Source organism: Malurus melanocephalus, unplaced genomic scaffold (assembly GCF_030028575.1).
Source record: "Malurus melanocephalus ecotype Western Australia unplaced genomic scaffold, MMel_1.1 scaffold_4, whole genome shotgun sequence".
Taxonomy (NCBI): domain Eukaryota; kingdom Metazoa; phylum Chordata; class Aves; order Passeriformes; family Maluridae; genus Malurus; species Malurus melanocephalus.
This window is the reverse complement of record NW_026623236.1, coordinates 2,822,977-2,955,584: the sequence shown is the minus strand read 5'-3', so window position 1 is coordinate 2,955,584 and position 132,608 is coordinate 2,822,977. Positions and strand designations below refer to the sequence as shown.

At 39.2% G+C, this 132,608-nt stretch overlaps 2 protein-coding genes across 2 annotated transcripts in view; one reads left to right on the top strand and one right to left on the bottom strand.

Annotated features, from left to right (window-relative positions):
* Nucleotides 1–31,597: 31,597 nt before the first annotated feature.
* Nucleotides 31,598–103,006, bottom strand: CD109 (CD109 molecule). Its single transcript, XM_057369131.1, has 33 exons — nucleotides 102,939–103,006; nucleotides 102,446–102,606; nucleotides 87,658–87,686; nucleotides 83,777–84,007; nucleotides 83,508–83,633; nucleotides 76,976–77,015; nucleotides 76,413–76,497; nucleotides 74,000–74,096; nucleotides 72,808–72,943; nucleotides 71,901–72,010; nucleotides 69,920–70,159; nucleotides 69,501–69,602; nucleotides 69,344–69,406; nucleotides 68,040–68,216; nucleotides 67,034–67,186; nucleotides 66,233–66,307; nucleotides 65,731–65,791; nucleotides 65,097–65,232; nucleotides 64,257–64,374; nucleotides 61,338–61,451; nucleotides 60,893–61,111; nucleotides 60,089–60,233; nucleotides 59,212–59,388; nucleotides 55,073–55,154; nucleotides 53,570–53,798; nucleotides 52,879–53,044; nucleotides 51,579–51,769; nucleotides 49,229–49,384; nucleotides 49,078–49,143; nucleotides 42,414–42,550; nucleotides 38,129–38,285; nucleotides 37,608–37,710; nucleotides 31,598–35,362 (listed from the first exon to the last, which is right to left on the bottom strand). Exons 1-33 carry the CDS (start codon nucleotides 103,004–103,006, stop codon nucleotides 35,172–35,174), a joined length of 4,341 nt encoding a protein of 1,446 aa, XP_057225114.1. The 3' UTR covers nucleotides 31,598–35,171.
* A 15,440-nt stretch (nucleotides 103,007–118,446) lies between these two features.
* SLC17A5 (solute carrier family 17 member 5) overlaps nucleotides 118,447–132,608 on the top strand; it is a 22,428-nt gene continuing 8,266 nt past the window's right edge. The window contains exons 1-8 of the mRNA XM_057369119.1: nucleotides 118,447–118,763; nucleotides 122,110–122,306; nucleotides 123,704–123,937; nucleotides 124,446–124,533; nucleotides 127,214–127,300; nucleotides 128,562–128,680; nucleotides 129,548–129,706; nucleotides 130,815–130,948. Coding sequence (XP_057225102.1) covers nucleotides 118,703–118,763; nucleotides 122,110–122,306; nucleotides 123,704–123,937; nucleotides 124,446–124,533; nucleotides 127,214–127,300; nucleotides 128,562–128,680; nucleotides 129,548–129,706; nucleotides 130,815–130,948 — 1,079 coding nt within the window. The 5' untranslated portion in view covers nucleotides 118,447–118,702. The remainder of the gene's footprint in view (nucleotides 118,764–122,109; nucleotides 122,307–123,703; nucleotides 123,938–124,445; nucleotides 124,534–127,213; nucleotides 127,301–128,561; nucleotides 128,681–129,547; nucleotides 129,707–130,814; nucleotides 130,949–132,608) is intronic.

Below are 132,608 nucleotides of genomic sequence, written 5' to 3'. Positions count from 1 at the left end.
ACATTCTGTGAAACACACAACGCACCTCAGAAAGAGCATTGTTATGTGTTTGAGCCAGCGGCACAGAAACGCATCTGGGCAGCAGCTCTACAGCAAAGAGTGAAGATTAAAATTATTCACTAATTATGCAAATTCATGTTCAGAGGCATTCAYACAGTAATGGTAAAAAACTCAATCTCACACAATGCCTCAGAGTCCACATCACTGCGGCCAGGCCGCTCTTTCCTGACGGTCCTTTGTGAGGAACACTGGGGCAAAATGAGCCAATACAACATAGGGAGATTTTGCMAGGTTATCTGTAGTATTCAGATCAGATCTCCTTCTTTGATCCCCTTGACTCTGTTCAGTCATCTGTGCCCTTTGAGCCAGTGTCTCATGTCCTTTTCCCAGACCATCCTCAGTGTCCAGCAGTTTAATGATTCCATGAGACCCTGCTGGCTCTGAGGCACTACAGCATTTGAACAAAAAGCTGGAAACTAAAGCACAGGTAACTACTGACAATATCTGATCTTCCACACCAAGAGCTGCTGACAGAGGCACCGTGAGTTMCTGGATTGCCATTAAATTACACATTATAGTGATTACACAGTGTATTCCAAGATGTCACTGGCAATTATTAAATAGCAGATCAACATAGTTTARTTTATTGATTTGAGTGAAGAATTGCTTTGCCTTGGCTCCAGTCCTCATACATTCAGCACACCTTGAAGCCTTACAACCCTTGGCCCCTGGTCATCCTTTGCTCCCTAACAAGACACCAGTTCCAATGGAACAACATTGTTCAAACAGATCTAGCCCTAAAAGAGGTTGGAAAACAAGTGATGTCTACTTGCTGCTGGGAGTAATGCTGTTTCACCATAGCCCCAGTAACCCTCATTTCTGTACACCAGAAATATGTCCAGGCTCACTAAACTAAGTCAGGAATGACATCCACACCATCTGATTCTCAAATCACTGGAGAACTCTGTAAGTCAGATGCAGCTGTACTGAAGGGCAATTCACATACCCTTCAAATCTTTAGCACCAAGCCTGCCAGAGCTCAAGAAGTGCCTGGACAATGCTTTCAGGGACATGGTGTGATTTTGGGATTGTTCTGTGCAGGAGCTTCAGTGATCCTTGTGAGTCCACTCCAACTCAGGWTATTCTCTGATTCTGAGTACAGTAAAGTGATACATGCCCAGAAACAGTGAATTATTTTCATTAAGCTTCAATCAATATTTTTATGCGGTGCAAGAATCTCCAGGCAAAGACAATGATAAGCCAGAAATTGCTATAAAATATTGTTTTACCAGTTCAYTCCAATTTGACCCATCCCAAACTTAACACAAACAATTTAAAGGTTTTCTGCAGTAGAAATTCGCAGAAGCTTCCATAGTATTCTCTGTTAACCACTCAAATTTTGGAAAGTCCAGCCTAAGAAGCATCAYTCAAATATCTTTCACACAGCTCTAYCCTACTTGGATACATTGGTTAAATTATATTGGGACACCACACAGTTACAGTTTAGAATGCAGTGAAAACATGTCTATTTATAACATTTAGCCTAGAAACAATGATCTACAAATAAACATTTACTAAAATTTACTAAAGCTGTTGGATTAACTATGTCATTTACAACATAAGATACATTTGAAATTGAGAAATCTGTAAATAAAATTAGTAGCTACCAAAGAGCAAAAATTTAAATTTTAAAGGCACCCACACTACCAGAAATTATTAATACTGAATATTCTAACATATTAGTTGAGAAACATCACTTACATTCAGTTAAAAACAAAGCCCTGATATAAAATCCCTTCCTTGCAAAAACTGGATTTGTATGAGAAAAAAAACCACCCCTAAAACAGGTGGAGGAAGGAGAGGAAAATATCTTCAGTGTCTGGCATATGCTGTGGTAATATTTTTTAAAGCTATTTGGAATTACTATTTCTTCTGATATATGGAACTCAGTGTTTTCTTCCTCTCGGTAAAATGACCTTATTTTACGCCAAATTTGAAACACATGCTGTCCCTTGTTTTACAAAAATAAGGGGGTTGTATGACTAATTCCTACAATCCATAGAATTTCCAGTAAACATACAATTTTAGAATTTTTCCTGTGGTCATTCAGAAATATGCAGAATATTTTACACATGTCAGACTGATGACTACAGAGAATGTTTTCTTTTCTTGAAAAATAGATAGAAAAAAATAACCTAATTGAGATAAAAGAGCAATAAGCATTCCTTCAAATTTTCAACACAGATGTCTTGTTCAATGTATGAGACCCTTTCAATAGTGCCTGAGAAATATGCTGGAGGGGAATTCACTAATTCAGGTGATTATTTCTTGCCGTTGACAGAGCACATGGGACAAGGACTCTGRCCCAAAAACAAAACTCTAATTTGTTTTTGAAAACTTAGTAATATTTACAGTTGGATTTCTCTTTTTGCTTTTTGTTCCTAGAGTAATGGTTAAAATTGCCATGGCCCTTTAGCTGCAAAATATTTAGTGGCAAAACATTCTGTTCTGTGTGCACACRGGGGATTCTCTGGGCACTGGGATCAGAAAATGTAATATTTTCATAGCATATAATAAAACTTTGAAAGGGTATTTACTYGAGATCTCACATCAACACAAATGTAATGTTCAGTTCAGATGGGATCCATTGCATCTTGYTCAAATTGCTGMCAAGCAAAAATAAAATTTGAARAAAATTATGCCTAGACAAATGGCACATAAACATACTGAGAATTTAAGGAAAATTGCTACTGATACAACATTTATAAATTTTAAGCTTGTGATAAGTCAGATCATGAGGCCAAATTAAAAAAAATCTAACTCACAGCTTGCAAGCATMCACTTTGGAAAGACAGGGCATTGCCAATAAGAAGACATCTGTATTTTAGTCTGGTTTTAAAGTCACCCACTTCCCACTGGGTTCCCACAAATATAAAATCATCATTTGTGTAACTTGAAGGTATTTTCTTTTAAATACCATTTATTTATGGCATATTTTCTGGCATCACAAAGGYAGTTTCCTTTGTTATACACTCTTAAAACACAGAATATAAAGTGTATGTGTAGGTATTTATGCTTAACTACAATATTTTCATACAAGTAGTCAACTGTTAAAGATCATACCCAYTTGAGGGAATAGGTGCTGTAGAAAGATACATATCATGAAAAATAAAATGTGACTAGGTTCTCTGGCCTTTTATACAACTCAGAATTTCCGAGATCATTTTGAAAGTCTAAAATCCTGTTTTAGATGAGCAGCAATGTTTCAGAACAGTCCCAGGATCAGAGAATTATGGAATCATAGGATCATCAATGTTGGAAAAGAYCTTTAAGATGATCCAGTCTGACCATCCACCCGGCACTGCTTCTGTAACCCCTGAACCACTAAACCTTTTCTCCAGGCTCCCAATCCAGGCACCTCTCAAACATCCCCAGGGATGGTGACTCCACCACCTCCCAGGCTCGGCTCAGCAACTGCAGTTTCAGAAGACTCAGCTCCCTAGTGCATCCATGGGAAGCATGAGCAGAGGGCGTGAAAAGAAATCTTAGAAATACCAAGGCAGAGCTGATGCAGTTATTTTTATCGTTGTTTCAAGGTAGGGGTTAGGTCCTTATATTCCTGTTACAGCTGAGGTACTGCAGAAATCTCTGAATGTATGCTCATGTACCTCACGATTTTTTCTGTATCATGACAAGGTCTCTGCTGTGTCTCAGGTAGATCCAGCTGTGCCGTCCTGGGCTGGGTTAACCCACAGAAAACAACCAGAAAAGAAACTTAGGAAGGACATCCCMAAAAAATGGGAATCTATTACATAAYAMTCATTTAGGCTTCTTGTGTGGTCAAAAGAGAACTGGCTGATGGTGAGTTGAGATGAAATACTCTCTCGAGGCTCTAGCAACAATGAAGAGAGTCTGAACAACTGATTTTTCAGTGGATACTTTTAAATGATTGGAAACAGTGAGATGCATCCCACCACCTGGACTGATCATTTCTGGCACAGAAATCACAATGACTTCAGCTTTGCTTATTGAGCCTGTGCAGGAGAGACCTTGGAGAGAGCTTAGGAGTGCACAATAGGACCCTCCTAAATTCAGGATTCAGCTTAGAGATGGGAGTGAAAATGGAAGAACATTTAAGTAGTACATCTCCTTCTGCAAATTGTCACTCCCAAAGCTGAAATACAACTCAAGAGCATCACCAAGTGACTACAGAYTAAAACTGTATTTTAAACATCCCTGCAAAGTATATTCAAATATTTCCCTTTCAGTGTTTTCAGACATCCCCACCCATTCTCAATGTCTTTTTGGTGGTTGGTATTTACACCAGTAGCAACCATTTTYTAAACTGATCTCACACTGACTTCATTCCTCTATCAATATGTACAATTTACAGATTTGGGACAAAAAAATAGAACACCAGAAGAACACCATTTTTCAGCATGTCACAAAAAACTTTTTTCCTGGTCCTGCAAGAYGCAGTAACACTGCACACAGCACGGAGGCAGGTATAAGTTTGTCTTGTGGTTGGCTGGAAAAATGGAAAAAAAATCTAGGAAACACTTCCCAAATCTGAAAGAAACTCCCAGAGTGTTATTCTCTCACCTTTGGCTAATTCTTCTTTCTTTGTATATTATTTCAGCTTCTTTCAACAAGTAAAGAAAACTTCAGCAAACTGACAGAATGCTTAATGGAAAATCAGTGGAAAGCTGTCATAGGCACATGGGCAGTACAGTTTCTTCTCTGTTAATGCTACCTGAGGGAATCACTTAGCTGCTTACTATGTTTTGACCACATTGGAATCTCCTGCAGTTGGGCTGTGAGAGACTAAATCTTCAAYATTGCTGTTCCTAATGGAAATTACTCATACTATATATTTGTTGATGAATAGCTCCATGCAAAAACCAATGAGAACACAGAGCTATAAAATAACTTTMTTGCATCTCCAATGGCAAGAAAAACAAACTGCAGTTTTGCCAAGGTGTGCATCTCACTGTTTCAGATAAAACTCTAAAGTGTTTGTAATTTTTTTATATAGTAAGATTCCCTAAATAAGGTCACTTGGAAAATGTACAGGCCTGACAAGAAAAGGCTGTTGACAAAAGCAAGCAAACAAACAATATTAAGGCAGATCAAATTTAAGTTTGTAGTGTTCAGATCCTGCTGTCCTTGTGCTAAGCCCATAAACATATTTTTCTTGRTTCTGCTAATAGTTTTTGTGAACACATCATCCTTGCAGCAATTTCTGGAGAGGTTATGTCCGTACTACAAAACCCTTTATCACAGTTATGTACCAGATGCTGGCAGTCCTTACATAATCCTATCTGAAACCTGGCTAAGCAAGGTTATAGACAGGTGTGAGAGAGGAAAGCAGCCATAACAAATGGGAGTGGAAAGGAAGACTGCTGGTGGTGAAAACTGGGCCATTCAGCTCTCTGGGCAAATAAATGTCAAGGCATGTTGATGGCAAAACTTGACCCAATATAATGTCTTGAACAGTAGAACCCAAATTCATTTTTGAGCCATCAACATTTTTCAGCCTTCATAAGTATAACCTTGATGTAAAATCTGCATTGTCTGTGTTTGTAACTCTCCCAGCAAAGTAGAGAAGATACTCTCAATTTGGATGCTGMATGACTCTCAGCCTGCAATAAAAGAGGTTGAAGCTAAACCACAGTAACTTAAATTTGCCCTATGTTTAAAGCATATCCACAGAATTACTCCGGGAACATGTAATAACTTGTTAAATTCCACCGATTTGGATAGTTGATTGAATCCCAAGGCTGCTCCCCTGTTACTTCTCTGGTCAGGCACAGAGCTTGTGAGGAGCTCTCACASCTCTCCTGGCAAAGATGGCACAGTCAGAAGGGCATTATTTATYATGCACACTAAAATGGGGGGGAAATGCAACAATGTTATGATTTTTCTTCCATGTTCCAAATAGCACACTGAGAAAATCCCCTGCATAAAAAACACAGCTGACATGGTCCATGAAATCACATGGTATCCTTGTCACTTCTGATGTAATTAACTCATCTGCACTTTGCCATCCAAATAAGAAAAATGTTGGTTTTTAAATTTTGGAAAGGGAGAAATAAATAAGCAATGATGTGAACTCAGCAAAGGGCAAGCAGACCTGGTCCAAACCTCTCTGCACCAYCCCAGCAGTACTGACTTGCTGCAATGTGCCCTGAGGCTGCCAATAATGATGAATTTTGGCATCCCCCTGTTATTTTTATGTGGGCAAAACAATTCCATTCATTTCTTTTTGAGACCTTCTTAAAGTTTTTATCATAATCTCCCATTCTGAAAAATCTCAGAAGGAGCAGCTGATTCCTGGAGTATTGTTTGTAAAAAATTACCTCACTAAATACTGCCCCAGCAGCGACAAACTCATCCCTCAACTGTTTTTTTGCCCCAGACCATTCCTATCGAATTATCATATATTCTTATTGCATATAATTAATAAGGATAATCAATAATATGTATGCTGACTATCTCATTTCCAGTTATATCTCAGACCAAACATTAACTTAAATTCAAGCCTTGAAGAAGAATCGTATTTTGTCTGCCAAGCATTGCTTAGGGCAAGAACAATGCTTGAGAAAAATCTCTCAACTTTGTCTCATGCCTTTTAGGCATCTTTGATGTTCAGACACAAAAGTTTTCCCTCTCAGCCTGACTTCAACAGAAGGCTGCTGCTAGTCAGCCCCTTTCATGTTCCTTTCCAGCTGTCTTAAGGCAGATTGTCCTGGCAGAGCAACTTGTTTTACTCTTAAACATCTATCCAGATATTTCTACATCCTTTTCTCAGTAAACTGATTCAAAGGGGTTTTGTAGTTAGTATCTTAGCAGCATACTACTCCTTTTGCATAAAATGTTCCACTCTGCTCTCCCACCTCTCCTTTCTGTTTCCACAGTCRGCAGTATCACAGGATCTGCCTGCAGGTACCTGGCATTTCCCCAACCTCAGGCAGCACCAGTTTGTTGTATTAGTCCATGCAGCACCTCTGGACAGTGCACTGCCATCATACCCCATCTTCCCTGTGTCCTGCACTCTCACTCTGYTCCCACAAAAAGCCAAGCAGTGCAAACCTGGCACTTGGGACCTCCTTGAGCTGATTGATTGAGTCTTGTGCTCTCATCCCTTTCAGCAGCTGCTGCAGCCCTCCAGCAATTCCATTCCTGTTTCTGCCCACCTCTCATCATTTTGCTGTGTCCTATATTTCAAAGAACCTAACTAGTGGTTTTCTTTCTGGAGTCGGTCTGAGGAACTACTGCTCCTCATGGCTGTTTTCCGCTCTCTCTCCCACATCTATGCATTACTTTCTTGATTCAGACCCTAGATTGGACCAGCTGGAGACCAGCAGCATTGCTGCAGAGTATARCAACATCCAAMCAGMCCTTCAAGRTCTGRCCATTKTWTTTGCTGTCCCCAGGTGAWCCATTGTGACATCTCAGAGGTGGGSTCCTGGCATCCTTRCAAGTTCCTCTAGAAGTTCCAAACAAGTCTAACGGTTCCCCAAAAATACCCATTTCAGCAAAGTGAAGATTATGTGTCCCAGATTATGTGTCCCAGTTCRGTGTGGTACTCACTCATCTTTGTGTGCTCTGGGGAGAATTCTGACTCAGAATTTCCTGCCCTCAACAAGAGGGTCAAGKGGTCAGCAGATTTTCACTTAGGAGCCCTCTTGACTCCTCTTGCTCACCCAGGTTATCACACCAAGTCAAGATGCAAAATCTCAGGGCATTGGAGTTGCTCCCTAACATTTCCTATGGAGCAGATATCGTTCTTGGGGATTTGTAAATCAGCATTTTAACTGCTGATCTGGTCTCTTCATTCACATTGTCTGCCAGTGTGCAGCATGTCCTAATTTGTCATTTTCAAGAACTGCTTTAAGAATGGAGCAAATCAATGWGCTGCTAAGTGACTTCCACTGTAGAAGTAGTGTTTGTCTTTCAGAAGACATAGTTGATATCCTTCTTTACAGATGCCTCCATGGACTGACTGAAACTTCTCTTATTTTTAGTCACTTATTATCACCTTCCAATTAGCCACCTTTCTTCAGTGCAAGAGAAGTACTATACCTTGGTTTTGATTGTACCAACACTTTGGAGATCCATTCCTACCCATTTTCAGCAGTTTGCTTTGTCTTAGACTCCTCTGTCTTTCTTCTGCTTCCTAATGTCAGAATTCTTACACAATAGAATAATTTCTAAATAAATTGCTACATGTGGAGAACATACATTCCCCGGCTAAAACACTCCTTGGGTTCCTGCGAACCCAACAGAACATGATGATGGTCCATCTTTCTATTCACAATTTGGAGGATCACTGCATCCTTCAAAGAAGGATCTTTATCTTATCCTAATTATTTCAACTATCTAAGATGTGGTTGTTGTCGCATGAGCAAAAACCCACACCACATAATTTCTTGGACTGTGGGAACATATAAGCTCTCACATTATTCCAGTGATACTTTTCAGAGTAAGGGTTATTAGAATAAATCCTAAAGATAGAATTTATCATATAGAAGGATTATTAGCAATACATTTCCTAGAAGGTTCTTTYCACATGAATGAGCAAAACAAAMAAAAAAAWWAWWAAAMARYMKYSKWRKWWTTTTTYYTCYTSTTGTTACARTTTGTTRGGCAAATTTTGATGCCACAAGCWTTATTATTTCCCAGCTGCTAGAGAGATGGACTATSATTAGAAGAGTTAAAGCTTTCTGGTGACYCTCTAAGCTAGGGCTAGTACAACAATTTGCAAATTGCAAATAATAATGTTCTCCTTGCTATTTCAACTGCTTCAGTAGTGTGTGTTCCCAAAGACCTGGAAGAAATGATTGTCACCAGCAGATAATCTAATCATCCTGGACCTGGTGAAGAACAAAGACCCACCTGAGATGTCACAGCTCACATAAACTGTTTCAGTTACAAGGAAAATCCCACTGATGATTTGGAGGTGTTAGGCTAGAACAAATTAAACAACAGTTTTACAGTGAATCTCTTTAAATACAAGTGTGTTCCAGCTCATGAGTAACTACAGAGGACCAAAGGTGTTGTATCATATCTTCCAGCACACATCATGTGTTAAGTCTCAATGGGCAGATTTCTCCCGTTTTGTTTGATCTCTGCTGTCTGGAACAYGTTACACCTGTGAGACAGACCCTATGTGCAGAGCAGGACTTGTAAATGAAAGCCAAATGTGGCTGGAAATAGTGCTTGCCAGTCAKAACATGTATAGAGCTGGTGCTTTCCCCAAAATTGTTGCTGCTGATCTCTTCAGGCTCCTTTTGAGACAGCTGTATGTGCATGGGTCTCGTTACTCACAACTTTTTTGGCACCAAGGTCCAATAAACACCAAGCAACTTAACTTATTAACTACTTTTTTACACTTCTCTTATGCCAGACACAAGTTTAATTTGTWCAGCTCAGTCACAGCAGTTTCTTGGGGAGAAGATGAGGCTCCAGTATTTCTAATTAAATGTGTTCCTCTCATTACCAGCACAAGACTGGTGGCCAGCCAAGACTGTCCCTTGGTCTCTCCCACAAGCATTACCATGAAGCATGGCTTGATGCCCACCACCAGAATAGGAGGATGTTTAAAAAGAAGATGAATGTTTCTCAGTTTTCACTCCTGCATTCTGTATTCTGTGAGGAAAAGTGAGGCTTTGAAGTTTTATGACTAAGGGGGCTCTTYTTTTCTTTCCAGTTTTGTCTGGTATTGCAAACACAAATTTGATACACACATTTTTTTTCTTTTGCTAATTGACTGTCTGTCTCCCAATAATCCGGTGCTAAAAAGTGTAGGAGCTATGTAAATCCATGGAATTCAGCAGAAGTACTGGGTGCAAAATAATTCTACCAAAACAAACCCAAAAAAAACCCCAAAAACAAACAAACAAAAAAAAAACCCTTCCAAAAATATTTCTTAAGACACAGAGTTTCGTCTGAGAATGAAGGAATCACAACTGACTACCAAGAAAAGGCTTAAACCCAGATAACCCAGAAGATTCTGTACTTAAAATTTTGCCCAGGTGTCTCCACGCGCTATTCAGAAAAKCTGGCTTGTCATATATAAAATACTCCAAATCCAAAGTGCCCTTGTAATTATATCTGAATGTGTATGTGAAAGGGAGTTTTGATCTTCTGAAGACTCAAATTCTTATTCAGCAGCAGAAATATGTGAGCAAGCCTCCTAAAATTATAGYTTTGCATCTAGGAAAGAAAGTGTTGTTCTGATCTGAGGCCTAAATAATTTCTCCTATTGCATTCCATGCCAGAGGTAAATGCTGTACATTTTTCTTGAAACAGAATAAATCTTAAAGAAGGTGCAAACAATACTGAAGACGTAAGAAGCAGAATATACTGAAAAAGCCCACCACATAGACCCCAAATTTTAGAAAATGCTGGCCACATTTTCTTGTGATACAACTGTCACAAATTCCACAGAACTCAATTCAGGCATGTAAGTCAACAAGAGCGATTTACAGTATCTTTTGTCACAACTGGTGGGAAAAATAAACTTTTCTGTAGTCCTTATCTCAAAGGGCATTTTTGGCCTTTGCTTGGAATACCTGAATCCCAAAATGAACGATTGCTGAGCGTCAGAAAAATCACAGAAGTTTTTTAACATCCAGGTTTCATAGAATAAACTCTATTTTTTTCTGTACTCTAGGTTTTTCCTCACATATCGGTATCAGAGCAAGAGGTTTTTGYTTCAGCTATTTAAAATGTTGCAGAAGGATTTTTTTGCTGTGTACACATACCTCACCTAAACAAAGTGAGTGTTTATCTGTCTCTGAAAAATTTACAATACCATGAACTGAAGGGGGAGGGGTGAGTGGTGGAGAAGTGARGGGAGATTACACTCTTTTTATATGCTCTTTAAAAATTGCTTAAAAGTTTTTAAAGATCTGAGGACTCAAAGGTCAGGTGGGGGTTAGATGTGGTAGTGGAAAAATATCTGGCTGGCATAGTCCATGGAACGTGTTGCAACGGCCTTGAAAAACTCTGGAAATACAAAGCTTGGAATTTTATAGAAATCAAGGAGTTATTGGCAGCATTTTTGACAGAAGACAGCTCAGTGGAAATATCCTCATCCCAAAAAACTCCTGATGACATTTCTTGCTCATTTGTTTTTATTGCATGGCAATAGACTGACATCTAGTGGGTATGGTCCCTCTTAGGAATGCTGGGACTAACCACGACTGGGAAGAAACTGTCTGATCTAATCTTTTTTTTTTATTTATTTTATAATGGAACAGGGTACTTTTGACTAGACAAAAACTTTCCTGGAAATTTTTCCCTTACTTTTTCATAGGAAACCACACTTYTTCCATCATTTGCCTTTTTTGGCTGAAAGCTAAAATGAAGGGGTTTTGTTTGGTTTTTTTGTTTTGTTTTGTTTTGTTTTTAATTAAAGTGCAATGTTTTCATTTTCACATTGAAATTTTCCAAGCAGCTGCCTCTCCAGTCTCTGTCCCTGTGAGACATCCATTGCTGCTCTACCATGTAAATCTTCCTTTCTCTTACAGTTCAGGAAAACAGAATGAAGGTCTCTGCACACCGAGGAGTCACAATASCAGAACTGATTGTTTGCCTTTTCTCACACACAAAAGCCACCTTGGTTAATATTCTTTCTGTTTGGACCCGGGACAAAGCATCCAGCCTGAATCCTGTGAAAAGGATGAGGATTTATCCCTCAGGGAGATGTTTATGGGCAGAGCAGGATACCTAGCTCATGTCTCAGCAGCTGCTGTGTGGTGAGGCGGTGCTGGGGTTCAGCATTCCCTGTGTGATCTTTGCCTTGTGAACCAAGAAAAACACATGAAAATTAAAGCCTCTGCTGCTCTCTCCCTCCAAGCAAGGTGGCCTTTCACCAGGTGCTGGATTTSCTCTGAGTGATGATTTTATGAATCCTTGTAATCAAAGCCACCTTTCCCCTTTGTTCTGCACTTCCAGTCTGCCATTCCCACCCCAGGTGTGATTAATTCCTTTGCTTTCTAAAGTGTTTTCCCTGTCAAAGCCCTTTTCTGAGGCAAGATGTGGGGTTTGGCTGTGCCCCCATCAGCCCTGCTGTGACAAGGCTGGACCACCCCCACAGCCACCCCTGCATTGGAGACCCACACAGGCCATGGGGGCAAAGCTCAGCTTCCCTGACATCTGCAAACAGGAATGAYTTGGGGGCTCTTGTTTTCCAGTGAGCATTTTACTGTGCCAAACCACGAGAGAAACTAAGCAAGGGAAAGGAGAGGAGTCAGCAGGGAGACAAGGTGAGGGGCTGGGAGGTCTGTGATTGGCCATGGGAGGGTATTTGGTGTGGGACAGCAGGAAAGTCCTCCTCATGCTCATCCCCAGCTCTGAAATTGGGCTGTGAGTGGCTGCCACATCTGTTGGCTTGATCTGCTGGGCTGGTGGGGTACCTTTGTGCCTGGCAGAACAGATTGATAAYGGTGTCCTGCTCTGGCCAGGACAGGATTACCTGTCTGCAGTAGCCAGGAGAGGGCATGGCTAGGACCCAAAAGTTATTCTACACCACCTCACAACATTTCTGGGGGCAGGGGGAAGGAAGTTTGTTCCCAGGAGGAAGGGGTCTCTTGCAGTCAGGGTGTGAACTCTGCAGGGAGCATTTGGGCATGTGAATCACTCTCTCMTTTGTACACTTYTATTATTAATATTGTTACTGTTGCTGTTCATTTTTCTTATTTCACTACTGTTTCCAGTAAGGTGTTCTTACCTAAACTTGTGCACTTTGCCTGTTGTGCCTCCAATTCCCGTCTTCATCCCGCTGCAGCAGGGAGGGAAGGGGAAAGCAGGAGAGCGAGAGGGAGGAGCATGGTTCAGAGAGTCTCGGTGGGAGCTCTGAACTAGGGAATACCATTCCTGAACCACAATAAACCGTCACCCCTGAATAACTAAAAAGGCAGCAAATCCCTCTCTGAGCCAGGGAAAGGACACCTCAGTGATACCCAGCTCAGCAACCCCATTTGTGACAGTACAGGGCATGAAGCAGAAGTGCCTGGGTGCCTGGGTATAAACCAGGACAACCAGCTGCTTTGCTCTTTCCCCACTGCAAATSCCAGCCATCCAGATTCACTTGCCTTTATTTCAGGGACCTCTGCTTGAAAGAAATAATATATTTAATGCTGGRGTTGTAAAATATATATGGATTCAGCTGTTCAAAAGTCTGAGGAAAAAAAGTTTTATTCAGACAGGAGATGGTAAAACATTGGTGAGAAGTTTCACTGTGTTTTTTGCACTCCTCAGATTTAGTTAATTAATAATTTTATTTGGCAGAAACAATTTGACTATAAGAGTGTGTTTTTTAGGAGCAGCTGAGACAATGACTCACTTAATGTACAAGAATTACTATCCTTTGCTGCAGAGGAGAGTACAAATAAGACCTGCCTTAGAGAGAAAGACACAGACATTAGACCAAATGATGTAGTAGTTCAACAGTTGCAGAAAAATCAGTCTGGAAGAAATAATAATAATTGCCAATTAAATTTGATTCTATTTGGGTACATGTGCACAGAAATTTCTGTGGTCCACAAGTCTTCTTATCTCCTAGTTTCTGCACTACAGCAAATATTTTTCCAGACTAATTTTGATGCATTTTTTCATAGTATTATTTCATACATGGAAGTAGAGGGGAAATGGATGAGAAGCAAATTTCAAGCACTGCTGCAGCATGGAATTTCACCTTGATGGTGAAAAGTGGTTGGAGCCAAGCTTGGACTGAGACCAGCAAAAGGTCTAACAGTTGCCCAGCCTGTTAGTATTTGTAAACCTTCTTTTCTTCAGCATGAAAAAACTCTGAATTGATGCTGAATGTATTTTAAACCATAAACAAATGCAATCATGCTTGAACACTGCCTATTTACCTTAGACATTGACCCTGGTAATTCAAGGTGAAGCATTATATTCACTAGAATTTGATGTGATTTTTGCCTGCAGCCATAGTAACCACAGTAGCACTTTAGGTGTCTTTTAAATACTGGCAGACCAAAGGTTTTGGTTTACAAATCTTCCTCAAATGACCCAGCATTTTCTCGGACAGAGGCAGGCRGTGGTGGCCGAGTGGGTCGATGTCAGCTGCTGCACTGCCCAACCCAGGGCCAGACACCCTCTTGTCCTGCTGGCATTCCCCTGCAGCCCTCAGAGCAGAAACTCGTGTTTGATTGCATTCAAAGGCAGATTGTCTTTGCTGCTTGGCCCCAGTCCCTGCAGCAGCAGRATCTGATGGCTTTAGCAGACTCGGAGTTTGTTTTGCCATGGCAGCAGGTTCCGATGTCGGGACAGGTTAAATCAGGTTAAATCAGGATACTGCACATGCCACTGGCCTTTCTCATCCAGGGGCAGCAGCGAATGTTTGCGGTCTCATCCTCCCCAAAAGCTCAGTGGCCTTTTTACTGGTGGCAAATTCCTCAACACCAGTCTCATCAGGATCAAACAGAAACAGAGCTTTCTGGGCTCAGAAAAAAATGAAGACCAAACCCTGCCAAATGCTGTGTCTGGAGCAGTTCCTCCCTAAATCTCCATGGGAATGGATGGGAAAACAAGGGACCATAATGCCRGTTCCTGAACTGTTTCTCCATGCTCCATAACTGTGAAATGCTACAGATAGGATCACTATTTAGAAAGATATGGAAAAAGTAAAAAGCGGGAAAAGCAAATTTACTTTGTTAAAGTCTATAAACAGCATATGTATCACTTCATTTGCTTCCAATGCATTTAACTACTCAAAATAAAAAACTTCCCACCCGAGCTGTGCTTAAGCCAGGCACCTATTTCTGACAATCCATTCTGACATTTCCTTTTACCTGTGGMCACAGCTGTTGACAGAAAATGATCCCTTCCTGATGACACAGCCAAGCCAAGCAGGTGAGCTGTGTCTGCTGCACAGCCCTTGCCTGGGCCAGGCTTCCCACAGGATGCTGCTCTAGAGGGCAGAGCCTTGGCCAAAAGCAGGGACAGCCAGCTCCAGCCCTGCCTGCCTTGCCAGCAGCAGCAGCAGCCAGAGGGTCCCTCCAGCCTCAGGGTTTGTCAGAGCTCTGCTGTCACCCTGAGCTGCACCCCAAACAGCAAAGGAAGACAAGGAGAGCCCAGAGCTCCCACCTGCCTGCCAGGCTCCAAAGGCAGGCACGTCCTTCAGAGCACTTTGAGCTGCTGTGTTTGCTGTTGCCATGGACTGAAAGCAGCCTAGCATTGCTTCCTTATCAATGGCATGGATTGTGGCTGTCAGGCTCTCCAGGCTATCCACTCCTCATCACATATGTACTGGAACAAGTCCAGAGAGGGTCTGGAGYGCTCTGAGCCTCACAAGATAAAACTTTTAAGAGTCTGACTTCAGTTCACCATGCAGTGCATGAGGTAAGCTGGCAGGAGCTTCAAAAAGTCAGCACTGGGTGGGAAACCAACAAATGTCACCAGGGCTTTCAGGTCAGGGCATTCTGCTCTTCCCATGTTGCTTCTGGTAGTGCACCTTGAGATTGTAGGATTTTCCTYCATTCCTTCAGGATTCATAATCCAGATCCTTGAAGATAAGAGCCTAAATATTTCTTTTTGAAACAGAAGCAACAGTTTAAGTGCTTGCTGCCTTTTCTACTCCTCATCCTACCACTCTGCAGACACGGCAAAAACAAATCCCAATTATCTCCTCTACTCCTCTCCCAGCCCACTGTCCTCTTGTTGAAGATAGGCTGCTCATAAAAGAGGGAATGAAAAGTTGCCTTGCCAGCATTATTCTCAGATTTGTGTAGCATCCACAACTCAGAAGGCATGCTTACCTCATAAATAAACAACCATGGGATGTGGCGAGGATGATACAGCAGTGACAGTGTGGTTTCAAAGCACTGACTGCCCTGACTGGGGCTGCCAGCTGCATTCCACAGCAGGGGCTTGGCTCTGGGAGGTGACACTGGCTGCCTGTGCAGAGCTGTCAGAAGATCCACACTTTCTTCTCGTTTCCTGACAGGTGTGTGCCTGCCTTGTGCTGCTTGGATTTGCATCAGGGTGTCTGCTCAGCATCCCAGCTGCCAGGAGGAGATTAGCAACCTCTGTGGCAAAGCTTGAATTTTCCATTTACCAGATGGCTAAAGGATTGCGCTCTTGCATTTATCTTTTTGTTTGGATGTGAACTTTGGAACGCAGGAAAAGCCTGTGTCATCTGGAGATGAGATGATGGTGCTGTGCTCTGCACAGGGCACTGGTTTGTTTCTGCTCAGAGGCCTCAGCTAATCAGCTCAGCTTTTCACTTCTGATGAGGCATTTCCTTTCATGGAGATACCAAATGTGGGCTCTCCACACACTTGCACTGGCAATGGGCTGTCTTCCACACCTAGTTTATAAAACCAGTCTTGGGAAGTCAGGCATTTCCCAAGAGATGTCTTCTTTTCCCCATAGCGGCTGGTCAGACCTGCCATATAGCAATGTGCTGCTRCTGACACCCACTGCTGCAGGAGCGGGAGCACAGCAGGAAATTCTCTATTAGGTCTCGATGTCTCAAACTGAGAAAATATCCCCCTCCCCAGCTGAAGCCACATGCAGTTATTAGTCTCAGAGCAGGAGTTGTATTCCTTGCCTACACTGACGTGGATGGGAAATGGAGGTACATAAAACTGCAGATGGTAGAGGGGTGAATCATTTCCTTCCTTCTGATCTTGCTGTTTCGGAGCTACACTCAAGTAAATGGAAAGTGATCATTTTAATAMACTCAGAGTCTGGCAAAGGTGCCAGAGCATTGGGAGCACTTTCTCTTATGAACACCTATATAAATAAAAAGCCAGATATGGAAAGAAAGGAGAGGCAGGTGCTCAAGGCCATCCTTTGCTGCTGCTGAGATTGGCAAAACCAACCTGCTTCTGAAAATTGCACCTCTAATTTGTGTCAATGGACTTTATGCAATGCAATTCTGGGGTGACTTTTTTTACCCAGGAAGAGTAAAACATATCCCCAGTTCCAGCCATCACCCTGATACCAATTTCTTTAGAGGCACAGAATGGAAACTTTTGGGAGAAAGAATTCCTGCCATTAGGCAACAGCAGTGCTTGAGGGGTGGTTATTGAAATGCAACATTGATTTAGCTGGGAGATTGAAGCAGAACAACAGCAGACACAAAACTTTTAAGAACAAGTTAGACAAATATCTGTCGGGCATGTSAAGTGGTCATGAAAGCAATGGAAATAATGATCAGCTAAAGTTCCTAGCAACCCTGATTTCTATCATTTCTGGGATGCTCTGGGATTCTTTGGTCACCAGCACAGCAAAAATTTTAATTATGACTGTGGCAGATCTAGACATAACCAATAAAACAGTTAGGATTGTAATATTAAAGCTGTTTGTGCAACAATTGGCTGGAGTTGGCTGGGAAGATACGTGGGTAAGGGAAATATGTGATATACCGGGTGGTCTTTGCTCATCCTCCAAAAATGCCTTCTGTTCCTAATTTTTTTACTATCTCTATTAATTATCATATTTAGTTGAAACAATTTTAAAAGGATAAAGCATTATTCAATGGAAAAAGTTACTAGAGGTCTGCTGGAATCTTTCCATGTAYGCCTCATCTGCAAAAATTACATCAGATCAAGGAAAAAGAAAGTGAGCCAAGCAGAAAGACACTCACAGCAGGTGCAGAGCAAACTGGACATCTCTGGGACACGCTGCAGTGTCCCTGAAGGTCTGCCCTGGCTAMTCCTGGACCACAGAGGGGAATGGCACTGTCAAAGGCTCCTGATGGAAAATGGCTTCACTTTTTATTTCCCTGGGGCTCCCATCCACCTGCCTGTGCTGCTTACATCCCCAACAGCCAAGCAGTAAAAGAGGCATTGGCATTTCATGCAGGGTCACTGAATGATTCCAAGCTACCTGAACTGTTCTGGAGCTCATTTGCACTAACATTTATCCTCATGGGTTCTTCAGGGTGATTAGCGTTAAAAAAAAAAAAAGTAAAATGCACTGCATGCCTGACAAACATTAGAATAATGGTGTGAACAGTAGAACAGCATGTGCTGGGAAAGAGAAGCATCCAGGAACATTTCCAAGTTGGCAATTATGAAACTTAGCAGAGGAGAATGGTAACACCCTAGTAATCTWCTTCTAGCCCTCKKMAAAAAAAAAAAAAAAAAAATAAAGAGTGAAAAAAACCGCACACCATTTCAGCTGCATAAGAGAAAAGGAACAGGGATTTATACTGTCAATACTTTCCAAACCCTTCATTTCTGAAGAGGACAGACTGAGCCCAATTTCTGCAGATGAAAGAAGGAAAGTGGAGAATTATTAGATGTCTACTGAAAAATCCTGCGGCTTGCATTGTCTTCACTACAGATGGCAGAAAATAAGGAAAACAAAAACCATATCCTACAGAACCTTATGAAATTTTAAAAAATGGTCATTTAAGTATTGCTTACTCATTGTTATTTGTACACAGTACCTTGTATTCCCAGAGCAGGAAAATGAGAGAAAAAAAAACTGTGATGAAAGGCTTTCCAATTATACTCTGAAGAGAGTCAGAAAATCCACACAATGGAACTGAAAGGAAAGAGGAGAGAATATGAACTGCTTTTGAGAGCATGCCAAAATATTACTCATCCCTTGAGTCTACCCTGAAAGGTTAGTGTTGTTTTTAAGAACACATTCCTTTAAGGAAAAGAATAATTTCCTAGCAGAGGTAATTTCTGGATGGTTGTAAACTCTCTCAAGAGAAGCAGAAACCCCAACAGTGAAGTCAACAAAGCCCAGGCAGAAGGAAAGGAAGAGGAAATCTRTGCATAAATCCACAGTGCAACCCCAAGAGTGACCTGCTACTGGAAGGGAAGGGTTATGGAAAAGCCTGACAGAGAGCAACAGTTGAGTAGGTAAAGGTCTGGGTGGGAAAATGTCAGCAAGGAAAGGGARTAGAAAATGGGTCAGTGCTTCCTAGAGATCACCCCACTAGGATGGGTGGCAGCAGAGAAGGCTGACTCACTCTTGCCTAGTTAAGGTTTGATTAACCTGAACTATATGAGGTTTTCATGGAGGTGAAGAAGACAGGCCAAAATGTTGTCACCTACCCGGTGGCCCACAATATAGAATTTGTGAATTTTCAGTTCTGAAAAATTTTCAGGGACTCTTTACAACATTTAATGAACTAAGGGCTTTTATAGAGAAGAGTCCCTCCTGCTGGTTCTCTATCAAACTCAGGCCAGCAATGTCTCCAGGTCACCTGAAGTTGCACTGGAACCTGACCAGTACAATGAAAAAAAATCACTAACTTTGCAAGTTAAAAATACCATTTTTAAAAAAAATTTAATTTACTAAAAGGCTGTATATTTAATTGTTCTGGAATTGTAAGTGGCAGGAGGTTGCCCAGGAGGGAACGTGGTTCATGAGCTAGATGGCAGCTCTCATGCCTCCCTGAAAGGAAAACTGTGAACAGAGCTCAACAGTCTGAATAACCCCTATGCCAGCACCTYATCTAGAAGCCTCCCAAATTGCAAATTTCTGAGAGTTCCTAAACCCCTCTGGCATGCCTGAGAATTAAGGGTGCCCAGAATCTCTGGATGAATCTCTGTGTACCATGACAATTTGATCCATCTGGAGAACAAACCACCCCTCCCACTGAGCAGCCAAGGCTGATATTTGTCTCACTGGGACCATTTAATGTGTTAAACAAGTTTTATTGCTAGGCATTCTTTAACCTTGGAAAAAAATTATTAGACTCAGTAATTCAATATGTTATGAGGTAAAAATGCTGTTTTTCAAGGTAAGTGATGATATTTCACATGAGCTCAGGAAGAAAGAAATCCTGTAGCATTACTTTATAAATTCAGTTTATCAATTTTGAGCAATGGATCATGGCTATAATCAGCAGACATAAAGACTCCTGAAACAAATTAGTTGTCTTTCATCACAACACTGGCAGCTAACTTTTTCTATATGTGTTCAAGTTTCTTTCTRTGTCTGCCTTCTCAACAGTTAAACTTTTCTCAGTCTGTTTTTCAGTCCATAGACAGCTGAAGTGAAGGACTATTTTACCAGACAATGTGCATAGTGCCAAACCCATTTTCAGCACACTTTAAGTGTATTCATATTGTGGGAATCAGTGAGAAAATCTGTGTGCAAGTTTGGAGCTCCTTTGCTTTAACAAATCCATAACATTACTCTTGAAATGTGATCCGTGTGATTACTAGCATGGATGGAAACATTTTGTTGTGCAGGGCCTAACAGGAGGTAGAAATCTTAATTTAACACACTCTCATGACCAGAAGKTGGATCCTGATGTTATGGGATGTTGATAGGAGAATTTGAACCAGTTTCTAACATCCAGTTCATCGGTAGTTTGACTGGAGCTGCCTTTTGATAGCAATGTATTCATCTCTAATATTAAAGGTGTTCATCATTGTTTTATGAGTTTGGAGCCATGAAACTGGAATTTAAAGAACTGATAAACACATTCTACATCAAAACCAGCCATTTCTCCTTGGGAGGTTTTGGGCTTAAGGTTTTGGGATTCAGTAGCTCTTTCTTCGGAAGCAACTAACTCCGTATTTCCTCTCACCAGAATCCAAAGCTTGTTTTTTGTTTGAATGCCACTTCGTAGAGTCTTTTAAGACTTTGGTGTCAATCTTGATCTATTTAAGATTTTTTGCAACAAAAATTTTGTTTTACCATAATATAGGACTTCTGGATACATAGTTTCTTTACGCAGAGTACAGAAATTTAAAAAACATTATTGGGAAAAAGTTTCTTTAATCCTCAATTCGAATTTCTAGTCCAAAGAAAATCAGTCCATAAGAGAATAACTATAGCTGATATTTAAGTATTTAATGTGAGATGCAGATTTCATGTGATGCAGGTCTTAAAATCAGTCTTTTATCTAACAGGTGGTATTAGGTCTCCATCATACCAGACACTAATTCATAATAAGAGAAATATGCACTACCAAACTGGACTCTTGTAGGCAACACTGTGAGAAAAAATAGTATCTTTTTCAATATTATCAAAAGGGCACACACATACACACACACCACTCCCCCACCTCAGCCTTCCACCAAGGTTCTGAAATATTTAAGATTAAATCAGTCTTAAGTTTTAGTTTTYCTTCTTTATTTTTATTAAATGAGGTCAGGAAGATCATTTAAGGAAAACTGTCACAACKCAGTGAATCTGGAATATTTGAATCAAATCTGAAACTCAGCTTACTGAAATTTCCAAGCTTCTGCTAGGTGAGTTAGACTTTGCAATTTTTTCTAAAATTCCAGCAAAGTTTTATGGTCTTTTCTCTAACTTTTTGAATTGCAACTTTTAAAGAGTGAAATCATTTCCATAAAGTGCTGAATTATCACATTGCAAAGATATGTGATGCACTCATCATAAAATGCTCTCAAAATAGAAATCTCTTAAGAATTTGAAGATCTCTTAAGAATATCGTTGAAGATTCACATTCACCATCAACACTGAAAGAAAGTGAAAGATAAAAAAAAATTCTGAAAAATTTCTGCAGTTATCTCCTAGAATTTTATCAACATGATCAGTACTCCTCCTTTTCTCCAAAAGTACGGGTGGTAATAAATTTCAGGCCCAAACAGCCACCTGAGCCATSTTGAATTCTCAAAACTGGAAGCTCAGGAGGCCCTTGTGCTTGTGGCTTGGGGTGGCAGGTAAAACATCCCTTCTAAACTGCATTCACTTCCTCCTTATTTTCCTGTTGTTTCAAAATTCAGCGTTTGCAAAGAAATGCTCAGCTTTTGCAACGCTTTCTAATAGACCTCTCAGCTGTGAAAAAGTACAAAATGATCACAGCATGAACTATCAAAAATACTATCTGCTGGTTCCAGAGGTTCATGCACACCCCACATCGCATGCAGAATAGAAAGCAATCTGAAATACAGCCAGATAGGCACCTGTCTTTTTTAGCTGYGCACCATTGTGTGTAGCCCTTAACTCAGACCCAAATATTTCCCAGTATAGTTGGCTGATAAAGATTCCCCCAGTCATAAAATACTTTGCTTCCTAAGGCCTTGCAGTGAGGTCAGTCTCTTGGAGGCATTAAATTGYTGGCTTTATTTCAGTTTTTGGCAACATACATGCCTAAGATGCAGGAGCTCTCTGGAGCTAACTCCAAACTGAGTTGCTTTATTACCCCTCCTCAAGTTGCAAAAAGTCAAATACTGAACCACTGGAGAAATTGCACTGTTCTGGTATTTCTAAATTTCAAAAGAGAAGCTTGGTAACTTTAACAAAGTTCAGGTTGGTTCAAATTTTCCAATGTTATTACATTTGGAATTGTTCCTGTCTCCTCACCATCCCCATCATTCTTCTGGACCTCCTCCATTTCTGAATCACYTTCTGCATGGCAGGGCAGTTACAGAATCCTGTGGTCATCCTTTCTATTTATAATGACAGTATTTGTTGAAGAGGAGAGAGAGCCAGCAATTTTAGGGTGCTTTTCATTTCTTTAATTTCTCAGGGGTTTTTTTGTGTGACTCTTTCAAGTTCTGCATAAAAGAGATGGAACAGCAACTATCCAAAAGAGAGAAAAGYTGATCAGGGAAGTGGCACATTTATTTAATTAATGTATTCCTTTCAAAAGCACAACAATTATATCTGCAGGGCTTTGACATTCAACTACATTAAAACCCTACTATTTTCCATGGAGAAAATAGAAGGTCTCGATGAAGTTCCTTTTATGAAAAATATTTCTTTTTAATCCATTTTAATGATATTAGCAGAATAACTATTTAGTTACATAAGGGAGAAATAAAAACAAAGGCTTTTTTAAAAATGAGGAGGAAATCTCTCATCCCCAGATTTGAAATTACTTCAGAATTTTATAGCTGAACTCAAATCCCATCACTGTCTTTCCACTGACCCTTAAAATGAATCACACCACCACTRCAGGTCCTAATCAAAGTATTCCTAACAGTCTTTACGTGCCTTTAAAGTACCTGTCACACAMAGCAGAATAAGCCCCAATTAATTACACAGTTAAAGTAAGTTCATAGCTGTGGATGCTATGTAGTTTAATGAGATTCAAAGAGAAGATGCCAGGATTTGGTTCAGGATTTTGTCTTCACCAGGGCTCTACCAGACACATACTGAAATTGACTGATCAAGATTAATCAACAAATCAAGACTGATCTACCTGCTGCTTTGTAGTTGTCTCACTATTTCCTCTGTCCACATCCTCCTCTGACCCCGCTGCTCCATGTGCTGACAGTGAATTTTCAGGAGTAGGGACCATATTTTTGCTCCATGACCATAGGATGCCTGGCACAGGTGGGTCAGGGCCACTGAGAAGGACTTCTCAGATGTCCCAGCTAACACTCACAATGCAGTCAGTGACAATCTGAGCTATCTGAGCGTGCCGAGGTGACAATTGCTTCTCCACCACACTGTTTGAAATTGGATATTGTGCGTGCATGCCTGAAGTTTCACATTAGTTTAGCACAAGAAAGGCTCTCCAGAAGGTTGATCTGAAGTAGAATCTGTTTTCAGAAAATCTGTTTAGAAAATTAGTACATCATTTACAACCACCTACAGGAGATTTTTTAAAATGGGAATTTGTTCCTCATGGCATCTGGGGACTAAAACAGTTTCCTGAGCTTTTGAAGATATTCTCTTTGCTTGCAAAATCTTTTCATGAATATATCTGACATACTTTGTCTGATATTCTTTCATAAAACCAGCCATAAAWTCTGTCTATAATTAAATTTAAAAGAAAAGGCTGTTCAAAAAAATCTTTGGGTACTGAACTGCAAGTTCTTTATTCAATTAAGGGATATAATTTTTTTTATTAGGATTCTACACAAAACTTACTGAAATATTTGCAGATCATCTAGAAGATTGAAAGGAAACTTGGTAAGTCCCTGCGGCTCTGGAACTGTGTAATAGGATGGGTCAGGCATAGGATCCAGTGGAAACAGACAGTGGCTAAACATGTATTTTCTCCAAACTGCTAGCATTTTCCAAATAAGCTAAAAAAATCAGGGTTTAAATCACAAAATATATGTAAATCTCTTCTGCCCGAGCATCAGCCTCCTTCATAAAAGATGGTGGTACACAAACTTTGTTTGSTCTGCTGTAAATAGCAAGAAAAAGAATCTAACAGTGTAGTCATTTGATTTTTCTATCTCCTTTATTTTCTCTGCTTAACTCATGTGTGGAAAGACTTGAACAAAAACTGACTACTCTAATAAAACCAGATAAAATCTAATACAGCATGCTRAGGGCTGAGGAGAACAACTAGAATTACACTGAGCTGTTTGCTGGCATCAGGAGAATTTAAGGATTTAAAATACCTTTTGTCACTTGGTTTTCTGACCCTGGCAGGCTCACCCAGTAGGCATTACACAAGTTATATAAATACTGTGTGTGCAGGTATTTTTCATTTTGCCTATTGGCAACTTTTTTTTCCAATCTGAACTTACCAGTAAGATCTTATAATCATAGTTGGGTCACTGAACAGAAGTGAGCTCACTTTCAAAGAAGCAGATCACTTACAGCTCCCTGGGACTCGGGGATTTACAGAAACCAAGAAGTGAAACTCATCTGTATTTCTGTTTCTGAAATATTCAAGGTAAGTGCTTGAAGGCAGCCTAAAAAATTAAAATACGTGCAGCTGGCCAACGAGCATTACATCCGGACTTTGAAAAGGTGCCTCAGCTGAGACTCCTTGGTGGCCTCCAAAGAAAATTCCATGCCTGACTCTGTCTGTGCTCTAGGTGCTGCAAGGTGTGCACCATTTGAGCTAATGATTACTGCCCTCACCAAGAAATAATATTTTTTTAAAAAAATTAGTGGTACAGTAACTGACTTTTAAAATGGATGCAACCATTTTCCCAGACAGTAAAGCTAAAATGACTCAAGGGCAGCAATTCTGGTATTTGCTGTGATCCAGCATCATGACTTCTTTCATAGGATCAGCACCCTAGAAGAATGGAAATACAGAGGCCATACCTCGTCAACACTCATTTGGAGACGTTGAGTTAAACTGCCAGGATATCAGACCTACATCACTGGGCATTTCCAATCTTTGAGAGGGTTTCAAATGCAAAATGTTTATATATGCAGCTGCAAGATATAGAACAGGGAAAAAAACAAACTTCCGTGCTGGTACTCACAGGTGGATTATGCAAAATTTGTAATTTGCAGAGGTGAAAAATCTCTTCCTATGCTTATAGCTGCTCCCAACCGAACCTGCAATCTGCAATCCAACATCACAGTTGTAACAGCACCATCACAAACACAACATTTAAATCTCTTTACAATAATGAGGAGCTGGGCATTAAAACCTACAAAATCTAAGATATGATTTGGCCTGACCTTAGGAACAGCCTGGGAGAGCAGCACCTATTGTATGTTTATGCAGCTCCAATACGTATTTAGGTTCCCTGCTAACAATTATTTGTTTCTAGACAATTCCTGAAAGACTCAAATATTCAGATCACTGTATCTGATAGCCCTTCTTATAGGACAACTGATCCTCTACTTTCTACTGGAGTCTTTTCAACAGTGACTTTTATTCTGCAAATACAGTGAACCCCCTATAACAAACCAGAAATCAAATGTCCTGGCAGTCCTACTTTGTTCTAAGAATTAACATTGAGTTCTGGAGGGAATTACGGCCTAGATTTTCATAATCACTAAGTAACTCCACTATAATTCCAGTAAATTCAAAGTGTTTCAGCACTTCCCTTAGCATCAGCAGAAGGTTACACCTTGTGCAGTTCAGTAGGTCTCTTGTAAAAACTATCCAGTGCTGTGTCATAGCAGCAGATCTTGCAGACAGTAGCTCATAAGAAAACAGCTCCGGAAAGGACATCAGGAGACTACTATTCCATCTCCACCACCCAGACAGATTCATACAGACCCGAGTCATTATTAGAAAGTGTTTGTCTCCCACAGCAGCCTGCCCTACAGTTTGTTTCTTCTACTAGAAAGGTTCTCCCTGCTTTCTAAACTGAGACTTTCTTTCTGCCATTTAATCATCTGGTTCTAATCTTACCTCTTGTGGTCACAGTAAAATAATTATTCCTCTGAATTTTCAAGGGTTTTTGAAACAGCTAGACATAGCTGACAGAGATATCCACATCCCCACCTCCTGGAGCTTCAAGGAGACCCTAATTCATTCAATCTCCCCATGGTGGCAGAGCTTCCTAGACAACTCTTGTTCTCTGCCCCCAGGAGCCCAAAGCCAGAGCACTGGTTTCCCGTCAGACTTCAACAAAGCAAGGCCAGTAGCTGAGAAGCAGAAGGGTATCATCTGTCTGCCAGTGTACCCCTGTTTATAGTCAGGCTGTTGTTTGCCTTTTTGCGCTGCAGCCTGTCGAGGTTGACTCGCTGGTTGTTTATTCCGGGTGTTCTGTTCCTGAACGTCCCTCACAGAGCCGTCCACCCCGCACGTACACGGCACGGAATGTGGAGCRAGGCATTTGTGTTCAGGCCAGTAAAATGCAACTTGAACACACACAGGAATGTCCTGTGACTGTGAATAAAGAYGTGTAACATCAGCCTGGAGAGCCAGTTTTGCTGCCCCTAGCATAGAATAAATGCTGATCTATACATTGATCTAGCACCAACAGTCCAACATCAGCCTCAATAAAATTTTGCTCCTTCTCCTGTTCTGGCTTTCCTTCTTCCACACAGCCAGCTTTCCTTGTGTCTCAGACAGACTCACATCCCATTGCCAAAGGTATGTTTTGGCCAGAGACCAGGCGTACAGAGAGGCTGGCTGCTTCTCCAGGTGGGAGACAGCCGCTCTCGTGCCTYGGCATTGGGGTGAGACTGTGCAAAGCAAATAAGTGCTCTTTGCCAGGCTGCTCCTGCTCCAGGCAGCCGCCTTTGTTCACTGTCCCTCTCCCTGTCACCTCGTGCCTCCCACTGCCCAGTTCTGCTCGCAGTTCATGTAACTTGTTTTCAATCACCTCCAAGGAAAACGGCAATGTTCAAACCTCCTGCAAGCCAGATGTGCCCCATTGGTTGCCAGGTGAAATGTGTTGCCCTAGAGGGACTTGAAGTATAGGAWTGCATTTGAGAGTGTTCTTGTATATTACCTTGTGCAGTATTATCCCAGCTCTACTTCTTGCAAAAGTAGAAGAATAAAGTCGTTATGAATGAATGGAAAAAGAATGAAACCAGAGAAGYAGCTGAGGCAGAGCTGTATAGGTCACACCAGGCTTTGTTTTGTGTGTAATGTGGAGTCTCATGCTCCTCTGGTGAAAGGTACCACTTTAAGACCACACGCTGTGCTTCCTCAGAAAGAATTCACACTTTTTTTTCACTTCTCCTGTATCCTGTAATAAAAATCTTTTAGACTGTGGTTGGTCTCTGTGTATTGGAAAAATGGTGGATGGAGTAGGGAAAAGAACCATGAAAGCTGTAGCATTCAATCTAAAGTGGAGCAAGCAGAATATGGAGCAGACTCCTTACAACCATCCCAATAAAATTTCATGGTGCTAAATAGTAGTGTTTTCATATTTGTATTATTCTAAGATTCAGTTAAAACCAGGAATAGAAAAACAACAGACCTATGCTGCAGTGAACAACTGATAAAGGAAAATGATCATGCACACAAACAAGAYGCCTTTATCATATTGACTCCATCTAACACGCAGCCAACCCATCTTTAAATAATCACTATGGTGATGATGCATAGTTCATTYCCAAAATCAAAGTGTGAACTATAAGGGAAAGATCATATGACACCTTGCTGCTCTTGTACTGAACTTAGAATGCAATGCACAGAGAGATCTCTGGCTTAATTAGCTGCCCACTGAGCTGGAGCTGGCTGCTATCTTYCTTCTGCATATGAAACCACAAAGCTTTCTTAGTACATTATTTCCACATGTGTTTATATTGCTATCCCTGCCCCTTAATCCAGCATTTTAAATAAGCGCTCCTGTCTAAAAAAATATAACAAAATGTCTATCCACTTACCTAAAGTACCCCTCAGCTCAGTCCTCCCTTTCCATCAGTGTGAGCCAGAAGAATCGCCAGGGAAGTCTGTACAGTCTCCCTGGTAGGCAGCTGTAGTGAATCAGATCAAGACACTCTTTTTTATGTCATTTTATTTCTCTTTATTATGGCTATAATTTCTCACCCTTTGCTTCAGACATATAAAAAYCCTCACTTACCTAAGTAGCCGTGCCTGAGATCGTATCTGGTTTCAAGACATGAACACCCAGCCAGGGCTGGACAGGCGTGTGCTGCCACAGTGCAAGGAGCAGGGTACTGCAGTCTGATTGTGAGCACCACCAACATGCAGATCCTCTGAGCTCCTYTGAAGGTGTCCACGGGTCAGGTGGAAGCTAAGTCACTACTTAAGTACTACTTCCACATTTCCACATTGCACATTTTGAGTAGTAGCTTGCTTCAAAACCACTTTTCTAGAGACTGGTCCATCATCAGAATATCTCATGTTCCCAATTTGCTCTATTTAGGACTATTATYARTATTGAAACAGAAAAAAAWTTTGAGAAAGCCCTATAAAGTCTATCCACTTCAGTAGATAGTTTCTTCTCATCCACACAAACAATCCTCTTACCATAGAAAGATATTAGGTTGGTTAAAGATAATTTCAGCTTCATAAATCCATGTTGTCAAGCCCCCCCTTATTCATCCATCCCGAGTTAGAATTGATAGCTATTTCTCCATAAGACCAAAGGAGATTTTAGTCTTGACAGTCAACAAAGGCTCTGAAGGAAAGGGAAGATCAATAAGATATCACTGCAGAAATGGCTACTGAACTTACAGGCAAGATGGTGAGGGTTCAGGGCAAAAGAGGTAAGCCAGGCTGAGCAGATCCTGACCTCAGAGCTGAATGTGGGACAGGAAACTCTTTCAAGGGTGGGCAGGAGAAATAGAGGAGAATTATAAGGAAAATTAGGACAAAGTAGTGTCATGGAGGCCAAACTTCTAGACCGTGAAAAATTWAAGTTAAAATAGGTCACCTGAAAAAAAAGAAATCTGCACATCAATTCAATTAGGCTTGTATAAAACACTTTGGCATAAAAATGTCTCGGTTCTCTTTTACTGCCCTTCAGCAATTAGCTCYTTATCTGAAAGCTTTGCTGCTGTTCACAAAGCAGTACAGTTCCTGATGTTCTCCATGACCCCAAGGGGCCTACCTGAACTGAGCACATCACAGAAAATTATTTATCCTACCCCTGTTACAGACACCAGCACATTCTGCAATAACTTCATGATGAACAAAAGAACATAGTTTAAAAATGAGGTGACCTTAGTCATACAAGTCCTGAACAATGACCTGCAGATGCATYACTCACAGCCCAACTAGGGAAGCCACGGTTGTAATACTTCTTTTAAATTTTGTTTATATTATTAAATTCTGACCTTTAAAACACAGATAAGGCAGCCTCTAAAAAGTGCTCAGTGTGGGTAGTGGTCAACATGGTACAGAAACTATGACTACAAGTAGCTGTATTGTTAAACAAGCAAATGCTAGATATATGTTATTAAAAGTCATCTTTAATAGCATTTAAAAATAGCTATTGAAAACTTTATTTGAAGAAAAATAAACAAATTACAATCTTCCAAAGCCCTTTGAAACAGTCTAAATCCTTAACACTTGCTTTATTATTTGAGACGACAGAAGCTATTTGCATAGTTGGCATGTTAGTTCACCTGTTTGCTCAAAACAGCTCATAAAAGTATTCTTTTTCTACTATTCTGATTTAATCWAAAGTGGAAATGAGTATGATGATCCTAACTTAGATCAAATTGGGTATCTGACTATGTTTCAAGGCAGCCAAGAATTTGAGYTTAAATTGCTTAAGGCCTGACATGGAAAAAGAAGAGGTGTGCCAGGCAGTAGGACATTACACCTGCTTACGTATTTTCATTCAGCCAACCTTTTTTATTTTCTTCCTTGTATTTAGTATCCCACACAACCTAACAATGCAAAAAAACACAACAAAAAAACCCAGTTCATAATAACATTAGAAGATCTAAACAAGGCTGATGAAGTTTTTGGGTAGCTACTAAAAATACAGAATTAAAATTAATTATTTGAATTAAAAGGTGCATCTTAAACTGGAGTTCTGATGACTCAAATGCAGCACATAAGGAATTAATGCTCACACCTATGTGAAAACAAGCTATCTATATGTAAAATAACCACTAGATTGATCTAATATAACACACTATCAGCCTTTATTGCCTAGAATKGCAACAGTGCAAATGGTATTTCCATTTGGCACACAGAATTACAATAAACTGAAYAAMAAACAACATGGAARTGAAATATTTTATATGKGGAAAAGGAAACCTMACYGCTGTTGTATTTATAGATTACTAGTGAAAGCATCTAATTTCAAAACCTTCAAATCACATAGAGATGGTTCACTGCATAAAAACTTATGGCAGAAGAAATGACATAACAAAAATAATATTAGTCACTAGAATTAAAATTTAACCCTCTTTCTTAGCATTTCAGATAGAAAAATGATGCCATTAGACACTAATTGCTTGCTAATRTATGCTTTCCTAAAAACAGAGTATTACACAGTGTTGTTGGTTTGGCACTTTGTGAAGATCTYGTGTTTATGCACAATTCCATACTGTACCACACTGCAGCCTACAGTAACCATSTATATGTTTTCTGTATGATGCAGTGAAAATCAAATATTGTTATTTATACCAACCTGAATCACACATTTGGAGAAATATTGCTGGRTAATATTTTGAAAACTGAGTAAAACTGATTTTTGCATCTTAGGTTTGATTTTCAACAGTGACTTTCAAGACAAAAGAGAGGCATGCAACGTAAGGAGAACATGGAACTGCTGAAGCAAGACCAGAGGAGGGCCATGAAGCTGATAATATGACTGGAGCACCTCCCCTCTTAATACAGTCTGGGAAAGCTGGGACTGTTCACCTGGAGAAGGTTGTGTGGAGACCTCATATCAACCTTCCAGTGTCTGAAGGGCACCTGCAGGGAAACCAGAGAGGGACTTTTTGTCAGGAACTGTAGTGACAGGACAAGGAGTAATGGGTACAAACTGAGAGAAGGGGAACTTAGGTGTATTATTTAGGATATTAGAAGCTTTTTTACTGTGAGGGCAGTGAGACACTGGCACAGGCTGCCCAGGGAGGTGGTGGATGCCCCAACCCTGGCAGTGTTCGTGGCCAGGCTGGATAAGGCCTCCAGCCCCATGGTCCAGTGGGAGGTAACCCTGCCCATGGCAGAGGGCTTGGGACAAGATGMTCTGTAAGGTCCATTCCAAACTCTTCACATTCTATTCTATAAATGTTGAACCTGGCTCTCATGCTTCTCCTGCACCAGGCTGGCCACTTCCCCTTTTTATGATGTGCCATTGATGAGCACAAATTGTGCACAAGCCACAGGCTCCTGCTTGTGAAGTAAACAGGAGCGTGTGGTATGGAAGCAAACTGGGAATACCTGCACTGCTTGCATTTGATTTGTTGTGCCAGGGGAGGTCTAGGTTGGATATTTGGAAAAACTTCTTCACTGTCAAGCATCAGAACAGGCTGCCAACAGAAGCAGKGGTGTCACCATCCCTGGAGGCATTTAGAAGGCATGTAGATGTGGTGCTTGGAGACACGGTTTAGTGGTGGACTAAAATGGCCAGCAATGCTGGCTTAATGATTTTAAAGGTCTTTTCCAATCTAAATGATTTGCTGGTGGTGCCATGCTGGGAACCAAGCCAGCCATGGACCTGGCCCAGCAGGCAGACTCTGAGGTGCTTTAAACTTGTTAAGCAGCACTCATTCTCCGTTCTGAACGACAGCATTTAGTATAGAAGATCTCTCAATGGCACCCACATTGAARCCTGTAGAGAAAACCTCAGCTAAGATCACAGATGACAGCAGAGGTAGAATTTGGGAGAACACCTTTAAAATGTGTTACAGCTTTGTTTTAGACTCAATCCTAAATAAGTATTTCTTACTGATTCAAYAGCATATTAATGGCCCTGGACAGACCATGTCCTTGTGGCTGACAAGGGTGTGGGAAGCACCAGAGTACATTCAGATTTCAATGAAACAGCAGAAATGTTCAGGCAATGCAACATGAAGACTCCATCACAAAATACCTTTTCCTGACTGTTTTTAGCATCAGTTAAAAGCTCCTTGTGGTCCTTGTTGCTACAGAGTTCCAAAAGATTTTTTGCTACAAGATTTCCTATTAACTTCAGCGGGAGCATGGCTCCCCTAACATCCAAAATGGATGCTACAGGGCAATAGGGATAATATATATTGCCACGCATTTCCCTAAACTTTCCCATACAATAATGACGAAAACAAAAAAAAGTCATTATATGCCAAATAATATTCCATTTCTGGTGTTCCATTCCCTGCCAACACAGTACAAATTTTATCCTATTCAATGCACCAGCCACTACTGCAAAGTGACTGAAGGCACTGATGAAGGAATGTTAAAGGCCACCGGGTGTAAACATTGGTTTAAAGTCATACAGTGTACATTCTTCCTTTAAAATAGCTTGATACATCTGCTGGATGCAGATTTGGATGTYGGAAATAATATGCCTGCTGTATGGAAAAAAGTAAAATAAAAAAGGATGTTTATTCAGTGACTCCAACGATTTCCCTGACATGGTGCATTATGACTGATGCTTCTTAATATAATGTGCAAGGCAGCCAAAAGTAATTTAAAAACATGTGTTGTTTGTCTCAAAAACAAATGTAAGGGAATACTAGTAAAAGCTGCACTGTCCAAAACTCAATTTAACTAAGAAGTTTAAATACATTTTTCTTGGAGGATATTCAGGAAGATTGGACTGCATGCAAAACCAAAGTCATTTATTCCTACTATCCACTGCAAAAGAGTAATTTATGTCCAGTACATCTTGTCTACAAAATAAGCCCCTTTGCCCTATCATCAATCAGATACCAACAACCCTATTAGAAGCTCTACATACAGTAAAACCTGAAAGTATGTGAGCTTTGGGTTCTTGAAATTATATTAAAGGGAGGCAAATGACAGGTCAAGATTGCTGTTTCTCAAAGACAAGACCAATTTTCATAGGTCACAAGAAAATCAAACCCACAGCAAAATACATCCTAGTTTAGATGAGAGATTTTTCCACACCTTACACTTGGCAGAGTTTTATCTATGCTTCTATAAATGAGTGAAGGATTTGAGAYGCAGAGAGGTGTTTAAGTTCGTACCTTCGTTTCTCTCTCTTTGGACCCACGTAACCAAGTGAATGGCTTACAGAGGGTGAGATCCTGCACCCTACTGACAAAGCAATGTTTGGCTTCAGTAAATACAATATTACTTCATGAGGATCAGGGCAGCACACACTCTGCTTAGGCACTAATCAACTATTCAAAAAGCTAAATCCAAAATGCACCAAGGACAAGTGCGAAGTGTGAATGACTACAAAGAACCAGGCCTATGTTCTGCCTGAGAAACAGGACAGAAGCCCAAGTTTGTGAAAAACATTGAAAATTCCAAATACAGGTGAAGTAAAACAAATAACCSCATCTAAACTAGTTTTGCATTAAAACCTATGTATTTGTATTAGAAGGCACCCTCAGTTCAGGAAGTTCAGGCCTCTTCCCATGCTACCCTGCAGAATTTCCTCTGTGAACAACATTACAGATGAGCATAAATACAAAAATATACATTTTAAGCAGTAGCAAAAAATGAATAAAAATTAGAAATTGCTCAAGGAAAGTGACATATTATTACATGTGCACAAAAGCACACTCCGTCTCAAAAAAGGTATGAAAGGAAGAAAATCAATAGAAATTATAATTTCTACCTCTCTTAGCTTGACAGCTATTAACTTCCTTTTTAGCAACTGTGAGTGTAATAGCTTGGCTGCCTTATCGAAAAGAAGTAAGCATCAGATATCACAGGTAGTGTTCAAGAAGGACAGACTGGCTGCCAGACAGGGAAGGTATTCATACACTCAGGAGCAGTAAGTTCCCACATTTCCACATTCACAGAGATTTTTAATTCTCTTCATGTGCAAAGAGTGGGTCTGGATGTAAAAGTGCCTGCTACTTTCCACCATCCCTCTCCTCCATTCCACTTCAGCAGAGCACTTGACCATTCATGATGTGCTAAAGTTAAGCAAGCATGTGATCTGTTTGGCTGCACTGAACGCATTTGMAGCCTCCTAAAAGCCTCTCCCACCAACCAGCAACAGGGTGCACAGATGGCATCCAGGGYCACCAACTCACATGGCACTGATCGCAGTAAACAACTGCTTGGGGTTATGGCACTGGAATTGTTGACAACACAACAAGTGCGAGACAGAAATGATGCCCCAGACTGACGTTACTAGAAGACACCCMAAAACCAGAACAGGTTCAAAGCAACCTTCCTTCATCTGGCCATAAATATATGCCAGCTGACACCAGCATTCACACATGGRAAGAGAATTGGGTTTGTTTCTCTGGATATATGAATAACCCTGGAAAAATGAAGTCTGAAAAACAGACTATCTTTGACGCATTTCCAGTAAAAAGCCTTTCAGATTAAAATGCATGAGAACATCCTGAGGCCTTATTTTCAAGCATGATTAGCTTATGAATTGGCAAAAAAATCCGCCTACCTTCTGTGTAATGATTAAAAAAAAAAGAAGGCTGAAAACTTTCTGGAGCATTCAGCAGTTTGTCAATGCAGTATCTTTTGGTTATTGGATCTGCTCTGAAGCCGTTTTTTTTTTTCTTTTTTTTTTCTTATTATTCCCCATGAAAGCACACAGCAAAATTCAGTATTAATGTTAAATGTTTCATCTTCAGAACAGAACAAAGTGAGCTCTGACACCAAGCTCCTATCACTGCTTGTCAACACCTTAATGGAGAAGAGTGTTTTGGAAAAGCATGGTAAACTAACATGCATCCCTAAAAAACAAGCACAGTTGAAAACTGGGGTAAAAACAAAGTGGAAATATGGAGCTAAATTCACTTTTTATCCCACTGCTTTCTCAGTAACTGTGTGCTTCTTCAGAAAATAAATTCAGTATGAAACTAACACTTTGAAAGTTTTTCCAGCAGACACTTAAAAGAAGTTTTCTGGCACAGCCAGAAATTTACCATACGGGCCAGCCCAGTTCTCCCTGAACACAGCAGGAGTTTGGTCATGGTAATCACTAAAGATGGGCTGGTATCTGAACATAAAATTTTCTTTGGATAATTTATGGAAACCTTAGATGTGAAACATAATCTGTTTTCTTTTACAGCACCCAACTGCACAGCAAGTTTACATGAAGAACAAAGAGCACACAGAACAAGGAGGCCAATGAAGAGTGCTGAAGCAGGGCTGCAGAACCATCTCGGTGGCAAAGGTTGCAATCATTTTCACAGAAGTCACAGGAGGTTACACTTTGCATTACTTCTGAATTATAGCTYCTCACTGCTCTTCTCCCTGTTCAGAAAGGTTAGTTAACATTAGTTGATGAACTCCTGAAAATTAACCAAGAACCTAGCTTCAAAAAGAAATAGTTTTTTAAAAAATGCACTAAACTCCGATAAAGACCTCATCACACACGGCAAAATACTTTCTGGAGTTGATATTTAAGCCCAGCCATTAATCTCTCTTCTTCACCCAGAATACCTTAATGTATTCAGGCAAATGCTTGGTGAAAGGCACACTTTCATAGACTCAATCTCAACTGTTAGACACAATCTGTACACAAACCTGGGTTAAACATYTGGAAAGGAATTTCGTCCCTACCTATGTGACAAAGGAACTCAGATGCTTTACCTGGCAGGTTGTTGGCTATAACATTCAAGAGCAAGGTCTGTCCTAACCGACATTTTCTCTCACTATCACATTTGGGAGCTTCAGCTTCCTGCATCTGGGACTGCTTACCTCACCTAGCTCCTGATCCTCCATTTTGCTCTCCTGTTCCCTGTAAGGTTGCTACAGAGCCAGACTAGAAGTCTGAAAAAATCATATTAATTTCAGAAACATCAGTAAATGGTAATTGCTCACAGAACAAGCTTTGGCAAAGCTTCTTTCCCATAGCAGCATTTTTAAACTGAACTTATATTCAGTTTTTCATTACAAACCTCAGGGTACTAAAAAATTAAAATAAGGTATGCAATTTTATGGACCAAAATGCTTACCAAACAATGACAKCCAATTCTAAAAAGTCAGGTAAGAGAACACTGCTGTATTGGCAACCAAGCCATATCTTACACCTATACCAATTGTACTATCTGCCACAAAGACACCACATTTATCAACAAATGCCAGAGCARGAGACCTCCTTAGGCATTTCCTAGCTCTGAATATGACATGAGTCTGACTGTCACCATCACTAAGATATAACCTGCAGCTTGGATCAACAACTACAACAGTGATGAAAAATAATGAATTAAAATAAAGGCACATTCCTGTATTAGATAGRAAGGAGTTCTCCCAGAAGAACTTAAATCACAGCATCTGTATATATGTTGACCAATAATCCATACAGTAACAGGAATGGTGTCTTCTAAAATAATATTTGAAGAAATMATTTTCTTGAAGTTAAATCTTTCTATTGCTGCACCAATTACATCATATAAATTTTGGCCCTTAGTTTGCTAGCTGAGAATTTATGGACTAAATGTATTTAAATACAATAAAAATATTTACAGATGTGCATTTCTTGCTGACTTTATAATAAACATATTTATTAGCCTATCTAATAGGATTCTTATAAAAGATTACGTCCTGAGCTATTCTCCTAAGAACTGGAAATTCATTTTGGCCATAGATTCTAAATCTTATGTGTTTCTCTCAAATAAAAACTTGCTGCAACTTTTTAAGCCACTAGCCCTCAAAATATGCTCTAATTAATGGACAGTGTAGTTATAACCACTAGTTTCCTATTTTACTATAAATTCAGTGAATGAACAAGAATTTCAGCCTACACAGAATAAACATGATTTTAATCTAGCTAAAGTAGCATACATCACACTGGTTGTCTTTTGTATTGTGCTAAAAAAACCTGGAGCAATTGATGACACAACTTTTTTTATGCCTCATCTCAAACCAAGCCAAAATCCTTAACAATGTACCAGCGGTTCATGTAATGAAGATCTTCTCCAGCAGCCTGTAATTTTTTCTTGCTTTTAATTTTGCCCAGGAGTTTTGTACATTGTTACCCGTCTCTAAAACAGACTCTACATATTCACAACAACCCCTCTAACAAAAAAAAACACAAACAAAACCAAAATACCACAAACAACAAAACAAAAACACAATCAAACCCCCAAACAAAAAAAAAATTTGAAATGGTTTTTTCCAATGTGCACCTTTTTTAAGGCAACTATGGAAGTAAAAATACTGCCATTTTCTCCAGTGAAGGTCTCTTAGTCTAASTAAGAAACATACAGTAAAGCTACTCAAGAGGTTAATTATTAACTTGTTAACWGAATCACAGTGAATTTCCTGATCCATTTTGATAGTTTTGGGAACATACTGGGCCAATTTGCATTAGTTGAGGAACCAACCCTTTAGGACAACAGATATGGAAAACACTACTACTTGTTAGAAAATTGGGCCTTTTAATRTCCAAAAAGAGTATAGTTCAATGAAGCTTTTTCTTTACTAAAATTTCTACTATTTCTACAAAAAGAMACTTCTGAATAATTAAATTCCATCTGAAATGACCAACACTTACTAGGTTCATAGTAATCCACTACAGTCACTGAAGCATCTTGGATATTTGCCACCTTGAAATCTCTCACAGCCGGAATATCTACACAAACCTGTGTTTCATTGATCTAGAAAAACAGAAGAGAAACATCCTGAGAATCCTGATGTTGGTGGTTTCRTGGAAGAGGTAAGGACTTTCAGCTCAATAGTAGCCCATTTCTAAAGACTCAGAGTCAGGATGCATATAAAGATGCTTATCTCATTTGCAGTAATTATGGTCAAATTACAGACTTCTAGAAATGTCTGCCTTCTTATGTGTGATTTTTAAGAGGCCTAATTTAGAAACCTCCCACAAATAAACAACTGAGTTGCACCTATCCAATCAGTCTCAGTAAAACCACAGTGGAAGTATTAATTCAATGTAAATAGCAGATGTTGATTTCCCCAGAGAATACAATCATAATGTCTTTCCAAATTTAAGTCTAAYAATGACACAGTCAATATTAACATCCCCACAAACACATTTCTTTGTTATTTCCAACTTACAGAGTCTAGATATAGGTTGACTTTTCCATTGTCTTTTTCCATCTTCTTAACTGTATTGTCTAATGGAATATAATCTGGTGACACAGAGAAACCACTGAGTAAGCCAACCTCCATGAGGACCATACCACTACTGGGAGCTTTGCCAGAGCCAAAGTACCTTTTAAAAACACAGAGAAAAAGAAATTTTTAGTAGAAATACAGTAGACCACTCTCCAAAGAAAATGTTGGATCTTTAAATCCCGGCTATGAAAGCAATAATGTTTAGGAATACCTAGGACACAAATGGAACAAAATATCRACAAGAAAATTTCCAGTGATGCAGAGCTAATAATTAATTTCTCTATTATTTTGCCTGCTAATTTCAACCACATATGCAAAAGCAGGTTTACCACTGAGAAAACTGCAATACATAAATCATGTGAGTGACTACACGGACATCCTAAGGAACTTTCAGYAGGCATTTATCAGTACAGATTTATATCAAATATGCAGAAATTATTGCAATTAAACGTGTTTCAAAAGAAGCAATTAAAAACYGCTGTAGGAATTCCTGTACTGCAATATATGTATTTCCTCTTATGAATGCATTGTTTTGCTTTCATTAATTTTGGAAGGGTAAGATATAGGCATATACWTAAAAGAAGTCTCCCAAACATATTCACATTTCCTTCAAAGAGACTGATGGTTTCATCACCCAATTATTTCTCAAAGTTTCAGTTTTAGAATGCATAGCCATGTTATTAATCCAGATTTGGAAAAAGATTTAATAAGCTGAGTCTCTTCTTTTTTCCTAAATAATGCTTATTATTACATCTTCTTCCAATGTAAAAACCAGATGCTGGAGTAGAAAATTTTGCTCYACTGAGCAAACTTTACATACTATGGTGCACAACAGATGCATCAAAATGTATTTATGGAACTCTGTGCTACAAGTGTCACCTGAATTATTTGCAAAATATTCTACTGCTTTCAATAAAGCAGGTAGCAGAAGATTTTCCCTGGCCTTAGAACAGTAGGTAAATGATTATTGTTCCACTAGAATACAAGTGTCTCCAATCCTCATTTCAAAGCCTGACAATATTGAAAGTAATTAAACTATTTCTTTGTAGAGTTGAGTAGTTACAAAAAAAAAAAATAAAAGGGAAGAGTTGCTTTCAAAGCAATGCTGTTAAGCCTGGCTGATTCAWGGCAGATACAACTTTGAAAGAAATACAGTACAACTGCTGACTTCAGCTGGCTCATAAGATTAGAAACAAATGAAACCATCTGTTCAATGATGTGCTGTGCCAAAGTAGCTGCTATTGAAAACAAATAACTGAATTGGAACTGGATGCAATTATTTCTGCATAATTACCAGTAAGAGGAGAGTAAAATACCCAAGCTGTCTAGCCAGCCGGGGCTGCTACTAAAACAACAAGAGGCAACCAAGCCAGCTTGGTACTGTCAAGGAGTGAATCTGATATATCCCAGAAGTTATGAGGATCTGGCTCTCAGGAAAGGAAGAGRGGCAGCCTTGGGGATGGGACGTGGTACCACCTCTTCAACTCCATGGTCTCTTAAAAAAAAAAAAAAGGAGAGGGTGGGGAAGAACAACCCATCATGCCAGAATGACCAGTTAATAGAGACAGGCTTCAAACTTGTACCAAAAGAAAATTGGTAATGTTTTCAGTTGAACTTTGTATTTCAGCTCTTCAGCACTATGAGATCAGGGYGAGACCCTCTCATGATGCAAAAACACCACCAAGCTAGTGTAGAAACCTGAAACTTGAAAAGCAGAAATGAGAGAGTAGAAAAAAATAGAACCGTCAGTGATCAGTTTCCCAYGTCTGGAAAAGGTATGCAGGCAACAAGACTGAGAAGAAACTGGCAGTCCTGGGTATTTGCCTACCAGACAGTGAGTTATCTCCCCTAACCAAGAACCCCTTCAATTTGATTGAGACATCATCTGCTCTAGAGTCATATGTCATCCAATTAAGGTGACCATGGCCAACCACTATCAAGCTGGCTGAAAGAAGGTGAATATTCTCCAGATCAGAGAAAGAAACAGATTGTGAAGTTGCAGCCTTCAGTACTTTACTATGTATCCACAGCTAGACTACAGACACCCACTTATTGAGACTTCAGCAGTCTTTCTGTATTTGCCTCTTTTGGTTTCTCTCCACGTCATGTAAAGATCATAAGTAGGCCAACTTTAAACTAATTTAGGAATATAGAGAAGGCAAATCTTATATACAATTTATAGGGAAAATAAGAGGAAGATGACTAGTGTATCAACTAAGCAAATGAAGATGAAGCTTAGTCCAAGAAATTCAAACAGACTTATTCAGAGCTGTTCCAGTCCATGTTCCATGACAATGGTTGATGGAATGTTGGAACTAAATGTTCCCAACAGTCTCTTGAGGCAACTTCTAATGTCACTGGATTTCCCCCTATCCTATGAACACTTAGCAATTAATGCATCATCACCCTACAGGCTTTCCCGAGAGATGGAGCACTTCTTGACTGTGTTTTTAAGCAAAAGGTCTTAGCTAGAAAGTCAAGATCGTTCAGAAAAGACTTAACCCAAACCCAGCATGTAAGCCTTTTGTATGTCAGGAGTTTGTCCTGGACTTTAGAACACTGTTGGCACTTCATAGAAAAGTTTAAAAGAGAACAAGCCCCTTCTATTTCAAGAGCTCTCATATATTCTAGTGTCTGTGCCCACCATCTGTGTCACTGAATTCGATTCCAGAAACATATAAAAACAGAGCTCTGGCTTCATGCCTGCTGGCGATTTCCCAAATTAAATCAATCCTCTGTACTGAACTCATATCCTCTGTAGCTGATTATTCGTATGATGGTGTCACCTAGAGGCTCCATTCCAGACACAACTCCCTTGTGGTAGGCAGAGCATAAGAATAGTTCTAGGCATGCCGTGTACAAAGTTCAAATAAAAAGCAAAAAGACAATGTGGATGAAAGGCATGGAAGAGTAATCACAGTGGATGAGCTGGTACTTTACAAATCTTGCATTTACAAGGAACCTATTATAACGTCACAAGAAAAAAAAATGTTTCTAGAGAAAGTACTCACAGACAGAGGAAATCCTTAAATACAACAAATGCAGTCATCTCAACAATATCCTTGTTGATAATAAAAGATAGGAGATAAAAAACATGAATACAGACAGATACAATGTCCTATAGGGTTTTCTATGAAATATGCAGTGGTTCTTTAACAACAATAGGAAATGCATACTGAAGAAACTGCCAGAAAACAAACACCTTCAAATATTGCTTTTAAATATGTGTATGAACACTTTCACAGCAAGCAAAATGGAGGCACAAAGCAGTCAAATACATAACTTAGTTTAATGACTGGCTGACCTAGGAATATGCAGTTCAATGTCATCTATACTCATCTGATGCAAATTGTATACAGGTAACACCAGGCAGCTGTTCTGTGGTCCCTGAGATGATACTTCAGCAGTCTCAGTTCAGTTCTTAGTATGCAATTACTGAACAAGAAACATAATCCCATATCCTCCTGCCCCCTGCCCCCTCTTATTCAACATAAAGAACAGATTTAGCCTGGTGGAAAATTAATCACATCTTTTAAATCTAGAATAATGTATTGTATTCTATTACCAAGTTCTTGACTACTGGTACATGAAAGACCACAAAGTCAGTTGCTCAATAAACCAATGTGAATTTATCATTATGTAAATGTGGATTTTGACTCCTGGCAAAATTGCTCTGAGTCAAGTTTATTAATAGAGATGACCAAAAATGATTACTTCAGTGTTTTCAGCACTTCAGAATTTCCTTCTTTCTTTATAAAAAAATATCAATTCTTCTAAGTCAAAAGCAAAGGATTCTTTTAATGAAAAGTAAGAGTAATAGGCACTTGTGAGAGTTTGTTACTGCAAGTTAGAATGTGGGAGATACTGGTTCCACTTTCAAGCCTGTCCACACTCCTTCCTGTAGGTCAAAAGCACTTGCACCCAAGAAACCTTTGAATTTTTTTCTTGTATTTCATACAAAATCTTCCACATGCCTCTAACATTTAGGGTACCTTCACCTTCATGTATACCAACAAAATAAAATCACCTGGCGAGCAAAAATTGACTTATGAATTGTTTCTTAGTTTAACTACTACCATTTGTGCAAAGTAATTTTTATTCTGTTTATACATTTACATCTCATACATTAATAAACTCATACAAATGGATAATTTTGTTTATTTAAAGTAATCTAAAAGCTGTATATATAAAGAGGCATATGAGATGCTTCAATTCATTTACCTACCTTGTGCACACATTCAAAGTCAAATGGTTTTTATCATCTTTATCATCCTTTACATCAACATTCAAGTCAAAGGCTTCTTGGTTTTGGACAGATCTGAGCCTCTCATGGGTGTGTTTTGTGTTGTACATAACATTGAGCTGTGAATTGCAAGTACAGGCATCAGGTGACATGTAAAGCAAATCGGTGTGGTTAATACAGTAAATTTCTAACAGTATAACACTAGAGGAGTGTTCACATGAGAAAACATGCATGGGCTCAAATCTGACAGTTGCACATGAGTTCCACAGGAATGCTCTGAAATATCCTTTCTGGATGCTTCATAATGCCACAGAACCAATGAATTAGCAGGACACAACTGAGGCAAATGCAAGGGAGATCTCAGACAACCAACAGTTTTCTCCCTAGTAGCTGTCTGCAGGTTTATAATGAGTTACTTCCTGACAGTGTAAAAAAGAATGAATAAAACTGGGTTAAAAGAAACAGGCTCCATACAAAAGCGGAGCAAGAGCAAATACACAGCGTATGTCCAGAATGTATCTTCATTCTTAGTGTCACTGCATTCATACACTCAAACCAGATGAAAAATAGCACGTTACTCCAAACTCAGAACAGTTTCAAACTTGAACTCTTCCAGTTAAAGTTTCATCATCTGACTCATCTGTACAAATACAAAACTACAGATTTGGTCTATCTAAAGGACAGAGCTCTTACCATTTCTGCTCAGCCAACTGCCAAGCTCTGCTAAGCAAGACAAGGAAGGAAATATGACAGGATGTCCAGTACAGGACCATCACATTAATATAAAATAAGCTTATTTATTCTGCACTGCAGACATGCATAAGAAGTTTTGAACAGTGGTAGAAGAGTGACAAACCCAGAAATCCTTAAAGGAGATCTCTATACCCTGTACAACTACCAATGCTGACGGTCAAAGCAAACAAACTGGGATTGAGGTGGGATTGAGCAACCAGTCATCAGCTCTCTCATGTTACCAACCATGACAGAATATTACAGGTTAAAAAACCAGCCTCTACTGCCTATGAAATTGAACTTGAAGAGGTAAAGAAACAACTAAATCATTACCTGCAATTTTTCTTTGAAACTACCTTAGTTCCAGAATGGAGCATGACAAATGAGTCAGCAATTTTTAAAACAGTAATAGGGATCTAGAAAACTGTGCATTATCAAGTACGCTCAGTATCCGTACCAGAAAACACAGTCAAAATTATAATAAAGAGCCAAATTAGTGCTTCAAAGAGCAAATGTAACACACTGGAGAACATGGTCCTGCTATAAACTCACCAGCAACCTCAAGCAAACAAGAAAATGTGGGTAACAGAGCTCTGCCCAGTATAAGCTACCTGGATGTTACATGAGCACATAGCTTGTTAGGAAGAACTGCTAGCCAAAAGTATTAATAGAATGGAAGCTGCCAAGGAATAGAGGATGGAAAGAATGTTCATATATAAAAGGAAATGGTAAAATAAATGGCAATTCAGCCACAAACAGTTAAGCTGGAGGAAGGACATAATAGAAGTGTATAGAATGACAACTTGCAGGGGAAAGATTAACAACAAAGCACTTTTTCATGCAATTGAAGTTTCAATTGTGAAATTCTTTCCCACAAGATGCTACAGATACTAAACTGTACAAGTAAACAAGGGCAAAATAAACAACTTATTGGAACCAGAATTTTCTAAGACCACAGCAACTATGTCCAGCTGAAGGTTTTGAATACATGGTAGGAGGTGGAAGACAGTGAGGTAATATATTACATGTATTTATCTTATTATACTCTCTCCTGAGTATCTGCCTCTGGCTGTTATGGAAAAGAACACTGGGCTGTACTGAGCTTTTTCCTGACCCAATTCAGTTTTTACGCCTTCTCTTAAAATGCAAGAACTAGGGGAACAAATTCAAGAGCAGAAAGAGACAGTGCTTCTTCACGCCATACATCATTAGCTGCAGAACTGCTTGCTGCAAGAAGGTATGGTTTTAAATGTTTAGAAAAATTCTTTTTAAGTTATGCAGCTGTGGAAGGAAAAAACCTATCAAGAAAATATCTACCAAGCCAGAAAGAGTGCACACAGAGAAATGACCTGTGGATTGGGAAAGCCCTGTGCTGCAAACTGGTGAAGGGCAAGAGGGCATACTAGTGAGATACCACTTCATGCTTGCCATTGATGACAACTCTCAGTGTGGCTATCCAGCCATTTCCCTATCCACTGAGTGGTCCATCTGTCAAATCTGTGTTTAGAGACAAGGATATGCAGGACAGTGCTAAATGCTTTGCAGAAGTGCAAGCAGACGACAGCTGTTGCTCTTCCCTCGTCTGCCAATGCTGTAACCTTGTTATAGAAGACATAAAAATGTGTCAAGCTCAGACATTAGTGTGAGCCCTTAGTGAAGCTGTGTTAGCTGTCACCAGTCACCTCCTTATTTTGTGTGCCTTAGCACAGTTTCCAGGGGGATCTATTCCATGATCTCGCCAGGCACCAGCACAAGACTGACTGGCCTGCAGTTTCACAAGTTTTACTTTTTTCCCTGCTTTAAAAATGGGTGTTATATTTCCCCTTTTCCCAATGAAGTCAGTGGAAACTTCACCAGATTGTTATGACAACAATCATTATCTGTTCCCCCAGCCACACAGATAAAAACAAAGCAGGGGGGTTCTTCTTTGGTTTTGGCTGAAAAATTAGCAGAAAGTGGCTAAGATAACTAACTCCTCCTGCAAGATCCCAACATGCATTTTGTTTGGCTAAAGAAATAAGAAGGAAGAGTGCTTCTGAAAAAGCACAGTCCTTCTACAATGGTTTCAGGCAGCAAATGGAAAACTGTCAGTCCAAAATTAAAGGTATGATGGGCTTGTCCAAGTTAAAAGTTAGGAAGTCAGTTATAGGCTAGCAGGTCTGTGCAAACAGAGGAGTCTTTTAATTTGCTGCCGTGTTTTTCACTTCTTGATACAAAAAATTATGCTCTTTCTTTCAATCTCTACACATAATTCCCACTGCTCTGCCCAACACTGCTGAATTTAGCATGCTGTGTTGAGTGCAGAGCCAATTCTGTAAAGGCACTCAGGACAGCCATGGTGCAATTCTGAACATTTATCATGTACAACTGCCCCACAGGAGAAGGCAGCACCAAGGATGAAACCAATCTAGAAAGCCTGCCAGTTAAAGGCACACAAAAGGTCTGGTGAAGACAACCTGGCAGTGCCTCAACAATCTGTCATCATAGAAACAAAGCTGTTTTAACTTTTGCCAGAAAAAGCTAATGAATGGGAATTTAATGCCAAGGCAGAATGTTCTGAAACCACATATTGAGCAGGTCAATCAGCTAGTATTTACATGGAGTAAGTTATTGCTGTTTCTTTTCCCTGTTTCACGTGACATTGAAGGAAAATGTTTTCACAACACAGAGTTTAATTAAAGCCTTCTTTACACACTCGCTTTGGGGACTGAAGGCTATTATATAGAAACTCGAATTAAATTAACAAAATGAGCAACTGCATTTCTTAACTTCCAAAAGGCAAGTGTCAAAGCTAATGGCAGAACAGCCCCAGTCTTGTGAATACTGCAACCAGTTCTGGTGAGGGGCCACGGGGACAAAACTAAAAGCTAGTGTTGTGCTAGCTTTTAGAGAGGTGCTTATAATAGTAGCTGACAGTATCAACTGCACTATGCTTCTAAAAATATGGCACATTTATAATGCCCTAATCAATGCCTATCCTTTTTCTTCTTCAACTAGCAGAACAAATGAGCTTGACTGAGGACACGGATTCAATGAAATCACCTCAAATTTTTTCTGTCCCTTTTTGAGTACTTAACATCCATTCAAACTGTAATGGAGAAATATGTGTGCATTTCATCATGTACCTCTTTCAGTACCATTGCACTAAGTAAGTTCCGTCCTTTGCCTGAGTCTAGTGAAAATACACTCAGTGTATTTTTTCCAATAATGAGTAACAGGGGATTCTGAGGTTTTTTTCCTCACTCGCCCTCTCTATATATGATCAGGAGATTGAGGAGATCTTGTTCACCTATCCACTTTGCCCATACCTGCCCTTGCTGGATCCTGCCCACCCTCCCCTTGTTGCTGGTTCTGGATTTCAGCAGAATTGTGCTTCCTCCCAAGAAGGCATGGGCCATGTCAATTATTTGAGTCACGCGTCAAGACCAGTTCACAGTGGCTCTAGACAGCAGAGAGGTGTTTCTTTCAAGACTTTCAGTAGGCCATGCAGGGAAGATTTCTTCTTTGACTCCTTTCCCTAGAGCATCTTTCCTAACACCCTAACACCCATCCTCTCTCCTCTTACAGTCAGTGTCTCAGCTCATCCATGGTATATACCCACATAACGGAGAGATGAGTTAGGAATCTTTGTTGACAACAGGACCACAAAGCTGTAGTAAAATGCCTGCCTTTGCAATCTTAATACCCAAAATAAACACATTTTATGAGATCTTAAACACTCAGGCATGAATGCACTGCCAACTTGCACACAAAGACAGATTTCACTAAAATTTAAAAAAAAGGTATTTTCCTAAGAATCCATTCTGTTGTGAAAGCAGATGTTTCCGCTAACGGGTTTAATCTTGTTTTAAATGAATTACTGTTTTAACATGTTACATTTGGCCAGAAAGTCAAATCCCAGAACAGCGATTCTTACCACTGTACTCTGGCGGGCCCAAGACAATGAAATCCAGCTGAAGAAATGTGATTGTAATATCATACACTATCAGATTTATTAAATCTGATCCTGACCTATCCTGTGTCTGGGAAAAACAGAAATCTCATTCAAATGTCCTCACTGCTGCTTCTTTCAGGATACCAGACCTTCCAAAGGAAGCAGAAGGAAAGAACTGATCTCATCAAAGACAAGGTTTTGGAGGAACTTCTCCAGGGAGTTAAGTGCAATATTTTGAATCAAGTCACGGCATCTCTGACTCAAAGCTTCAGGAAGGGAGGCAACAGCACAGTGACCTAAATTAACAAGGTAATCTGGCCTTGGTTCCTGAACAGCAGTTCTTTGTGAGCGCATTTCCGTACTCATGCAACAAACCACGTACTTAAACCATGGTGCTATACACCCCCAGGAAATGCTCCCACCACAGTCAACTGGCTGTTCTGGGTGAAAGACTTCTGTCCAGTCTTCACTGGACAAGCTGGTTTGAATGCTAAATTTTCCTGCTGTAAATAACATAACTGGAACCAATGTGTTTCCACAAAAGGTATTCATTTCAACAAATCAATGCCTTCCAGTAAGAAACAATTTGCTGAAAAGTTTTTGATCACCTTGCCTGACAAATTAGCTAATTTAATATCAGGGAGTATTTCTCAACAATGATTAAGGTTAAGGAGTCTTAACTGTTCTGGTGCCCCGTTTCGTTACATTCCACACACACACACACACACTGAAACCACAGATGCGTGAATGCTGAAGTGCTCATTCCTATCTTAGCCTGCAAGCCTGAATCTAAATTATCCTCTGAAACTTTTGAACTTTGCGGCAGACTTTGTACTTCTGGGAATTAATAAACATGGGTTTTGATTTATGGCATTGTGTGTTTTGCAAACTGGGGCTGAATGAATGAGGTGTACCTCGGGCTGCTGTTCACTCCTGATAGGCAGCTGTGAAGACTTCTTTGAAGAGGTCTTTTATCCCAAAGCATATTTACCAACCATCTCTTGGCTTTTTTTGTTTCCCAGATGCATAAGAACACTTAAGTGAAGGACAGACTGGATAGAACTTGAGACAGAATCTGACCTGACACAAAACTTGAAGACAATTAAAGGTGGCCTTAGATCAGTTTTCTCAAGTATGACTAGGAGTCCAGCAGGAACTCTGACTTTGCAACACAGTGAGCAAGTTTATGCTTCCAATAAAATTAGTCTCTAAAGCTCAGCGACTAGTATTTCTGCATTATTAGTAGCTTTTCAAAGGTCTTTTCTTTCACCTGTCTGGCTGCAACCAATTATGGAGAGGGCACGAGAGATCTGAGATCCACTGCTGGCCATATCAAGTTAAATCCAACACTGTTTTCTTCTGATGTGGTATTTCTCCTTCCACTCACTGCCACACCCACGCTTTTGGTTGATGCTAAGTGTCTGTTACTGTGTGCAGTTTGCAGAATCCCTTGACTCTGTTTTTCATGCTGTTTCAGAACACTGTAAAATTGCTGAAAAACCTGGCTGTAATAATCTCTTATTTTTAGGGTTTTTTACATTCTACCTCAATAAAAGGCAAATAACCCTTATAGCCAGCAGTGTAATCTTGTTCTGTACTCTTGGGTGCCTTATTATGGTTTACCACAGGTACCACTCTGAACTTTGTGCCTGCCAGTGTACCACTGCAGTCCTTTGTCTTGCAAACAGACATTGCATTTCCACAGGAGAACAGGGCTTCTTTGATACAGCTCTGGCCCATGGAAGTGCCCCAAAACTGTGAGTCATCCAGCAGTACCTAAAAGGCCAGGCCATGGTCAGAAACAATCACATGAATATTTCATTCACAGCATTCCTCGATTAGTGAAGCGCTTTGCTACTGATTTAAGATATTCTGGAAGAAGTTCCTATTAATATGTTTTATAAAGCTTCCAAAACATACCTTCCTTACAGGAAGTATATCTTAAACAAGAATACATATCAGAATGCCTGCACTGCCTACCTGAAAGACAGCAAATCCCATTCCATCCGCTGTCACTGTAACTGTCATTTGTGGTGCAGGGGCAATCTGAAAGAAAGAGGAGTAAACCAGTATTTTCAAAATACTTTCAGCCAGCAGACTTTACAAAAGTATTCCTCACTTTTTACAGTACCTCCTTGGTCTGAAGCAGGAAGCGGTTTCCAGTATTAACTGAGAATATTTCTGGCATTTCCAAAGAAGGACCTGTCACTGTTATATCCATTTCTGTTTTGCTTGCAGCAGTGAGAGCTGCAAACAGACTCAAGGCATGTAGAGCCACCACTGTGTCCTGTTGAGAGAAACAAACCCTTCACTATCAAAAAGAAGAAGCCGGTGCAGCACACAGGCCATGCCTTGGGGAGCTCAGAGTCCCTGCATTGACCCATTTGTGGATTGTGCTGGAGAATTATTATCCCATTTGTGGATGGCTTCATGCAGCCATCTCCACATCTCTGTATTCCCCTGGCATGAAGGTTCCAGCACGGAAGAGAGATAGCAACACAGTTCCATAAGTTAGCTACTGTGGAAATGGAAAATTAGGTGGGAGCCAGCTACGAAGTTTTCTTCTTGTGCAAGGTACCTGGAACACGTGACAAGCTGAGACACAACAGTCAGAATTATACACCACACCAACCTTGGAGAAAAAGACAGAGAAGAAAGTAACGATACATCTACTTTTTAGATTTATGTAGTGATTATGCATTAAATATTCAGTACTGCACAGGAGCTATTGAGGGTGCCTTGATCACCAACATAAGAAGGCTTATCTCTCCAGGTTTTGAACACAAGAGGCAGTTTTTGAACATTTGGTCCTGCACAGTTTAGTGAATGAGGATTTTAACATTCACTGTTTTCTGGGAAAAAACACAGTAATCAAATATATGTCTCTAATCTTCTCAGGGATTTTTGCTGTTCATGCAATTAATTTTGCACCTATTTTTAATCAGTCAGAGTGAAGAAACTGGCCTTTCAGGCTTGGCATACAGATACTTATTATTAGGCCACTTCTAGTAACAAAATTCTAAGGTAACAGGAATGCATTCACTACAACATGGTGACTGTGCCATACCTTAAGGAGCCAGCATGTGCTGACAGTTCTCTCTAAATGATAAAAAACCCATTCTCCTTCCCATGCCACATCCTTGTCTGAGATGTCCTACTTCACTGATTTCTTAAAATCCAGGAAGACCAGTTGATTAGCAATTGAAAATTCATTGTAAGCTGTATCTCGTACACAGACTGTAGTAAATTACTACACCCTAACTTATAAAGTATCACACATGCAACTGATTACTTTCCTCCTTATTGTTCAACAATGTATTAAGTTTCTTATGTAAGAAACTCATGGAAAGAAACACTCCAAACATTACTTTTTAATGCAATCCTAGAAGTTAACAAAAACTATGGAGTTATTTCTACAAATTAAAATAGGCATCTAGCGAGACATTGGAGTAATTTTGAAATCAAAACAGTTTAGACTACGAAAGAACAAAAGGATTAAATAAATTTCTTAAYTTCACCCTCAAGGATAAATGGCATGTTGCTAGATTTTTGAAATTTTCAAGTGAAAAAGGTTTCTGGAGAATAGAGGAAATCTTTTTGAACTCATTTGGTGCTTCAATCAACCTCTCCAAGTAATAAGCAAGAATTAACACATTGGGAAAGCACTAATACCTCAGGGGAACCAGGCTGATTATTAAATTGCCTTCTACTTATAACTAATTTCTCTCAGATTAATAACAACCAACATCTGAAAATAACGAAGGATAGTCTTGTACCAAGCAGCATGATGAAATGTGACCAGCATTTTACTGTGACCAGCATTTGTTGTTAATTTAAAAGCTAGTTTAAACCAGTGCAATCCAAAGTACTATCCTTTTTTTTTTTTTGGATGCCAGCACAGCTTACAAGATGTGGCTTCAATACCACAAAAACCTCCTGGAGATAGTGAAGACCTTCCAAATTTCATGGCACATCAAAAATCTATGCAATAAAGAGGACAAAGTACATTAAGTTAAGACCAACTGCCAACAAAGGCATTAGGTTAGGCTGTAAAACCTACTCCCCTTAGTTAAAGGCTGAGTTAATGGTCTTTCAGGAGTCTGAGGACCAGCACATGGTAAGAATAAAAAGAGGTTTCTCTCCTTGGCAAGAAAGTAAGCATAGATATTCATCATACTTATTTGGAAAATAGGTTTAATTACTTTTCCATGGGCATCACTATTTCTTTTTGTTTTATTATTAATACATTACATATAGAAGGTCTCCCTCTAATTCTCCTTTTTACTAAACTTGCCAAAAATACTATATCAGGCAGTCCAGGTGTAAGATGCCAATAATGCAAGCCTGTACGTAACCAAGGATGTTACAGCAATGCAAAACTCTGTAATTAATATGTAAAAAAAGTCCTTTTTTATACTAACTTTTAAACACACACTGATTATTTAGAAAGTATAGCAAAATCCCTTAAGACAAGGTATTACCTGAGTAGATGAAAATCCCCCAAGGTGGTTTCTTTGATGACTTAACCACTTCATAATAGGGATTCCCTCAGCTATTCTGTCTTGATGAAAGTGAGAGAGCAGAGCATATGCTGCAAGTTCAATATCAATGGACCGTGGTTGCCATGAGTCAGAAATTTCGGAAGCAGGTGTTACCCAGAAAATAAATTCTCCTGTAAAAAGAACCAATGATAACTTCAGATCCACAGACTGAAGTCTTTGGATTTCTGGGAAAGTCTTAGGGAAAACCTCTTCATTAATGCTTACACATGGGATCTAGCAAGGATCTATGAAATTGTGTTACAGATCAGGCCTGTGTTCCATAAAGGACTGGCTTAAGCACTTCCTCAGCAGGGTCTGAATCTAGATACAAAAAAAGACGAAGTCCAAATAGTCCCTCCACTGATTTTGGTGAACTTTATATTGATCCTGTCGTAGACAGCCTGAAGGGCTCAAACGAAGGAGCCCTTAAGAGAAGGCCACGTTGTCGTTCCACTGCTCCTTTCTCTTCAGGATGAGAGAAGGCACCTCAGGCAACACAGCTGCTCACTAAACTCATTCTTGAGTGAAGCTTTCCCAAAAAAATTACTTCTCTTTCCAGAAGTGATTGTCCAAATGGCCTAACTCAGTAAACACAGAGGGGCACTCAAGAGGCTCTGTTGCTAGGCTACAAAATTAATTCCTTTGGACTTTTCAAGAGGAAATTTACTATTTTGAGCCAAAAACTTCCATTTCTTATACTCCATATGGTCCGCTCTTTCCCCAAATTGGGAAAAAGAATTCAGATGTGCTGAACTTGAAAGAAGCTAAACACACTGAGATGACAGATCCTCAGAGAGAGTGCAACAGACCTCTGTATTGCCTTACAGAAAGTTCAACTCTTCATCTCTTCATTTCAATACTCACTGCCCCCCAATATCCTCCTGATCTCTCCAAACTACATTGGAATAGTTAACTTCATCCATCTATCTCTCTTTAATGAGACTGATGTTATGAGTGCGCATAATAGAACAAGAAGACTGACAAGTCATGTTCTTCAACAGCATCACAGAACTCCTACCAGGAACATGTTAACTTAGACTGAAGTGCAAGCTTTGTTGTGAATTGTCATTCATTTCTGGACTGTTCTCATTAAGGCTTTCTTGAAACTTCTTAGCTTATTCTCTGTATCATGCTTGAAACAGATTTGAATTCTGAATACACAGCTGTAGATATATGATAAGCATTTTTAAATTTGACAACAAATCCATCCATACAACTGCATGAGATAGTTGTGCAGTACCTTGACGTTCTGCTCTCTGGGTCAGCATATTCAGTGCCTCCTTCGCTTTTGCACTTTTTGCCCAGGACAATGCATATGTCACAAGTGCCAAAGTGTAATTATCAGAAATGCCTTCTCCTAGTTTATCTTCTAAAAAGTTTGTTGCAGTCTTGATGGCGTAAGCATGCTGGAAATGAAGATCATATTGAAGAATGCACAGTGAATAAATTATATATTGTAATAGGATAATGTAAAAGAAAAACTTGTACAGAACCAAAGAAATTACTAACCCCAAACAATCACCAAGAAATACTGAAAAATTTCTTTCAGAGTCACAGACATGAACTTCAAAGGTGAGCGTTTTGATCTGGCACTGTCTTTTAATGCGTAATTTCAATGACATCAATTGGAATAACTTAACATCTCTAAGAACAGCTTCTCCCATAAATTTCTTTGCAAGTTCTCGGACAAAAGTCATGACAATATTCTTGCTAAAAGCAACTCCCTTTAGACTTTGCAAATATAAAACTGAAGGGCTTAACACAATTTTGAATTGCTTGAGATACATAAAGTATGGTTAAGAAAATGAGGTCAAATTCTGTCTCTGGTCAAATATCCCTCTATATCTTCAAGTTACCAAGTATGTGTCAGGTACTATGACAATTTATGAAGCATTCCTGTAACTATTAATTATTTTTATGAATTTCAATACCTGTTTATCTGGGAACCCTAGGAGGGATGACATGATGTAAGCTGTGAGAGTAATTGGATTATTGATGCCTCCTTGAAGATCACTTTGTAACACTTTCCCAGGCTCCTGGAACTCTCCATTTAATTTCTGATGACGGACAATCCATTTAGCCGTATCCATGAGTACATCTTCATCAATATCTATGAACTGTCGAGCTTGAAGGAAACACCTCAATACAAAAGCTGATAACCTTGGAGAAAAGGTTCATTAAATATGTCAAAATTAGTGATGCATTAGTTTCCTCTGTTTCAGATAAGAATACTGTAAAGCATAAGGTGTTCAACACACACCTCCAACGTAGAGTAAAATGCATGCCTTACCCAGATAAGCAAGTAGACTAAACCCACCAAAACATGAAAATATGTCCTTGGTTCTGGAAGATCACTCATTCTGCAGCTGCTATGTTTCAAAAATAAATACAGACTATAGACTCTAAGTCTGCCAGTACATGTATATCTTTATTCAAAAGTTGCTCTCCTGACTTCTGCTGCTAGGCAAAAGTTACAGTTTACAAAACAATGTGGTTAGGACTGTGATGTTAATTACCCACACTATCCTTGTAATGGAACCCTTGAAACAACCTTTGCTGTTTTACTATTAATAATCCCAAGTTATCCCTCAATTCCCTTCTTTCCAAATGTGCATTCACATAACTTGTCACTGCACTATTTAAGTACTAGAGTTGCCTGTGAGGTAAATTATCTTCATCCATCAGTACTGAGTCAAAGGCAAATCCTGCTGATGTCAATGAAAGATGCCCACTGACTCCAGCAGGAATGTCTCTGTCAATGGCACAGTAACTGGGATGATTCTATTTAAAGTCAGAAGCATGTACTGAAATATGTAAGTATGTCTAAACTGGACAAGGGTTAGCTGAACAAAGTGCTGGAACATGTCTCTGTTATCTACCTGTCTTCCACAATTGTGCTGTTTCCTGGAGCAAAAAACTCAGCACTGAAAAGACTTTCAGCTGTGTTTACAGTCTCACTAAAAAGAAGTGTGAGAGAGGCAAGTAGAACAAATTTGTACTACCAGTAACTTTGTTCACCCCCTACAGAATGTCTCAGTCAGTCTTCAGCCTCCAGTACAGAGATAACTGAAAATGTGATTGAAGCACTGATGATCACATAGTCCTAAGCAGTTTCAGTCAACTGCAAGAATAATTAACTTCATTGTTATTCTTCGTTTCTTTGAGTAAAACAATATATAAAAAATTTCAGACCAAACTATTTCCCTGATTAAAGTAATTCATCTTTTTCTTTGCCAAATTAAAAAGCCTTGCTGTAATAATGGCTTTGACAGTATTTTACCCAGCAAGAAAGACCTGAGTTGGCCTAAACACCTAATGAAAACCAGAAGGCTAATACAGCTGTAAATTTTTACCAGCTTCACAAAAACTTTTCAGATGCAGGGCATGTATCTAAAATACTACAATTCCACAGTGATTCTGGCAGAACTACTTACCATGTGCTCCCAGAGGGATCGTCATTTCCAAAGGCACTAAAAGAGCCATCATCTCTCTGGAAAAGCAGCTCTCTTTGATAGCCTGAAGTGGAAAAGTAGAGACAGGTATTGAACACTTTTCTCTCATGTGGGTTCCAGCACAAACTGGAACTGAAACTGCTCATGTGAAGCAAGGCACTTTCTAAGAAGCAAGACACTTTCTAAGAAGCAAGGCACTTTCTAAGGATGAGAAGGACAGAACTGAAGTTTGTATTTCCCAAAAAACCTCTCAAATATGCAGGAACACAAAAAAACATACAGAAGATGATGAGGAAGTGAGCAGCAATAATACAAAGGATCCATCTACAAAAGCAGAACCAGAAACTCCCTCTGCTGCTGATCAGCCACCCACACAGGACAGAGATGTGCTCCCACACACTCGGGGTTCCAGGAGCACAGCAGTGAGAGCAGAGCAGAGATGCAGCTATAGCTCAGTGCTTCATCACTTTCGGGATCTTGTGCACCTACAGAAATGCTCTATCTTTACAGCAGAAGGAAGGATAAGCAAAAAGTAGGAGTTTTCCAAGTGGAAGAGCAAGGCTGCAAATGCTGCTGGAAAACCAGGCCTCTTCATCAGCTGGCTTTTGCCAAATCAATGGACTTGGGATCAGAAAAAGCAAGCTAGAAGAGGTTGTTCTGAAATGAGTGAAAAATTTCAGAAGACCTGAAGATCCTGAAATCCTGAGAAGGAGCCATTTAAAATGTTATCCTTAAGATTTTTTCATACTGAGAACAAGTGCAGCTTTCTCCTGACTGCAGGACATCCACAATAAAAGGGTTTTGCAAATCCAAATAAAGAGCAGCATTCTCACTCGTAGGTGACTTCAGTACAGAACCAATGTTCATTAATGTTAGAAATTAGAAGCTTCCTATGATATGCTACTCACTGTAGTTTCTGGTATCTAAAGCCCTTCTTCCCTAACATTTTGCCTGTCATTTGTGTATCCAGAATAATAATGGTATCTATTTATCGTATTTCACAAGACATCTTTTCTTTCCCCCCCACTGTCTTCTCCCTTGGTTTTACTATTTTAGCTGTTATAATTAATGAAGTATACTCATTAATTGAAGACGTGATAGATACAGACACAATACAGAATCAGACAGGCAGAAAGCAAGCTCTAAGGCAACCAACAGTGAGTCCTTACCCAAATCAATGAATTTACACAAATACATCCCATGAGGTCTATCCCGCTACAACCCTGTAAAATGCTCACTTTCACTTATAAAGGAATAATCACCTGTTTCCATATTATCCTGACTACAGATACATAGCGAGTGAAGAATACCCCTAATTACTGCGGAACAAATGGCCTGGTCCCTCAATCTAAATGCCTATGTAAGATGAACTCCTAGTCATGGTCTCTGTGTAACAGAAGAGAATGAGATATAAAGCTGTGAATCTGAACTGCTACAAAATACCTCCCATAAGCAACCCCAGTAGTGAAAGATTCACTTTTTCAGTCTTCTTTAGAAGAGTTTACAATTGAAATTTTTGCTTTAATACAGGGGATTTATTATCTATGTAGCATGACAGTGGCTAATTACATCACTGGTGAATCTTTCAGATACAGTCATCTCAGTTAATGATACTAAGTAAAGCACCCTTAAATGAAAGGGAAGAAAAAGGAGGAATGAGTGGCATTTCTCCCCAAGAAAAGCAGAAGTCACTGTCAAAGTTTAAGCCTCCAAATAATGTTCTGTGAAGAGCAGAAATCCATGTACATATACAAATATATACATGTGCATCTATACAAATAGGCTGCCTCCCCTTCAAAAGTATCTGACTGCAAAGACTGAAAACAAGGTCTTCTGCCTCTTTGCAGAACAGGCAAAATACAACAAGCCTTATAATCACCATCCTGCTGGTAGTGCAAAAGCACAAAGCTACAACCGACAGCCTGCTGAGCAGCCCTTACACAGGCACAAATTCATTTCAGAATGTAAGTCTGGGAGGGATCAGAAAGATGAGCAGAACCAGAGGGAGAGAGATCACTCAGCTATTTCCTCCATTCTGTTTGCTTTCGCCTCAGAGCCAACCCTGCTGCAGTCACGCAAAGTCTCCCAACACGAGCGTATCTAACACGGGAACGCCGGCAGGAACGCTGGAACAGGAGACCTGGAGGCTACGAACCACCACCGTCATTCCAACGGACACTCAATCACACATGAAAAATGATACTATAAGTGTCAACACATGAAAGTGGAAAGGCAAGGAAAAGAAGGATCCTATTATGAACATGTCCACTACTATTCCCAGAGGGCTGGCTGGAGCCCAAGATGCAGGAGACTCACTGAGCGAAGCTGAAAGAGGAATGGGGATGGAAAGGACTTCAGAAAAATGTGAAAGACTAAAGGATCTCACATCTTAAACAGCTTGGAAATTCCGCTCAAACTCTTTACCTCTTTGGGTCTAACAACAAAGCTTTCACACCCATCAGGTTTTTTTCATTTCAGAAAATGTGATTTAAAGATGGGATTTGTCATTACCACAATWAAAAACTGTATTTAAAAGGCAACTTTTCTTTGGCTTTGCTTTTTTTCTAGGTAAATAAAACTGCTAAAAGAGATCATGTAGCAGTGCCTGCTGGCAATATGATCYCTTCTTCTCCCAAACATTTAGCCATAAATTAATTATATTTACTTCAGATTCTGAGGTTACTTTTTCAAATACTTGGCGACTTATGACATGTGAAATAAAGTCTGTTTTAAATTAAACTTCATGACAATCCCTTCAGAAACTGAGCCCATAAAAATTGCATCTTAAGCTAAAGATAAATTTCAACTTCAAGACTGCACTTTGAAAAAAAATCAGTGCAACTGAAAACAATCATTAAAATAAAACAGACTACTTTTTAGATTGTGGTTGTTTTCTATTCTAAGGTTACAAATATTTCAGCACACTTACTGTATTGGCATCTATGGTATTAAAACTATGTACCTCAACTCAAAGCCTCAGAAAAAWCTTATGAACACAACACTGTGTAAGTGGCATTTAAGTCTACAGTTTTCATTTGCATTGAAATAACTTTAATAAACTYGCTATTGGAAAATATCAGAAAATTATGGTACGAAAGCTCAGTCTTAGAAGTGTGACAGATTGCTTACAAACTTCAGAGTAGCTGTTTACATAACATATCTCTTCYTCCCCACTGTACTTTTAAACTAAACCATGTAGTAGGAAAGGTTTAAAAAAAAAAACTATCATTTAACTGCTTTGACAGGAAATTGGAATCTTGATGAAGAAAAATTTATTTTGAGTWGTGCCTTTTCCAAGGGAAATGTCAACAACTCTAAAAAATCACACAAGAAGGACTTAGCGAGAGTAAACAAAAATTGAAAATGTCATCACGATGCCTTAGTAGGGGTGTAGCTCACATGGGGCTGGTGTCACTGCTCTCTGAGAACCAAGGTCTCAGCACAGAGACTGACACATGGCGAGCGTGGGACACCACAGAAAGGCACTGTGTGATCCAAAACCCAGAGTGCAGCTGTGGTCTCCAAACTTTGTGATGTTCTCCAGTATCTCCCGATTMAAATACACAACAATTTCCAAATAAAATTTTCCAGCTTTTGATTTCTAGCACAAAGTTCAGTTTTGACCAAGTCCAAACTTCGGTGGGCAAAAAAAACAGCCATGAGAGAAAAYGCCACTCCTTGAGCTCTACAAGGACATGTCAGGTCAGGGTGGTATCACTGAAGGTATATGGGATGAATAGGGCTCACTCTGCTCACAGACTCATTTTAAACCTCTGTGCCTCAGACAGAGATCAGAAGTGTTTGCTCACATGCAGTTTTATCAACTGAGAAGTAACAACCATGTAGGAAATCCATGTGAACTACCTTCTAAAATGCATTTTTTCATCTGGAAAAAAAGCAATTAGAGAAAACCAACTTGTTTTCCTGAAAAAACTTGTAAACAAAATAATTTGCTGTCTAATTCTGTCAGCCCAGAATAAAGAGGGAAAAAAATGGGTTTTTCTTCCAGTTCTCATGTCATAGACTGAGCAATAGTTCAACCACCAGATGCAGACTCACAGATATCATTTTACYAGTAAGAGTTCTTAGAAATCTAACATTTTTCCTTTATGCACACAGACCTTTTCTCATAAACGATTCAGCTTTTGATTTAATATCGTCTCTCAGCTGCCTGGTTTTAGTCAGGTATTGCAAAACATAAACATTCGGAGCAAAGTTGATCATATTCTGTTCACCACAGCCATAAGGCATTTTAATCAATGATGACAAACCGTTGATAGAAGGCCCAAGTAAATCACCTGAAAGATATAATTTAACCAAAATAAACCAAAGCTTGTCRCAAATAAATGCATATCATACACATGAAGGGTGGTATAATCTAAACTGSGAGAAAGTATTATCGACTAGGAATGTTTCTACTAAATACCACTAACCAGGCAGAAAAGATACTTCATCTACTTTATGCCTACTGACCTAGCTCCATACAGACCTTTCTAAATAAGGACCAATTTCAAACAGCTACCATGAAAAAAAAAAACAAAAAACCCAAAACTAACCAAACAAAACCCCACATAATCAAAATCTATTTAAGCCAGGAAAATGTTTCCATAGTTGTATGTAATTAAAACTTCATTTATTTCTTCTCTCACCTACAGTTATCAAAGCCTTGGTGTCACAGGAAACACCAATTAGTCAGATCCTACGTTCTATTCTGAAGACAGCATAATTATAAGAGGATACCAGCAAACTTTGTGGGACCTTCCTCWCTAAAATCCAATTCTTTTAACTCAGAAAACACTTTACAAACACCATGGTATCATAAATTAAACAAATTAAAGGAATAAAACACTCCATCCTTAAGGTATCTCCATGTTCAGCATAATGCATGATGGTAAATTACTGTGACTTAATGAGTCAACCTATTTATATTGCAGTTAAATAAAAATTAATGCCATAATTAAAACACTGATGATGGAAACAGAAAAAGTTAATTCTTACCAACAGCAGTGACCTGCACTCTCTCACTGTCCCTTACAACATCAGAAGGAAAAGTGAACTCCAAAGTTTTTGACACCGATTGTCGTTTATTCCCAGTCAAATCCAAAAGGACTGTCTCCGAATATGTCTGTTCCAATCCTTCAGCCTAAAAAGATAAAGACAGGATTCTGAGGATCCTTCTGTAGTTGATCCTGTCCTGAGCAGGAAGGCTGTATTAYTCCCTTCCAATGTCAACCACTCTCTGATTTTATGATCTTAAGCATTAATTGTAGGATGAGATTTACAAATGTCTACCACCTTCCACTGAAATGGAGCCTAACATGAAACAGACTTAAACATCCAAAGCTAGGCAAGTCTTATCAGTGTCTGGCTTACCAAAAAGTCTGGAGGCTAAAATCCCAGCACCAGTAGCAAAATACAGAAATGTTCATCTAAACTAGGCTTTGAGTAAAAGCCAAGTACATGGCAAAACTGATTGCACTGATCTGAAACAGTTACCAGGTCCACTCTCCACAGGTTGCTRAATCAGCTGTAGCACCAGGGGCTCAGTGATACACAAATAGGTTTCACCTTGCTTTCAGGAAGCACTGGACGAAGTATCTGTAGTAGAACAGACCTATGTGTACATTCGTGGAAGGGGATCTGAAGAATTCTAAAGGAAAAATTAGTTTAAAAGAAGTGTTTTCTGCTCAAGGCCACCTGACCCCAAACCAGCCATACATAGGTTTGCCTTTTTGCTGCACTATGTTGCCTGTTTTAGGGAACAACTTACTTGAGGAACAAGCCAAGCTGCAGACTGCTTACCTTTACTAAAACTTTCTGGATGACAGCATCAGAAGCAGCAGATGATATTGCTGTCACTTTGATGGGAATCTCTCCCAGCTGTTTTGGCTTGATTGGGAACTGAACAGTTTTCCCATCTTCACTTGGTACATATATAGACTGTTGATTTTCTGTGGCATTTATTTCATTAGATGTTAGAATAATTTCAAAAGCATCATTCACATCCAGGATCACAGTAACCTGTAAATACAGTAGTATTTGCACTATGAAGTGTTAATATTGAAAAGCTGCTTTCATAAGCTGCTGTGATTTTTCTGTATAGAGAAATAGTTCTGWCCTAAAGAAAATACTAAATACTAAAATACTAAAAAAATACTCCAGATCTCAGAAAAGAAAGACATGGTCTCCACCAATGGTGAAAACCCTGCAGTATCTAGTAACATTCAAATATAAAAGATTAYTGTACCTCAGCTTCTTCTTTCAAATAATTAAAGATGTTCACTTCCAAAATGAACTGCTCTCCTCTGATGACGGAGTATGGAAGGTTCAGRAAAACAAAAAAAGGTTGAAAAACTTCTAGCTGCAAAACAAAATCAGTTGTGAACCCTACAGTCAGAAACTAGAAAGAAAATTACTATGCAATTTGTCYTCCAATCACTCTTAAATTCAATGTATTCAAGCTGACAAAATGTATTWGGGCAGGTCTGAAACAGAAGGCAAAGATGTGCTGGTCATTAGCACCTTCAGAGACACCGTTCATAGGAGAGCTGCTGACAGCTTTGACAGGGCAGTCCCAGCAGAGGCAACTGAATTAGGACAGGAGTCAATCATCTGGCAAGTCTGGAAGCTCTGATCTGTCCTGAGATCTCATMAAGGTAACTGTGAATTGTTTTGAGTACACAAGTAATGGATTAAGACTCTGTCAATTAACCTATCTTCATGTCAGTACAATTGTAACCGACTCACCCAAATTTTCTAACTCAACACCACCTTACAATGATTTTTTTTTTGTAAGATTAATCTTGGCTTAAGTTCTTTAGTTATACTTCTAAAAACACGTGTTTCATTCACTAAAAGAGAAATTGCAGAAATATACCAGCAAGCAGTTTCTTTTATCTGTGAACAGAGGGTTTTGGAAGAAATCTTGGCTCTAAGAAGTCAGTGGTAAGCTCTCATCAAGCTGAATGGGATCGAAATTTCAGTGTTTATGAACATTTGTGAACTGTTTGTTAACACTATGAACACTATTTATGAACAAKAAGAATGGCTGAGACATGATACCCTTTATTATTGAAATGTCAACAAAAACTTTGGTATAATTTGGTTGGCATTTAAAAAAATCTTCCAAGTGTTTTGAGCTTCAGATGCAAAAATCCCTCAGCTTTTCTTTTCCAGCTAGCAAATATTCCGTTTTCTTTTAAAAAGAAAAAGGTGTTTGCAGAAGTTCTAATTGTCATAAACTTCTTTAGATATTAACATTAGAGAAGTTCAGATGTTTTCTGGTTAGTTCATAGTAAAGGTTTTATCTATGTACCTATTTTCTTTGTCTTTTTTGTTTTACTTTTCTTTAAAACTGAAGTTTTACACTTGGGAACATGCCAGTATATTACAACTGGCAAATAAAATACAACTGAGTAGCATTATTGACACTGTGTAGTGGAAGTCCAAAAAAAATGATGCAAAGCTGTACATGACAAAAAGCACGCAGATGTCACTTATTTATTTCTCCCATAACATTTTTCATGGCTTTTTTTAGTTGCCTCTCTRTATGGTACTGATTAACATGTTTCAGCCATATGGAACTCTAAGCACAACCTAAATGTCCCAACAATGGTGAAGTACTGAACAGTGTATGGGGGCGATTATAGCTAAATAATAAWCTCAACATCTGTTCTACTTGCAGCTTCTCACATTTGAGGATGAGAGGCCAAGCGTGTATTTCCATGCAGTTTTAATCAGAAAACTATTCCTCTTTCTGTCCCATCTCTGCCAAGCCAAGTGAAAGAAACAAGAGTCAAGATTTCAGTCTCAAAGGAGCCTTAGCCACAAAATACAGACTGGGTTCCAAATTCTGTAGTGGAGTTCAGATCAGGATGTTCAAAGCACATGCTCTGTGTCTGGTATAGCAGCCAACTATGAAATCTGGACTTAAATCTCAGTTTGGAYCTCAAAAGTTGCCCCTCCCCAAGAATCTGAGGGCATGAGAACTTAACTGGGTAGCTGGCTATCTCCAAGCAATGCCTGCACTAGTCCAGAAACCAAGATGAAAATCTATGACCCAGTAYTACAGTCTCAATCTGTAGAAACTTAGGTACTTAAGTGGAGTTGTCTCTRATAGAATACAGCTTCTCTAGGATATTTACATAATGAATGGAAGGAGAATTACCTTCGGAAGATTATTCTATGTATAGAAAATACTAGTTAAATGAGACTTCAAAAATAAATTTATATTTTAAATAGGCTTAACAACTCTAAGTGGTTTCCTTGACTACAGAGTGACCCTGCACTTGTAAACTGGGAATTTTAGATTAGAGATCTAACTTGAGGGGTGCTGAATTTAGCTTAAATTGCTAAACTCCTCAAACACTTGGAAGCATGAGAGAAGCCTCAGGAGACAGGAATTTGGGAGCAAGAAGCATCTCTTCACACAGCTACTCTCAGTGTCTACTCTGCTCCTCAAGCTAAGTCATCCAAAACGTAGCACTTATCACAAGATCACAGAATGGCTGTGCTGGGAGAGACCTCTGGAGAGCATCTCGTCTAAACACCCTGCAAGTTTAGCTAGAGCAGGTAGTACTTGTGTTTACTCCAGGACTGCTTTTGACAGATAAATGAAAGAAATTTAGTCTTAAATCAACTCTCCTGCTCTCCTTCCTGGGGTAACACGTTAGCTGTGCTAACAGAGCAGCAAATAATGTGCCTCTCACATCCCAAGCATTCTATGCAAACCTCACTGCATTCACTGCCAACTCATGGAATGCTCCCTGGGCAAAGCCAAGAAAACATGGAACATTGCTCCCAAACAGTCATTCCCCCTTTCCACATACAAAGATTCTGAAATGGGCACAGCATGGAAATACTCTAACAAAAAAATTGCTCAAATTTGAACCAGAAATACGCATCCAAATATCTGTGTGGAATCTTAAGATATTGGTATGAGCAGGAAGGGAAGGCAGATATAATATCACTTCATSTATATAATATCATGTCTTATATATAATATCATGTCTTCAATGATGATGTTTTCTTTACAGTTGGAAYATACATGGCCTCTCAATCTCTTCATTAGTATAAGGAGATGCTGCTGTTAAAACTAAAACACAGCTTCCAGCAACAACCTACAGTGTTACCAGCCTTAAAGAAGAACTCTCTAGTGAGATGGTACCTCCACTGGAGCAGTTGTCACTCCAAGCCCGYTGTTTTCAGAGATCACAAAAGCACTGGCTACCCAGGATGTGATGGTATCAGGTGCAATGGCATCCATTGTGGTTTCTGTGTTGGATCTGATGGCAGAAGGGGAGAACAGACTTTCAAAATTATCCATATACAGACATCAGTAAGTGGACACATATGTTTAAAATGCATGAAAAATTAAGTCCAAATTCCTGGAAAGAAAAGCTGCTCATTATCCCTTTTTCTTTTACTAATAATTAAAAAACACTGTGGGATCAAAATTATTTTTAAAATTTAAATTATTTTAAATTACATTAATTGAAGGTAATTACGCTGAATCATATTACATGCAATCCACTTTACAGGTCCTTCAAAACAATCCCAGATGATGGTTGCTTCCTGCATGTAAGATTTGTGCTTCATGACACAGGTCAGATTTCACCATCACTTGACAGTTTGAACTACTCATTGAATTAGGTGCAGATAGCAAGAGATTTCCCTGTCTGTGCTAATCATCATCTTTTTATGTATTGTAGATAAAAAGGCTAGGTCTCCCCATCTATAAAAGCAAGATTTTGTTTTGTCTCCACAATTTTTATCTAGTTTCTGTTGAAACTCCTAGACCTGCAGTCAGGCATAGCCCTTTTTTGTGCAGTTGTACAACTAATTTTTTCATTCTTCAATCTTACTTGTGGCCTCTAGATGGTAGCAGAATACAAATAATGCCACATTTTTAAGCAGCATTCTTCAGCTTGGGTGCAGAATGCTACTGAAGCCTTCAAAATAAAAACAGCAAATGCAAATCGTTTTCCAGTTGCTTCTAATCTTATACCTCATTTTAGTGTCAATCCAAAGCCAAGTCTCTGGAAAATGTGTCCTCACATAGAGATTGCTGAAATCAGTGGGTCCATTTCTGGTTACCGTCATATCATCACCAAAACCATCCTCTATAGGTATCATTCCACCATCTACAAAATAAAAAATACTGTCCTACTTACAAATATCTACATTTAGAAAACTCAAATAAATACAGTTAAGTCAAATTAATAGATTGTTCAGAATCTAATCTATAGCTTTGTTACATATGATAAGACTACTCTGTGACACCATGAACATTTTTAAGAATAACAAAGTTTCACACAAACTAATTTCTACATGGCCTTTCTGGAGTGCTTATGAAATTGGTGTAATTTGATTACACATGACAAGCCATTGTAACATATATCAACTGGAACTGCAAATGATAACTCCACTCACCCTCAGACCTTTAAGGGGTAATGTCACTGCAGCAAAAAAAAGGAAAATTTCTAAAATGCTATTCAAGTGAGTTTTGAAATGAGAATGGTTTGCAAGGCTGGATGCAACCTGTATGYAGCACAGTAAGAAGACATAACAGGGGCCCTAACCCACGGGCCTCCTTCCCCACTCAGTACATTAGATTTGACTACATTGGTTGTATTACTTACAAAGAAAATGTTCCTTATCCTCCTCAAGAATTGCATCAGTTGATACCCAAAGGCTGCATTTCTGGATAAAATTTATACAGTATATCTCAATACAGGACATTCAGGACATCAACAGTGCTTATCTACTTTCTTTTTCTCTTCTTTCTTTTTAAGTAAATAAAGCCATAAAGTAAGCATAGAACTAAAGCAAATAACATACAGGAACCAACAAAACTGAGATTATATGAATCTGAATATTGCAATAATGACTGAAAACTTTTCAGAGTGAAGACTATAGCAAGCATAAAGCAAGCTGTATTTATAGAAGTAAAAATATATTTCTTGGCATTTCACACTATTATGTATTGATAAAATTCACAATTCAAAACTCATATAAGCCATGAAAACAGTACATTGCCTATAGCTGYAGAAGTTAGAAAGTTCAGTTTTTTCTAGCAAGTGATGTGCAAATCACTAAACAGTACAAAAAACACAACAGCCTAGAATTATGAAGAAAAAATACCTGAAATACACCAAAAGAACCTCTGACCAGGGGGAAATACTGCACTGAGCCGTACAAATTGAGCTCATGGAGGACCTAACAAGAAAAACAAAAACAAAATTATCCAAAGACTGAATGCTAACTCACAGTTTTAAGAACTTTCACAGTTGCTAATTCATACAGCGGTATCACAAGCTGTAGCTTGCTTAACTCTTGTGCCAAAAAGAAGGTGTGACAGAATGAAGGGGGTGAGGTTGCAGTGGTTTAATGGTTAAYGCAAGAGTGATCAAGACAGTATATAAACCTAGAGTAGAGCCTACAGCCCACTGATATTTTATGGCACTTAGTTTTTGTCCTTTGAGCACTTTAGGAATGATATACATTGTAAGCTCTTTTAAACTGTGGATGCAGTAGGGCTTCTGCAAGTAAAGGGAATTAAAAAACCTGAGTAATTTATTCTGCTCTTCCAAGACTAAAAATCGTCTATACCATTAATTCCAAATAACACAAAGCACAAATTATTAAGGCTTTTTTTCTGACTTTGCCTCTTCTGAAAGAAGTAACTGCCAAGTCTTAACAGTTTATAGAATGAAGAACAATGAAGTATTGATTGGAATTGAAAATGYTGTGCTTATTACCTTTTAGGCCTTACAGTCTTTGCTGCTCATGTTACTTGCAAAAGTAAAAAGTATTTGTATAATTACATAGGCTAAAATCATGTTCAAAGAACATTACTTGTTCAGCATATAATCTGTAACATTTGCACAAACACACATCTTTCATACACCCATTAAAGAAAACCTTTTTTCCCCATATACTTACAGAATCTTCTGTTATGTCACTACTTTCTCCCAGAAGCTTTGTACTTTTATCAACAACTGAAAGTCCAATTATTGATCCTGGCTCTGTTGTACTGATTTTAAGGGAGACTTTCTCAGATGGCTTGACCTTTTTTTTGCTCCAAGAGATTTTAATCTAGAAAAAAAGTAAARCACAGCACTGATTTAAATTCTACAGTGATACTCACAGCCAGTAACAACTCCCAGGAAGCAAATTTTTTAGATTATTTGGCTTTAATTAAGACCCTGGATTTGCTTTTCCTAGGACCTTTGGGATGCTGGAGACCTCTGAGARTCTTTTTCCTAGGACTTTTGGTAATGTGGATAAATCATGAAGCAAATGGAGACATTTTCCATGAAGCAGGACAAACTGGCTCCCTACTGATGTCTGGTTATAACTGTTAAAGTCTCCACAGCAGAGAAAGAATTTGAATCCATCCAGMCTTTGGATGGTCTCACCTATAAAAAGTTACAGTGAGGCTCTTATTTGCACAAAGGACCAAATCTCAGCCTGGTAAGTGAGCTGGAAAAATGAATTCATTGATGCAATAGGCATTTTACCACTCTTCTAATACCTTTATTGAGTTAAGTATGGACAGTGACATGAAACACAAACACTGCTCAGTGGCTAGAACAAGGTCTTTATAAACATTTACAATTCTACGCTTAATGTACTTATGATATCTTTTCACTACACTGGCAGAGTACTGCCATTGGCTCAGTAATTGACCAAACTAATAAAAACACGAGGAGACACTGTGCACCTGTTTATGAGGAAAACACAGCACCAGTAGAAAGGGCTTTCAAACACGCAAAAACTCAACCCTAACTGCACTGTATTATCTGAAGTCTTTCCAAAGTCTTGCACAAACTCAGATTAGATAGTCAAAAAAAAGTTTTTACATTTACAATCCTATGATCTAAAATACTGCTTRCCACACAACACCCAGACAAAAACACAGTCTCAGACTCAAGTYCAATACAATTACCTTGTCATCCAAAGCAGGCTGGACGGGGACAGTGAGAGCATCATTCACAACCACTCCAGACTCATCTACATAGAATACAAGTATAGATATTGAAGGAGCCCAGGAATTTTCTGCTGTTAATGTGAATGTTTTTGTAGCCTTTGTGCCAAAAGTCATAATTTGTTCCTTAGATAATACCTGAAAGGGAAAAAAAATCAAACACTCAATCTGTTGGTATCTCAGTATCTCATAAGCTCAGCAGTTCATTTTACAAGTAGTTGCTAAAGAGGCACATAGCTGTGATTTTTTTTTTTTTTTACTAACGTGGTTGACCCATTCTGTGAAAATGGACATGGAACAGGTAATATTTAAATTTTAGAAACAAAATTTTAATTTTTTTCACAGATTTTTTTTCTATGTTTTAATTCCTGTAACACTATGGACAAGTAAAGAACTACAGAAAGTACACACATATGCTATAAGAACATAAAAATACAACAGTAATAGGATAGGCTCACATGGGACATCTGTAACCACATTTGAGTTTGGATCAGRCATATATATGGTTTTAAAAGCAAACTAACAAAGCACCCTTACTGAAAACACTTTGGTTTGCATCATGAAGAGTGTGAACTAGGGTCCAGTAATGTGCTCCAGTAAAAAGCARGCATTTGTTTTAACATCAGATTAGAGCTAGTCTGAAGCTACCTCAAAATACCTGGATTTCGGATCCACATCTATTTTTTCATTCTAAATCTGTTCCTACTGGATCATACACTTACTAATGAAGACAGAGAGATGAAGGGCAGTTCCCCRCCTTTGGCTGCATGGACCTGACTAATTTTTAACCTTCTAGAGAGTGTTTCTATTTTAGAAAATACATATGAATGCCCAAATTTTAAATGGTTTTCCTAAGTCAGTTTATTGTTAAAGTCTGTGAAAGAAAAAGAATCCTAGCTATCACAATCACCATGGTGCAGACCACGAACAAGACAGGCATGTTTTAAAGACAGGAAGGGAAACTTAGGACAGTATATATAATAAATCTTTTAATTCTGATGCTGCAAGATACAGAGAAGCACTTTTTCCAGAAGCACCTCCTTACTATGCATAGGGCATTCATCCCAGACAGAAAAAATGGATCTCTCTTTCCAAAACAAGTATCCTAGTGGAAAGGAAGATTTTGGGCTGCCTCTTTCACAAATCACAATAAAAAAAAAAAGCTGAATCTCTCTGATGTTTAATCACATTCCACTCACTGGAGTATTTCTCAAGTCAGTAAAAGTCATCTTGGATTGTCCCCGTATGTAAAACCAGTAACTTACCAGATAGTGGTACTCTCTCACTGGCTTGTTGCTTGCAATGCTCACCTCAAAAGGCTTCCCAGCCTAGGAAAAGCATATGATTCATATGGATGAGTATGGAAACATGATGAGTTAACTTGAATGCTTTCTTTGAGTCAAGTTTTGTCTCAGATTKTACCTTTATGTCCTGGCTCTTTGTTTTAACCTGGAGATAAGTCTGACTGGGGGAGCTGAACACATCATAAACACCTATGTCAGTCTTACTGCTGAGRAACTCTGCCTGCAAGACAGCACAAGAAAAACTCATAACAAAACAGCAAAATCTGGGATGTTCATATATATGGTATTGTTTACAAGAGCAAGGTAGCCTTAGTAAAAGGCTTTTATGTTTGCTCTGGGTATCTGTTTTTTTTCTTCCTTTGGTATCTTGGTGCAATTATTAGATCCCATTTGATCTGTGTCTTTCTTTCCAGCTGTAACATGAAGTAACAAAAATAACAGTAGGTGACATGTCAGCTATTGCAAATGGCAGGACATTGATTGCAGCCCACACAATTTGGTGTGTCAATGCTCCAAAGCAACATTACAAAGCAGTACCTGAACTCTCAGAGTTTTTGTATCAGACAGGATTGGAAACTCAACATCAATTACTCCATTTTCTGGGACTGTGTAGTTCAGGACATGGACTGTCAGATTTCTCTCCTCTGTTGCCTCATTTTCCAAGTGAGAAATTGAAGAGTGATGGAAAAGCAGGTCTGACTGTTGTGCAGTGATTGTCACAAGATTCTGCCTCTCYTCAGMTGTCAGCTGGCTGCTATCAGAACGYGACACCTTCAGCTRAAATGAAAACAAAGAAAACACTTATTAAACAGGGTAAAGCTAAAATGCATAACACATAACAATGTATTTGCACTCACATCACAGCAAGAAAACAAAGGCATCTTCATATTTCAAACACATCAGTAACTTTTTTTTTGTTCCCTAGAAACACTGCAAATAGGCAAATCAGGCAAGAGCAATATTACTCCTAACAAGCGTGAATAAAAGAAGAGAAAAAGCAAAGTAGATGCAACTGAAAGGAGACATGTTGCATTTCAGCTCTCCCAACTACACTTCAAGTTGAAAATATTTGTGTCTCAGCTAAATTACATACATCCAACCTACAGCCTGAGTATTTGATTTTATCACTCGTATTTCACTACCACAATAAAGACAACCTAACATTTACACGACGTGTGGGAAAATGAGTCAGATGAGCAAAGATAGTGCTGAGTCAGATGTGTGTATGAATTCATCAAATGAGCTGAAGACTGAAAGGCCCAAAAGACCAGGCCCAAAATCGACAGTGGGGAACTTCTTTACTTCATCACACATCAATCAGCACTACAACTTACATCAACCTTTATGCCCACATTCAAGAAGATTTTCATCCAATAAAACCATTCTTATTTTGCATTACAAAAAATCAACTTTTATATTTAATGCACTGAACTAATGTCTCCCTTTTCTTTTTCAGTCCATAGATGTGTCACTGCACCACCTCTCTTCCTCACTCATTACTTTCCTATTCTCTCTCTGAAGAGCATATGCAGATCTCCACTTATTGGTAACAGAAGCACCTGTTTATTCACACTTCTCTGGGAGTGAAACTKATCTTTTCCTCTCTGCCAGCTGCAAGAACTGCCAGATGCCTCAGCTACCTCTCACTCAGCTCATCTTTGGAAGAGGAGAGAAAAAACAGGTGGAATTGAACTGGGACGCTGGCAAGGAAAATRAAAAGCACAAAAACCAAAAGCCCAAAGGATCAGACTAGCATAAAGCTATWTCATGAGCCCATCTACTCTGGAAGAGTATATTCAGCCTAAATCACTGCTATTTAGGTCTGATTTATATACAGTAAAGACTCAAAAATTACAAAATTTATTCCCCTTTTCAAACAAAATGCAGCGATACAATATGCAACCTCTGCAAAATGTAGAAATATTGAATGCAGATGAGGGACAAAATGAAGAACATTAAATACTTTTATGAGGGGACTGCAGCTGGCATGAGAAAGACAGGACACAAGACAGAAAATACACCTTCACTTGAGAGCAATGCAGTTTGAGAAGTTTTAACTGAATTATATAAAAGCTGCTTAAACATATAAGTGCAATATATTAAGTGTACTCTTGTGTATGTATATATATATAGATACATATACACACACAAATATTATTAGCAGGGTTGAAACTCAGTAACTAATCTGTTGTTTTAAAGTACAGTTACCTAATGGAAAAGAAGCAGCTAGCTAGAATCAGCTAGGGAAGATTTCTCTTCCATAAGAATGCTGACAAACATTCAGTATGTTTGCTCAAATACATCCTGCCAAGACTACAGAATTCCCTGCCATTTTACCCTTCTCTACAGCAAATGCCTCCAAATTTAGAATTTGCTGTTATGTATTGCAAAGTAAGAAGGAATTTGAAAACAAATCTATGAATGACACTTAAAAATCCAGGGCAAACTTTGCTATCTAAGCATACAGGAGAAGTCACATTTGTTTATGCACAGATGATAATCAAACAAAAGAACTTACAGTAGCTATGAAGTTCAGAGAAGGTTTTATAACTCTAGAGTAGTCCAGAAATTCAATAAAATAGTCACTTTGCTTTGGAAAGATGATGGTACTTGAATTTTGGGAGATTCCTGTTGAATAATTATATGTGTTTAGATACAGGCATTTAACACACCTATTACTTTAGCAGCAATACAATTTACTGCCCCTGATTTTTAAATAATTTTATCGTGTTTTTCACCATTTTCACTCCTATCATTCTTCATCCTTCTAGCTCAGTATCAGTACAAAGATGGTATATGTACTGGTACTGCCTCCCACAACACTAAATAAGATATACCATTCACAGAGACTATGACAGAATGACACAAGRAAGGAACTTATTAAATCCCAAATCAGCCAGCTTCACCCTGCCAGGGTTTCTACACAAGGTCTGTAATGAAACCTAGTTTCTGGGACAGAAATTCAGTACAAATGATTTTTTTTTTTATAATGTGCAAGGTGCAGTGGAACATGAACTCACAAAAACACCCTCAGTTTGCAAACCAGTCCATATAGGAGAAGCTAGACCAGGACAACACAGGACCAGGGAACTCTTCCTATTAATGTGGCTTACCAATCAGGTAAATTTAATCATAAACTTAAGTTTGTAAAGTTCAGGCTAATGCTAACATATTCTCTATGCTTGCTCTTCTCATCAAAAATAATCAGTCATTGACTTTCAGCTCCCATCAGAACATATTTCTTGGTTATTTAATAAATCATTTAGCATAGAACTCTACCCAACCAAGTTAACAGCTGGTTAACTTGGCAAGTAACATTCAGAAAATATATTTGCATGTGGACTGTTTATGCTGACATCAGTGTATGATATTTTTTCACCACCTACTGTGAGATTTCTCCCAGAAGACCTCACACAGCCACATACCTGTGAGTGACTCAGTAACCACCGCGATCAACTCTATCGGCTCTGTGTAATCGCTGTCACCTTGGTGCCACGACTSCTCAGCATTCAAGTTTTGCAACATAAGCTTGTTACAGGTTACATTTAYAGATCCATTTATCTGCAGTGTTGGAAAAGATAATTGTTGAGCCAGAAAAGCCAAGGACACCTTTCCATTTGCAGTAGTTTATTTCTGGTTAAGTGCYGCAGCTCTCTCCATATACAAGTTTCAGAGTGTCAACCCCTGAAAATTATGAATGCTGACCCTTTATTTTTTTGTTGTCAGCAACTATTTTTATTAAATCCAATAGCAAGAAGAAGTTCACTACATTTTAGAGGCAACAGTGCTTTATGGAAAAAATTATTTTTTTCCCCTAATGTCTAGAATTATCCACTTCTACATGGCTAGCACAGTGGTACCTAAGCTTCACAGAAAAGTACAATGAACAGGATCCTGCCTGAGGAGAGGGATACACCCTTTCCAAAATCTGAGCTCTGAGTTTCTCTAGACTAAGTGCTGCTGCAGGCACCAAAGTCAGAGAGCGGCTAAAGTCAGAAAATTATAGTCACCTCATGTAGCAAAAATTTAACCTTTTTTAAACACAGTCCACATCTCAAAAGTAAAATGTCTGATCTTGAAAAAGAATGCAATGAATCTATCACCTCCTTTAAGCCTTCAGACTGAGACTCTGTGTCTTTTTAAATTTCATGCCTCAGGTTACAACTGGCGCCTAGCTCAAACATAATTGCTGGCAATTAGTAGGCAAAATGCTTTGGTTTCTACCATGTTAGAGCTCCACCTAGACAGGAGTGTTCTCCTGTGGCCTTGTGACAAAGGGCTCAGTGTRCAGAGGCAGACATAGGGCCAGGGAGCACTCCTGGGCATGGATCCTCGAACATGAACACATATGTGGCTCCTGGACAATTCTTCTAGATGGTCAAYGGGCACTCTGCAAAATAACTCCCARGCACAGGCAAAGGGAACRCAGGTGCCAAGTATCATTCCCAACAAGCAGTCTCAATGTAGACACCTTAGGCTGGAAATTAAAGAGAATTTAACACTCTCCGTGCAAGTCATTCCATAAACCATGCCAGATGAACTCCACATTCACGAATGGCCCCAGGCATCATTTAGCCCACAACAGGACACAGACTTGACCTGCTACAGGTGACTCACCTCCATTGTTGTTGTTATATTTCTCTTGTTTGTCCAGTAAGAGACCGAAAGGCAAGTGATTGTTACAGTTCCCTTCACTGGCTTTCCATATGTGTACCTGAAACACATCAGGCAAAGTCAAAGAACACCCCACCCTCCAGGGCTTGGGCTCCTGAAGAGCTCTCAAGGCAAAAGATCCTACTAAAATATTATTCTCTGGCCTCAAACATRGCTAGAACACATTTCAACTTTGAGTTTGCAATACTGAGACCAGTTAACACTAACACTGAAAGCCCAAAACCTGGAGAACACAGCACTGCTCTTTCCTGCACACAAGCTCTACAAACCTATTAAAATKATGATGAGTTGTACAATGTACAAAAGCTGTACTAAAAAGCTRGAAGCAAGTTATTGAACAGAACACTTGATATAACATCATAACTAATGTCCAGTAGAGTTAAAATGGGATGTGGCACATTGCTTAGCAAATGCTGCTAACACAAAATGAGATCTCCAGAGATTTGGTAATAATAATTATTACTAATAATTTAGTAATCACAGTTTCCAGAAATCATTGCAAACAATGCCYAGCTGTGGCAAATCTGAAAACTGGAAGGTAACTCCCTTCTTAAGATGGCACTARCAACCTGCAGTCACTCAGCAGCAATAAAATAAAATTTTTTCTAAGTTATATGACTTATGTTTCTAAGTCATACTTAAGAGAAACCACGACATTATCAGATTGAGACAGAGAAGTAAGGGCAGGGAAGAATGACATGGGGACAGACAGGACACCTAAAACCATTCTAGTCCTCAGCAGTAACACATTCAGACGTGATAACTTTGAAGTATTTTAAATCATTATTAAGCCACTTAAGTACTATCAAAGCTGAAAAGCAGATTGAAAGAAAAATCAAACAGCGCGTAGTTACAGGAATACTCTGATAACACTGTCTTGCATTTGAACTCTTTCTAAGCACACCTAATTACAGTAATAAGCTGCCATTAACCTTGAAATGATACTGCCATTGGGTAGCAACCCTGTACTTAAYCTAATCTAATAATACTCCTCAGATGAAAAAGGAAAAGGGTTTTATGACATCTACAAGTGTAAGGAGAATATAAACTCTATGTATAAAGAGGCATTAAGAGTAAGAACAGTCACCAGGAATAAAGTAATTCTCTATAAATAATTGAATATATAAGTAAAACTGTGTCACTGCTGGGATTCAATCTCAGATGATTCACTGGTGTCTRTGTATGAATTTATTGCAGTGGACAGGTACACTTTCAAATACCTTTTGAGTATACCAAATGAAAAAASCAAATATCTCGTGGAAGACAAAAACAGCTTAAGAAACCAAATATTAGTTGGCACATAATGGATTCCAAAAGCAAAGAAGAACGGGGGAAAAAAAAGGAAAACCTTTTTTAAAATTGCCCCTTGTAAGATTCACAGAATCATAGAATGGTTGAGACAGAGGGGATCTTAAAGGTCATATAGTTCTAACCCCCTTGTCATGGACAGGGATGCCACTCACTGGATGAAGCTGCTCAGGACCCCATCCAACCTGCCCTTGATAATTKATAATATCAGGTTGCATGGACTCTATAGAACTGTTCCCTCAGAGTCCAAACATTTAATTCTAACAGCTTGCTAAACAATCATTTCTGCATTTCACTTATAAATKAAGTGGTTCTTTGGAAGATATGTATTTTAAGACATTAGATAACCCATGAAAGACACTTTATTTTGGTCTTCTTGGATGGATCTATCAGGTAGCTCTATCTGGCTCTCATCACCAAAAATAAAATTCATTTCTTTTTGAGATTAATGCATAGTAAATTTTTGTCTAGATATTTGCTCATCTGAAAAGTAAAATATTATTTACACAGGAGTCTACACTGAAGCCTCTTCTGAATTTCTCAAGAGCTTTTAATTCTTTACCCATTTACAGGTATTTTGAGAAGTAGGAGAAACCTATACTTGAAATCCACAATGTTGATTTATTGGAACAAGAAGGGTGTTCAAAGAAGTTTGCCTAATTTTCTGAACATTCTCACAAAACATATTTACTCTGCCTACAGACCTTAACATGGTGAATTGGAGAGTACCATAAAAGAACAGTAAGAACTAAAAAAGCATCAAAATACATATTACAAGCAAGAGACTTAAGAAATTTTCAAAAAATCGAGCTGAAAATGTATAGCTATAGTCTAGAAGTAAGCTTACCAGACCAAAAGAACTTACWAGAAGTCTGAAGCTCTACTGAACCTTGTAACAACAAAAGCCAGTAATTGGAAACCAGCCAATCATTTTTGAATAAATGGRCCTTTATTAGCATTCTAAATATAAGTTTTAACTTTGACACCTAGAGACCCACAGTAAGTTTCTTAAGAGTGAGGGTGACAACAGTATCAGTGATTTACTTACTTTGCGGAGACAACACCAGTTACATGTTCATCTCTCAGAGAGTAGTATAAGGGTGTTGTTATCATGACATCAAATTTTGGTAAAACTAAAAAAAAACCACAGAAGACATTAAATTCACAGAGGGGATATTTATTTTTTAAGGAGCAAGGGTAGAACATGTGATCTGATAAAGACTACTAGTTTCCTATGTTCCTAATATAAGATGTATTTTTAACCCAATCCCCAGACTAAGGCTTTTTGCTGAAAATGAGAACAAAGCATCATAAAAACAGCCTGCAMATAAGCTTGTAAGTCTGAAATATAAAACATTCAGCTTATTCAGACTTTACAGAATCATCAGCAAGCTTCACAATCACGTACTTTACAGATATTTTGGGATCATTAGAACTACCAAATATAAAGGGCAGCTGATAAGACAGCATTTTTTGTCAGTGTCAGAGTAGCCAAATTAAACGTTCTGTGAGTATTTAAAAGGTTCATGCCAGCCATGGGAAGCTAGTATAAATTAATGGAGAATCACTACTAATTTTGGTCACTACTACATGCCCTTAAATAACACTTACCATATTCCATCACTTTAAATCTTTGATAATGAACTTGACCCTATTGAAAAAAATTCGTATGAGAAAATACATACAATTGCAGTCAGATTAGTACATTTAGCATACCTTTTTGGTCAAATCCCACCCATATTCAAGTTAAGTTACAATTTCTGACATGGTGTGGTCCTAAATCATGGCTCAACTATTATCAGTTCCTGTTGAGACCAGCAGTACGTATTTGCAAAACAGGACACAGAAGTTCACATGAAGCAGACTGTAAGGTTATATAATGAACAGTTTGTGCAGCTTCCAGTCTGCAGACACCCGCATATGCCTGGTTTCTATACTAAAAAAATGGAATACCTGAGCCAGCTAGCATAAAACTACTTAACATGAGTAGTCACAGTCATCCTGATAAACTGTGACTGACACASCAGCAGCATCTTTGCTAGCACATCTTAAATTAACTTTTGCAAACAAGAAGCTCCTACAGCGTCTGTCTGGTGGACTGAACTATTTCAAAAACCTGTACGATCTTATGATTCTACACTCAAAAGGTGGGTGAAATTTTCTTACAGTCATACTTACTTTGGAGATATTACTGTGCTATATCTTCTTGTCTTAGCTACTTGTTACTTAAAATCAAGAAAAGAAATTTTAAAAACTACATAATATGCTGTTACTTTCTATTCTTTTCTGAACAGCACTTCTGTTCTCTTCTATTCTTTTGTTTTTCCTTTTTTTTTTCACTTATTTCCTGATTTCTTCAGGAGGGGGAAGAAGAACGAATATGGAAACCAATTTTCAGGTGGCATCAAGACGTGTCAGGTAGGAATGACTGTTCGTGGCTAGAAAGGATAAACTGACAACTCCTGTGGTAAAAACCTTAGGACAAGGACCTAAGCCACAAACAATCATAAACCTTCTGTTACCTGATAACAACTTTGCAATGAAGCATCTCAGACTAAACCCTTTAAATCTGTATTTACAAATTTCCTAGCAAAATAGTCCTATCAAAGTAAAAATCAGATTGCTGACAATTTCATGATTAAGTCATTGATCACCAAAATAACTGCCATACTCACATTCCTATGCTTGACAATATACAGACAGAATCAACTATTTTCCCAGCATTTGTGCGAATCATAATACTTGCAACACACAATGCTATGGCATTGACATGAATAAATCAGTCCACAACAAGGAAATTAACAGGTAGTCTTAGGAACATGTATTGTAGAGAAGTAGTGAATTTATCTCAATTCTCTTTCTCTGTACAGCTTTTACTTCCAATATTAAGTGTRTATGTGACCCTTGCCATAAAGCAAACCCTGAACAAAACGTTACCCCAGACAGCATGGTGAAAAAGCATCTCCTTTGAAAAAAAAATAACTGTTGCATTTTATCTTTATGTTAGAAGTATTAAAAAAAAAAAAAGAAGAACAATTAAAAACTAAGAGAACTGTAAGTAGCAGAAAACAGAAATTACATTGAAACTAGTACTCCGGGCTGCATTTTTTTCTAAAATGACAAGCTTTTTGACAGAAATCAAGCTGTGCTTCACAGTTCAGGGAAAGACACAGACCCTACTCGGTGATTCAAATCTTGATGATTTGAATACCAAGCCACATTTTCCGCTGACACATTTTTTAGCCAAGCTGGTCTGAAGTAGGACAAGTAACAGCACTTCAACCAGTCTATCATTTTAGTTCATCAGGGCAAGGCTGTCTCTCTGGCAAATATTGTTCAAACATATTGAAGTGGAAGTTGTTAAACCAGTTTCCAGGAACAGTGGCTTTTGAGACAAGCAGTTAKTTACATATGCACAGCCCAAGACAGATTTTTAGGGGTTTTCTSTAAGATAGGAAAACAACACCATGCCTACTCTATTTTTTCCAGAGCTGCTTTATTCTAGCACAGGTTTTGTCATCCATGCCTTCTGCTTCTTAAGCACAGTCACCCTTCCAGACAACAACATTTTGCTCTAAATTAGCATTTCTTAAACTGCAAAACATGTATTGCATTCTGTGCCCATTGCCCAGAGTAAAAAAACAGTCCCAAAAAGAGGTTCATGTAAGTGTTCTGGGATGGTGATGATAATGAGACTTCCTGCAGGTGAGCCTTAGACGCTGTGGATCCTGATATCCGGGAATCCCTAACAACTACAGTCCAGATTTTGCTCTGCTATGATGAACCCCTTTTAATTCATCAGGTCTGATCCAACAAAAGTGAGGTCACAGGAGGTGTTCCCAACAGATTTTTTTTCTTCTCTGGCAACTGGAAGTCCCTGAAATGAATCTGTTCTGGGTCCATTTTCTTATTTGTTTCTGACATTGATGCATCAATGTTAGCACATGGGGAAAAACTCTGGGTGTGGCACCGTTTTGCTGTGGAAAAGCACAGTGCTGGCACCAGCTGCATTCCTGGGGCTACCTCACTGTCTCACAGGCCCTGTCAGGAGCACTCTTCCACCTCGGCTTTGCAGCTAAATAAAACAGACTTTTGTCTAGACAGAACTAACAGAAGCACTTCATGATCACTTCCATACTTTGTTTTCACATGCAGGAAACAAACTCCAAAACGAAATTCTGTTCAAATTCAACAACACAGTCTCCAGAAATTAGTCACGAGCCCTACCAGTGTCACTACTATTTACTCTAGCAGATCCTGACTGAGTATCTGTGCACATCTGCAAACTACTAAATACTCAGCCAATGGCAAAACAAAGGTTTTATGTACAGCCTGACTTTGAAGAAATGTGACACTTTTTTTAAGCAATTATATATATATAACATCAAACTTAATGCATCAAAAGTGAAATCTGTAACTGACCTAGCAGCAAATATGACAAATTCACTGTGGATACCACTCTATTAATCCTTAAAAATTAAAAAATTCAACATGTAAAGTATATCACTGTTCCCAGTTGATTCTGACAGTAGCTTTATAGCTAAAGCTTTAAAAAACAATAATACTCTTAAAAATAGTTTGGAAAACCCTTGTTGCACCTGAAACATTACTGCTTCTCAATATTTGATCATCAATTTATACATAGCAACTTCCATAAATTAGATTACAAAATGCAGTCTAGCTAGAAAAAACTTCTGGTCGAAAGTGCATGCTACTAAAACTCAGCAACTAGAGGTTTTTCAGCAACATAAAATATAAGATATCCAACTAAAATAAAAGGTAGAGACTTGGAAACCAGACTGTAATTACTGTGTCTTGAGTTTTCCTGGAACAGCTGTACTAACACCTGAACTTTTATTAAAAAATACTACAGGATGTTTAACAGCAGCAAGAGCCAAAACCTGATTTAAAACAGGACTCAGAGGCAGCACTTCCAAAAATCAAAACTCAGTACACTTGGAAAGTGATCTGCAATCACAAAAACAGAAATGTTATTTAATCACTTAACAACTCTTTTAAGACAAGAGGAAATCTGAGAAAGAAAGTCTGGCTATTTAACTAAAAAGTTCAGGTCATGACATCATGATAGCCAAGTCATGCAGAGATCAGTCTGGGTTTGCCATATGAAGATTTTCCTAAAGCCTGAACAGATCCATAAGCTGTGCTGGATGCCATGCAGAGCCAGAGCTGGCAGTACTAGTTAAGGATAGGCAGACATTTCTATTAAAAATCCCAGTCATAGACTGTCTTCCTTAGCAGTAAATCTAAGTTCTCAGTGACCTCTGTTACTAAGGAGAGACTGGTGAATCTATGCAACTTTATATATGACCCAATAAAACCTGTACCTCCCTTGAACAGCAGAACTGCTGCAGAACAGAGAGAAATATCCAGATAATAGCTAGGAATATCTAATACAAGKGATCTAATCACTCACTGGCTTTCACTGAACACCAACCAAATCTCCACTATAATACCCACCCAGAGACACCCACACACCTTAATGTTAAAACTGAATCCCATCCCATATGATCTTGTATTTCACAGCATAAGCTCCCTTGCAAYTAATGGAATAGAGTTTCCCATAAGAAAAGTTATTTTCCTTTATTCTGCAAGGTATCTTGCAGGTTTCATTAATCCAATGGTTAATACACTATCAAAAGAATAAGTCTGTGAGATAACACACCAGGCAGACCTGATTTAATAGTGTGAATATTCCAATAGTCATTTAGTGTATCTTGCATATGATACCCTTACCCAGTGTAAGATGCTGTGTAGAACATGCTGCAGAAATAATGCAAATTGCTTTGTCATTATATTCAACATGGAATTTGAAAATTAAAGCAGAGCAGGTGTAAACAAAAAAGGCCTAAAAGTAAATGTAAGTATTTCTATGTGAGACTTGGGGTTGCTGTTCTTTTCCCCAAGGATAGGCACTCTAAGAATAGCCAGGCTTTCTGGACCCCAATGCCTAATTTATTTTTTTTTTTTTGTTTACTATAATGCACTCTTCTTATTCTCCTCTATTTTAATTTTCAATTCAAAGAGTTTAAGTGTCAAAAGGAACCATTTAGTCTGATCTACTTTTATCACAGGTTTGGTTCCTTTGTACTCAGCTATTTCACCAATCYGCATTGTTAAAATGCATCTTGCAGAAAGGCAACCATGAAGTAACAGAAAACACCACCAGGGTAGCCAGGAGTGACATTGTGTCTTGAGCTGACACCTAATGGCTTTCTAGTTATCAGTTCTCAGTGGAGTGTGCTGTKAATTTGTCCAGACACTTTTTGATCCCATCTGAATTTTCAGTATTCACAGTAACGGCCAGTCCTGCGCTCTGCAGCTCAGTTACGATGTTTCAGTCATTCTGAAACCRCTCTTTACCTCCTTTACCTGATGCCCTTAGCTATGTGTTGAAACAGACAGGAACAAAATGTTCCCTATTTACTTTCTCCTTGTTACTCATGACTCGAGAGACATTCCCTCTCTGAAACATTTTCCAGGACTATTAACCTTCTGTAGCAGCACTGTATGGCTAAAATTTAGAATACCATCAACAACAGTCTATTAAGGTTTCGCTTAATAAACAGTCTTACTGTTTCATTAGCCCAGATGAATTTACAAAGCATTTTTCTTTCAACTTTATATTTTTTTTTTCTTTTTGGTTTTGTTTCAGGAGGGAGTGGCACTCAGATCCTGAAAACAGCTGCCGCAGTTCCTTCATCACTTATCTCCTGATTTCAGCATTACTTAAGCCTTTGCAGAAAGCCCAAGCAGCATTTCACAAACACTTTTTTTATTTGACAAGTGAGGTGTTGAAGGAGCCCACCACTGCCAGCAGCCTTTGCTCCCATGTCTGAGCCACACTTCCACTGCTGGAAAGCACCGACAATAGCTGTGAGTGGCGATGGCTGGCAGGCTGGACCAGTGAACTGCTCTGGTCTAGGCAAAGAAAAACACACAGATGCTTTTCAATTTGGGTCACTTCCCCACTGCACTTTAGATCTCAGCCTGACTACAGCTGCTTCAGCGTGACTGAGAAGCGACTGAAACAGCAGTTGGGGGATGGGAAGAAGGGGTAGAGCACAGGGAGGAGCACGGGAACAACTTAATACACTTTTCCCATCACAGACAACACAGTAACAACTCCACACCCACATGACAACGTGTTTGAAAAATTCAGTCCTGACACTCACTTGAGCACCACCCTCACATACCTCAGCCTATAGAAATCTATCAAACATACAACTGGTACTGGTAAATATTAGTGCCAAGTTAATGYGTGATCACATGAGTTTTTCTACTTTCTACCATTATGTCCCTGTTATATTACTTTAAGCAGTCCTGTTTGTACTTGGTAAATGTCTCTGAATAGTCACTGCAAGACAAGTCAGAAATGCAGTTCCCAAATTACAGRCATTTAAAAGCAGACTGAATAAACCAAACACACAGAGTTTTGAAAGGCTAAACCTCCAGCTATTTTTGAAACATATTCCATGGTGTATGAGGGGTGTGCAGCTTAAAAGATTGGCCTGGGAAAACTAGTACCAATAGCAACATGAAACACAGACTTTTCCAGTTTTGTTTTGCAATAGTTCTGTATTACTAGTCATCCTTTCTATTTTAAAAAGTTTTTTTTTCCTCAGTCACTCATTAGTCATTGTGAACTGCTGAATCTTGGCAAAAACTAGGCAAAGATCTGTAGTCTTGGTTCCCCAACCCTTGAGACACCGACTTGCTGCTCAGCATAGCATAATGAATTTTGGTGTATTATTTGCTTGCAAAATAAACATAAGGATATTTCATTTAWAAAGAAAATAACTGTACTCTGTAAGATCTCTTTTATACTAGTATTACAATCCCTTACTTTTTCAATAAGATTTATATTCTGGAATCAAAGCACAGACTCCAGGATAAAGTATGTTTGGGGGTTTCTGTATCCTTCCCTACAAAACCATAMACTGGAAAATATTGTGAGGTTTGCGTAATATCTTTGCATAGTATCTTGCACAATATATGACATAAGGGAAGGATTTGCTCATCKCATGATCCATGTTTATAACTGGTATCAGCAAAGTAAAACACAACTTTATACACATCTGGCAGAASAAATAAATCTCTGTGGTTCGGTAATGTTAATACTCACATTCACTTCCACCTCTATGGACCAGTCTCCTAGTGGAGGGTTCATTGATAACTGAAATTTTTTGGAAACTACACCCAAATCACCCTCCTCCATCAACCACTGCTGCATCAATTTCTTCCGAGGATCCTAGGAGAAAAGTCAAGCTGCATGTTAAATGCGATTGGCCTTGCTAGCGAGATTTAGGTAGCACTACATACGATCTGTATTTGTCATAAATATGGAACATGTGACACATTCCAACATGCAACTATGTTCCTGTGGATACTTACTCGGATATATATATTCAGAGACACTTTGTAAGGTTTAAGGTCAGGATAGACAGAGACAATCCGGAACAGYACATCTTGTCCTGGTTTATACATAGATTTATCAGTCTGGATGAATACTGAAGTGCTCTTTGACACGTACATCAAGCTGGTACGGTTAGAGAAGACATGCTGGCCACCAGCACGGCCTTCCACCAGTAATTCATAATTCCCAGAAGCACTGTTCAGAGGCAGCTTAAAAAGAAATAGTGACTTTCTGTTAGGTATCCAAAATACTCTTGAAGATATTATTATTTAAAAAAACATTTGACATCAGGAATTAATACATACCTTAACTTGTCACTAACGTAAATTCTCAAAAAGGGGACTTTTTCATGACTTTAACATGTTATTTCAACAATTACCTGAAAATGTATTATCAGAAGCACCTTTTCAACACATTTCTATCTAATTGTAAGTAATAGTCAGGTTTTAAACAATATAAGCCTATATGCATTCATGTGCAATTTACAGTCTCACACATACATACATTCTGCTCTCTCTTTTCAGCTGTTTAGAAATTTCTTGGGTTTGATACAGTGGGCTAGTATTTTTCTTCATCACTTTTTGCTAATAAATTTTCCTAAAATCAAAGATCTAGAAGAAGCTATGTGTAAGCAAAATGAACAGGACAGTAAGAGAACTTGGCACTTGTGTTTTTACAGTCTTTAGCTTCATGTCCTAGGGGTAGGAAAATCAAATACAGAATTAATRTCTCATGAGGTGAGGTCCTGCTTTTCAATAGAAACCTCATAGATTTTGTCTTATTTCAGTTCAATTATTCATAACTATAGCACATATTGTGACTGATTTAGAAAGTAAATAATTATTCTTCCAAAAATATTAAGAAATAAAGGAACAGAACTTTTATATGCTGAACTTATTTGTGATAGACATTGAAGGCTCCTGCAGTGCTGGCAGAAAAGACAAGTACCATTGGCAAGRAAATTTAGAACACATAAGATCAGAGTAATCATGCACAGGTTTCCTCTCTGTGTCTGTCTTTCCAGCACACAGAGGAAATCCAGAGCTCATAATTCAGATGCATCACTTCATTTCCTAAAGTCAGCTGGGATGAGTCCCAGTCACAGGAGCTGAAAGGCTTAAAGCAGAGATGCTGCAGCACACAGGAATTCCACATGAGCAGAGCCTTCACAGACAACCAGTGACCCCAGGGACATCCCAGCCCAGATGCTGACTTCTGTAATGCCAGAATGTCTCTTTGAAGAAGGAAAAGGATTCTAACACGGCACACAGCTCATTCCAACTAGCAGCCCTGCTGAAAAGCTTAAGAGTCACATGCTTCTGTGTGGAGTTAGAACTGTAAATCTGGAGTAAAACCTCTGAAGTTAAGACAACTAAAGCAGACAGGCTTGCATTTTTCAGCATAACATATGGAATTGAAGCACTCCTCTTGCACTRTAATGAAAATTACAGCTGTTAACTCACCAGGCACAGCACTTCAAAAGTATCCTACCAAGTCCTATAAAGAAAAGCTRTGCTGCTGTCAAAGCTCATTTTAACAGTGCACTGTGAGGTAATGGGGGTTCAAAAACATGGAAAAATGTCACTGGGTGACAAATGAGGTAGATGCAAATGTCTGTAGAAAATACATTTCCTTTTCTGTGTTTTTACCTATAAAGAGGAATCAACTACAGTTCCATCCCTCTCTGTTGACTTTTGGTTTTTAAAAAACAAGCCAGAAAAAAAAAATCAAGAAGGGGGGAAAAATAAAAAAGTTCTTTTTCACCTATGAGCTGATATACGATGACACAGGAATAAGATATACCCCCTTTAAAATCTGGATTTCCAGAATCGAATTTTAGCTGCAAAGTTCCACACTGAAAAGGATTTTGCATTTTCTTCAGCTGCAGGTTTTTGTATACACAYTGCCAAGAACATATGATTCATGTACTTCAACACCCTCCAAACTCCACGCCAAATATTCTGCAATATCTTAAATAGGAGGAATAGCCTTAGCTACTGCTCTGTCAAATATTACCTCAAAATTAATTCATTTATGAGTATTACTATTTCTTAAAGAAGCTGTAATCCTTTAAAAACAAACAGGATTTGCTACAAGAAATCCAGGACACATTATAATCATTCAAAATCAAAAATGGGGGGAAACAACCTTGTTTTGTTTTATCATTGCAGTGAATTATGCTTTTACAGCTATTATTACAGCTATTATTATTTTAACATGCTTGCAAGTATTATCTTTGATATTTTTCTTTAATCTGTAAATTACACTTAGAGACCTCGTCTATTATCCTGTAGCTCTTTCCTATCACTAATAATGACAGRTAGCATAGTTGCTCCCTAGATTTTTATACTTTTTATATTTCAAAAGATCTTTCCTTCCCAAACCGTAGTGACAAAACTGTCTATTGTACCTTTCTTGATGTAAAGGTCAGAGATAATAACGTTTCCATTGCCATGGCAGTGTATTAGGACAACTGATTGAGGTGCAGTGTAACTCACCTTCTGTTTCACACATTTATGCCACCAGAAACTGCACTAACACAACACTTCCATGAGGTCATTGCTCCAATAATAGCAACTCCATCAGCCCCACCAAGTCCTTTTCTAAAGAGTTGTTTCTCAATGCAAACATGAGCAAGGCACCTTTAAACACCAAGYAGTAGGAACTTGCTGTGAAAATATTTTATCTTAGTCAAAACATCCCAAATGAATGGTATTACTATCCCCATTTTGGCACTCCTAATGCAAGAGAGAAAAAGGCCATCCCACGTACTTCTGACTACACCAACCACCATTACGAGTACCTCAGACAAAGCAGCTACTGTTTCCTCTGGAAAAGATGGGGCTGAATCCAGAAACTCATTACCCACCTTCTGCTACCAGCAAATTACACTTTGGAAAAAACCTAAGTCTATTGTGGCTATACAAATGAATAAATAATCTTGCTGTTAAAAAATTAGTCAGTTTTCATTGTTTCAGATAGCAGCAAGAGAGGGAGCAAAGTACCGTACCTAGTTTTAGGTGCTTGAACATTTTAAGACCTGGCCAGATTATATTAAGGAATTTGTTATTTAAATTTTCTTTTTYAATGAACACAGTTTTCTATGTGTGCTAATGTATAGTTCATAGAGATATAGTTCAACATAGTAATCTTCATAATGTTGAGCTGCTCATTGTCACTGATTATCCATCTATCAAATATTTCCACATTATTTAACCAGACACTCAGTTTATTAGAGATAAGAATTTAAACCCACTGGATTAAGGGATACTCAGATCTATAGATGACTTAGGTAAAACTTTTTTCCTGATAGAAATGCATAACTCTTTAGACTGAGTTTTCAAGATGAACATCCAGTATTATAAATTCAGGATTCATACACAACACACAATTCATGATACGATTTTGGGATTTTTTTATATACTTTCATTGAATGTGCATTTCCAAACCCTTACAAACAATGTAYATAAATATATTTTTATTTTACTATTTCTCAATTACTGCTTTGCACAATTATTTCAGCTGCAATTAGCCTTCATAGTGTGTCTAAAATACATGTTGGTTRTTGGACAGATACAGGTTATCAGCCAGCAAAAAAAGCCACAAATCAAATYTCTGTGTTCAAGTTTTATGATAGTTTGTGGATGATGGGAATCAGTTCCCAAATCCTGTAATTACTTCTAACAAGCTGCAGAGCATTTAATCTGAAAACCCCTTGGTTTAATGTTCAATACATACACTCATCTGAGACTGTGAAAATAGCTGGCATCACATGCAAAATATATCATCAACACCAACTGATGGTAAATTACAGGGAGTCAATATTTTCTAAGGAAGGAGGAAAGSAAAAAATACTTACTACTGGAAGAACGAGAGTCCCAAAAGAATCTGAACAAAAAAGAAGAAATATCATGCTGTCAAAAATCTGTCAGATTAATTACCATAAACTTACCAAAATATCAACATTATCTTAGAAGAGCAGCACTCCTCCCCCCTTTCTGCCCATAATATCCACTGGACAAACACACTCTCATGATGCAGCTCTGGAGCTCAGGGCACACAGATCATGCAGCCAACACACAGGCAACAGTTGTGACGGACTGGCCAGCATGAACACACTACAGCCAACTGCTGCCAAACGCTGCCTGGACATGAAACTAAAAAATACATAACCTGGAGCGACTACTGAATCAGTCAGTATTGACACACTGTGCTTATACTTCATTCAGCATCTCATTCCCAGCAGTTAATCCTTCAAGGGAAGTCCCCTCAARACCATTAGATTAAGGGATAAGCTCATCTCCACAGACACATGAAGGAGCACAAAGGCAGGACAGAAGATGTGGAGCCCAAATAACAGCCAGCCCCATCCCAAGGGAACACTCATCCCATCACCACAAGCCCAGAGGAACATCAGCAGAGGGAAATCTCAACAGAATGGTGTCTGGAACACCATTCCCCACCATCAAGCTACCAGATTCTCCCWAACAATCACTACCACTCCAAATCTAAAGAAAAGGAACCAGTCAGAGMAGAACAGCCCCAAAAAACCTAGAAAGCAGTGCTCCATTATATAATGTTCCGAGGATACCATYAGTGTCCCAGCTGGGAGCTACATGAGCAAGAAGGGTATAGTTTGGCCCTGTTGTCCTTAAAAATTACTCCCATCTTGGGTACCACTGCCCTAAGACCAAGGCATCCYTCTGCTTCTGCAAAGAAGTTGATTCACAAGCAAAAGAAACTCCTTCACATGTAAAAGAAACCCAGGATATTATCTACTAATCTCTTCTACAGTTTAGTGACTACTTTCTATAGTAATTTTTATCAAGATTGACAACTTTTCTAGAAGGAATTWAAAAAAGGAAAATAAATTACACAATATCAGAGAAAGGCAAAATATGAAAAAATTACTGCAATCCTGGCCATTCCCTCCAACAGTAACTTSTTACTTGGTGGTTTCACTGCTCTGAAGCAAAGCCAGCAGCAGTGTGACAGTATRTCTGTCCCAAGCTGTTAGCACTACTGCAAACTGAAGCTGCTTCTTTAGARGGCACTGGCTCTCAGCCTCCCCTTCACCAGACACTTCTGCTCCCCACTTCTTCCCCTACATGGTTGATAGAAGATGTGTGATACCTTTTGCAGCGCTGCAAAAGTGTGAATTTCAGCCTACAGCAATATTACTTCAATGTTTGAGGAGGTCTGGTRTCCATGTTCTCTGCTTGAACCTTTTTCTTTGCATTCACAGAGACTTTTACAATCCATTCAACTCTCCATGCCACCCGAATTACTATTTCCCATTGATTCTGCAGACCAGATAAAGGGTAAAATTTTTGAAACCATGCACAGGATTTATCATCCTTAAGCAAAGAAGCACCCAGAATTAACCTCACTGAATTATGTCACCATGGGAAAAAGTAACCAACATATCAATACATTTGGGTTAATGTAATTTACTGCATTAACTATTTTAGATAAAGTAGCCTCAAATATTTTTAGGATACTAATTAATGTCCTGTTAAGCTCCTGGATATCATTACATTATGAAGTCATTAGTGCCACTGCTCTTACCTTAATTATGTCGTATTTTAGAGAACAGAATGGAATAGAACAGAACAATAAAGTTCGAAGAGACSTACAATGATCTCATAGTCCAACTGCCTTGTCCTAAAAAGCAATAGGTTTACACTTATCTTTAACTCAAGTGTTTCAAGTAGTAAGAAGAAAAAAAAATTATKTATTAATGTCCTTCTTGATCCTGGACCTGAAAGGCATTCCAAGATGAAGCAATCACTTGACCTCTGAACTTCAATGAATGTCAGTTTTAGAAGTCAATGAATTCTTTCCTTTGACAGTGGCAAACAGAAGGAATCTCAGTGAACTAAATACAGGTTGTCCTGACTACTGTGAGAGCGCCAAAGTAAAAATGCTATCCAGCATGTACGATCTATTCAAATTATAAACTGGGTTAAACCAAATGACTCACATCCCACAAATAAAGTTTGTGGGTAGCACACTCCAGTACTTCTTTCTGGTATTCAAAAGYTGAGCATGCATGGGCAGTAGTGGGCCTAAGGAACACAGTTCTTTCCATTACATGTTTATGTTGCTATTAAACCTACTTTTTTTTTTCATACCATCCGTCTCTCCTCTTTACTTGAATATCAACCAATGCAGGCATTAACCCTGAGCAACCCCACTGGCCTTTGAGGTTTTCCAAACAGGAGTGTCTGGCAAAATACTTTTCTCAGCAGCCAGTGGAGAGGGCAAAGTGCCCCAATTCATAGCAGCGGGAAGACCCCACACTTGGCCAAAGTTGCTTGGCACACAGGGCTACATGACAACCATCAGCTACAGGAGAGGAATTACAAAGTCTTGCAGAGCACCTGATCCATAGGCAATGTGAATGCCTCTAGACGCATTGATATATTAATTCCCAACATCTACCCAAACAATCCCATGCCARATCACACTGGAAGACAATTTTACTAATGGAATGTCTTCCTAACTCAGGAGAGAGGGAGCTACTGTTAAGTAGGAAGTATTTTTCTTAGGGGATTCTATTTCACTGTAAAGGGAGGAAGATGCATGGTAACTAGCAACAGAGGTGGTASAAAGTTACCTCCTGACATTTCTCTCAGTTTAGCTCAAAGTTTAGCCCTTCTCTTGTTTCTTTCTCTCTGTGAAATACAGCTGTGCTAAAGCTCTGGTCTGTACAACCACAACCCATAACATTGTGTCACCAGAGGAAAAAAAGAAAAAAAAATAGCTTTTATCACCACATATAACTGGTTATTAACAGGAACAGAAACCACTTACCATGTGGATATGCACATGGTTAAGTCCTGCTATGGCAGCTTTAATCTAACCCACATAGCTAATTACAGAAATGGCTACAGCAGGGACTTCAGTATGCTGGGAGACACCAGACACAAATCTGATAAATTTGTACAATAGCCCACACCACAGGGTTTCTATTTCCATCTTTACCCATGCCAGTACAAACACACTGGCACTGCAAGACAGTGACAAAGGAACTGCTGCACATCATCCTGTGCAGCATCTACCAGCTTGCAAAGCAACCTTAACGGGGCAGGTACTTCAAAGCTTGCTCATCAGGGCAGTGCCTGCTTGCCTCCACCTGTTTTGAGAACAACTGCATGCAAAAAAACAGAAACCTTATGGCAGGGTTTCATTCCTGTTCCCAAGCCTGGGAGATCAAAAATCAGGTSTGAGCTAGATACGAATGTGATGCAGATGGAGAAGGAGTTGGGGAGGAGGGAGATTCATATCACAGTTGCATTTGTGCAACTCAGAAAGGATTTACCTTCTGAGGCAGTGGTAGGSAGCCACAGCCTCCCTGGCTGTTGTGATACAACCCAGAGCACTGTCTAATTCCCAGTCAGTGAAAATCATAAAAGAGGCTCCAGGGCATGAGGTAATCTTCCAATTTATGCCACTACGTAATTATTTTGCTAGGAACTGAGCAGCCTGGGCAGATCTGAAATTCTTTAGCATTGCAGTGGATTCCCTTGTCATGCAAGACTTTCCCATGTTCTCAGAGACTATCAAGCTGCAGTCAATTTCCTGGARCTCTGCTCAACTATGCCTAGGAATGACTTTGGATGTGCTCAAGCAAAAGCAATAGGCAAAATATTTCCTTTATGCCAATCCTGAATTGCAGAAATGCACCATTTTTTTCTATTCACTGGATGAACTGAAGTTGTATTTAACCATACAGCAAATTTAGGTTTATAAGCATTAGCTATGGCTCAACAGCTAGCACATAGCACTGCTCTGCTGCAGGCCCCAGCTATCATGCAGCTGACTAACACCCACATGCAGTGTGTAACACTTCCATGTGAGATCAGTCAAGTCTGGAGTCTACTGACCCTGGAAATGGCAACAGTTTTCTGTCTTCTTCAACACATCCATGCAAAAAACCCCTTCAGCTCTGAAATACAGCTGCCAATGCCTAACTAACTAACTAACTTTCTTCTGTCCTCTAGAGCTGCAGTGCCCCAACTAACTCCAAGCAGAAGCAAGTTTACAAAGTAGCCCAGAACAGTTAAGCCACCTACACCAAGCACTGCAAATCACAAAACACTTCCTCCTGACTCATTCCATCTGCTCTCTGCAGCAGTGGAGTCACCAGCACAACTTCAAAGGGACATCACAGGGAGCCACTAGGCAAGAGCACGGGACAAGAGGTTAGGGAAAACTTCCAGCTGGGAACCATGACTTGGTTTTATGGGGAGACAGGAAAAGTTAGTAGACTGTCCCAGACTAATACTGAAGGAAGTTAAAAAGCTACAAAAAATCCCAACAGAACTCACATGAGCCTTCCAAAAAAAACAAAAAACTCCTTCCTTGTCATTTGCAAAACCATTTCTTTCACAGAATTCCTGAAGCTGGTACTGTATTCATTCAATAAATACTGCATTGAGACACACAGAAACACAGTGGAAACAAATGCCACACTGTCCTGCCTCCTTTTCCTCAACATCTATGGCATTTTGGATTGTCCAGTAGAAGAAGAATCAAAGACAGTGCAGGAGTTACATGTCACCAGTATGGATGGCAGGAAGAAATTATCATCTTTTTTAAGTATTTTTCCACCCTGCCATTTGTTGTCAGTCTGACAGTATTTTTATCCATACAACAAACAGAAAAAAWTCCACATCAACACAACATGTATGGGGTTTTTTTAGACTTGCGGAGAACTGCACAAACAATGGTATCTTAAATCCTTCCCTGGCCTGACCCAAACCCAGAAACTTTTGCTACCTCTTCTTCAGATGACACCACTAGGACWAGTCATAAATGTTTCAACTTCCACCCCTAAAAAAAGAACAGAGGTTCTAGAAAAAATTMCTGTATGGCTTGGCACAGTGAACTAGAGCTTGTGCCAATATAAATCAGTAAAATAGCACTTTAGTCTGTAATTTACATAAAGTCAGGACTGATTGTATAATTCTAGCTCATGTGGCAGGTATTGCTACAAACAGATTTTCTCACTTAACCTTTTCTACCTATGTCCTCAATCCTTCTCAGTAATGTGTGAGAACAGGAAAAATATATCTGGAATCACTTCAGATTGATTTACTGAAATAATTGCTCTGACAGCTGTGTTCACATATCCATGCTTAGGAAATGTTTACAGAAAAATATTTTCTTTGCATTGGCAAATGGAGTTTTTTTCTACTGCTGAATCTACTTCAAAAACTCACATCAAAAATAGTGTTCTTCAATGTCCTTCCAGATTTTTATTCCTGTCCAAAATATATACCATTTTGTGTTAAAAAGAATACATAAATACCAAGATCTAAGCTGTCCAGGAAGTGAAAAACACTTATTCTTCAAAGAAGACCTGCAAATCCGTGTAGTTTGCAGTTTGCTTTAAATATGTTATAYTCCTCATCTATCATGCTCAGGCTATCACCCAAATTAGCACTGGTTAGTAACACAAATAGCCCAAGACACAGAGCATGAGCCACTGCTGCTAAGTTATAGCTCAATTTGGCCCRGATGACAGAAGGAGGGGCAATCCAGCACTCAAACACACACAGAAGGGACTGCCAGGGCACGTCAGCTTTAGGGCTGACATCCAAAGCCAAATAAGGGCAACAGGCCTGTAGCAAAGGGGTATAACTTGCTCCAAAAAGCCTCCTCAACCCAGTCTGCCAGTACTGCATAGGCTTCCCTCCACAGCTGCTTCTTACCCACCTTCCTATTTCCTCCACCCCTTATCCTTTTCAGTCATTTTTGCAAACCTGGAGGCAAAAAGCAATCAGCAATTATAAAGGGGGAGACAGAGGCAAGGTAGCAGAGCTGCCTATGGAGAAAGATGTAAAGGGACAGGAGGAATCATCTAAACTGCACCAAGGTTTATCACCTGAGGATCTGGTCCAGAGACAGGACACCACAGCCCTAGAGGACAGAAGAAAGGCAGCATGCACAGATGTGTTTTGTGATTAAAGCTACATTTTACCAAACTCTGCAGTTGCTAGCAAGTTCKAGCATCAGTCTGCAATGGAAGTGTAGGGATATTTTCCTGACAACTAGGAAAAACCCTTCTCCACCTAAATATAAAACTTTTTCCCTAATCTCCATGATCAGAAAAGTGTGAGAAACCCAGCCATAGAAAGCACATCAGAAACACTCAGGACCAGGACAGAACAGATGCAGATTTACAAGGTATAAACAGAAAAGGCACTATCCTTCCTCTTCCTCTGTCCCCTGACCAYGGCATTCTGTGTCTTCCCATCTTACATGGCAAAGGTTTAGTGGTAAMCCCCTGCTTGTCCCTCTGACTGGTTCAGCCATTCTCCTCCCATCAGCATTGCAAGACCCACCCTTGAGGAAAGCCACAATCTCCCACCCTCTCAGACCAACAGATACTGCTGATGGCTGGGCACCTCTTCCCTTGCCCTGCCACATCCATGATCCTTCCACAAGCAAGTAGCATGTTTCCTGCTGACTGGACCTTTTTAGATTTAAAGCAGAATTCAGACATTGAATTCTTCACTCAGTCATGTAAAGTCAATCAACCAACTCCATGGATCATACTATTATTACCACTTTCAGCTGAGTAGTCAGAGACCAGCCAGTTGCAAGAACACAATACTTAGAAAACATTCTCTGGTTTATCTAAGGCACTGCACACTGGGAAGGAAAACAAAACAGCTTCCTATTTCCAAAACGAAATAGTTTTTTTAATCAGAGATGTTCTGAGAGTCATCCAGGCACTACCATTGCTTAAACTCAAGTACAGCCTCTTACCAACTTTTTCYGGGGACAAGCCTAAGAGCCATCCACGAACTTTTTGTCATGAGCATGATATTACCACTACCTACCATACCAAAACAACTATATTGCCATAAATTATAAAATCACAGCTGTTAGGAAAGCCTTTTTTGAATACCACAGAGAAAACTTCCTTGACATAAGATCCAATCTATGAAACTATACAGACAATTCAGAATAATCTCAGACTTGAGCCTTTTACACAACTAAAAGTGAAATATATTTCATTCCCTTGGTGACTATACACAAACACACTAACTCACAGGAATCTGCACATCCTGCTTTCAAGGCACTACTGGCCACCATTGCTATTCTGATGTCCATAAAATAAACACAGACAAAGCCACTATTAAGGCAATTTAAAGCAGCTGCAGTTTGTATTCCAACTTAAAATACAGGAAAATCACATTAAGACAMAATATGACTAAGCCTACACATGCCAGATATTTGGCAGTATTAATATCCTACTCACATCAATTGCTGTAASTGGAGCAAAATTTCAAAGTCAAGTCACCTCTCAACCACATTCACTGCAAGTAACGTGATYAGAATCTATTGAAATTTCTGCTTAGAGAGAGTGAAAGAAGGTTTGTTTTCATATTGATTTTCTTCCATTTTCTGGAGCACATTTAAAGTATGTGATGACAAAGCCACATAACTTTTCTGAAGCAACACAAATATATAAAAATATTACCAAAGACTTCCTTCATCAGTAAATAAAGGTAACATAAACCYCTAATGATACAAAATAAGCATCTGGACCACACAGCTACACCTCCAGGAGGCTACAGAACTGGTCTGTGACTATAACCGTGTTTTCTACACACATGGACTTCAAAGTCTAGGAGAGCCAGCTTAATCTCTAGACACTTGCTATTCAATCTCTGCTGCTAAGATCTCAACTCTGCCTTCACAAACAGTCATGGACAGCATGGAAACCAGCAACACTGCCAGTGCTGATAGTCATAAGAGTCTTGTGAAAAGACAAGTCACTTCTGTATTAATGGAAATCATGAATTTCCCAACTGCTTGCTGCCTCCACAGGTACTTCTATAACCCAATACTTCAGCTTGGATGTCCTTGTAACTAGACACCACGAAGGACTAGACCTTAGACCCATCTTAGACCCATCCACCGTTGGCTACCACCCTTTTCTCTTTAAAGCTACTTTTAGTGTACCTAATAGTACGTAACAGGTGCATAGCATACTTCTCCTAATACCTCACCCCRGTTCCTCCCATCTCTCCACAGACACTTTGCAGAATGTAGAAGAGACTCCTAGGGTCAAATCAATGTGTGTTTGGCCTAAGGTCCCATCTCCAGCAACAATCAAGGATACATATCTGAACAGCATAAAAAAAAACAAACAAGTACACAGCGACTCTTCCTTGGGTACTCTTCCCAGCCTATGCAATCKGAGTGCCTCTATACTGGGCCAATCCTTCATGGACTTTTGTGTCATAAATTTGTGCAAYCACGTTTTCCATCCACAACAACTGGGACATGGAGTTCCACAGTTTATTTTCATCTCATGGGAAGGYCCATCTTCTGTCAGGTTTGAACTTGTCTCCCAAGAGATCTCAGATCTTTCCCTCTGCTCTCCCTGGCATTTCACCAGTTGGTTCACAGGCTCCACGATGAGTGCCAAAAAGCAGTCACAGCATTCCCCAGGATGCCTAATTAGTCTGTGAAGATTACTAGAATACTTTCTCACAGCTTACAGAAAGCACCTCTGTGGATACCTTTGAGTACGTTTACCTTCTTTTCTGAGCACACAGTATTACTGACMAACCTTCACCTTCTGTTACCTTTAAACCATCGACCCCCTATACACATGCACACACCCTTTTCTGCAGGACTGCATCCCCTTGTTCCCCATCCAACACAGGCATGCTCTATTATTCATCAACAAAAGCAGAACTATGCACTAATTCCAGTGAMTCACACTCCAGTTTTTCCTCTAATCATTTCTGGTATTGCCAAAACGAGTTCAAAATCTAATCCTTTCTCCCTGCGTCCTTACCACCCCTTCACTAATCTCATAAATATTCTCCCTTTCTCTTTCATGTCAGCCAAACTGAACAGCACAGTTTCAGGGCAACTCATTTCCAGTTTGAGAGTGAACCACTTGGACCTACTTGACAAACGCTATTTTCCATCCAGCCACAAATATATCTAGCAAGAATTTCATGCTGTCCCTGATTCCCCAGCTGGCTTGTCAAGAGTGCCATGCCAGACTATCAAGCRCCTTAGTAAAATCAATATATAACAAAATCCTGCTTCTTCTCCACCTACAAAACTTGCCAACCCACAGTGCAATACCTTTCATTCACAGGTTTTCAATCTTCCAGAACCTCTCTGTTCACTCATGCTCTCAAAACTTTCCTAGCAGTTTTAAAATTATTTCAGTAAATTCCCTATAATCTACATGCAATTTTATCAGGCCTAAACACATGCTTTACCAAAGCACTCTTTAAATTGTTCCTTCCCTTTTGCTGTCTTTTTCTTAAGCCTTTTCCATGACAATTAGTTGATCTTCTTAGCRAAGACTGAACACTTGCTGCCTCTCMGTATCATCAGTCAACCCCTTCTCATCAGAGTAGCAAGCCACATCCTTTGCTAGCTTTCTTGCTACCAATATGGCATTTAAAAACCTGCCTTACCATCCTTCCCATTCTTTCACAATGATGGCTTCGCCTTACCAGTTACCCATTCCACCTCTTTAAGTTCAATCTTTGTAATCTGATTTTATTTAGTTTCTATATATGGTTTTCCCTCTTTCTATTGTTTTTTGGCCAGTTTAGATCATGTTTAATTACCTCATTTCTTACCTTTCTGCTCTGTTAATTTATACTTAACCTCTTAGTATGAATCCCTCAGGGGTTTTCACCCTTTGCTTCCCTTTTTGTTTCTGACAGCATGTTACCTACAAATTCCTTTTGTTTATTGTCATCACTTATTTTTTCCCTAATTCAGAGCCTTTAGTTTGCTCTTCTCTCTCCTCCCTAAAAGCTACAAAGCCAATCCAATTCACAGCAGCAACAGGGAACCACACATTAGGATATGTAATATTCCCTCATGTGTATGAGTTGCCTCACTGTCTGCATTTCTATTTTATCCCACCCTTCTGAAGCTACTGTGAAACAGCCTGTAGTGCTCAATCTGTCACACCCTCCTTGGCTGGATATTGGCAAAGAGCACGGTGACCAGAAAAAGCTCATGCACTAACAGGTAAGACTTGAGTCACAGAAAGACTCCTCAAATCTCAAAGAGCATCCCTTGTACCAAACAATAAATCAAAGCTTAAAGTATGGGATAGGTACTCCTGTTTTTCTGTAAACAATTAAATGGGCCTGTTAATAGGATGGATTCAACAACAGGCACAAAAATCTGAGTTTAGGGKTTTTTTTAAATGTTCTTGTTTTTTTCTTTTATACACTCCAGCAGTATGAAATACCAAAACAGAGCACTTTCTTATTTACTAGCTCAGTTGACTCTGGGTCCAGCCCCAACACCTCCTACCCAAAAACTTTTCCTATATTCTGATTCTGCATAGGTTATGTGCATGCACTGACTATTTGACAACTTATTTTTTATGAGGCACAGCTACACGTATTTTTGGATATGGAGGTTATGGATGCAAAATCATGCAACTCCTGCTCTCTCATGTTTGGCTTTTTAGGCATTGATGAAAAATTAGGCAGAAAGGAGATTTAATTAGAGTTCCACTAAACTGTCAGAAACATTTCACCCCACAGATTTTCAGCATAGATAGYGTAGTCACCAATAACTCTGTCATTTTATTTTGACATAAGGTACAGAGACAATTCAAATTTAGTAACAAAGACTGGCAGGTTTAGGCCATTCATTTCCATTTAGGTATTACTTTACAACTTACTATTCTTAGTGTTTTTCACTGTTTCTCATACTAACGTGGTCAGAACCATATTATTAAGTATGTAAAACATGCCTTCTGGTAAAAGGAGATTTTCCACTGTCTATATGGAGGATCACTACATGTCTGAGCTTGACAAACATTCTCACAAACTATCATGCTTCATAAATCCTAGCTGAGTATTTGCCATGYTCTAGCTCAGTAACCTCTGTTAACAAGTAAGCATACTGCTCTCTAGAAAAACAGAAAAACAGCATAAATTCATTAACATGTACAAGTAATTTACAAACTATGCATGTTACTGTAAACCAAATTCTTTGGTAAGTTCACATCATTCTCACTCACCGTGCCTGAAATACATTACGTTGTACCTTAAACAGCAAAAGCTCTAACTAATTAATCTTATCCCTTAAAAGTAAAAACATTCACACTGTTGGGCATATAATGACACCTCATTATCCATAAAAGCTTTTCTTAAAACCACTTTTTTCCCCAACTTGTATGCTACTTACTCTTTCCAAACATTCTAGCACCAACACAGAAAACACTTTTCAAAACCTCTCACAATTAAAGTGTAAGTTTTCTCATACACTAATACACAGCAATGTCTGGATAGCAAACCCTTAAGAAAACACTCACGCCAATTCATACTACATCTTTATTATCAATGACYGGATAAATATGCATGGCAAAGTCACCCTTCACTGCCATCTCTAAAGATCAAGTTATTTGTGCAGGGAATTTAACTTGTCYGTCTGTTATTCCCATTAATTTCTTTTTTTGCTATTGTTGACACAGAAAGCCCAACAGCTCCAACTGCACACAAGCCATTGTTACTTTCTGCAGTCATTTTCAATGAGGGTGAAGATCTTTCTGATTACTGCATCCGCACACAGAAAGTGTGTCAAGGCTTGAAACAGCACACAGAAATGGCTTTAGTGCTTTGTGTTTTCCTGCAGTCTGCTCTAGGCAATGGAAACCTATTCTCTCCTGGTAACGTGTTCTGGTTTTTTTTTGGGTTGTGCTAGCTCACACWAAGTTTACCTGTAGCAGCAACCTCCTACTTGCAAACAGTCGGATTTTTTTTTTCACTATATTAAATATAATTAACTTAATTTCTGYACCAAAATATTGGTCCTAAACTATCTCCCTTCCTATACAGTACATTTGGATTCTGGAGTATGGAGMCAAGCTCAAAATATCTTTAAATGCATGTGCATGCACACTTTCTCCTTCACTTCAAATACCCACTAGCCACTTTTTAGTAAATGTATTTCTTTTCCCTTTGATATATAAAAAGCACAATAACGATGTGAATCAACCTCCACTGCTAMAGCATTTCTCTACAGAAAATTTCCCAAGGTAAATACTCAGGTACCAAAATTCCACTTCCAGTAATGTTAGAACAGAGGGCAAACAATCTTTTTCTTATACAAAGCAAGAATTATAGAAAGAAAAAAACCTCTAATTCAACAAGGTACTCTCATGGAGCTAACACAGAAACTTAGGCCAATATATGCATCATATTGAGCTGCTGCTGGAGAAACAGGCTGAATCGTTAATTTAAGGCAATAACAGAAGCATTTGCCAGACAGGTACGTAACAGCTCTTACGTTTAGGTACTTGAACGAACTTGGCCTGCCAGATTAAATATCCCTAATAAAAACTGTGTCCTCAGCCTGTCCTCTGTCTCCAGCAYCCAACCTCCAACTCAGTTCCACCAACACAAATGTCTGCGTGTTGAACCAGGGGACCTGTCTGCCTAAAAAAACATTCAAACAAAATAAAAACTTTATTTTTCAGCCAGATCAGTCTCTCAGAGCAGTTAATCCCCTGCTTTTGCTGTCACCATGCAAGGAAAACTACACAGAATAACCGAGCCAGGTTAGGCAACAATGCCACTGAATGTGCAGCCTAACCAAGGTAAGTGTTCAGTGACAGACAAAGCAGTGTTTTCTGGTCACTAATATATGCAGCAATTACGTAATTTAAAGAAGACTTTGTGTGCCTGGAGAAACGCTTGAGTTTTTCCTTTAACTGCAACAGCTGGCCTGATAAAACCTTCAACCTTCCTTGAGTCACAGACTAAGTTCAGCTATAACAATACTGCTTCATATTTCATCTTAAGATTGTTTTGTTATTCAATGAAAAATTAAAAGATTTATGTTCTTTTTCTGACAAACCTGCTTCTGTTTCTCTCTTACTCAGAACTGATCCACACCTGTAGCACCTTTGTATACACATCTTCAAGACTACATCCTCTTTTACAGAGCAGTTCCCTTGCTCCTGGCCCATAACAGTTTTGGTTACATATCTGTTCACAGAAAACAAATGACTAACAGATTATATAACCTGACTAGAAAAAAAGTTATGTCCACATGCTAAATGTCAATAATTTTGCAAGAGGAAATAAATACATGGTATGCTCAGCATCTTTTCTGTTTCACATACCAAGTAAAAAAGCATAGAGAATTTAAAGATATATTTTAAAGATGTGAGAATATTAGAAGTTAGTAATGCACTATGGCGTTTGTCCTTTTTCCTCACCATATCCAGTCTGACCCAGTGTCATACCTGTTCCTGGTAACCCACCATTCACTCTGACTTCAGCARCTCCCAGTGTCAAGCATTATTCTGTGTGCTCAGAAGATAGAGACAGCCACATATTTTCACAAGCTTGGAATTACCAGTTGTTTGTCTGGTTTTTAACGTTGAGAAGGACAAAAACAGACAGGTTGAAACTCATGCACGGCTCAGTGAACATTATGTTAAAGCARAACAGAAACAGGAATTAAAAGCCAGTATAATTAGAGGAAGAAAAGGAGAAGACTATTAATTTTCTTTTTAAAACTTTTGCTTTCGAAAGAAAACAAAAAACATAGTTGGTTTACATTTTGTTTGACTCTATATAAAAATGTTTTGACCTGGTCAAATGTACTCCATCACACTCAAAGCCTCAGTCCTCTCTACATGTTTTGAAGGCTTTGAATTGAAGGTGTGATGCTTCTAACTAAGGCACCTACATTAACTGTAAGGCATTAATAGAAGAATTACACAAGCAGTAGAGAAAGTGTGTTATAGTAGGACAGATTTTTCAGAACCTCATGCTGCCCTCAGACTCTCTACTTCTAACAAATAAAAAGCTGGAGTTTAGATGTCATTTATATTGCCTCATACCAAGAGCAGTGTGAAAGCTGGACTATCCATACAAAATATTTTCTTTCTCACAAGGATAAATCTCAGGCAAGACATCTCTATTCTTCTGTTGCCAGCTGACCTTTCTGAAAAGGATCATTGGCCAGAATATCTCAGCTCTTCAGAGCTCCCATCTCATCAACCACCCCTGACTGGTGGCATAGATTAAATCAGTCTCTTCTCAGGTTTACTTGAGTCCCCAACCTCTCCACAACTCAATTCCTGATCCTTAAAAATTCCTGTTTCTTCAAATGCACAGAGCTTCCAAGTAACAAAGTCTGACACAGTCAGGTCATTTCTTTCTCACACCATGAAGAAGCAGTTCCAGCTGTATTACCTTATTTGTTCCACTCCTTCCATTCTCCCACATGCTTCACTTTGCATCTTAACAAGCTACCTGTAAGCAACTCTTCTACTTCTTTAGTGGCCCCACTACATTGACCAGAGTGCTTCCTAATTCCTCAAAAATCCCACATTCATCACACTTTCCTACTATTTGATTATTTGCAGAATTTACAAAGAGTTAGTACACCCATGAAATTACAAAGAGTTAGTACACCCTTATATCCAGCTCAGCTGCCCAACTCCAAAGAGAGCCAGCAGGGTACAAGATTATTTTCCCATAGCAACTCCTTACTTGGAAATAAATTTCCTATTTTAGTACCATTTTAGAAGTTGTGATATTTTTGGACGAACAAAATACTTGTGCGAGAAGGCAAACTGAAACACTTTCAAACCAAGTCCATTTTCTTACCTTTCTCAAAGACCATTTCCCTGCTCAAGATGGTCTCATTATCTCTGATCACTTCTCCCTTTACRGTGACCTGCGCTGGGCTGTCCGGCAGAAGAGCTACTCCAACAGTCAGGTTTGTTCCAGGCCTGATGCTCCAGGGAACTGCCACAAGGAACGTAGGTCTGGAAAGTCCAAAACGGGCAGAGGGAGAAAGGGCAGGGAGTGAAACACACTCAAAAAAAGTCACCGCGTTCACATAAAGGCATACAACACACGCTGCCAAACTCTTCCCGTTTCTCTCCGCTGCGGAGGCTGGAAGTGATGCTCACTCCCCGGGCGCTGCCGGCTGCGCAGGACGGGGCGCGGGCAGCGCTGCTCTGCCCGCTCYCGGGACCGGCTGCCAGCAGGGCACCGGGGAGCCCCGGGAAGCGCTGTGCTGCCCGCGCAGCCCCCGCGCCGGGGACGGGAGGAAGGTGAGGCGCCCCGCGCCCCAGCCCGCCCCGGCCCCACGTACCCGGCCGCCGCGGAGCTGCAGAGSAGGAGGAGGAGGAGGAAGCGGACATCGCCGCGGGACCGTGCCATGGCTCTSCGTGCGCGCTGCCCGGTGAGTCCGCCGCTGTGCGCAGGGCCGGGGCCGGGGCTGTGGCCGGGCGGGAGGCGTCTCGGCGGGCGGGGGAAGGAAGGGAGAGGCCGGCGCTGCCCCAGCGCCAGGGACGCTCCGCCGGCGGCAGCCGCATGAGCACCCGCAGGGCGTTCCCGGGGCCGGCCCGCGGGGAGCGGGGGGGCGGCCCGGCGGCAACACACATCTGTCTACGCAGAGATACCCCGGGGGGGTGACACGCACGGGCAACACACATCTGTCTACACAGAAATACCCCAGGAGAGGTGACACGCACGGGCAACACACATCTGTCTACACAGAAATACCCAGGAGAGGTGACATGCACGGGCAACACACATCTGTCTACACAGAAATACCCCAGGGGTGGTGACACGCACGGGCAACACACATCTGTCTACACAGAAATACCCAGGGGTGCGTGTCGGCTCCCCTCCGCCATCACTCCCCACATCCTGGGCCTGATGCAGCTGCCAAACGGGTGGGATTCTCAGAACACATCACCCTACAAAAGCAACACCGAGAACAATGTCTTCTGCCCGCAGCTCCCAGCAGAGTGGCAGCCTGTTGTAGGGAGCTGCCCGGTTATCGACTTGGACAGATCTGGAGAGTCCGCGGAGGTGCGCTGACCTGGGGCTCGGGCTCAGATGCGAGTCGGGAACGGTTGTGGGTCTCAACAGGGAGAAGGATACTGTAAGAAATTCAAGGAGCCTCRTAGCTGCTTAAACGTGAATCGATTGATAATTTAGCTTTGGCTGGACTGTCCTCTATGCCCAAAATTTGTAAATAAGGACATACCTATTTATGTATCTTAACCCACCTTCAAAGTCCAAACAGAGTGCTGAAGCAGCTTCAGTAAGATTATGTCCCTTTGGCATGTTCATTGTAACTCTGAAGACTAGACTCATCTAATGTTTATTTTGTCCAAATTCTTTCATCCCAGCACAAGTCTAATACATTCAGAAATTAACACCCAATTCTTGATGTGTGCCTTCTCAGAAGTGCTGGACTGGCATCAGTGGGAGACTCTGCATTGTCTTACATAGCCAAATGAAATCAGTCATAGTCCTGAACAGAAGCATCACACTATGTTCTTATGAAAATAAAATATGAACGTGAATGAATATAACTGTGCTCTAATTCTATCCCAGGAAGTCATGCAGTCTTTTCACATCTTTTAAATTTGCTTTTCTAGGTTGTCATTGTGTGCTGACGGAAGAGAGTGCCACCTCTGTAGACTAGGGAAGGGGTGATAGYACAGCAACCAACTGATGTTTGCAAAGTCAGTCTTGGCACCTCCTCACCAGCAAAAGGTGTATGATAAGGCAAAGTTTGGGATATGTTTGGTGTTGGTTTTATTAAGTCCTTGTTACATGTGACAAACAGCCAGGAAAGATGAACAATCATTGCCACTCTTTGGAGCTCRGGAAAACGAGCTTACAAGTAGCATTGCCTTACAAGGACCCCCACCTCAAACAGCAAAGCTACAAATAGTACACATCTCCATTCCCTGGCATTGAGTCAAACTGGCACTCCTATCCATATTAATCAGCTCTCTGTCTCCAAAACAAGGTGGTCACATCCAAAGTTCCTGTCAGGTGTGGTCCATGCTACCCCCCAAATGCACCATTAACTGTTCAAGAGAACACCATAGCCAGGGCAAAACCATGCCAAGGTCAACTTGAGGGTAGAGACAATCAACTTCCAGTCCCAAGAACATTTGCTGRCACTGTTTAGTTCATTAGCATGAATGTAGCCTAAAAGTCCATTAGTGAAAATGCTTGCAAATGTCACAGATTTTGCCCAGTTGTGCAATGGTGAACTCTCATCTTCCCTTTTTTTTCCTCCTAGGGGCTTGTTATTTTAAGATACTTTGGTGTATGTATTTGGTCTGCTACAAAAATGCCAATAAAGGAATCTTACAGCAGAAAATAATAGARTAAATGGGCTATCAATATTAGGATTCCTTCTGTCCTGAATAGATTTAGAACAGATAAGGAATGAAGGAACAGAATTTGTTAAATGCCATTCTATAAAAACATTCAAGCTCTTTTGCCTACACATGGATCCATGCACTCAGAGACATTTTCATCATTTTACTTCCAAACAGGATATACTCCAGTGTAGRTACATGTAGAGGATTTTCAAGGTTAAACATATCATTTGGAAATGAAATGTGGTATGTAAGGATTCAGTAAGTTCCCAGTTAGCAGAAAACTTAAAACACGTATTAGCCCATTCAGACATAATTTCAAGAGTCATATCTTACCAGCATCTAAACAAGGTCTTGGTTTTCAAAAGTGCTCTACAGCAGCTAATTTTCATTGTAATATAATATTGTAATATAAACACCACATCAAATCTTATATTCTTTTATCAAATGTGGTCCTTCTTTGGTGCCCAAACACTTAACTACTGTACCTGAACAGGGAGCAGTTTTACTGTGTGCTGGCTCCCTCTCCCATTCCCCATTCAGCACCTCCCAGCTCTGCAATCCACAGCCCTCCCAACCCTATTCTGCAGTCTGTGCTATACAGTTCTTTCTGAAGAGAAGTTTACAACTAATGCAGCTYATTTCAGTGACCCCATTTGCAGCACAGCCYCACAGCCCCAGAAGTGGGTATGAATACGTAGATAAGAAACTGTGGAGCATAGGCAGATAAGAAGTAAATGAAGAAAACWTTTAGCCCTGTATACTGCCTGTAACTATACCATGTATTTCAAGTCTACTCTCCACGTTTCCCTGCACACAAGGGATAAAGTGTGTCATGAGCAATTGGAAAATTAGCACAGYTAGACTTGAGCAAAACTGGTATCCCATTCACACTCACTACATGCTAAACTGGTATTCCATTCACGCTCACTACATGCTAAGCTATTTGTTCTGATGGACTTGACTTGGGTTTCAGGTAGGCATAACTGATCATACAATCCTACCAGCTGTAGGACTGTTACATTCCCAGCACTCTTAATCTGCTCATTTCCCCTGACAGTAGTCTACTCTAGGGTTTGTTATGCAGTTATGTGTCACTATTTGATTTAGGTCAGACTGGTAACACAAAAACAAGCAGTGTACTTCAGTTTCTGCTAAACTGGTCAAGTATAAACTTAGGGACACTTAGTTATAAAAAGTTTTTGCATTCCCACTGGCTTCTGTTATAAAGCACACAACATTCTCAGCTAAAAAATACATGTCTATCCAGAACAAATAGAAAAAACAGATCACATTAGTTCTAATTAAYGGCTAGGACATCTGTGTTTTAATTAAACAAATTACCTTAGCTGGTCTACGCACCACTTTCAAGGTCATAGAAACAACCATTTGTCAGTGTCTCAGGCCTAAGTATGTTTTAAATGCTTGTTTCTGACAAACACCTGAAAGACTAAGTTGTGCACAAATCACCAGGCAAGGGAAATTTGTTTTGGACTTAACTTCTGCATATTAGGAATAAATTTGAAGGAGTACAACCTAGCATGAAGGGATTTAATTATCTTCAACTGCTCCAAGCCGGTCAAGTGGATATAGTGGATGCACAATTTGGGAGGTAAAACAGGTTGYTCTTGTGTTCAGCATGCCAGCCAGAGAAGCTAGTTCCCTCTCTGTTCAATTTTCACATTTTGAAGTTAAACAAGCATTACCAGACTCACGTTTTACATCCATGATATGTTATTATGAAAATTCCACTTTTAACACCTTCACTGCTACCAAGGAATCTTATTTTGCTGATCCTTCATGGTGTCTGACAAACAGAGCTAGTAAAGGCTGCAAAAGTCATCTACAGCACTGGCTGTGCTAACAACTRTTACTGTTGCCTGTTTTTATATAACTTAGTTTAAGTCTAGCTCAAATATACGTATCAGTACCAGCTGAAATCACACATCTGAGTTGCAGCCTATGAAAATGCTAAATAAAAATATGTTAAAGTAAATACAGAAAACCAGAATTATTTCTTAATGAGTCCAGAGAGCAAATTCTGCCTTGGTCAATTAGAAGGAGCACAGCACCTAACAAGCTCTAGTAATTGTATGAAGATTGGCTGGAAATATATGTACAGCAAGTCTGCCTTTTTCTAATATCACATGTAGAAAACTACTACAGTGGTAAATGTAAAAACCTAAGCACTACAGTACTTAAAATATTGGGGAGAATCTCCACAAAAATTACAGCAATGAGGACTTGAATGGTCAATGCCCTGTGTCTGCTTTTAGCATTAGACAGTGAACTTGGATGGTCTGATATTTAGCTGGATTCAGCAAGAATTCCAGATCGTGGTACAAACAGTGTGTTTCCACGAAATGAGGCAAATTCAGGGAAATCTGAAGAGCTACCYTATGTGGAAATCTGAATCAGAAGATCACTATAGGCTCTTCCAGCACACTATTCTCTCTTCAAAAGATTAGCCAGTTGCCTTATGCATCACTGAACTCAAGGCCTGCAGCAGAGCTCATTTAGGGGATGGATAAATCTTTTAATCAGTCTCAATAGGCTTTGGATGAGGTCCTAGTTGCAACTGTGATTCAGCAGTTCATGGAACTAGGAAGGAAGCAACAGTCTGTTTTATCACTCAGTGAGTGGACAAGAATTAAAGTGAAAACTTAAAATAAGTGAATGGAAGATCATTTGTAGTAGGAGGGCACATTCCTTGCTTGGATGTAAGCCTGAAGAATTTGCGTTTGCTGGAAAGTATTGACAGGAGCAGAGGAAATGAAGCTCTCCAGAAGTGCTCAGTAATAACACCTCTGATGSCGTTTCTGGTGATGGAATGTGTCATAACGTTTTATACTGCACTGTCAATGGGTGTGCCATGCACTGAAACTTGCCCTGAGCTATCAGGGTGGAGCTTTATGAAAATCTGGTCTGCACTACAAGATCTTTTTTTCCCAATAGCTGAAGACGTTTCCCCTGGTGAAAAATGTCATTTGTAAATTCTCTTCCAACTTGAACTGTTACTGCAGTCAGAATGGGTAGGATTCGCCTGATGAAATGTGCACTGTGCAATTGTCTGTAACTGTTTATTTAYGTTCACGGATGGACAGTGGAGTGAAGTAGGCACTTTTCTGAACAGATTAGTATGACTCATTGAAATACCAACATTTGAGTGAACAGACATTCAAAAGTGGCCTTCTAAACGGATCATGTGAATCCTATTCTTAAAGCACCAGTTTCTATTGCATTTCTAAACAGGAGCTCAAGACTAGTTGAAACATCTTGTTATCTTCAGAGCATGTAAGATGACTTTAATTTAAGAGTCCTCATTGAGTATTCAGTGAATCAAACCTAAAGAGAGACATTGATTTTGACAAGCTTTGTATCAGGCRTGGTTTGAAGGTATCAGATTTTGTTTCTATTTGTTCAAAGACTGGCATATGAACAAGCAAGCAATGTCCAAATAGGAGAAAAGTTTCTTCTTTGTTAAAAAAAAAGCATAGAAAAATCTTATTATCTTGGCATTATATATTTATATTTTCATAATATTTTAATTTTAAAATACCTATACACTTTTTAAACATACCCATAAAAATATATGTGATCAAATCGGGAAATACCATATTATTGCATTATATGTAATATTATATATGGGCTTTGAAAAACCCCAGCAAATTGAAGTACTGTCTTTCAGGAAAGGTCCTTGTAGAAGGCCTCATGGTCATTATGAAGTTTTGAGAGATCCACTTTTAAAAATGAGATTCAGAATTGAAGGAAATTATACTATGGGRAATGTGAAAGTCTGTGGAACAACGCTACAAACAATATATGTAGGAATTCCTCAACAGCAAAGATGGTCCTCAGTTACCAAGTTCCCTTGCCCTTTGGAACTAACTAAACAGTGCAGGACCATGATGGAATGAAAATAAGGACTTTGTCCCCTGTTTTTCAGTAGCACTCAACAACTATGGGAATCTTACAGAACTGTAATGCATTAGTGTGAAATGACCCYATGCTCTTCTTGCTGATGTGCTGAAGGTCCTCCAAAATACAAGCAAATGGGGTAGTGTCATAGTTTTTATCTGTGGCTTTAAATTTCCACTGTAGGCAGTCTCAAAGTAGACTCTTGACTTTACAGAAATCAGTGGCACTGAAATCATTGCCTGTAGAGCAATCAGGACTCAAAATTGTATCCTCCACCTCACTCAAATCTCTGTAACTGTGATAAAGAAGAGAGGGGGGATTAATTGTATGCTGTATTTAGCCCCATAACTTTGAGTGATATACTGCATCCTGTCTGATACATACATGCAGAACATTTAGGAAGCAAGCTCATGTAATGTTATTATTTTGTTTTAGAATTATTCTCTGATTGTAAAATGTTCAACCATAAAGTAGGGGCATGTTAAAACATGTACACGCATGTACTTTCCGTCAAAATGAGAGAAGTTAAAAATATATATAAACAATGACAGGTTGTCCTCAAAAATCCATTTTCCTAGGCACTATTATTTTACAATCATGTGTGATGAAATTCCACTTACCAAGCTTCGTTAATCATTTTACCTTAATGCCCTTATTCCCTTTACTCTGCAGGTTTTCAGAAGGTCAGTGCAACCCCTCTTTGTTGGAAATACAACTGAAAGAGCCAAGAAAAACCTTATTTTTATAAAATAATTTAGTGTGAATTAACACTATTTGATTTTAAAGAAGGTAAGAATTCCCTGAGGATTTAATTATTTTAAACTATAGCCTATATTTAAACTGTAAATTTCAATTACAGGTTTTTAAAAAGGAACTTCTAAATTCAGTGTTTCCATAATGTCACAGACTAGTATATCACAGCACTCTGGAATATGTGCATTCATACACTGTAACTTCGTTTTAAATTAAGGACATAAAAACTGGCTGATTTTGTAATGAATGTGTGTTTCTTTAATAGTTTTTATTACATTCATGTGCCCATAAGAAAGGGAATRTTAGTACAGCAATCTGTTTTATAGACCAGTGTATCCCTGTAGGCAGAGGCAGCTTCCTTTCAAAAGCAGACTCACCTGAGAGTAATTCATAGTGTAGACAAAACTCATTTTCCATATTTCACACAAAAGTAAATCAAAGTGTGGAAACAGTGCCCTAAAACAACACACTAAAGAGATGCATATTTTAATTCATCAGTCAGAGAAGACTGAGATTTCTTTCTTTCATAGAAAGAAAATACCAGGTGCTGATTTATGGTAGGAATTATAAAAAGAGCTAATGGTCAGGAAATTAAAGCCAATCAAATGCAAGTTAGAGATGAGGCACCCACTGTCAACAGAGGTTATTTTCCTGAATGCACTACTAAGGAAAGTTGTGGTTTCTGCTTCTTTTAATGTCTTCCCATTAAACCTGAATGCTTTTTCAAAAGTCTGAACCAAGCAATGAGGCTAAGTAGAGGGTCAGCTTGCTGCTATTCTGTATTCCATAACATAGAGATCAGGCTAGCTGATCTCCAGGCAGCTACGTAAAAATCTGTGAGGTTGCTCTTGAGTCAAGGGACCAAACTTCTTCAGAGATGAAAGTGTCCCAGAAAAGGACAGAGCAGGTATCTACTCCCAAGGAAATTAGTTAGAATTGTCAAGAGGGAAAGAAAAGCACTTCTCAGGGGTGTAGACTATATTATTTCAGTCCTGGTTTGCTCCATGTTGTCACATCCAGAAAAGGTCAGCACTGAAAAAAGCAAAGACAGGATTAGAAGCAGCTGTTAAAATGAAAAATTGTAGGATGTGATCTCTTGCAGTACAACTTTTTTTCATTCTAGAAATAAAACCCAAACTTTCTCCTTGGAAATTGGTCAAAAGCTAAAATTGTGACATTTAAGTTTAGTTTGTCTTTTTTTTTTAATCTAAAAATAAAAGAAAAAAAGAAATCTTTCCCTTTCCAACCCACTCCTCTGTATTATCAAGAAAAAATAGTTAGAGGTATGTAGACCTTAATTATATAGGTAAAATCTCTCAGAAATTCCATTCTATTTTAGATGACATCTATTGACAATCAGATAACATGAGAGTCAACCTCRTATTACACAAATTGCACCTTACAGAATTAGTCCCTATGGTAGCTAAAATGGGTTTGATAAGACAGAGTGATAAGGAATTATTTTAAAAATACTCTCAAACTATTTATAGAACTTGCACAAAACTTCATGTTTGATTTTGACACTGGCAAAGACCAGTTATCTCTTCCTGAGGACTCTTACACATAYTGCCTGCAAGAAAGAAGGGCGGGTGAGGAGTCCGATCTCAGCAATTAAGAAGGAACTGAGTAAAGGTTTCATSTTTCAAGTCACCAAATACGCCACAGTCTAAATAAACTTAGCCCTTGAGTAATGCCACTATAGGGTATTCATTCACCCTGTCCAAAAAGCAACTGTTTGTTCCACTGCCAACCACCCACAGCAGCAGTYATGTTTATTTAAATGAAGAGGGTGTGGACCCAAGAGCTACATCTTTCCAAACCTTGCTGTAACAACCAAATGTTTGGACATTGCTGTCATACGCCTGAAATGTGTCCTATATTGGACAACTTTCTAAGGTCTCCTAGCCATGTTTTTAGGCTAAAGACTTACCTTGTGATTTTGCTGACCACTAAGAAGTACTGGGAGGCTTYTCTTTCTCTTKTTTCTTTTCTTAGCAGTCAGTTACTTTGGATATTAAAAAGCAAATGAACTATATTTAAAACACCTCGTGTACATGGTGTTTTTAGTTCTGAGAGGGGTCAGGATCACAAGACCATGAGAAAATTCAGGGCAAAGAACTCGGAAGGTTGTTTGATACAGCCTGCTGTTCAAAGCAGGATGAATAAAGGTCAGAGAAGGTTTCTTGGGGCTTGAAAAGGCCTTGAAAAGGTCTTGAGAAACTCCAAGGACTGAGACTGCATAAGCTGATATTGGATGATACAGAGCTCAGGAGTTTGAAATTATATTTCTTATTATGTCTAAAACAGCTGTTAAAATTTTACAACTGCACTTTACTTATGCTTAGTTGCAATGCTCATTTTCATCTTAATTGATATAATGTAAACCACAACAAGGGTGCTATTTGAATGACTGCTGGAATTAYTGTTGCCTTGTTTCCACTTCTCTGGTAAATAAAAGTTTCAACAACAGGACAAAAAGTTTTTATGCTCTGCATAGTGCAAAACACAGAATGAGACTTGGTGGTAAGGAAGCAGAGGCTCACTCTCTCAGCGAGGTATGACAGTACAATAAAGTGTCGCTCACTCAGGGACCAAGGATTATGTGATAGGCACCAGGCCAGGATTCAATCCAGCTGATATTCACCTTGTACATGGCCAGGCTGTTCTAAAAGTGATTCTGAGARATATGGATGTTGAACTGAGTCAAGTCAGGGTTTACTCCCTGACATGGACCACAAAGAAAGTATAGATATAGATCTTTAAAAATTCTATCCCTAGAGACATGCTCTCCAGCACACAGAAGGAAGAATACTTCCAAGGGTATTTAAGAAACATATAAAAAATTATGAAACAATGCAGTAGAGTTTTCCATTCTAGTCTAGAAAGAGCARTTTTCCTATGGCTATCTGAAGTGTAGGGTAAAATAAAAAGCAAGCCTCATTTGAAAACTGAGAGTTCATAATGGGTGCATTGGCCAACTTAGCTGAGAATTTTAAAGGCCAAATTTAAAAAGATATGCTACTTTCCAAATCATGAGGTGTAGACAGTGACAGTTGTTAAATCATACACCAAAATCTTCCCAGTATTAACAACTGTAAAATAACCTGGAAAAACATCCCAGAAAGATATCCTGAAGCAGGCATGGACATGGAGCCAATTTGCAGGAGGGAAAAGAAAAGGGCTTTGCAAAGCTTTCACCACTCCCCAGCATGATGAGTCTGGCCTTGCAGCAAGGTACCAGAGACCCCCTGATGTTGGTATCTCTGAGGGAAGGCTGGCTTCCACAGACAAAGTGTGTAGCAGCTTCTGTGCCCTGCCACCAATTGCCATGCAGCACATGAAAGCTGCAGAAAGGTTTCTAAGATGCAAATGACCCAGCTCAGACAGTATGAGCACTGCTGTTCAAACAMGTTCAGCATTTTATAARTTAGCTGAATGGGGCCCAMCTYCTTTTCTCCTTTCATCYCCCTCTCTTTCCTTCTTTCTCTTCCTTTCCCTCTTTATTTCWTTTTTGTTGTGTAATACTCCWATTGCATTTTATGTAAAGTTTTTATGTACAGCTTCTAGATGTAATAGCTAGGGATAGCTGCCAACATTTGCAAAATAAAAAGCAAGTTGATTCTGTTATATAAGTATTACAATTACCATGAGTTTAGGCCTAATTTTCAAGCATGGAGTGACAGAAGCATTATTTTGGTCAATATTGTAAAAAAAAAAAGCTTTCATAAAAAGACACCAMATTTACTCTTTCAAAATTCAACATTTTTGCAAATCACTGTCAAAGGAGAAGTGTCTTTATTGTCACAAGAAGCTTCTTTTTCTTTTTGCTAGGCACATCTAGATTCCAAACATCTGAGAAGCTTCAGACCTACATCTTCCTTAGACACCTGCTGGTAAAAACGAGTAGTGTCATCCTCTATTTCCCCAACCGGTCTGAGGAATATCACACTGTCACACACATTTTCAAGTCTCCTAGATTGACTGGGAGAATGCCTAGTGAATGCAAGAGACTCACTGTTACTAAGTTCCTAATTCACAGGTTCTTACCTTGACAGGCCTATTAGGTTCCTTGAGCATGAAAAGCACATKACCCTGTCCTGCATGATGGGTTCCATCCTGATTTCTGAGATCTCTGAAAAAAAATTATTTATTTAGTTACTGACAAGAGAAATATAATTTTCAGAATCTCTCACTTATTGTGCATAATTTCACATATCAGCACTTCTAAGACTAAGTAAGGCTTTGCCAATGGAAATATTCTTCTAAAGTTTTACCATTAACTTTCACTACAGTTTGCATTCAAAAAAGAAAACAGCTTAGTGAGAGCTGCAGCATGTTCTTTGGCAGTTCTAGGCTTTGACAAATTCAGTTACCAATCAACTTCCAATCAGGAACAGGACAAAACTATTGAGAAAACCTGTGAGATACTAGCATATTTATCTTCATAACTCCATCTTTTATGACAAAATAATTCAGATTCATTTTGCTTTGCCACAGATCTGGACAGTCTCAACATTGCTCTATCATAATGCAGCACATCATGGGGTGGAAACTCTGGAAAGGATCATTCTAACCTGGCACCAGGCAGGTMTAAAGACATGATTTTGCAAAACTGAGCCACACAGCTGAAAGAGTAAGTCCAACATGACTCTCGACCAGTAAAATGCCTTAAAAGCTAATGTTTCTATGGGTAAGCATGTGCACAGGGAGAGGTAAGTATTACTGGGGATTCAGGAAAAAAAAAGCATTTCTTCTCAGAAAGACTACAAAGGCATAACACATCCACAGTATATAATTCATATGTGGAACTCCTTTTCACAAGGAACATGAATACTGAATTTTACATGGATTCACATGGCATAAATTCTTGTCTGACAAATGCCAKGGACTATTCAGTACAGGCATACCACATCCTGCTCAGGACTAGCCTGAGTCACCAATSAGTGTATCCAAACATTCAGGGACTATTCGGAGGATGTATCACTCTATGTTTGATCTGTACAAATACTTCCCTCAGCATTTGCTATTGACTGCTGTGTGAGACAGGGTACTGAGGGGAAGTGAACATTGGTCCAGTAGACATAGCTATTCCTCTGCTTTTGTGAGTCCATAGAAAGATTTGCACTTAATGAGCACTCCAACATCCCTCAGTAGTCCACAGTGAAGCCATTAACAATTAGCTATTAACCCATAAAATACAGAACTAATCCACAAAGCTTGAGGGAAATCTGCTCTTTTCCCTAAGGATRTTCACAGCTTCTATATATAAGGAAACATCTATAGTTAAAAACAAAGGATATTCCACAAAGCCCCAGTGCCTCGTCTTGCCTAAGGTTCAGCATTCACTGCAGTTACTAAATGCYACTGACAGAAGAGAAATATGAGACCATGTTTCCATGTACAGATGAGTGTTCTGAACAGAGGCCACTTGTTTAATAGGAAATGTTCAGCATCATCACCACTCTCATTTCCTTCAGGGAGAACACCTATAAATAAGGGAGTCTAGACATTAAGATTACCTGTACTTCCAATCTGTCCTCCCACTGGCTCATATAGCACTAAAATTAGGCAATACAAAGACTAAGCCATTTCTCTGAATTAAGCTGAGCATTGCCATATAACCCAGAGGAGTACTTTGGAGAGGACACAATACGTGCCTTCCTTTCTTCAATATGAAAGGATTGTTGCTAATAAAGTCCCAGGCTTTCTGCTGCCATGGCCAATGCCAAATATTGAACAGCATGGAATRCCTCTGCTAACAAACAACAAGAAAAGCAGGCAGGGTAGGTCTYCTTTCCCAACATAAAGCCCCAGGCAAGAATATCCATGGCGACAGGGAGCCCTGAGGCATTTGCAGCAGACGGAATATTTCCAGACAGATGAAAACACATTGTACTGCCAGAGCCACATAAGCCATTTCTGATTTGGTCAGCATCATCTTATGCATGATTTAGTAATAACTTTGTATTCAGCTTTACAGTAGGAGAACTGCCCAGTTTAAGGCATCCTAATTCTTTTCCTTTTTGATTGACTGTAACTTGCTCTCTTATGGGAAACCTGAGAAATTTTTTACCTAGATGCATGTGTGTGTTTTKTCTTGTCCAAACAATGTGATACCTTAACTTTATGTTCTTCTATTTTGTAAATTATAATTCTAAAATCTAAATATCCTTGTTAGGCATTTACACCATTAAAATATTGTATGGTRTGACTAAGGAGACTTAGACAAATCTTCTGTTTATGTTACTTTCAGTTCTTTGATAGTAACTGCATGATTATTCTGTTTTGAATTTGATCTGTATTTCTCTGCTCCTTTCTTCTTTTATCTTGAAAAAAAAAATTCAAAAGTCAGATTCCTTAAAAATGGATACATAAATAATGGTATAAATAAATAAAGATATCTTGTAATAGTAATTCTTATAAGACTGAAAAAAGTGGGAACCCAGACCCTATAAGACTTAAGAGGTTGAGAGAAGGGATATTATCTTGCTCCATGAGGACATACTGCCATTTAAGTTAACATCACTGATCTATTTTCCCTGGCCACCTTCTTCATCTTTTAAGCCATTGAGTATAGCTGGAATTAATCAGTTTAAAATGCATTCCTACATCCTCACAGCTGTATCATGTCTGCACTGTTGAATGAATATGACAGCTTGCCCAAAAGCAGCCATGGCATTGGAGGGAACAAGGCTGGATTTTCTCTGAAGRCCCACTGTTTCTTTTCCCAGCAGGACTTAAGAGGAAAGAGAGCCATCTACTGCTCCATATGAGACATGCTGCAGCATGCCTTTTTAGCTYGGTGATTTGAAATGTCAGTGTGGAATTTAGGGAAGGAAGTGGAAACATCTGCTGTTTTCCTCTTTTATGCTGTGGAGTCAGGTGACAAGGGAAGCGAGGTGCTGAGCAGTGCTGTCCACCACCTCCCCAGCCCGGAGTACAGCTGCATACAGCAATGAAAGTAACCAGCACCGAAGTGTTTGAATATAATTGTCCTTTTCAGAAATAAAGTTAGAAAATATTTCAAATCCTCCACATCAGGGCAGCATCAGAAGTATCACACAGCCTGGMAAAGCAGGCCAGCAACCAGCAGTGCCTGGTAGGTTGGACAGAGGCAAAACACACCTTTTCCCATACAGCTGCACACAAAGCCTCCAGGGTGTAAGCAATGAGGTTCTTATCTGCTGTGACAAAACAATGCTCCTCACACACTCCTGAATCTGTACTCATGGGTGTTGCCTTTTGCCTGTGGGGCTGCAGCCTTGCAATCAAGCTGCTTTTGGTGCAATGTGTCACCAATGTGTCACTGAGGAAGATTCACTCCACAGTGAAAGTCTACAAGATCTGAGAAGAAGGCAGCAAGGCAGAGAAATCCATGTTCCTTGCTAGTGCAAGGGTTTTTARCACTCTCCCATACTGAAAGTCTAGGTAGATTTAAAAGACAACTTGCCTTGGGGAGAAGAAATAAGAGATAAAAAAAAGGGGACATCTAGGAAAAGCTTTGTCTATGGCTTCAGGCCCTGCAGCCCCTCATCCAACCTGTGTTATGATGAGAGGAGTCTCTGGAGAGCTTGGGATTCAGCCTGTGGATGGAAGTGATCACACTCATGATTTTGTGCATACTGCACACATTCCTGGCCCATACATCCCTACACTTCCTTCCTCATGGGCTGGGTGCTAGTGAACTGGAGTCTCTAGTGGTATGTGCAAAAATGCCAAGAAGAGTACAGCATGTGTGAAATGCAAAGCTAAAGTCTTAAAGGATTACAAATCAAGTCACCACTTCTCATAAAATGTTATAAAATATGCTTGACGTGTGTTTTGTCTTTCTGGTTTCTTTCCCTAATTTTCACTGTAAGAATGACTTCCAGGTAAGTTTGAAGACATTCAAGGCTAAATTTCACAACCAAAGCAGAAGCCCTGATTTGCCTCATSTGTTCACATGGGTGTAATACTGAATGATAAGCACACAGTCACAGCTGTTCTATTGATATTTGCAAAGTCAGTATATCTACCTTGTGTGAAACGATATAGCTGAATATGCTGCCAGGAATCTTTTACATCCCTCTATTTTCCCGTACACAGAATTTTCCAGGCAGTTACTTACATGTCAGTAAGTAACTTTTTTATTATACCCTAATGTCAGAAGGACGTTTATTATACCCTAATGGCATAGGCAATCTAAGTAAAGCTTTCAGTAGATGACTGGCAGCATTRTCAAAATGACTCAGCACTCAGCCCTGGCAAGGCCAATGAGTGGATGGATGAGTGGAGGTGGCTCCCATGTAGGAAGGAGCCTGTAAAGTTTAAAGATCTCCACTCTGTTGATAGCTTTGACTGGGATTGAAAAACACTGATTCCAGGAGAAAACGCTCTATTACATATCCCATGATGCTTATTAATTTATATTGRTGCATTTAAACATGCATTCGATAAGGGTACTGGAGCACCTCCCCTGTGAAGGCTGAGAAAATCGGGACTGTTCACCTGGAGAAGGTTGTGTGCAGACCTCATAGCAACCTTCCAGTGTCTGAAGGGGGACTGCAGGGAAGCCAGAGAGAGACTCGTTTTCAGGAACTGTAGTGACAGGACAAGGAGTCATGGGTATAAATTGAGAAGGTTTTTCCCTCAGCATTCAGCACATCACGCGCAGCGACACCCGCCGCCCGCGATAGCCGTGTCCCTGCGGTCCCGTCAGCCGGCGGGAGGGARGGAGGGAGCGGCCGCCCTCACTAAAGATGGCGGCCGAGGGCGGCCCGGCACCAGCATGGCGCTGCGGCTGAAGCCATTTCCGCCCGCCTCGCCCGTCACATGATCGCCGGGGGATGCGGCCGCCGCTGCCCGGCCCCGGCGGGACAGAGCCGAGTGGACAGGGAGCGGCGGCGGGGCAAGTCGAGCCGAGCTAAACTAAGCTAAGCTGAGCTCAGCTGAACCGAACCGAACCGAGCCGGGCCGGGCCGGGCCACCGCCACGCCACGCCACGCTCCCGGCCCCAGCGGTGGCGCCGGGCGGTCTGGCCCTGAGCGCCCTGCACGGTCCGGGTGGCAGCAGCGAGATGGAGCCCGAAGAGGGAGAGGATCGCACTCCGCTGCTCAAGGAGCCCCAGCCCGAYACGGGTGAGAGGAGAGGCAGCTGCCCCGTGTGGCGGCGTCGCGTTGCCATGGAGGCGCGGGGCGCGGGCCGCGAGCGCCGCTGCGGGGCCCGGGGTCGGTGCCGCTGCGGGGTGGCGGGGACAGCGGTGGCGGGGACAGCGGTGACGGGACAGCGGTGACGGGACAGCGGTGGCGGGACAGCGGTGGCGGGACAGCGGTGACGGGGACAGCGGTGACGGGACAGCGGTGGCGGGACAGCGGTGGCGGGGTCAGCGGTGGCGGGACAGCAGTGACAGGCCCGGGGCTGCGCCGCCCGCCCGTGCTGTTAGTGGCGTTCGGTGTCGGGGTGCCTCCATGGGTGCCCGAGGGTGCTGCATCACACACGGGCCGGCTGCTGACAGCGGACGCGGCTCTGTCGGTGGCGCGCAGCCCTACCACAGACACCTCCCCTGGCTCGGTGAAATTGCAGTGAAGACCGTCCAGCCCCGATACCGGTCTAACTGTTAAAAACTCCACCGAGATCGTGTCAGAATTTCCTATCAAGGTATATTTGAATAGCACTAATTGCTTGCTTGTTRTTGAAGCATGGAGAGGAAGGAAGGTGAAATGATGCACAAAGGTAGGAGAGGAGCCTCGATATATGGTCAGGGCTTAATAACAGAGCCTGCATGTTTATTTCTCTGTTTTGCTTCCCAGAATATAGAACCTATAAAGAGCAGAGTAAGATTTTTAGTTTCTTCAGTATGCCATGCAAAAATGCTCTAACCTACTTAGTAAACGTGCAACTGATTCAAGGGGGACTGCTAACAAAATGACTTTAAAAGTACCAGAAGGAGAGAAATTTGATCTCAAGWCTTACTAAAGCAATGTGTTCTTAAGTTTGCACAATACTTCAGGCTCCAGTTGGAGGTGGCTCACCTCACCCACAAGGAAAACTACAGCAGATGAGCAACTTCCTTTAACTGCCGTGTAACTTGCAGCACAGACCTATATTTTAACTGCATTTTAAGAATCTTGTTCAATTATARCTACTGTACTTTAAAACATGCCCCTGAAATCAGAATTAACTATAGATGTCGGACCAAAGGCTGCTGCTCAAGGTAAGACGTTGAAAACAGTGCTTTAAACTTTGGTTAGGTGCTTTAAACTTTAGGGGAGTGAATGTTTGTGTCTCTTTGATTATAGCAATCTCCTGAAACACACCTGTAATCTTCTTGAATCTTCCATTTCTGTTAACYTGATCTAATATTCTGACGTATTTCAAGTGCACATGGAGGAATGACAGGAAATCAATAATTTAGTAGCTGTTTGCTTCAGACTTTCAGATCTATATGTTTGTTAGTTGTTTTTAATAAACCGTTTACAATTGAAAAAAAAAAATGACACTAGTGACCTTAAGTTCTTGCACATCTGTATTGTGGAGCTTGTTCTCCATGCAAGTTGTATACCAATAAGAGTCTTGTAGAGAAAGAGTAATGAACGCTCCWATTAATCTGCATTTCCAAGGAAAGGTTACATCATCAGTGTTACTCAGCTTTCTGTTATTATTGTCTAACCCCAGCAAATGCAAGAAGTCAAAAGTTAAGTAGCTTTACCTGTAATTATATTCATTGCTGAAAATTATACGACTATACATTTTCTACTTAAGGTAAATTGCTTTTTAAACAACAACAAGGAGCAGCAAAGCTGCTTAACTAGTTTTTTTTTTTGTAGTAAGTACTTCCTGTTCTTGGTGCCTGTTGTTTTTAAAGTAAGCAGTAAAATCTTGGCTGTTCTCCCTCATGTCATTTAAAAATCCAATATGCCTTTTTCAAATGCTTCTGAGACAAAACTTGCAATTACCGCACATCTGTAAGGAGTTTTGCATATTTGTACAATAAYCTTGATTTTTWTTWATTTATTTATTTATTAAGTACATACATAGCAAGTACAGCATTTCTGTGTCTTAACAACTTGTGCTGCTGTAATGAATTTCACATAAAGTTTGCCAGGATTAGAAACTACTGAAATGGGAAAATTCTTCTAATTTTATGAAAAACAATCTTGCATATAGGCTCTGTTGGTGTTCCCCTTGAAAAATAAAGTCATGTAGGCTTATTCCTTGTTTGAGGGAAGTTAATGGGAAAGGCAAGGTGTCTCGTCAGCTTGTCCACAGGGCATGTCCTTTGTTTCTTACTGCAGATTAAGATTCCAATCAAGTGATGACATATTGCAGAAACAGATGACGCTCCAGTCAGTTCTGTTGTTCATAGATGTACTTGTTCTGTTCATAATTTGAACTCTGAATAGTGAAGGATCGCTGAAGACTGATGTAATATCTGCTGATCTCYAGTCTTTCCAGAGTTTTAGACATCCAGGTTATAAAACTGCCCATTAGCAACGTAGATCTCTTACAAGAGGGGAAACTACTTTTTATTTGAAAATTCAGCAGATTATTCAAGTAGTTCCTCAACAATGTGACATYCCTGCTCAGTATTTTCAGGCATTCCTAGTGCATAAAGAGTAGCTGCAGACCTTTAAACTGTTRCAGCTCTGATCTGGATCTCCTGGCACTGATGAGTAATCTTTGCCAAATGCTGCTTCGTACTACTGTAGGAAATCAATAACTGTGTTATAGTGCATAGTCTGGTATCAGTGCATAAACAGCTGAGAGACCTGACAATGTCAYGACACAGATTTTACGCAGACTCTTAGGACTTACTTGCTTTGTTGTCTTGCAACTGCCAAGAGCRGTGTACTGGGCAACTTGGGAAACTTACTGTTTCACAGTGCCACCACAGTGTTTGCTATTCCCCATTCTGGTAGTTTGCTCTGTTTGGCAGCCATCAGMAAATGCATATTTCCTTATAAGCAAACTCATAGAAGGAAAACTTGTCCTAGAAAACAGCCTGAAATAGCAATGACTGTTCTTTAACGTTACCTTAAGAGTATTTGTTTTTCTTGAACCCTTTTTGTGTATATTACAGGCTTCCCACTAATTTGGTTTTGGGGTTTTTTTTAGTGTGAAATTCTATCTTGAATAAATATTACAGTATTTTGGAGAGGAATTTTGAAACTGTGTTTCTAAATCCATTTCCACAGACCACAGCTTCTGCTGCAGCCCCTACTCTTGTGTGGGTAGCTGCCTATTGTCTAAATGAGAATTGCATTTGCTTTGCACATCAGTATGAAAGTGGGTTTTAAATTTTCTTTTCAATCAGCTTCATACTCTACCCCTGTTGAATAAACCTCCTAAGAAGTAAAATTTGCTTGTCTCCTTGCCAATTTTTTATCTTACCCAAAGATTTCTGAGAACATTAGTAAAAACTGCTTATGAGTTGTTCTTATTCTGTAAGGTCTGTTAAACATTTTTCATTTGCTCTCGTTTCAGTCCCCACATGCTGCTCAGCTCGCTACAATCTCGCCCTCCTGGCCTGTTTTGGGTTTTTTCTCCTGTATGCATTGCGTGTGAACCTCAGTGTCGCTCTGGTGGATATGGTAGAACCTAACACAAGCTTAGCAAAGAATATGACTTCCAATGTGTGTCCAGAGCATTCTTCCTCCACAAATGTTCCTCGCAACACATCGGTGAGGTCTCAAACATATTGTCCTGTAATGTGGCATGTAAAAGTGGTTTTAGTAGAAGTCTGTCATTGATAGAACCGTACTTAGATGGCAAGTRAACAGGCTGTTTTACTGGATGGCTTTTCCAGTGGTTCTTTTAAAGCTGTTCTGGGAAGTATTAGCCTTAAATTACTAACTATTTGAGAAGTGCTGTTCTCAGGGTCAAGTTTTTTTATATACCTCTTTTCTGTACTATTCCTTAAAAATTGGCTAATCTGACCACGTAGATCTACTATGACTCAYTGTTTTACATGCCACTAATCAATTGTTACTGTTACATCTGCGTCAGAGCTCACATCATTTGCTCACAATTTGCCTGTTCATCGTACAGTCACAATAGCATGAAATTTCATTACAAATTAACATGTAATATTTTTTCTCTTCATTTCTTTGAGGTCTTTCCCAGATCATACTTTTTGTATTCTTTACCTCTGACTTCCAGTAATCCTTAAAATCACATTTCTTAACTAAAAGGTTGGATATGAAAAAAAGCTTTTAAAAACATCTACARCTTTCTGAATTTGGACTTGCATTGATCTTGTCTTGTAGTTGAAGTTATTCGTAAGCACTCTTGCCATCTTTCTGCTTTGATTTTGTTTGCTTCTTTAGAGGTCATTTATTATTTATCATAAATTATAGTGGTGAACTTTATGGGAAGATTCTGTCTCATMATTTCTGTGAAATATATGCCACTCATTTAGATGCTGAAAATTGGTCTTTTGGAAGTGATCTGAATTTCAAAATCACTTTATTGGGCAACAGTTCATATCTTCTTACTGTCTTTCTTTATAGCTGCGGATTCCTTTCTCAATCATCTTCGCTTTTATTGCGTTGTCTGCTAAACTCATTTTCCCTCTGTTGTGCTTATCCCATTATTCCACCTACGCTTGTGATCTCTGTCCTTGACTGCTCTCTTTCTTAAAATAAAATTTTAAATTAAATTTAAACACCTGCATTGTTGTTTTTTTGTCCATAGATTTTCTGCAGGTAAAGCCATTTTCTAGACCATGACAGAATATCCTGCTGGGATTCAGAAGTGGAATTCATAYTCAGGCAGAATTAGGTAGTCAGTACCTGTCACCTATGCCAAGCTCCTTAGAATGCAAAAAGGAATAGTTGCCAGAGCACTTGTATTTCATGTAGTGATGATTTTCATMCTTGGGTTAGATGTGTCTGAACAGACTGTAAACTACCTGAATTACTTTGATTGCAGTATAGGTATATGTAAAGGAAGGAGACCCTAGGAAGTAGCAATAAGATTTGAAATTTACTTCTAAAGGACTCAGTGTTGTATAAAATATGATCAGAGAAACTGTTATTCTGAACTTCTGCATTTTGTTGGATTTTTTTCCTCTTTTTAGGGAGTAAAGTATTCTTGGGATGCTGATACTCAGGGGTGGATCCTTGGTTCTTTTTTCTATGGCTATATCATTACTCAGATTCCAGGAGGATATCTTGCAAGCAAAATTGGAGGGAAGCTGTTGCTGGGGTTTGGCGTCTTTGTTACTTCTGTATTCACCTTACTTACTCCCTTAGCTGCAAATATGGGAGTTGGCTACCTCATAGCAGTCAGAGCCTTGGAAGGACTGGGAGAGGTAATCCTGTTTTCTCTATGTAACCTGAAAATGTATCTGAATAATTTGTTAATAAATTGTTGTGATTAGACTCTGTGGATGTTGGTATGCTGGAATAGTATATGTATTGCTTCATTTGAGTGGCTTCGTTTTTAATTTTTTTTTTTTAATAATTAAAGCACTTGTACTTTATTTTAGCCTGTCTTTATTTCAGCCTATCTTCAAATAAGAAATGTAAGGATACTTGAGCCAAAACTAGAGTTATTCTCACTTTTCAAAAACCAGGGCCTCGAAACAGTATTGTTTGTATCATTGCTGCTTTTCTAGTATACACAGAAACCAAAGCAGGAGAAATTAATTCTGCCTCCTTGTTCTCATGCCTTGCACAATTTTTATGAGTGGTTTCTTTTTAGACAAAAAACTAACAGTTTGTACTACAGTATTTTAAAGAAATATGCATTGAAACATGTAAAGTTGAAGTGAGTTCTAAAATTGTTGCATTTCAACAGAATAAAACATTGTTTTCTAGGGTGTTACCTTCCCAGCTATGCATTCAATGTGGTCTTCTTGGGCTCCTCCAATGGAACGTAGCAAGCTCCTGAGTATTTCATATGCAGGTGAGAAATTCCCACGCTGATAATGGGATTATAAATTTTTACTGCAGGGAGAATTGACTTAAATCAAAGGGATTTATACTGCAAACTTTAATCAGCATTTAATCCAGAAAGTATAACATTAAAGTAAGYCTTGCTTTCCATTTTTTTCTTCATTTATTCATGGCTTTTTTAACCTTGACAAAAAGTATTGATCTACAAATAAGTATAAAYTCGGGTCTAACTGTTGTATAAAGTGGTGCAAAGAATTACTGTGAAGCTGATTAATAGAAGATACTGCCAATAAAAAATATTTAGTGTTAGGAGCAAAAAAGCAGGGGCASTTACGGGATAGAGCTGTTTGGTTGGTTTTCAGAGGATTAAGTGTTCTTGGAGGAGCTTCGGGAAGAAAATGTCCAAGGTCCCATTTAGTGCTGCAAGAGCTCCTTGTCAGAGTCCAATACTCCCTGACCAGATTTTCCTAGATATCCTATGTCTGGAAGGTGTAATGTTTGATATCTTATTTACTTGTTTGAAGATACTCAATGTTACACAGGATTTTGGATTTAGCAGAGTGATATGGAATGTACTGAAAGCACAGTACAAATAGAAGTTAGCAGTTAGCAGTGTAAGTTGACACTTAGCAAAATAAAGCAATTGCAATACACTTTGATTTCGATTGAAGGCAAGTCGAGTCTCTTGTTCTCTCAGAAATTCTGATGTTGTCTAGCTTTTATACTTTGTGTTGGGCTGACCCAAAATTCACTCCCATCATGTTGGTCTGGCTAACTCAGGGAGACAGTCACAGTTTTAGTGAACTGAATGAAGAGAAACATTGACACTACCAGATGATCCACTCGACTGACATAGCTGCTTATCTAAAACAAAGGCCACCTTCTGGTGCTTTTGTGTTGAGATAAAGTCAGCTTCTTTGCAAACTGTGGTTGGTTACACACAGTGTTATTCCCTGAGTTTAATGGACAGTTTGCTCTTGCCCATCTCCACTGAGCCTTCTTGCTGAAACCTCTTAGGGGTTTATTGGTCAGTCAAACTGCTCATTGCAGTATTTAAGGGATAGCTGAAAAACATAGGTTTCTAATYTGCTAATCAAAATTGATATTATTTCTTTAAGGATGATAAATTTTGTATTCAGTTACTGAAGTAATGGTTTGCTTTGCTCACTCCTATTAGTAATAATTCTGTTACAGCTTTTTTATTTGATCTGTGGTTTGTCAAGAAGGCAGGGCTGTACCATGCAAACTTCAGCTACAGTTTCTTAAGGAGCTAAGCCAGTCTAGTGACTCACTTTTCCCAGAGGTACGAAGCCTTAATCCTTTCTTCTTCACATTTCATCACTTTGCTCTGAACCAAGTGTCTCATCACTCATTGAAGTGACCCTTCATTGAGCTTCAATCCACCTAATGCATCAGAGAGSTTTTTCTCTTTTTTTTTTAAATCTGTTTTCTGCCTTAGTATTTAATTAAATCTACTTTAAAAGAAGTCTTCCAAGTGAGACCCAGCACATAAGTTAAGCAGAGAGTACAGAGTTGGGATTGACTTCTGCATTTAGCAATTGGGAGTTTCTAAACTGTCCGTTTGTATTTTGTGAAACTATAAGCTAATGTRTTAGTGAGAAGAGTCTGTGGCCTTGAACAGTCAAATGTTAGCAGTCACAGGTGGATAAGATATCTTGTATAAGCTTGGCAGACGGTTTTCCTTCCTCGACATTGCCAGTCATGTAGTCTGAAGTTAATTTAATCCTTACCATATCAATTTTCTGAGAGAACATGTGGTTGAGGTTATATGTTGTTGTTAATTTGATTTATATTTTGCAGGGGGTATGTGCTTTTGTTGTTCATGGTTGAAGCTTTTTGCCTCAAATAAAAATTCTTTCCTTGAAGATGGAATCTAGGTAGCCAGAGTATCAACATAATCTTAAAATTTTCTGAGTAGAGATTAATCATACAGGTGACATTAAGAGACAAGATCTACTATTTATCACCAGTAGAGTGTCTAAGTATGTAAATAATATGGTTTCTGGTTTAGATTTGGGAGAGGGAAACACCTGCCATCCTTATTCATCAGAAAATGTACGTTGAATTATGAGCACAGGAATAGTTTGTTCTGGCTTTTGGCTTTATTCTGAACTGGAATCTGCTCATCTTTCCCTTCTTCCATGATCATATACCCTGTCACATTCAGGGAACATGTAATTTGTACTTACTGGTTATATATGGGTGACTTCTGGTTCATGTTTCTAGCATTCCTGCTTTTGTGGAGCTGGTAGGAGATACAAAAAATGCAAACTGACTGTATTGCCACTTTATACTCCCAAGGCCTTAATTATACTGTGTTCAGCTCTCTCTTGTTCTGCAGCAATACCAGTTGACTAATTTGCATTGGTTTAGATGCATTAGAGCCATCACTTTATTGGAGGCAAATGTGCCAACAATGCTTGTCTTTGTCATTCTCTGCTCCTAATTTTGGTTACTTAGGGCTTTATGGCTCTATTTCCTTGGAGCTGCCAAAGCAGCTCATTGTGCCTGTGTTTCTTTAAAGCAAAGCATAACTTTCTAGTGATGGTGACAATCTTTATGCATGATGTATTACAGAAAAATAAAATAACTCTGAAATGCCACTCATACTTAAGGGGTCCATAGGAGATCAAATTATTTTTCCACTTTGTTTTGCTTTCTTCCGGTAGGTGCACAGCTGGGAACTGTTGTGTCTCTGCCTCTATCTGGTTTAATTTGCTACTATATGAGCTGGGTTTATGTGTTCTACATATTTGGTGAGTTTGTGCTGTTTTGATTTTTCTTAATTATTAAAAGCACAACCCATATTCTTTTTGAAAAGCATCTCTTATAAAAGTTATTTTAAGTTTTAAAAGCATGTTTGACATGTTGAGTTACTATTTTATTTGTTCTGGGCAATTAGAGATACTTAAAGCTAAGTAGATTCCAGTGAATGGCTAAATAAGCCTTCTTCCAATGAGCAAAGCTGTCTCTGAGTTGGACAAAAGCTGGTACAAGTCAAATGCTCTTAACTCTCCCACCACTTGAAAACAACAGGCTGAAATTTCTTATCTGAAGTGTGAAATTGAGTTAATAACTTTAATCCCCGGAATAAACTTCAACTTTGAATGAAAGAACGTGTGAAAAGTTACGGCTGCTTAAAATGTAAACTGTGGAAAATCTCTAGCAGTCACAGGGACTCAGAAGGAATGCCCAAAATGCAAGGCATAGCATATTTACTGTGACTTGTGTTTTAGAGGAAGCTGACGCAGAAAATACTTTTTTTAACAACATCTCACAGATCTAGCTGATGCTTTTTACAGGTCTGTTTATGTGTCTGAGTCATTTCATATTCTGCATGGGGAAGGGGGAATCAGAATATAAGACAAGAGTTATATTTTCCTAAAAAAAAAAAAACCCAATTTTTTATAAATTACAAGGATTCARCTCAAAGAACTGAACAAAATTAAATTACTTACTATGTTACAGTTACATGAAAGTGCAGTTAATTTGGACTAATTATTGAAAAGTTACCTTTTCTTCAAATGACAATTCTGGGGTTGGCTTAAAAAAKAAAAGGAGGATTGGTGCATTGATTAAGCATTGATTAAGCTTGTATGTAGTGATATTCTGTGTATGTGCACAAAGTATATTTTATGATTAAACTTAATCTGAATTTTTTATTTCCTGAGGGTGAGCCATATCCTTTGTGGCTTTTCCATGTGACTGATAAAAATACAATTATGTGCACACATGCCGCTTTCTTGCTGTGTGAAGCACTTCAAGTAGAGGRAAAAAAAGAGGAAAGAACAAAAAGAAATTCTGCTTAGTCATCTTCAGTCTTTATTATATCTAAATGTGCATTGTTAAGCCGCCTAAGAAACTGTGTATGTAAGTAGATAGAAAAAATAATGTTTATTAAAATTGTATTAGAGTATTGAGAAAACACTTCTGACTATCATCTGAGAGTGTTACTCACTTGATCTAATTTTTTATTTTTTTATTTCTATCTCTTTACACATCTTCTCACAACAATAGGTGCACTTGGCATATTATGGTGGTTCTTCTGGATGTGTTTGGTTAGTGACACACCAGAAACTCACAGGAGCATTTCACATGCTGAAAGAGAATACATACTRTCTCCTCTCAAAGATCAGGTACAGCACTTTCATAGAGACCTACTTACTTGAGTTTGAAAATAAAGCACAAACGTTGTTAATGTCATACTCTGCTTATGTATAGAATAATCTTAACCTGAGATGGAAGCAGGATTTTCAAACAAAAACATTTTAAAAATAGTGCCATAAGCTGAAAAACAATCAATAATCAAACAAAGCATTTACAATAATGCCTATTGTTACAGATGTTGTTGCAGTGCTTTATTTAGAAAGCTTTTATTGGGAAAAAAAGCTCAAATGTGTCATTTTATACTAGATCCAGACCTGTATAATGTCTTTAACATTTGCAATATGATATTTTACAGCATTTTTCTTTCTCATTGTGTCATCTAGAGTATGAAACTGATTACTGTTCACAGAGAAAATGCTAATGAACCAATTCCTAAAGTGTGCATAAAGTTAATTCCTGTGACATGGGATATATATTTCCAGTGAAGCTGGCTGAGAGACCAAAATTAATATCTAGGATTGAGTAGGAAAGCATCAGCTAAATAAATACCTGAGGGGTGACTAAATACTTAATTATTTATAGTAAAAGCAGAAGGCATTAAATTTGAACAAGGGTAGGCATACTCTTTGAATTACAAAATGTAGTAGTAATTGGTTTACTTTGGAGTAGTAAACATCAAAGCAGTAACATACCTTAGTGTACCTTCACTGAGAACTGAAAACAGTAATGAATTCATTGTTGATGACTTTCATCTATCAACCAAGACWCATTTTTTGCCTTTCAGAATGGATGATCAGTATAGATTTGGTTAGCATCAAAATACTGTATTTAGTAAATGTTCATATTAATATCATKATTTCCTTCTTTTTCTCTTCTCTTTGTCTCCTGCTTGCCAGCTTTCTACACAGAAATCTGTTCCTTGGAGACCTATGCTGGAGTCCCTTCCACTCTGGGCTATCGTTGTGGCACACTTCTCTTATAATTGGACTTTTTATACACTTCTTACGCTTTTGCCCACATACATGAAGGAGATTCTGAGATTTGATGCACAGGAGGTGAGAAATATAAAAATATAGTCACCTTCTTCTGAATTAAYGGTCCRTCAATATCCTTTCTAAAATAATTGKTTAAAAACAATGCTGTGTCTTTGAATAGCGCTTAAAAAAGGTTTTTTAATTACTGAGACTATCTTCTATTTTTCAAAATTTTACTTACTGTTTTTAAAAACTGAGCTTTGAAACCCAACAGGCAGCACGCGTAGGTGCTGATAGAGTGGACTTCAGGTGGGGATATGTTTCATGTTTCATTTCAATTAAAATTCCTAGGGTATCTTTCACTTCTTGACAAACATGCATTTCATACTAATGTAAAAAGGTTATAACATTTTTATTCAAATACCTCTTTTCAATCACAGATTAGGTCAAATTATACCTGTGTTATCAGTAACTATCCATATTGTTTGGAAAGGCTGTAAATGTAGGCAGTTTAGTAGTACCTTTTGTTTCCCTTCATCAGAAAAACATGTAGAATCAGGCAGAAGTCTCTAAATAGCACTTGTTTAAAGTTATGGTAATTAACTGGTGACTTCAGCGTAAGTCATGTCAGATCCTGAATAGTAACTCTACTTTGGAATCATGGGATGTCCAGCCTAGATGTGATGGAAGTCCTAGTTCTATATTTTGTCTCTGTTTACAGCCAGCATCAGATGTTTCAGCAGATGGATAAGGAATAATGTAACAGTAGTACAAATCCCAGAGGTTCTATATAGCTTTTCAAAATTCTAAATTATACTTACAGCTTCCACTTACTTTAGTAACTTGCTTGATACTGGTATCCTGGAAACTTCCATGATCAGGTTAATGTCCACAGGATACCTTCAATWATAGTTTTCTTTTTCCTGAACCCAGTTGCTGATTTAAAACCTTTGAGTTTTTGGTCTGTCTGCATTGGTAGTTATGGATTACATCAAGTAATGAAAAGTTTACACATTGGTAACTTTATTATACTTTGCTTTTTCTATCCCTAGGTTTGTCTTTTATGTAACACCAACAATAATTATGTGGACAGGTGATATTGAGACCTCTGAATCTAGAACAAGTGATTTTTCAGCATATTGATTTGTCATTTTAGTATTTTAACTTTTTTTTTTAACCTCCTTAACAGAATGGATTTTTGTCTGCCCTACCTTATTTTGGCTGCTGGTTATGTATAATTGTGTCTGGGCAAATTGCTGATTATTTACGGGAAAAACAGAACTTCTCCACTGTTTGTGTTCGCAAATGTTTTACCCTAATAGGTAGGTGCAAGTAATATCTCTTGGAACATATAATCTTAGAACGTATAATAATATCAACTTGGGAAAACTTAATGGCTTGGGAGAGTAGTCTGACATTCTGCTAGGAGATGAGGCAGYGTTGTGCATGGCTTGAAGGGAGCATATTTATTTGTACATTAATGTGTCAAGAGGAAATCCTATCTTGCTCCATGAAAAGTAGGCCTTTTGGATAAGAGAACAAGAAAAGATTGTTAAAAGCTTTTTTCTAGGTCAAGGTAATTGGACTACAAGYAAACCAATCAATAAATGATCAGGTAAAATCACCATAAAAGGCATGATAATTGCTTGATAAAATGAAACATGGTTATCAAACAAGGTTTATCAAACTGACAGGATATTTTTCTGCAGGAACCTATTCCCCACTCTGTTGTTCAGTGTTTTGTTTATCTAAGACTAAACTGAATAGGCATACACTTGCAAAATGTACAGTYGCTACACAGTAGAAAGACCAACAGAATCTAAAATGGTCTTGAGAGGAGAGATGATCTGAAATCACCAATAGATCCGCCAGATCAGGTTTTTAATGAACACAAGTAAAAGTTTGTATTTAGGAAAGAGAAGGCAATAAAAATGACAGCAGGGGAAAGACACAATTAGAAAAAAAAAAGAGATTAGGCACAGAATCCACAAAAGTTGCAGCCCATTTGTTGTATGGTTGTCCTTGCTGCCTAGTCAATTGAGCTGATTCAATTGCTATCTTTAATGCAKCTCTTGTAATAAATTCTTAGGCATTTTATTTGTTTGTCTTAAGCCTACACTATTTTAGTGGTTCAATTTATTGCAGGGCCACATACCTCACACCCATGTGTATATAACTCAGGAGAAAAAATTACATTGTCTTAGGAAAAGTAGGACTTAGGCTGGTTTCATCAACAAAAGCATGTACTTGGAGCTGTTTGCAGAGGTCACGATGGGGTCATGTGAATAGGCTCTGGTGCTGGGAAATGGGTACCAAAGTTGACTGCAGATAGGAAGCAGTGAGCATGAGCTCATGGTGGCTGATAAGCTGTTTCCAGCGCCTGATGTAGCATCTCTACAGCCATCCTGGGTTCACCCAGGGTTCACAGTGCCAGTGTAGCTTCAATTTATTTATAGCAATAAATAAAATTATTTGAGAGGTAATTTTCAGTATCTGATGATTTTTGCTCACTTTTTTAKCTAGTTGTGGTTTGTTCTTTGCCACTAGAGTAGGGTATTTCTGATCTAGTTGCTGTTTCCTGAGACAGCAACAGTKTTGCAGCCCATCTTATGGGTTTTTACAATGACATGTAGTGATAGGACAGGAGGGAATGGCTTTAAACTGAAAGAGAGTAGCTTTGAATTAGATACTAGGAAGATCCTACTGTGAGGGTGGTGAGGCACTGGAACAGGTTGCCCAGAGAAGTTGTGGCTGTCCCATCTCTGGAAGTGYTTAAGGCCAGGTTGGGTGGGGATTTGAGCAATGTGRTCTAGTGGAAGGTGTCCCTGCCCRTGGCAGGGGGGTTGGAACCAGATGATCTTTAGATTCCTTCCGCCCCAAACCATTTGTGATCCCGCAGTAACGCGCGGGCTGCAGTGCCGGGTCTGTACAGCAGGGGGCGGCGGCACTTGTGGGGAAAACGAACACTCAGCTTGGAGCCTCC